Source organism: Macaca nemestrina, chromosome 3 (assembly GCF_043159975.1).
Source record: "Macaca nemestrina isolate mMacNem1 chromosome 3, mMacNem.hap1, whole genome shotgun sequence".
NCBI lineage: Eukaryota > Metazoa > Chordata > Mammalia > Primates > Cercopithecidae > Macaca > Macaca nemestrina.
Genome location: NC_092127.1, coordinates 52135003 through 52279181, shown reverse-complemented (window position 1 = coordinate 52279181; position 144179 = coordinate 52135003). Strand labels below are relative to the sequence as shown.

The window sequence follows — 144179 nt, the reverse complement described above, 5'->3', positions numbered from 1 at the left end:
TAGTTCATTATTAGCCAAGTATTTGCTTCTCCCTGCACCCAGCAAATCAGTGTCACCATTTTTTATAGACACAATCTGAGACTGCTTTTATTCATAAAATATATTTTTGTAATGCATTTTAAAGATTATATAAAGCAACACTAAGACCATTAATATTAGAGATTAAAACAAGTTACTGACCTCTCAAATATTAGTGTCCTATTACCATAAAATGCATGTTTTTAAAAAATTTTTCTTAAATTTTGGTTTAAAATTAACGATTTCTAATTAAATTATAAACTGACTCCACATTATTAATGTTTACTGTATTATTGGGAACAAACTCAATTTAGTAAAAAACGCAGTTATAATATTGATCCTTAATTTTCATATGCACCTCAAGTTTTATTTGGGAGTCTATGCTACTCGAATTACCTCTATATTTGACCATCATATTAATGCTAACATCTCACATAAGAAATAAAAATATATGAATACCACTGTATTTGTTCATTATCATACTGCTATAAGAACATACCTGAGACTGGGTAATTTGTAAACAAAAGAGGTTTAATTGACTCACAGTTCTACATGGCTAGGGAGGCCTCAGGAAACTTACAATCATGGCAGAAGGGAAAGAAAACACTTCCTTCTTCACATGGTGTCAGGAGAGAGAAGTGCAGAGTAAAGTGGAGAAATGCCCCTTATTAAACCATCAGATCTCATGAGAACTCACCCACCATCACAACAGCATGGGGGGACTGTCCCCATGATCTAATCACCTCCCATGGTGTCTCTCCCATGAAACATGGGAATTACAATTCAAGATGAGATTCCGGTGAGGACACAGAGCCAGATTATATCAAGCATATAATTCTGTGGGCATTTAAATTTAAATTAACTAAAATTAAATAAAATTTAAAACATAGTTCCGTAGTTGCACTAGCCACATTCAAGAGTTCAATAGCCACAGATGGCTAGCAGCTACCTTTGGACACAACAGAAGTAAAATATTTTCATTGTCACAGAAATTCAACTGAATTGTACTGATCTAACATATTGTACAAGGCCTTTGAGAAAGTACTTTTATTGGAGAAAGTTTCATAAATGTTTAGCACACTAGGCCATCACATTTTCACTTTTGTGTTTATATACAAACGATTTCTTTGTTTTAAATAATTACTATTTGTAAAACTGTGGCAGATGGTAATTTCCAAAATTTGCCACAGGACTATTTCTGGCCACAAATGCTGTTTTAGAACTTTGCCACTTCTCTTCAGGAGGTGCAGTTTATTTTCTCTTCCCTGGAACCTCAGTGTGCTTGTGACTATTCAGTTCAATAGACTACAAAAGAAGTGATGCTCTGTGATTCAGGAGGCCAAGTCATGAAGAGGACATGCCTTCAGTTTGATCCTGTCCTTTGTGGTATGTTTGCCCTGGAAACCAGCCACTTACTGTAGGAAGCCCAGAATAGATGGAGTGGCCACATGTAGGTTTCCATCAACAGCCAACCAGAAAAGTGAGTGAGAAGTCAGCTGATTCCAGTCCTCAGCATTCATGTCCTCTGGTGGATAGATGTTATATTCCACTAAATTTTGGGATTCCATAAATTTCATGTTAAACCTTAACATGAAATTGGATTGTATGCATGTGTATTCTATGCATCTTGAGATTTGGATAATAGTAAATTGGCTGGTCGATAGAGAGAAGCTGGCCTTAAAGTCAGAAAAAATCAGATTTGAATTCTGGATTCTGTGGTTCCTGGTCAAATAATAATAATAATAATAAAGATAAATATTTCTATTTCAAAGTTGTGATGAGATTATTGTTAAATATAAAACATTTAACCTAGTACCTGGCACATAGTCAATAATTAATAATTGGTGTGTTTGTTATTATAACGTTTTGGATGACCAGAAACATTATAGGAATAATAGTAATTACGAACATTTACATGAATACTTATGTATCATGTACTAAGTTTGATGTATGTGTTGTCGCAGGTAGTAACTAATTTATTTAATTCATTAAATCATTTTATACACACTTAAATCATGTTGCAGAAACTCATCCTTTTTTGTTACCAAAAACTGTACATTTTATATATATATATATATATATATATATATTTACTTTGGTTTGAACATATACACCTTTGAAACCCTCACTACGATCCTATCCTTCACCTCTAAAATTTCCTCCTATCTCTCTCCCTGCTTTTTGTGGTAAGAACACTTGACTTAATCAGGCAAGAGAAAGAAATAAAGGGTATTCAGTTAGGAAAAGAAGAAGTCAAACTGTCCCTGTTTGCAGATGACATGATTGTATATTTAGAAAACTCCATCATCTCAGCTCAAAATCTCCTTAAGCTGATAAGCAACTTCAGCAAAGTCTCAGGATACAAAATCAATGTGCAAAAATCACAAGCATTCTTATACACCAGTAACAGACAAACAGAGAGCCAAATCATGAATGAACTTCCGTTCACAATTGCTTCAAAGAGAATAAAATACCTAAGAATCCAACTTACAAGGGATGTAAAGGACCTCTTCAAGGAGAACTACAAACCACTGCTCAGTGAAATAAAAGAGGACACAAACAAATGGAAGAACATACCATGCTCATGGATAGGAAGAATCAATATCGTGAAAATGGCCACACTGCCCAAGGTAATTTATAGATTCAATGGCATCCCCATCAAGCTACCCATGACTTGCTTCACAGAATTGGAAAAAACTGCTTTAAAGTTCATATGGAACCAAAAAAGAGCCCGCATTGCCAAGACAATCCTAAGTCAAAAAAAACAAAGCTGGAGGCATCATGCTACCTGACTTCAAACTATACTACAAGGCTATAGTAACCAAAACAGCATGGTACTGGTACCAAAACAGAGATATAGACCAATGGAACAGAACAGAGTCCTCAGAAATAATGCCACACATCTACAGCCATCTGATCTTTGACAAACCTAACAAAAACAAGAAATGGGGAAAGGATTCCCTATTTAATAAATGGTGCTGGGAAAACTGGCTAGCCATAAGTAGAAAGCTGAAACTGGATCCTTTCCTTACTCCTTATACGAAAATTAATTCAAGATGGATTAGAGACTTAAATGTTAGACTTAACACCATAAAAACCCTAGAAGAAAACCTAGGGAATACCATTCAGGACATAGGCATGGGCAAGGACTTCATGTCTAAAACACCAAAAGCAATGGCAACAAAAGCCAAAATTGACAAATGGGATCTAATCAAACTAAAGAGCTTCTGCACAGCAAAAGAAACTACCATCAGAGTGAACAGGCAACCTACAGAATGGGAGAAAATTTTTGCAATCTACTCATCTGACAAAGGGCTAATATCCAGAACCTGCAAAGAACTCAAACAAATTTACAAGAAAAAACAACCCCATCAAAAATTGGGCAAAGGATATGAACAGACATTTCTCAAAAGAAGACATGGGTACAGCCAACAGACACATGAAAAAATACTTATCATCACTGGCCATCAGAGAAATGCAAATCAAAACCACAATGAGATACCATCTCACACCAGTTAGAATGGCAATCATTAAAAAGTCAAGAAACAACAGGTGCTGGAGAGGATGAGGAGAAATAGGAACACTTTTACATTGTTGGTGGGAATGTAAACTAGTTCAACCATTGTGGAAAACAGTATGACGATTCCTCAAGGATCTAGAACTAGAAGTACCATATGACCCAGCCATCCCATTACTGGGTATATACCCAAAGGATTATAAATCATGCTGCTATAAAGAGACATGCGCACATATGTTCATTGTGGCACTATTCACAATAGCAAAGACTTGGAATCAACCCAAATGTCCATCAGTGACAGACTGGATTAAGAAAATGTGGCACATATACACCATGGAATACTATGCAGCCATCAAAAAGGATGAGTTTGTGTCTTTTGTAGGGACATGGATGAAGCTGGAAACCATCATTCTTAGCAAACTATCGCAAGAACAGAAAACCAAACACCGCATGTTCTCACTCATAGGTGGGTACTGAACAATGAGATCACTTGGACTCAGGAAGGGGAACATCACACACCGGGGCCTATTATGGGGAGGGGGGAGTGGAGAGAGATTGCATTGGGAGTTATAACTGATGTAAATGACTGGTTGATGGGTGCTGACGAGTTGATGGGTGCAGCACACCAACATGGCACAAGTATACATATGTAACAAACCTGCACGTTATGCGCATGTGCCCTAGAACTTAAAGTATAATTAAAAAAAAAAAAAAAAAGAAAAGAAAAAAAAAAAAGGTTTACCCTCTTAACATGTTATTTAAAGTGTGGAATAAAAGATTGTTAACTATAAGAACTATGTTTCGCAGGAGGTCTCTAGAACTTATTCGTCTTGCATAACTGAAACTTTACACCCATTGAACAAACCACTATTGTCTCTGCTTCTCTGAGTTTAACTATTTCATACCTATTATATAAGTGAGATCAGGCAGTATTTGTCCTTGTGTGCCTGGCTAATTTGACTAATGCCCTCCAGGTTCATCCATATTGTTGCATATGGCAGAATTCCCTTTTTTAAAGGCTGATTAATATCCCATTTTATTTGTATATCACATTTTTAATCCATCCACCTGTTAATAGATATTTAGGTTATTTTATATCTTAGCTATTGTGCATAATACTACAGTGAACATGGGAGTGCAGATATCTCTTTAAACACCTGATTTCAATTCTTTTGGCTATATACCCAGTGGTGGGGATTGCTGGGTCATGCAGTAGTTCTATTTTTAATTTTCTGAGGAAACTTCATGCTTTTTGTCCATAGAGGATGCACCATTTTATATTTCATCAACAGTATAAAAGTATTCCAATTTCTGCACATTTATCAACACTTTTTATATTTTCCTATTTTTTATAATAGTAATCATAATGGGTGTGAGGTAATATTACATTACAGTTTTGATTTGCATTTCCCTGATTAGTGATGTTACACATCTTTTATTATACCTGTTGGTCACTTGTATGTCTTCTCTATAGAAATATCTATTCAAGTACTTTGCTCATTTTTTAATAAGGTTATTTGTTTTTACTTATTATTGGGTTGTAAGAGTTCTTTTATATTTTGGATATTAGCTCATTATCAGGTACAATTTACAAATATTTTCTCCCACTGAATAGGTTTCCTTTTCACTCTGTTGAATGTTTTCTTAGCTATGCAGAAGCTTTTTATTTTGGTGTAGTCTCATTTGTCTAATTTTGCTTTTATTGCCCATGCTTTTGTTGTCATATCTAAAAAAAAAAAATCATGTTCTAAACCAATATCACAAATTTTGTTCTATTTCCCTCCAAAACGTTTATAGTTTCATGTCTTATATTTAAGTCTTTAATCTATTTTGAGCTGATTTTTTGTGTATGGCATAAACAAAGCACCAATTTAGTTATTTTGCATATGGATATTTAAATTTCTCAATGTCACTTGTTGAAGAGACTGTGCTTTTCTCTTTGCTTATTCCTAGAACTCAATGAAGAACATTCGACAGTATAAGCGTAAGTTTATTTTGGGGCTTTTTATTGTTTCCATTGGTCTATGTGTCTGGTGCTGTTTCTTTTGCGAGTAATATACTGTTTTAACTACTATAGTTTTGTAATATGTTTTGAAATCATAGTGAGGCCTCCAGCTTTGTACTTCTTTCTCAATATTACTTTGTTTATCTAGGGTCTTTTGTGGTTCCATGTGAATTTCATGATTGCTTATTTCTATTTCTGTAAAAATGCCACTGAGATTTTGATGTGAATAGCATTGAATCTATAAATCATTTTGATTAGTAAGGACATTTTAACATGAAATCTTCCAATCCATGAACACTGGATGACTTTCCATTTATTTGTATCTTCTTTAATATCTTTCATCAATTTATTTTAAGTTTCAGTGTACAAAAGACTCATACAATCAATCAATTTAATATAGAGACATGTCTTTCTTCCAAATAATGTGTCAGCTATTGTTAATAAAAATAAAACCGTGAGAATCCTCTTTAAATATAAGTGAAAGATCAAAATATAGAATACTAATAGGAAATCTCTAATTGCTGTGTATATCGTTTTAAACAAACAAGGAATTCTAGTTTGAAGAGTAATTTTTAGTTTCCTTTGTAACATTCAAGGGTAATTATTAGTAAATAATAGAATTTACATAATTTCAATGTGGTATAGCCAGTGCCTGCCTTATACACAGAAACAAGGACAAAAAAATCACATAGCCTGTAAATATTTACGTTTAAAATATTAAGCCCAAACAAAAAAGCTTGCTTGAGTTTCCATGTGCTATTTATGTTAATATGGGCTTTACTGATAAAGACCAAAATATTACACTAATGATTCATTATTCCCTGGTTTCATGTGTAAAGGCATAATCTGTGAAAACTAATTGTATGTGCACACATGCATTTTCTAGAAAAAAAAATGTAACCATCTGGAGTAATTTTAGCAGCAGAAGCCAATATTTGTGCTATTTTCATTATAGGCCTTTCAATGAAACTCTCTCCATATGAGCAGGCAGTCAAGAAAAGAAACTAGTGGCCATTCAAGGACATGGCTCAAAGACTATTCTATTGGTGTGTGTGTGTGTAGCTTTTCTTAAAGCTGTGATAATTTTTTCAAAATGTGGTTTGTCCAAGAGCAACATCTATTCAGACCATAAAATGGAGAGAAAAAAAACTCCGTGGTTCATTTAAACCACCTTCTTAATGTCAGAGAATTTTCAGCTGAAGAAAGGCATTTCCTTTATTGCCAGCTTATGTTGAATGAATAATTCAGAATGAAAGCAGTTGCAGCATAATGATAAAATTACATAAATCAAAGAGTAGCTGCTCAAGCAAATATCTGAAGAAAAAAAAAATAACAGTCCCTACTCTTCTGTTTACTTAGATGGTTATTTTGTTTGTGCAGATGTTCCAAAAACTATCATTACATGCATTTTTGTGATATGTATAACCTACTTGAAATGCTTGCTCTAAGAAATTTTATTTCTCTATTCAACATATCCTTAAGCCTGATTCCTTTCTTGTTGTCCAGAAGAATCTATACATTACATGACAGGCAAAGTTCAAGGCAGTTGCCCACTTGAGACAGAGTAGAGAGTGAGAAGAAAGAAGGATATTGCTAATTACCAGATACCTATTTTGTCCTAGACACTGTACCAGGTGTTTTACCATTTTATTTTCTTTTACCTCTCACAATGGCTTTCTGAATTATAATAATTATTCTTGTTTTCAGATGAAATTATCATAATATCATGATTTATTGTTTAGTGTTACACAACTATATAGTATTGGAATTACATTTGAGTGGCCTATTTCACACAAACCTCCTGTTCTTTTGAATATATAAGAAAACAATCTAAACATTTGAAGTCATCATTAAAGCAAAAATGGCTTTAAAAGAAAATTTTTTATAAAACCAGAAATTTAAAAGTTCTCAGTCACAGATAAAAACAGGACGTCCAGTACTTGGATGATATAAGTAAATGTTATTCCAAAAGTCTTACTTTTATGGGGTACCTTTCAACAACATGATGTTTTTTCCTTGTTAAGGCAGAGTCATATTTTAATACAAGGATTTCTAGAGCTATTTGCAAGGAAATCTTAGCCTGGAGCTCACTGCTTGGAAACGGCCTCTCCTCTGATTAGATTCATGCTAAAATTCACCACATGTCAAATCGACTTAAGAATTAAAAGTCGTATCTGCACGATTGCCTGAATAGCTTATTGATTCAAAATTTTTTTTAAAATAGTGAGTTCAGCAAAATCAGAAGGGTGGCAAAATCCAATCATTTCAGCCAAAATGGTTTATTCCCTGGGCTGCATGCAGTCACAAATAGATGAGAGGGCTATCTCCATCAACATAAGGCTGCACATTGTCACCGGCTGTGTGCATTACCTATTTCCTTGCTGAGGAAGAAATCAATGCTGCCACTTTTGCCCAGCATTGCTTGAAATATTCATAGAAATGTATTCTAGAGGAAGCCTAATTTGCTGTATAAATTTTTATATTCTAATTGCTTATATAAAAACTATTACAGTATTTCTAGATAAAATAATCCTTACTAATAAAAGTATAACTTTATTATATTAAAACTATTGATTTTAAAAGTATACCAACTCCTATCCTGTGGTTTTCTTTTTTATTAGTCTGTAATAAAGCAAATTACTACATAAAATTATCAAAACATTCAAGTATGGGGGAGCATTAGATTTTAATAGGGTCAATAGTCTACATGAATGTATTGAACAATAAATTCTCTTGGAAGTATTTATTTTATATATTCATTCCACTTTGGCTGTTCTAAGTAAGGTATATTTCTACCTTCATAGCAAACAGAGCTTGTGATTGACCATTAAAATCTTTCAGTTCTTCCCATAATAGTTTTTGGACCTATAGTTATTACTTAAAATTCTATAACCTCATTTACATGCAAATATTATGCACTTGGTTTGCTACAAGTTAAAATAAAAATATTTATTGGACCTGGGAAATGATTTTTACATAATAAACAAAATACTGACATGAGACATTTTTATTTATCCTGTATGGAGACTGTTGTTGTACAGAGTAATATTTTAACATATAAAGGATAGTTATTCAGTACATTAGGCATCTGGGTGTCAAAGAGAAACCTAGAAAATAAGGGAATCTTAAATTGTTATTTCCTATGTGATCTGGGTGTAGCTAAAATAGAACCAGTCGTAATCATTACTACTCCTTCAAAAAACCTCAACCAATTATTGACTAGATAACTAATATTAAGTAGAAGATGGAAATAATTTTCTGGAAAATAATACTTTTTTGAAGAAAATTAGGGTATTAGTTGTCAGAAAGTGAGTGAGAAATAAATAAAATAAACAATTAAATAACTTATTAGTGCAATTTAAACTTTAAAATGAGTGAACAATAAATAACCTACTAGTCTAAATTTTCAAATTTTCAACATTGATATTAGTTATCCCTTTATTTGAAGTGTATTTCATATCATATGAAATGTGCAGCATCAAAATAAAAGATAAAGAGGACCATTATATAATTTGTTACTTTATACCTTTTTTTCTTTTGGAAATTCATAGAAAATGAGGATTTGATACTCTAGAATTGAGATGCAGTTTCCATGACAACCATGAGGCACAATACTGCATACCACTGTTGAAATGGCATTTGAATATCAAAAAGAATCTACTTCATTTTGTATTATTATTTTTCTCAGTTTAAATGATAATAATATAATCTTGTATTTTGTTTTTAAGTAGGTGCATTTGTTATAATTTTAGCAAGGGAGGTTGATTGAAGAAAGAAATGTGTAACAAGTGAATCATTTATAAGAAATTCCATGATTTTTCTAATATTTATTATTTACATCAAGATGTCACAGTAAAAGATATTTGCCTCGTATAAAAGACAGCTTAAATTAAATATTTTAATTAGTGTAATATCCAGTAATTCAAATTGTTTCATGACATTTACCCTAATGTAAATTACTTTCAATGCACATGTATCAGCCTGACCCTCCTTAAATCTATATGGTAACATTTCCAACTTAGCTATGTTATCTCTATTACTGTGTACTCATAAGCAAACTATTTCCAAACTGAACACATTACTTCCGCCTAAACCTTCCTCTTTGCATAGTCCCTGAATTCTGCTACTGGCAACACTATGTTACCAATTGCCCAGCCTCAAGCATTAGTCACCTTTTGACTTTTTCTTCTCCTCGTCATCATATAATAAGTGAGAAACTAATCCTACATAGTCTATCAGAATATTCTGGTGATCTTCTAATTTAAACATTAGTGCAAAACTCATTTAGTATTGTCAGAAGAAATATTAATTTTCTATTAGTAAATGTTTACCTATTTGTACATGAATTACAAGCAGTTCCTGGAGTCAAACATATTATCGTGATCTAGGAATGAAGAGACAGAGGAGTGGAAGAAGCCAGAAGGGCGAAACTGGAAGAGAATCCATGTTGCAGCGCTTGCTATTATTCTGTAACTGTGAGCAAAACAAGAGACGTTGTTTGGAAAGGAAATTATTTTTTAAAGTTACATGGAGAATAGTTCTTATAGAAGAATGCCTTAAAGGGGAAAGATTAGTGGCCAAAAAAACCACACACACACACACACACACATACACACAGACATAAATATCTTACCATAGTTCAAGAAATAGACAATGCAGACATGGACTAGAATATTGTGAGTGAGATTTTAATAGATTTGATGAGTTGAAAACTTGTCTTGGTGTTTTAAGCAAGGAGATATGTTGACTGGTTTAAAAAGTGGAAAAAGTATGGTGTTTTGTAAGTATTTGGAAGAATAGTTAGGATTTCGATAGATAAGTGGGAAAAATGGAAAGAGTCCTTGAAACAAGAAGAAAAAAAACATAAAATAATTATATGAACAGTGTAGTGTTTGTTTATGGAAAATAATATTATTTTTTTTAAATTGAGAAACCTAGAAAAATAAGGAATCAAAAAATAAAATTATGGTTAGTCTCTTTATAAAAATGCCAGATCATAAGGATACTTTTCATAAAATTATTTGCTAACTATTAGACTTCTTCCAGATTCTGAATTATTTTCATACTAAGCAATTAGGTTAAATGAATAACCAATAATATAATTTCAGTGGGCAATTTTGACAAATGAGTTAATCTATAATTTTACTAGCTATATGTATACAAAATCAAGATTGTGCAAAAAAAATGTATATTTTCTTGGATAACTTCAGAATCAACCTGGGATGTTGAATATATATGTTTATATCTGTGCACACCTGAAATTCCATGATACCAGTTAAAAATATACATATAAATATTCAAAGGGAAATAGAACCAGAAAGGCAACCATGATAGACAAGATTTCAACATTTTTTACAAGGTGAAGGTGAAAAAGGAAAGGGAACACAGAAAACTGAAAAACTGACTGCAGAGAGAGAAGACAGTGAGAAGCAAAACTGTTCATAAAGCACAACTATAGAAAGGTTCAGGAACTGAAGTTACTGGCTGAAGGGGCAGGTGGAGGTGAAGCTTGATGCTGAACGGAGGATTGGTCAAAGGTCTACAGTAAGGGTATTTAGACCATGAAGTCATATTCTCTATTGCATTTCTCTAGGTGATAACTCTTCCTCCACCTTACAAAGGAGAAACTGGACTAGAAAGCCTCCAGCATTGGACCCACAAAGCACAGTAGAAGCCACAAAGAACCTACTTCCATAGAGCATAGGGCTCAGTGAGAAATCTTCCTACTGTAATAACAGCAACACCCAACCATCAAGTGTGTCTGGTCTGTAAATATACCAAATACAAAGAAGATGGATGATTCCACTCAGGAGAAGAAATATTACCGTGGCAGAAGTATCTTTTTTTTTTCTTTCACATTTTGTAGTCTTTCAACGAAATGACAATTTCTCTGCCATCACATGAAACAACTTTCCCTAAGACTAGAACTTCTATCATTTTATCGTTTCTAGAGGGATAACAGATAGAACAGTAGTTAACACTTAAATTTCATATTTATTCAGAGCAGCATAAATTCAAACTTGTAGCATGCACCCAGGACCAATTATCTGTGAACTAGACTATTGAACCCAAAGCTTTTTTCCCCCGGGGTAAATATTTTGAGAAAATTCTTTAAAAGTTAATCCAGGACATGCTGGAAAGATCCTGGATACTCGCAGACTGTCCTTTTGCTTTCAAATAAACCAATAAGGTGAATATTATACAGAATTAAACATCTATCACCTTTCAAGACCTCTCCTGAAATTTCATCTAGGACTAATAAAAGGTCATGTTAAAATGACTACATTGTTTGTTCTTTCTACACCAGAAAACTAAAGAACTAACCATCTTTAGTTGAGTAGGTTATTTCATATTATATTTAGCATCTCTATTCATGGATAGTCTCATAAGAATAAGCTAGCATTTCCATTAAAGCAAAATATATTTTCATGATATATTTTAGTATTGCCTGACAAAGCTAAATATAATACTTAATGTTGAGTTCTTCAATGATATAGGCCTAGACATATACCCATTTTCAAGTCAAATACTCTATACATATAAACACCATCATGTTTACAAGAAACCAAATATATAGGAGTTGCTATTCTTCGAGCCCTTATTATGAACCTAGTGCTACTGAATTAATGCTCCTGTGAGGACAGTACTATTTTTATATCCATTTGATGGACAGGAAAAGGCGTAGACGTGTTAAGGCAATTTCCCAGGTTATATCATTAGTAATTATCAGAACCAGCATTTCCACCTAAGTGGTCTTGCTCCAAAAGCACTATGCTATACTGCCTCTAACAATCACAATGTAAAATATAATCATAAATTTATCCTATCTTCAGAAACAAAATTTGTTCACACAATTTGAGTTTGAAAAGATCCTCTCCACTGATGAGTTTTCCTGGTCTCTGCTTACCCAAAGCTGTGGAGGCAGGCTGCTGTGTTCTTAATCCACTCTCCTTTGTTTCTCAGCACAATTGCTCATTGTTCACCATTAAAGTCAACCCTAGGCTCTATGCTTATTTCTACTTCACACAGCTTATGGCTTCCTACTGCTTTAGCCAGTGTTTCTCCAAGTCAGATTCCTGGACAGCCTGAGACACTATTACCTAGGGTGCTTGTTTAAAATGCAGATTCCTTTTTTTTTTTATTTTTCATTTGTATGTATTTTTTTTTTAATTTATTTATTATTATTATACTTTAAGTTGTAGGGTACATGTGCATAACGTGCAGGTTTGTTACATATGTATACTTGTGCCATGTTGCTGTGCTGCACCCATCAACTCGTCATTTACATCAGGTATAACTCCCAATGCAATCCCTCCCCCCTCCCCCCTCCCCCCTCCCCATGATAGGCGCCTGTGTGTGATGTTCCCCTTCCTGAGTCCAAGTGATCTCATTGTTCAGTTCCCACCTATGAGTGAGAACATGCGGTGTTTGGTTTTCTGTTCTTGCGATAGTTTGCTAAGAATGATGGTTTCCAGCTGCATCCATGTCCCTACAAAGGACACAAACTCATCCTTTTTGATGGCTGCATAGTATTCCATGGTGTATATGTGCCACATTTTCTTAATCCAGTCTGTCACTGATGGACATTTGGGTTGATTCCAAGTCTTTGCTATTGTGAGTAGTGCTGCAATAAACATACGTGTGTATGTGTCTTTATAGCAGCATAATTTATAATCCTTTGGGTATATACCCAGTAATGGGATGGCTGGGTCATATGGTACATCTAGTTCTAGATCCTTGAGGAATCGCCATACTGTTTTCCACAATGGTTGAACTAGTTTACAATCCCACCAACAGTGTAAAAGTGTTCCTATTTCTCCACATCCTCTCCAGCACCTGTTGTTTCTTGACTTTTTAATGATGGCCATTCTAACTGGTGTGAGATGGTATCTCATTGTGGTTTTGATTTGCATTTCTCTGATGGCCAGTGATGATGAGCATTTTTTCATGTGTCTGTTGGCTGTATGAATGTCTTCTTTTGAGAAATGTCTGTTCATATCCTTTGCCCACTTTTTGATGGGGTTGTTTGTTTTTTTCTTGTAAATTTGTTTGAGTTCTTTGTAGGTTCTGGATATTAGCCCTTTGTCAGATGAGTAGACTGCAAAAATTTTCTCCCATTCTGTAGGTTGCCTGTTCACTCTGATGGTAGTTTCTTTTCCTGTGCAGAAGCTCTTTAGTTTAACGAGATCCCATTTGTCAATTTTGGCTTTTGCTGCCGTTGCTTTTGGTGTTTTAGACATGAAGTCTTTGCCCATGCCTATGTCCTGAATGGTACTACCTAGGTTTTCCTCTAGGATTTTTATGGTATTAGGTCTAACATTTAAGTCTCTAATCCATCTTGAATTAATTTTCGTATAAGGAGTAAGGAAAGGATCCAGTTTCAGCTTTCTACTTATGGCTAGCCAATTTTCCCAGCACCATTTATTAAATAGGGAATCCTTTCCCCATTTCTTGTTTTTGTTAGTTTTGTCAAAGATCATATGGCTGTAGATGTGTGGTATTATTTCTGAGGACTCTGTTCTGTTCCATTGGTCTATATCTCTGTTTTGGTACCAGTACCATGCTGTTTTGGTTACTGTAGCCTTGTAGTATAGTTTGAAGTCATTAGCGTGATGCCTCCAGCTTTGTTCTTTTGACTTAGGATTGTCTTGGAGATGCGGGCTCTTTTTTGGTTCCATATGAACTTTAAAGCAGTTTTTTCCAATTCTGTGAAGAAAGTCATGGGTAGCTTGATGGGGATGGCATTGAATCTATAAATTACCTTGGGCAATATGGCCATTTTCACGATATTGATTCTTCCTATCCATGAGCATGGTATGTTCTTCCATTTGTTTGTGTCCTCTTTTATTTCACTGAGCAGTGGTTTGTAGTTCTCCTTGAAGAGGTCCTTTACATCCCTTGTCAGTTGGATTCCTAGGTATTTTATTCTCTTTGAAGCAATTGTGAACGGAAGTTCATTCCTGATTTGGCTCTCTGTTTGTCTGTTACTGGTGTATAAGAATGCTTGTGATTTTTGCACATTAATTTTATATCCTGAGACTTTGCTGAAGTTGCTTATCAGCTTGAGGAGATTTGGAGCTGAGAGGATGGGGTTTTCTAAATATACAATCATGTCATCTGCAAACAGGGACAGTTTGACTTCTTCTTTTCCTAACTGAATACCCTTGATATCTTTATCTTGCCTAATTGCCCTAGCCAGAACTTCCAACACTATGTTGAATAGGAGTGATGAGAGAGGGCATCCCTGTCTTGTGCCAGTTTTCAAAGGGAATTTTTCCAGTTTTTGCCCATTCAATATGATATTGGCTGTGGGTTTGTCATAAATAGCTCTTATTATTTTGAGGTACGTTCCATCAATACCGAATTTATTGAGCGTTTTTAGCATGAAGGGCTGTTGAATTTTGTCAAAAGCCTTTTCTGCATCAATTGAGATAATCATGTGGTTCTTGTCTTTGGTTCTGTTTATATGCTGGATTATGTTTATTGATTTGTGAATGTTGAACCAGCCTTGCATCCCAGGGATGAAGCCCACTTGATCATGGTGGATAAGCTTTTTGATGTGTTGCTGAATCCGGTTTGCCAGTATTGTATTGAGGATTTTTGCATCGATGTTCATCAGGGATATTGGTCTAAAATTCTCTTTTTTTGTTATGTCTCTGCCAGGCTTTGGTATCAGGATGATGTTGGCCTCATAAAATGAGTTAGGGAGGATTCCCTCTTTTTCTATTGATTGGAATAGTTTCAGAAAGAATGGTACCAAATCCTCCTTGTACCTCTGGTAGAATTCAGCTGTGAATCCATCTGGTCCTGGACTTTTTTTGGTTGGTAGGCTATTAATTATTGCCTCAATTTCAGAGCCTGCTATTGGTCTATTCAGGGATTCAACTTCTTCCTGGTTTAGTCTTGGAAGAGTGTAAGTGTCCAGGAAATTATCCATTTCTTCTAGATTTTCCAGTTTATTTGCATAGAGGTGTTTATAGTACTCTCTGATGGTAGTTTGTATTTCTGTGGGGTCGGTGGTGATATCCCCTTTATCATTTTTAATTGCGTCGATTTGATTCTTCTCTCTTTTCTTCTTTATTAGTCTTGCTAGTGGTCTGTCAATTTTGTTGATCTTTTCAAAAAACCAACTCCTGGATTCATTGATTTTTTGGAGAGTTTTTTGTGTCTCTATCTCCTTCAGTTCTGCTCTGATCTTAGTTATTTCTAGCCTTCTGCTAGCTTTCGAATGTGTTTGCTCTTGCTTCTCTAGTTCTTTTAATTGTGATGTTAGAGTGTCAATTTTAGATCTTTCCTGCTTTCTCTTGTGGGCATTTAGTGCTATAAATTTCCCTCTACACACTGCTTTAAATGTGTCCCAGAGATTCTGGTATGTTGTATCTTTGTTCTCATTGGTTTCAAAGAACATCTTTATTTCTGCCTTCATTTCATTATGTACCCAGTAGTCATTCAGGAGCAGGTTGTTCAGTTTCCATGTAGTTGAGCGGTTTTGATTGAGTTTCTTAGTCCTGAGTTCTAGTTTGATTGCACTGTGGTCTGAGAGACAGTTTGTTATAATTTCTGTTCTTGTACATTTGCTGAGGAGTGCTTTACTTCCAATTACGTGGTCGATTTTGGAGTAAGTACGATGTGGTGCTGAGAAGAATGTATATTCTGTTGATTTGGGGTGGAGAGTTCTATAGATGTCTATTAGATCTGCTTGCTGCAGAGATGAGTTCAATTCCTGGATATCCTTGTTAACTTTCTGTCTCGTTGATCTGTCTAATGTTGACAGTGGAGTGTTGAAGTCTCCCATTATTATTGTATGGGAGTCTAAGTCTCTTTGTAAGTCTCTAAGGACTTGCTTTATGAATCTGGGTGCTCCTGTATTGGGTGCATATATATTTAGGATAGTTAGCTCTTCCTGTTGAATTGATCCCTTTACCATTATGTAATGGCCTTCTTTGTCTCTTTTGATCTTTGATGGTTTAAAGTCTGTTTTATCAGAGACTAGTATTGCAACCCCCGCTTTTTTTTGTTCTCCATTTGCTTGGTAAGTCTTCCTCCATCCCTTTATTTTGAGTCTATGTATGTCTCTGCATGTGAGATGGGTCTCCTGAATACAGCAGACTGATGGGTCTTGACTCTTTATCCACTTTGCCAGTCTGTGTCTTTTAATTGGAGCATTTAGTCCATTTACATTTAAGGTTAACATTGTTATGTGTGAACTTGATCCTGCCATTATGATATTAACTGGTTATTTTGCTCATTAGTTGATGCAGTTTCTTCCTAGCATGGATGGTCTTTACATTTTGGCATGTTTTTGCAATGGCTGGTACCGGTTGTTCCTTTCCATGTTTAGTGCTTCCTTCAGGGTCTCTTGTAAGGCAGGCCTAGTGGTGACAAAATCTCTAAGCATTTGCTTATCTGTAAAGGATTTTATTTCTCTTTCACTTATGAAACTTAGTTTGGCTGGATATGAAATTCTTGGTTTAAAATTCTTTTCTTTAAGAATGTTGAATATTGGCCCCCACTCTCTTCTGGCTTGGAGAGTTTCTGCTGAGAGATCTGCTGTTAGTCTGATGGGCTTCCCTTTGTGGGTAACCCGACCTTTCTCTCTGGCTGCCCGTAAGATTTTTTCCTTCATTTCAACTTTGGTGAATCTGGCAATTATGTGTCTTGGAGTTGCTCTTCTCGAGGAGTATCTTTGTGGCGTTCTCTGTATTTCCTGGATTTGAATGTTGGCCTGCCCTACTAGGTTGGGGAAGTTCTCCTGGATGATATCCTGAAGAGTGTTTTCCAACTTGGTTCCATTTTCCCCCTCACTTTCAGGCACCCCAATCAGATGTAGATTTGGTCTTTTTACATAATCCCATACTTCTTGCAGGCTTTGTTCATTTCTTTTTCTTCTTTTCTCTTTTGGTTTCTCTTCTCGCTTCATTTCATTCATTTGATCCTCAATCGCTGATACTCTTTCTTCCAGTTGATCGAGTCGGTTACTGAAGCTTGTGCATTTGTCACGTATTTCTCGTGTCATGGTTTTCATCTCTTTCATTTCGTTTAGGACCTTCTCTGCATTAATTACTCTAGCCATGAATTCTTCCACTTTTTTTTCAAGATTTTTAGTTTCTTTGCGCTGGGTACATAATTCCTCCTTTAGCTCTGAGAAATTTGATGGACTGAAGCCTTCTTCTCTCATCTCGTCAAAGTCATTCTCCGTCCAGCTTTGATCCGTTGCTGGCGATGAGCTGCGCTCCTTTGCCGGGGGAGATGCGCTCTTATTTTTTGAATTTCCAGCTTTTCTGCCCTGCTTTTTCCCCATCTTTGTGGTTTTATCTGCCTCTGGTCTTTGATGATGGTGATGTACTGATGGGGATTTGGTGTAGGTGTCCTTCCTGTTTGATAGTTTTCCTTCTAACAGTCAGGACCCTCAGCTGTAGGTCTGTTGGAGATTGCTTGAGGTCCACTCCAGACCCTGTTTGCCTGGGTGTCAGCAGCAGAGGCTGCAGAAGATAGAATATTTCTGAACAGCGAGTGTACCTGTCTGATTCTTGCTTGGAAGCTTCCTCTCAGGGGTGTACTCCACCCTGTGAGGTATGGGGTGTCAGACTGCCCCTAGTGGGGGATGTGTCCCAGTTAGGCTACTCAGGGGTCAGGGACCCACTTGAGCAGGGAGTCTGTCCCTTCTCAGATCTCAACCTCCGTGTTGGGAGATCCACTGCTCTCTTCAAAGCTGTCAGACAGAGTCCTTTGCGTCTGCAGAGGTTTCAGCTGCGTTTGTTATTGCCCTGTCCCCAGAGGTGGAGTCTACCAAGACAGGCAGGTTTCCTTGAGCTGCTGTGAGCTCCACCCAGTTCGAGCTTCCCAGCAGCTTTGTTTACCTACTTAAGCCTCAGCAATGGCGGGCGCCCCTCCCCCAGCCTCGCTGCTGCCTTGCCGGTAGATCACAGACTGCTGTGCAAGCAATGAGGGAGCCTCCGTGGGTGTGGGACCCTCCCGGCCAGGTGTGGGATATGATCTCCTGGTGTGCCTGTTTGCTTAAAGTGCAGTATTGGGGTAGGAGTTACCCGATTTTCCAGGTGTTGTGTGTCTCAGTTCTCCTGGCTAGGAAAAGGGATTCCCTTCCCCCTTGTGCTTCCCAGGTGAGGCAATGCCTTGCCCTGCTTCAGCTCTCGCTGGTCGGGCTGCAGCAGCTGACGAGCACCGATGGTCCGGCACTCCCCAGTGAGATGAACCCAGTACCTCTGTTGAAAATGCAGAAATCACCGGTCTTCTGTGTCGCTCGCGCTGGGAGTTGGAGACTGGAGCTGTTCCTATTCGGCCATCTTGCTCCACCCCCTCCCTGTATGTATAAAATGCAGATTCTTATCTCCAGCCGAAATGTATTCTATCAGATACTTTGAGGTGTGGTATCCAATAATCTCTGTTTTGTCACAAAATCTTTAATGTGGTGAGTTTTACACAAACAGCACATGTTATACTCATATTTCTGAATGCATACATAAGAAACTGTAATAGTTGTCATTCCTCTTCATGGAGCTAAACAATGAGAATAAGGCTCTAGAGACACTAGAACTTGCTAGTCTAAAGACACTAGCTTTTTAAGCAAAACATTTTGTTTCAGAATGTTCTAAATTTTTAACAAGCACCTAGACAATTCTTAAGTTCATGATTTTTGAAAACCAGTGTGTTATTCCAACATTCCACTAACGATTTAGGATAATAAATATTACCTATTTAATTCCATAAGCTTCATAGTTACATCCAAACTAAATTCCTTTGTAATGCTGTTATAATTCCCTTTCTTCCTCATTTGAACTGGTTCTCTCTGACTGCAATGCTATATCATCAAATTTCCATGTGGCTTATTACCTCCCTCAGTTCAGATCTGCTCATCAAAAGTCACCTCAGGAGAGAACTTCCTAGACCAATTTACAAAATAACTCCTCAAGCATGGAGGCAAAAGGTGCTGACCTAATTAAATTTGGAATAGAGTGGAATCTGTATGACTAAAAGCAAAAGGAACTATACATAGACACTATACATTATTTGATAAAGTTCATTTTTCAAAGGAGTACATGTTAACAATTTTGAAACTACTATACACGTATACTTGAACTGAACAAACAAATAAATGAATAGCAGATGGTGGAAACCATGTTTCTCACCAATGAAGAGAGAGATTATAGATAAGCAAGGGACAAAGTCTACAATGACTCATACAACATTGGATTAGAGTTGGAGTCCTCAAATTAAATATAAACATATGTTTAGCATAATATACATACAGGTGGACATATAGTGAAAGTTATAGATATATATGTGTAGTAGCCTGTGCATACACACATGTATTAGGTTAGTATACACACATAGATTTCCAACCTCCGACTGGAAGAGTCTAGACACTGCGACACTGCAGTAGCAGCAAACTCACCTAGTGCTCAGATCTTGGTTTGCATTATCTTTACCTTCCCCAATAAAAGGTATCAGGGATCCTTAGAGAACCAACTGATTCAAGGGCTGGGACAGGGAGTATACAAGATGAGCCTGGAGGATCTTGTAATGTCAGAAAGTAAGGAAGTGATTTTTTAAAAGGATGACATATCAAAGAGACACAGGAAAAAAGCAAATGATTTCCCAGTGGTCAAATCTGGACTGGTTTGTACAAGAAAATGAGCACTGGATTATAATCCAAAGTATAAAATAAATATCCATGACTCCATCCTGATATAAATGAATGATTGAATATAGTTTTTAAGTGAAGGGGACTAGACAAATCTCCTGTGCAGGAGAATTCCAAATAGTTGATGTAGATACTGCTTCCTTAGGGAGGTAGAGTACAACTTACAATTGCTTGAGTGTGAGCTGCATATAATGACTTTCTTCTAAAGAGCACAGTGTGGAAAGAGAGAAGAACATTGTTTACAAAGGAAAAACCTGACAAAGAGTACTTCAGCCAGGTAAAAGACTTTCATCAACATGTTGATAGAATACAGTCAACTTTCATAAGGCATGTTGATAGAATATAGCCTTGATGTGATGTCATGACAATGGCATTTTGCATTTGTGATTGTCCCAAAAACCCATACCCTTAGTTTCTGAGTAAAACACAAGACAAACACAAATTGAAGGATATTCTACAAAACACCAGACCAGTACTGATCACCACTATCAAGGTCATTAAAAAAGAGGAAAACCTGAAAAACAGTCACAATTTAGAGGAGGTTAAGAGATATAATAACTAAATGTAACATGGTATCCTAGTTGGTGACCTAGAACAGAAAAAGGACATTAGGTAAAAATAAGGAAATCCTAACAAAGTTTAAGCTTTAATATATATCATCATTGCTTCATTACTTTTTACAAATATATCATATCAATAGAAGATATTATCAATAGAGTAAACTACCTGTGAGTTAAAGAAGTATATATTTGCAAATTTTATGTAAAGTTAAAAACCTATTCTAAATTTTTAAAATGGAACATAATCTCTCAAGCACAGTATTAAATGCCATATAAACTTTTTTATTTTAGTAAAATATATCTAACATAAAATATACCATTTTAACTATATTTAAGTGTATAATTCACATTTACATTGTTGTGCAATTGTCACCCCTATTAATCTTCAGAACTTCTTCTTCATTCCAAGTTATAACTCTGAAACTCATTAGCAAACAACTTGCCATCCATCCTAGACCCTGGTAACTACCATTCTTCTTTCTGCGTGTATAAGAGTTTGAGCACTCTAGGTACCTCATACAAGTGGAATCATACAATATTTGACCTTTTGTGTCTGTCTTATTTCATTCAGCAACATGTCTTTAAAGTTTATTCTTGTTGTAGCATGTATCCGAATTGTATTCCTTTATAAGGATAAATAATATTTCATTGTATACAACACATTCAGTCAGTGGACATTTGGACTGTTTCCACCTTTTGGGTGCTGTGAGTAATGAACATTGGTGTAGAGATATCTGTTCAAGTCCCTGCTTTCAGGTCTTTTAACTATGTACCCAGAAGTGGAATTGTTGGATCACATGAAAATTCTATGTTTAATAATTTGAGAAACGTCCATACTATTTCTGTAGTGGCTGCACCACTTTATATTACTACCAGCAATACACAAGGGTTCAAATTTCTCCATATCTTCACCAACACTGTTTCTGTTTTATGAGGTTTCATGTTTGTTTGTTTTTCTTTTTGTTTTTTATAATAGCTACCCTAATGTTTGTGAAGTGGTATCTCATTACGGTTTTAATTTGCGTTTCCCTAGTGATTAGCCATGGTAAGCATTTTTTAAACGTACTTTTTGATTATTTGTATATCTTCTTTGAAATGTCAATTCAAGTCCTTTGCCCGTTTTTTAATTGGGTTGTTTTTTCTTTAGTGTTGAGTTGTGAGAGTTCTTGACGTATTCTGGATATTCCACCCATACTCATTATTTTTTCTTTGCACTAATTACCTTATATAATATATGTTATACTATATTCACATAACAGGAGCATAGAATATGTAAATGTAAGTTAATACTACTGCATAATGTAGATATTTGTAGTGTATTCTTATGGCACATATTTGTAAACATTAAAAATAGGCCTAGGTTGGTTCTTTCCTTGTTTATTTTATTCTTATTTAATGTATTTTACTCCAGTAAAAGTTAGAATATGTTAAAAGCCAAGATGTGTCAAATAAGGTGGATACTCTGACTCAGAGTTCACTTCAAACTTCTAGTATGTGTTCTATAGAAACCAGAAAGTCAAAACTAAATTTCCTAGATTTCCCTTTTGTCTGGAGTTCCCACGTGACCACATATAAACAATGATGAAGCAGAGGAAAATAGAGTTAGGGAGAATAGATCATGTGGTGGAAGTATTTGATTCCTCTAAAATAGCTGTGTTAAATTCTACTAGTTGATTTCCTAGATATTAGATTAATAGGTTTGAGGCAAGGTGTACCAACAACAGCAGAGTTTTGTCTCTGTATAAGATTCAAGATTGGTTTTGTTTTTTCCCCCAATACTGTACAAATTTAAATCATCTGATGGATCTCCTTTAAAATGTCCTTTATAATTAGTTACTACAATCCTGACCTATAAAGATAGGTTCCTAAAAATCTATTTTCTTTCTACTTTATACATTATAATTCATAATTTTTAAAATGAAATTACCTTCAATTACTCCTTCAGTAAACTATATACTCACAAGTGTGCCTGTAATTCTTTGCACAATTTTGGTACCAACAAATTTCTCATTTAGTGGCACAAATAAATGAGCGAGTAAATGGATCAATGAATAAGTGACTAGTCATACTATACAAAGCAGCTAAAGACAATGTAATTTTAGATAAATAAGTTCTATGACTGAGAGGAAATTGCTTAATCTCTCCCAGTTCTATTTATTTATAAAGTAGGTTTAATGATATTTACCTCATAGGATTATTGTATGAATTAAATAAAATAATATCTTTAAATTATTCATCAGCCTCTGTTATATGTAGCACAATATAAATGTCAGATATTCCTATGATCTGCAGCCTTCAAGAGATTAGAATTTTTGGTGGGTGTTAACAGGTTACAGAAGCACAGAACATGGTTATATTAACTAAATATACAAATTATAGAAATTATGACTTTTGTTACTATTGTAAGTTGTTGCTATTTTTATATTAAAATGTCCAATCAAATTTAAAAGATTACAAATCACACACACACACACATATGTATTGTCACTTTTTATACAAATGATACCACATTTAAGACAAAGCTCAAAATACTTATAAATTATTGTAAGACTAATAAAAATTAGTGTAATAATTCACATTATCCTCATTTCTCATGAATAAGGATGACTTCATTTTATCAAAGTAGTTTTATTCTTAAGCCATTTTTAAATTTACCATTGTAATTCTGTAGCAATATATGTATTCCATGAACAACATATGTATGCCATGAACATAACCTTTCTAAATTTATATTTCAAAACTCTAACCAGAATAAAATCAGAAACAAAAGAGGAGATACGACACCTAATATCACAGAAAAATAAAGGGTCATAAGAGACTAATATGCATAATATTATGCCTACAAATTTGATAACCTAGAAGAAATAGATAAATTCCTAGAAACATAAAACCTAAATAGACTGAATCAGGAAGAAACAGCAGGTCTGAACAGACAAATAACAAAGCAAGAGACTGAATCAATAATAAAAAAAGATCACCTATCAAAGTAAAGCCGAGGACCAGAAAGCTTTGTAAAAAAATTTTATTAAACATTTAAAAAGAGCTAATATTAATCTTCTCAGACTCTTCCATGAAGTTGAAGAAGAATGAATTCTTTCAAATGCATTTTACAAGACAAGCATTATCCTGATAAAAAGTTACTCAAGGACACTAAAGGAAAAAAAAAAAAATTACAAGTCAATATCCTCAGTGAACTTGGATGTAAAAATCCTTAACAAAATATTAGCAAAACAAATTTAACAGCACAATAAAACAATGATTCACCATGATTAAGTGGGATTTATTCCTGGGATGCAAGACTGTTTCAACATACACAAATTAATAAATGTGTTATACTGTATTAACATAAAAGAAGAAAGCCATATGATTATTAAAATAAGTGCAAAAAAAATTTGACATAATTCAACATCCTTTCATAACAAAAAAATTCTCAACGAATTAAGTATAAAAGAAACATACTCTAACATAATAAAGTCCATAAACCTCATTTATGAAAAGGCCACAGCTAATTTCATACTCAATGAGGAAAAGTCAAAAGCTTTTCCTCCAAAATCAGAGACAAGGACAACTTGACTAGAAGTAGAAAGACTACTTCTAGTCAACATAGTAATGAAATTTCTATCCAGAGCAATTAGACAAGAAAAAATAATCCAAATTAAAAAAAAAAAATGAAATTTCTCTGTTTGCTGCTGACATGATCTTAAATATAGAAAATCCTAGACTTCACCGAAAAACTGTTAGAATGGATACAGGAATCCAGTTGAATTGCAGGGTACAAAATCAACAGGCAAAAATTGGTAGAATGTGTTCACACTGACTATAAACTCTTAGTAAAGGAAATTAAGTAATCTATCCCATTAACAGTGGTATAAGATGATAAAATACGTAGCAGTAAATTTAACCCACTAGATGAAAGATCTGTATATTAAAAACTGTAAAACATTGAATAAAATTCTATATGACACAAATGAAAGGAAAGGTACTTCATGTTCATGGATTGAAAGAATATTGTTAAAAACTTCATAGTACCCAAAGCGATTTACATATCCAATGAAATCCTATCAAAACTCTTAGATAATTTTTTCAAGCAAATAGAAAGAAAAATACTAAAATTTGTATGAAACCACAAAAATAGTCAAAGCAATTTTGTGTAAAAATGATAAAAGTGGAAGCATAACACTACCTGACTTCAAAATCTGTTCCAAAGTCAATCAAAACAGCATGGCTTTGTTTTGAAACTGGCATAAAAACAGACACATAGACCAAAGAGACAGAATAGAGAGTCTAGAAATTCATAAACACATTTATGGTCAGTTGATATTCAACAAAGAAGCCAAGAATACGTAATAGGGAAAAGATAGTCTCTTTAATAAATGGTGCTAAAAAATTTGGATAATCACATGCAAAAGAATGAAATTAGAACCTTATCTAAAACCATATACAAAAATCAATTCAAAATGTAATGAAGTCTTAAACATAAGACCTGAAACTATAAAGCTATTAAAAAAACACATAGAAAAAATGTTCCACAACACTGATAAAGATTTATTGAATATGACCCCAAAAACACAGGCAACAAAAGCAAATATAAGCAAATGGAATTACATCAAACTAAAAAGTTTCTCTACAGCAAATGAAACAATCAATAGAGGAATGGAATAGCCCACACATTGGAAGAAAATATTTGCAAGCCATGATTCTGAGAAAGGTTTTATAACCAAAACATATAAGAAACTTGAACAACTGAATAGCAAGAAAACAAATTAATCAATCAAAAAATGTGCAGAGGACTTAAACAGGCACTTCACAAAAGAAGATATATAAATGTCCACTAGATATGTATTATATTATACTATATTATATTATATACATACACACATATATTATACATATATATAAGCTCATCAACACTAAGTATTAGGAAAATGTAAATGAAAACCACAATGAGTTGTCGCCTCACACATATTTGGCTACTAACAAAAAGACAAAAGATAGCAAGTATTGCCTAGGGTGTGGAGAAAAAAGAACCCTAGTGCACTGTTGGTGGAAAAAATAAATTTAATACAGCCATTTTTGAATAGTATAAAGGTTTCTCATAAAAATAATCATAGAATTATGATATAATCCAGCAATCCAATATGTGGGTATATATACAAAACAATTGAATTCAGCATGCCAAAGAGACACCTGCACTCCCACCTTCATTGCAGCATTATTCACAATTGCTAAACTATGGAAAACTAGGTACCCACCATCAAAATAATGAATAAAGAGAATGTTGTATATACAAGCATTCCTCATCTATTGCACTTTGCTTTACTTTGCTTCACAGATTTCCACTTTTTAAAAGAAGTGTTTGTGTCAAGCCTACAGTGAGCAAGTCTATGCCATTTTTCAACAACATGTGCTCATTTTGTGTCTCTATGTAATATACTGATAATTCTCACAATATTTCAAACTTTATCATTATTATTATATCTGTTATGGTGATCAGTGATCTTTGATGTTACAATTGTAATTGTTTGGGGGGTGCCATGAACTGCACCCATTTAAGATGGCAAACTTATCAATAAATGCTGCTTGTACTCTGACTGCTCCTTTGACTGCCTGTTCTCCACCTCTCTTCCTCTCCTCTGGCCTCTCTATTCCCTGAAACACAACAATATTAAAATTGGGCCAATTAATAACCATAAAATGGCTTCTAAGTGTCCAAGGGAAAGGATGTGTTTAAGATTTCAATGGAGGACGTAACAGAAGATGTTGTGGAAATAGCAAGATAACTAGAATTGAAATGGAGCCTGAAAATGTGATGGAATTGCTGAAATCTCACGATAAAACTAATGAATGAGGAATTGCTTCTTATGAATGAGCAAAAAAAGGTGGTTTCCTAAGACAGAATCTACTCCTGGTGAAGATGCTCTGAACATTGTTAAAATGACAACAAATGATTTGGAATATTATGCAATGTTAGTTGATAAAGCAGCAGCAGGGTTCGAGAGCATTGATTTGTATTTTGAAAGAAGTTCTACTGTGAGTAAAATAGTATCAAATATCATTGTCTGCTACAGATAAATCTTTCATGAAAGGGAGAGTCAATCAATATGGAAAATTTCTTTGCATTCTTATTTTAAGAAATTGCCACAGCTACCCCAATGTTCAGTAACCACTAGTCTCATCAGTCAGCAGCCATCAACCTTGAAGCAACATATTCTACAAGAAAAAACTTATGACTAAGGGCTCAGATTACTGTTAACATTTTAGCAATAAAGTACTTTCTAAGTAAAGTAGGTACTTTTTAGACATAATGATATTGCACTTAACTACAGTATACTGTAAGCATAATTTTTGTATGTGCTGGGAAATCAGAAAAAATTTATGTGGCTTGCCATATTGCAATATTCACTTTATTATGGCTGTTTGGAACCAAACCACAATATATCTGAGGTATGTTTGTGTAAGTAATGAAATATTATTCATCTGTAAAAAAGGAATAAATATCATCATTTGCAATAACATGGATGAACCTGGAAGATGTTGTGCAAAATGAGACAAGCCAGGCACAGAATGACAAATACCACACGATCTCACTTATATGTGGAATCTTTAAAAGTTGCACTCATAGAAGCAGAGAGTAGAATGGGGATTGCCAGGGGATAGGGAAGAGTGGTCAGTGGGGAAAAGGGACATGTTGATCAAAGGGTACAAAGTTTCAATTAGATAGAAGAAATACGTTTTAGTGATACATTGTACAGAATTGTGACTATAATAAATAATAGTACATTATCTATTTTAAAATTGTTAGAAGAATAGATTTTTTAAAATTGGCATCATAAAAAAATAAGTGTGTGAGGTGAAGGACTTATTAATTAGTCTGATTTAATCATTCCACATTGTAAGGAAACATCAGAACATCACATTATGCCCCACGAACATATACAATTATTATTTGTCAATAAAAAATAAAGAAATTAAAGAACATATTCTAATCAGATAAGCATATAATTTCTATTTTGGTTTATGTAATACACATCAGCACAAATATGACTTTTTCTGTTCTACCCAGTGAAATACACATTATTTCCTGAAAGTTTCAGCAAATCTGCAAAACTATGTTGGTTTTGACCCATTAGAATTTAATGAAATAAATATTTCTCAGTTTTAAAATTTCTTTGTGATTATGAATTTTTTTAATATAACGTCTTCTGACATTACCTTGTAAATTGAACACAATACTTATTGTTGTGAAAATGCCATCCCCAAAAGATTTAATTTTTCCTTTGTACAGTAGACCCTTGTACAAAACAGGTTTGAACTGGGCCAGTAGGCTTATACACAGATTGTATTCAGCCTTTGCCACCTCGGAGACATCTAGATGCATTCCTTTTTCTCCTCCTCCTCAGCCTACTGAAAGTAAAGACAAGAATGAAGATTTTTATGATGATCCACCTCCACCTAATAGTTTTGAAATATATTTTCTTTTCTCTTCCTAATGATTCTCTCCGTAATATTTTCTTTTGCCTATTTTATTGCAAAGATACAGTATTTAATACACATAAGGTACAAAATATGTGTTAATCAAGTGTTTATGTTATCAGTAAGGCTTCCAGTCAACAGTAAGCTCTTAAGTTTTAGGTGAGTCATGAGGTATACAGATTTTCTTTTTATCTTTTTTCTTTTTTTTGTCCTCCAGGCTGGAGTGCAAACCTCCACCTCCTGAGTTCAAGCAATTCTCCTACCTCAGCCTCTCAAGTAGCTGGGATTATAGGCATGTGCCATCACGCCTGGCTAATTATTTGTCTTTTTAGTAGAGACAGGATTTCACCATGTTACCCAACCTGTCTCAAACTCCTGTCCTCAAGGGATCCGCCCACCTCAGCCTCCCAAAGTGCTGGATTTACAGGTGTGATCCACCATGCCTGGCCGTATATATGGATTTTCAACTCCACAAGGCATCGGTACCCCTAACTCTTCCACTGTTCAAGGGTTGACTGTATATGCACTCACTTACTTAAAATCTCACTCTGAATAAAAAATGTTGTAAGTGAATTAAAAGTTTTTTCCATTCTTAGGTACAGTATCTTAGCAGTAGCAGTAGTAGTAGTAGTGAGAGATGAAGCCAGCTAGACTTCCTGGGTCGAGTGGGGACTTAGAGAACTTTTCTGTCTAGCTAGAGGATTGTAAGTGCACCAATCAACACTCTATAAAAACACACCAATGAGCACTCTGTGTCTAGCTAAAAGATTGTAAATGCACCAATCAGCACTCTGTAAAAACACACCAATCAGCGCTCTGTGTCTAGCTAAAGGATTGTAAATGCACCAATCAGCACTCTGTAAAATGGACCAATCAGCACTGTGTAAAATAGACCAATTGGCTCTCTGTAAAATGGACCAATCAGCAGTATGTGGGAAGGGCCAAATAAGGGAATAAAAGCTGACAACCCGAGCCAGCAGTGGCAACCCACTCTGGTCTCCTTCCACTCTGTGGAAGCTTTATTCTTTTGCTCTTCACAACAAATCTTGCTGCTGCTCACTTTTTGGGTCTGCACTCCCTTTATGAACTGTAACACTCACCACAAGAGTCTGCAACTTCATTCCTGAAGTCAGTGACACCACAAACCCACCAGGAGGAAAAAACAACTCTGGACATGCCACCTTTTAAGGGCTGTAACACTGCAAGGGTCTGCAACTTCACTCCTGAAGTCAGCGAGACCACAAACCCACCAGAAGGAAGAAACTCTGGACACATCGGAACATCTGAAGGAACAAACTCTGGATACACCATCTTTAAGAACCGTAACACTCACCCTGAGGGTCTACAGCTTCATTCTTGAAGTCAGCGAGACCAAAAACCCACTGGAAGGAGTCTATTCCAGACACAGTAGTAATGATAATAATAATAGTAACGTCTAATACACAAAGAGTACCACTATGTTCCAGAAATATCCTACATACATTAGTTTTACTCAATGTTAAGACAATTCATGAAAATCTATTATTATCTTCAGTTTACAGAAAGAAAAACTGAGACTTAGAATAATTAAATGAATGGGCCCAGATCATACAGCATATTAAACTCTTGTTGTCCAACTTCAGAAAAGATGTGCAATACGCTTTATTTTTTATCAACGTCTTCATTTTTTGTTTGCAACTTTTATTTAGGAAATCTGGAGCAGTTTGTGGGCCAGGAAATATCAATGTCATTTTTACATGTTAAAATATACCATTTTTTAATGTATGAAATTGGCTAAGATTCAAAATTTACATGCACTTTTTTGGAAAGGGGAAACAGGCATTGTCTTGCATTGTCAATGATGTGGTAAATTATTGAGGTGCTGTAGGTGACAATATAGCAATTTGACACAGCTATATTACTTTTTAGCTCCATATTTCATTGATTCTAAGATACCCATAACTGTACTATATTATATTGATTATGAGACATATTTTACCATCTTTAAAATTGGAGATATGTATATATATATATATATACACATATATAATTTGAGATGGAGTCTCGCTCTGTTGCTCAGACTGGAGAGCACTGGCACAATCTCAGCTCACTGCAAGTTCCACCTCCCGGGTTCACATCATTCTCCTGCCTCAGCCTTCCAGATACCTGGGACTACAGGCTCCCGCCACCATACCCGGCTAACTTTTTGTATTTTTAGTAGAGACGGGGTTTCACCATGTTAGCCAGGATGGTCTCGTTCTCCTGAGCTCATGATCTGCACGCCTCAGCCTCCCAAAGTGCTGAGATTACAGGCGTGAGCCACCGCGGTTGGCCAAAATTGGATATATTAAATAATTGATGGAATGTACTATTTATCTCATGTTGTTTTCTCTTTCTTAATGATACCAAAATAATGTCATACCTTACAATCAAAGGAAAGATTTGGCAAATATAAAATTCTATGCGTATATTTATCCAGATACACACAAATACAAGTAGTGTCAACATTGGTGTAAGAACTAACGTTAGAAACTATAAAACTAAAAATAAATTGTAATGTGCCCATCAATGGGGTGCTTTGCAATCTTAAAAAAGAAGAAATCAGGACTATATTAATTTTTTAAAATTCCTTTACATTATAACATGTGGGAAAATATGTCAAAGAACACTCTCTTTATGTAAAGATCTTGGTTTACATATGGTTTTTATCATGGTTGCATCTAGGAGGGAAAGGGGCAAAAGCTGATTTTTCATTGTATACCACTTGCAACACTGAATTTTTCTCTAATTGCAAATTTTACCTTTTCAATAATCAAATACATATTTTAAAATATAATTTCAAAATACTTTCTCTATAACAACTTATGTTAGAACTATTGCTTTTAATTTTGAGATTAATTACTACTATATGGCTTCTGAAGTAGTTATAATTTTTAAGTTTGAGAATATAACCATTTTTTTCTTCTTTACACTCTTTCCTAAAGTAACAATAAATTAACTGTGATATTCTGTATCAGATATGTTCTATAATTATTTGAAATGTTATTATTTATGAAATTGAATTTTATTTCTTCAGTTAGTCAAAGTAAGATTACATTGGTTAATATGATTTTATTTAGAACAAAATATTTGCTGTTAAATTGTTTCTTTTATGGCTCTACATATATAATACATATGGCTATATATATAACAAGAAATCTCTGCTGTGGGATCTGGAAATAACTTCTGTTCTATCAGAAAGTGAAACATATAGAATTAAATGATCATCAATAGCTTTGGGGCCAAGAGCCAAAAGAGTTAAACGTGGAAATGATGTTAACCCTAAATAGGCAACAGCAAGGTTCTAAGCCCAGAAACCAAAGAACCAATATTTTTTTATACAAACTACAAAAGAATGAACCTTGCCTCAGCTATACCTTGCCTTCTATATTTGTTGTTTGTGTAGCAGGAACTAAAAAGCCCTTTGGACACATCCTGGAGTTGTTTATTATCCCTTACGAAGGCTGAATCTTAGTTTAGAGACTTATCTAACCTTCTTCATTGACACTTTATAGTATGAGCTCCAGTGAGCCATAAAAATGCTCATTTCATTGTAAAAAGACCCATCTGTTTCTTCAGTAGGTTTGTTTTATCCAGAGTTTTATATGACTATTGTGACTTTCTTCATGTTCAATGCTTTCTATATTTATTTTTCCTTTCATCTCTCTTTAGAGAAATAGAATTTGGTGTCCTCATGTATTTTTAAATTTTTACTCTCTACTTCTGTCAAAGAGCAGCAATAATGAAATCATGTTGAGGTTACTTATTTGGAAAGCTAGAAGTATAACATTTAAAATCTTAAACTGAGAAATCTTGCACAAGTGACTAACCACAAACAGAAAGCTGTAATCACATGCTGAAATGAAAAATGCAAAGAAAATGTCATGCAGTCCTCTGCTGTATTTAAGTGTAGGTGTTCCACAGAAAATGAAGCATAAACATTATCAATGTGTTTATTCTTGTGAAGAATGAGCATCTTAATGTCATCCTGAATAAATAATGTGGTTCTTGCTGAATTGATCTCTGAAGAAAGTACAAAGTATATAGCTAGAGGGGCCTCATTTACTCTGGTGAATAAACTTGTATGCTTGTGTAGGTGTCATATTTATATGCAGATGAACTAAACACCTGGAATCTTTAAAATAAATCATAAACTACTTACAAACATCTCTGCATTTTGTATACCAGTAGATAAATATTCACTGATGAAAAGTCATTCATTGGTAACTAATATTTTGTAATTAGTTTTTCTAATATGCAAGAAAGAACACAGGATTCAGTAGAATTACACCACAGAGTTTCATGTATAAACTTTCTTTCATCCTCTTTCTTATTTATTAATTTACAAATAAATTTTGAATTTCCCAATAGCATTACTGAAAAGGTTGTGTGACACTGACCTTTCCTCTATCTATAATTCCTAAATGAATATCTAAAGGAGTGTGGCTGAGAAGAAGGAACTGCATCAGTCCTCTAGGGTCTTTGGATGTAATTTGAAATAGTTTCCAGCAGATGGTGATGGAGGTTGAATTGCCAGGTAGTTTACTTTTGATACTAGACCTAAAGAGCTCCAGATATACAGGCATGCAAATGATAAACAATCTAATACATGTTTATAACAAGACATGTCAGGTAAACCTGAGGTCTATTCCTACTCATATGAGATACTGGAGAGTTATATCCAACCTCCAGTATCTCCATTTGAATTTGTGCACTTTTTCTATGTATTAATTTATATCTGCCAATTCACATGATCGTCTGAAGAATCCTTTAGGGATAAAAGAAACTTGGATTCAACCGACATTGATGATCTATCATATAAAACATTTTTGGGTGAACGTGGACTAAGAACATTTAAGCAAACTTCATTGGGGCTCTGATAATTGAAATACTTCAAACTTCAGGGAGTAAAAGAGAACCAGTGACGTGTCTACTACCAGAGTTAAACGTCATCTAGTCATGGAATCACCATTTTCCATGACAGAGGTGTTGACAGAGATTTGAGGAAAATATCTGTTTCCTTTTGTTTGTGTCAGTGACTCTGTAAATTTAAAATAATTCATCATTTGTAGCAGTAATTTTTGGTCCTTAGACAATTTTGCTGTGGAATACTTCCTGACGGTGTGTAACTTAGAACCATGGGCACTCAACCTCCCATATTAAAGCTAGCTCTGATACATGTTATTGAAACACCTACAATGTCTGTTGTCTTCTGTCTTGCATTTAGAAGATATTTATAGAATTCTTGGGCCAAATTGTATGAATTTAGTACTGAGATTATTTTGAATATAGTGCCAAATTACTTTCCAGAAATAGCAATGCAAAGTCACACCAGTGGGTACTACTGCCAAAACACCTTTTTTCAGTATTACATCATATAAATTTTAAAGCTTTTCCAATTGTAGAGGTAAACATGGTATTGTGACTGTATATATTTTCATTAATTCTTAGAGAGACCAAAAATTTTCCCAAATGTATATTGCTCTCTCTCTATATATATAAATTCTGTTTACATTATCCTGTTCATTTTATGTAGCAGGCAAGTATCAGGTTGGTGCAAAAATAATTGTGTTTTTTGCCATTAAATGTAATGACAAAAACCACAATTATTTTTGCACCCAGCAAAATGTCTTGAAAGATTCCTCGCAGACAACATGTTTGGAAGGAAACAAATTAATCTGTATAAGACATGAACAGTGAATCAGAATAAGGTAGAGAAAAGAAAAGAAGAGAGGAGAATGAGAAGAGAGAAAAAAACCACAAGATTAGGAAGCTCTAGCCTAAGGGAAAATGGGGCAAGAAAATAATTTTCCAGAGTCAGGATGGTCAACAACTGAACAACAGAGGTTTCACCTATACACAGTTTATGATGCTATAATGAATATCACCACCATGAATCAAAGGAAAATGATAATATAAACCCCTAGGAATTTGCATAACATTTGGGATAGCATGGGCTTTACCTTTAGAAGCAGGATTCTTGCTTCAGTCTCTAACTAATTGTATTTTTATCATAAAGAGTAACCTCAATTGACTTCCAAGTTGGGACAGTAATTAAAAGCATAGGTTCTGGAGTCTCACTTCTTTGGTTCATATCCTGGATTCCACAATAACTAGATTTGTAAACTTAATCTCTCCAAAACTCATCTCATCTGTCAAATGTAGATAATATTGGTACTTATATCAAAGGGTTCTTATGAGGACTTACTGAAATAATCCTGATAAAACCCTCAGCTCAGTGTCTGACACAAAGTAAGAGCTCATTAAATGTCAACCATTATTTATATCTTTCTGCATGTGTGTGTATATTACATAATCGGGAACAAAGAATTTGTCACAGAAAATAATTTTATATTCTTCAATTTCCACTGAATATTCTAATATATGTATTTAGAAAGTATGTGCATTTTCTAAGTGCTTTAATAGTTTTCAAAATAATGCTTTTGATGGTATCATCTGGATATAACTTGTTTTATTCAAAATGTGGTCATAAAAGCTAATTCCCCAATTTTCATTATATATATGCAGACATAGACACACATATTTGCTGGTATAAGTTAAATTATTATTAACTTGTATTTTTGAATGACTAATATAATCAAAATATTTTTATCATTTATTAGCATTGGCATTAATTTTTTCAATTGGCTTTTCATAATTTTACTATTGGTAGCTGATCAAGATTTTTAACTGTACTGAAAAAAGAGGATTTGTATTATGCTGTAAACGAATAATTAATAGATGCACTTTTCATATTCAATCTGTTTGCAATGTGAGGATTACCTGATATTTTGCTCCTTTCTTATTTATTTGTTTATATTCCAAAGATTTTTAAAGACAGAATTAAGTCAGCTTACAAGTATATTAGCACTGAAATTAAATATCTAGAAGGAAGTTACAACTAAATAAAAAATGCATAACATATAACAAATGCCTACATATTTACTGTGGCAGTGAATTTGAGAAAAAGTTCTGATTAATTCAGAAACGTTCAAAAGATATATAATAAAAAGAAAACAATTATTCTGGATGAAAACAAATACTGAAAAATATATATCCTTTTGAAAAAAAAATGCTCAATTTTTATTTTTCCTAAATGTTGCTTTAGTCTGTTTTTGTTTGTAGAGAGGATTACCTGACCGGGCGTGCTGGCTCATTCCTGTAATCCCAGCACTTTGGCAGGCTAAGGTGGGCCCATTGCTTGAGCCCAGGAGTTCCAGACCAGCCTGGGCGACAAAGGAAAACCGTCATTACTAAAAATACAAAAATTAGCTGGCTGTGGTGGCGCATGCCTGTAATCCCAAGTACTTGAGCTACTTGGGAGGCTGAGACAGGAAAGAATAGCTTAAACCCAGGATGGTGGTGGGGAGCTATAGAGCAAGATTGTCTCTAAATAAATAAGAGGAATATCTGAGGCTCCATATTCCTGGTTTATTTGGCTCACAATTTTGATGGCTGGAAAGTTCAAGGTTGGACATCTGCTTATGGTCAACAGCCTTAGGCTGGCTAGTGAAAGGGGGTTCTGAGTACAGAGATCACATGATGCAAATGGAAGTAAAAGAGAGAAGGTAGAGGTGCCAGGCTCTTTTTCACAACAATATCTCATGGAAACAAAGAGAATGAGAACTTTTGCTCCCCAGGGAGGGCATAACCTATTCATGAGGTATCTACCCTACTGACCCAAATACCTCCTATTGGGTCCCACGTTCAATATTTTGGATTAAATTACGACATGAAGCTTGAATGGAACAAATGTCCAAACCATAGCAAGGACTGTATGCATTTGGCTGTTTTCTTTTGCTTACTATTTATTGTCTGTTTACTGGAATAGAATATAAGCTTCATGAGAGTAGGTATCTTAGCATGTTTACCAATGTATCCTAAGATTCTACAAGGTGACTTCACACAAAATTGTTGCACAATATATAAATGTAAAAGTTAATACAAACAAACAAAAATGTAGAATAAACAAGCATATATGTACTACTCAGCCTAAAAAACAAACAAAAACCCTCACCACAGTTGAGCTGAAGTATCCAATATGGTATACACATTCTTTATTGAATCTTCATCTTTCCCCTGCAGAAGGAAAGACTATTTTGAATTTTTAAATTATTCTTATGCAGTTACTTATATGTTTATTATAAATTACTTTCTTCCAAAGCAATTAATACGCATCATTTCCATATCTTAAAACTTTACATGATGCTTGCTTTTGTACTTAACATTTTGTTTGTGAAATTCATCCTTACGGATAATATATTTGCATTTCTCTACAGTGATCCATTATATGAATGTGTCACTCTTAATGGACTGAACTGCATTGCATCCTACCAAATTCGTATGTTGAATCCCTAATCCCCAATATGATATATTAGGAAATAGGGCCTCCAAAGAGGTAATCAAGGTTAAATGAGATTATAAAGATGGGTCTCTACTTTAATAGGGCTAGTGTCATTAAAAGAAAAGGGAGAGACACTAGGTTGGTACAGAGAAAAGTGTGAGATCTCAGGAGAACCAAACCCACTGACACCTTGATCTTGAACTTCCAACTTCCAGAACCCTGAGAAATACATTTTTGTTATGTAAACTGTCCAGTCTATGGTATGTTTTTATAGCAGCCTTAGCTGAGTAATACAGTCACTATTTTTTTTTTTTTTATTTTCATGTTACCAGACATTTGGATCCTTTCTGTTTCCCCAGTAAAAACAATTGTAGATGTATCTTTCTTTTACTTGTTACCTTTGTACATGTGCAAAAAATCCTCTGGGTTGAATACCAAGAGGTAGGATTATTGCAACTTAGAATTTTATTTTTTCCAATCTGATTGATAGAGAATACTATCTCACTGTGTTTTAACTTTCCTAATTACTAGTAAGGTTAATAATTTTTCATTGGTTAGTGTTCAGTTATGATCCCTCTCATGTGGACATCCTTTTCCATATTTGGTCCATTCTCCTCTTGTGTTGTCTTCCCTTTCTCAATACCTTTATATATATATATATATATATATATTTTTTTTTTTTTTTTTTTTTTTTTTTGAGACAGAGTCTCGCTCTGTCACCCGGGCTGGAGTGCAGTTGCGTGATCTCAGCTCACTGAAACCACCACCTTCCAGATTCAAGCTATTCTCTCGCCTCAGTCTCCCAAGAAGTAGCTGGGATTATAGGCGCTTGCCATCATGCCTGGCTGATTTTTGTGTTTTTAGTAGGGAAGGGGTTTCGCCATGTTAGCCAGGCTGGTCTCAAACTCCTGACCTCAGGTGATCCGCCTGTCTCGCCCTCCCAAAGTGCTGGGAATACAGGCGTGAGCCGCCGCGCCCGGCCAATACCTTTATATTCTTAATATTGGTAGATAATTTGCCCAAACTATGGATCTTACATTTCAGTTTTTATCCTTGTGTCTTTAAATGTATTTTAGCGGAAAATTGACAGAGATTGCTCAAAGATCTGCTACTCAGATGGCATTAATATGAGAAATTCTCCACTGTAATATGTTTAGAAACAGAATATGAACATAAATAATATTGTCAAATAAATACACGATAGTTTGTTGACAAACTTTACATTCCCCATGATTATGAAGTTAATTTTTCATTTGAATTAGTCTAGGGTTTTCTAGGTATACCATCATTTCATTAGCAAACAGCAACAGCTGGACTTTCTCTTTATCAATACAGATTCCCTTTATTTCTGTCTCTTATCTGATTGCTCTGGCTAGAACTTACAGTACTATGTTAAATAGAAGTGGTAAAAGTAGGAAATTCCTGTCTTATTCCACTTCCCAGGGAGAATGCTTTCAGCTTTTCACTGTTCAGTATAATGTTGGCTGTGGGTTTGTCATAAATGACAATTTTTTTTTGAGATGGAGTTTCACTCTTGTCATCCAGGCCGAAGTTCAGAGGCATAATCTCGGCTCACTGCAACCTCTGCCTCCCAGGTTAAAGCTGTTCTCCTGCCTCAGCCTCCCGATTAGCTGGGATTACAGGCCCGCACCACCATGCCCGGCTAATTTTTTAATTTTTATTTTATTTTTATTTTTTTTTATTTTTAGTAGAGACACAGGGTTTCGCCATGTTAAGCAGGCTGGTCTCGAACTCCTGACCTCAGGTGATTCGGCCACCTCAGCCTTCCAAAGTGCTGGGATTACAGGTGTGAGCCACCGTGCCCGGCCCATAAATGGCTTGTATTACTTTAAGGTATGCCTTTCTATGCTGATTTTGATGTGGGTTTTAAACATAAAGCGATGTAGGATTTTGTCAAGTGCTTTTTCTGCATCTTATTGAGGTGATTATGAATTTTTTGTTTTTAATTGTTTATTTGGTGTATCACATTTATTGACTTATGTATGTTAAATCAACCCTGCATCACTGGTATGAAACCCACTTGATCATCTCTTTTATATCCTGTTGGACTTGGATTGCTGGTATTTTGTTGAGGATTTTTGCATCTATCTTTATCAGGAGTATCAGTCTGTAGTTTTCTTTTTTGTTGTTGTTTTACCCTGGTTTTGATATTAGGGTGATATTGCCTTCATAGAATGATTTAGGAGGACTACCTCTTTCTCTATCTTTTGAAATAGTGTAAGATTAGTACTAATTCCTTTCTGAATGTCTGATAGAATTCAGCTGTGAATCCGTCTGGTCCTGGACTTTTTTTGTTGGCAAATTTTTATTATCATTTCAGTCTCCCTGCTTGTTATTGGTCTGTTCATAGATTCTATATCTTCCTGGTTTAATCTAGGAGAGTTATATATTTCCAGGAATTTATCTATCTCCTCTAAGTTTTCTAGTTTATGCAAGTAAAGATGTTCATTGTAGCCTTGAATAATCTTTGTATTTCTGTGTTATCAGTTGTAATATCTCTTTCTTAGTTTCCGAGTGAGTTTACTAGGACCGTCTTTTTTTTTTTTTTTTTTTTTTTTCTTGGTTAATCTCGCTAATGGTCTATCAATTTTATTTATCTTTTCAAAGAACTAGCTTTTTGTTTCATTTATCTTTTGTATTTTTTTTGTTTTTGTTTCAATTTCATTTTATTTTGCTCTGACTTTTGTTATTTCTTTTCTTCTGCTGGGTATGGGTTTGGATTGTTCTTTTTTCTCCAGTTCCATGAAGTATGACCTTAGATTGTCTATTTGTGCTCTTCTAGACGTTTTGGTGTAGGTATTTAATGAGATGAAGTTTCCTTTTAGCACCATTTTTGCTGTATCTCAGAGGTTTTGACAGATTGTGTCATAATTATCATTCAGTTCAAAGAATTTTTAAAATTTTACCTCGATTTCATTGTTGACCCAATGGTCATACAGGAGCAGGTTATTTAATTTCCATGTGTTTGCATAATTTAGGGGTTCCTTTCAGAGTTGATTTCCAATTTTATTCCCCTGTGGTCTGAGAGAGTTCTACTTTAGATTTTCCTAAATTTACTGAGACTTATTTAGTGGTCTATCATATGGTCTATCTTGGAGAATGTTCAATTTGCTGAGGAATCGAATGTGTATTCTGCAGTTGGTGGGTAGAATGTTCTGTAAATATGTTAAGTTCATTTGTAATGGGATATAGTTTAAATTCATTGTTTCTTTGCTGATCTTTTGTCTTCATGACCTGTATGGTGTTGTCAGTGAAGTATTATAGTCACCCATTATTATTGTGTTGCTGTCTCTCTCATTTCTTAGGTCTAGTAATAATTGGTTTATAAATTTGGGAGCTCTAATGTTAGGTGCATATACATTTAGAATTGTGATATTTTCTTGTTGAGATAGTCCTTTTATCATTATATAATGTCCCTCTTTGTCTTTTTTTTAACTGCTGTTGCCTTAAAGTTTGTTTTATCTGATATGAAAATAGCTACTTCCTGCTTGCTTTTGGTGTCTATTTGCATGGAATATCTTTTTCCATCCCTTTACCTTAAGTTTATGTGAGTCCTTATGTGTTAGGTGAGTCTCCCAGAAACTTGGTTGGTGAATTCTTATCCATTCTGCCATTCTATGTCTTTTAAGTGGGAGATTTAGGCCATTTGCATTCAGCGTTATTATTGAGATGCGAGGTACTTTTCTTTCTATGCTATTTGTTGCTGGAATGTCTTTTTTATTGTGTTATTGTTATATAGGTCTGTGAGAATTATGCTTTAAGGAGATTCTATTTTGGTGTATTTTGAGGATTTGTTTCAAGATTTAGAGCCCCTGTTAGCAATTATTTTAGTGCTGGATTGGTAGTGGTGAATTCTCTCAGTTTTTTTGGTCTGGAAAAGACTATCTTTCCTTCATTTATGAAGTTTACTTTCATTGGATACAAAATTCTTGGCTGATACTTGTTTTGTTTAAGGAGGTCAAAAATAGGACCCCAATTCCTTCTAGCTTGCAGGGCTTCTGCTGAGAAATTGTCTGTTGATCTGATATGTTTTCATTTATAGGTTATCTAATGCTTTTGCCTCATAGCTTGTTTTTATTATTATTATTATTATACTTTAACTTCTGGGGTACATGTGCAGAACATGCAGGTTTGTTACACAGGTATACACATACCATGGTCGTTTGCTACACCCATCAACCACATCACAGCTTTTAAGATTATTTCCTTTGTCTTGACTTTAGATAACCTGATGACTATGTGCCTAAGCCATTATCTTTTTGCAATGAATTTCCCAGGTATTCTGAGAGCTTCTTGTACTGGGAATATCTAGATGTCTAGCAAGGCAGGGGAAGTTTCCCTTGATTATTCCCTCAAATATATTTTTCTAACTCTTAAAATTCTCTTCTTTCTTGGGGACACCAATTATTCTTAGGTTTGGATGTTTAACATAGTCCCAAACTTCTTGAAAGTTTTGTTCGTTTTTGAAATTCTTTTTTCTTCATGGTTTTTAAATTCTTTGATGGATTGAATTAATTCATAATCCTTGTCTTCAAGCTTTGAAGTTCTTTCTTCTGCTTGTTTTAATCTATTGCTGAGATTTTCCAGTGCATTTTGCATTTCTCTACGTGGTCCTTCATTTCCAGAATATGTGATTGTTTTTAATTTATGCTGTCTATTTCACTGAAGACTTTTCCTTTTATATCCTGTATCATGTTTTTAATTTCTCTAAGTTGGACTTCATGTTTCTCTGCTTCCTCCTTGATTAGCTAAATAATCAACCTTCTGTATTCTTTTTCTGCCAATTCAGAGATTTCATCTTGGTGTGGATCCATTGCTGGAGATCTGGTATGATCTTTAGGGGGTGGTAAAGAATATTGTTTTGACATATTACCAGAATTGTTTTTCTGGTTCCTTCTTATTTGGGTAGACTATGTCAGAGGGAAGATCTGGGATTCAAGGGCTGCTGTTCAATTTTTTTAATCCCATGGGGTGCTCTTGATATGGTGTTCTCTCCCTTCCCCTAGGAATGGGGCCTCCTGAGAGCAGAACTGTAGTGATTGTTTTTGCTCTTCTGGGTCTAGCCACATAGGGGAGCTACCAGGATCTTCGTTCATGCTAGGGATTGTTTGCAAAGAGTCCTGTGATGTGGTCCATCTTCAGGTCTGACAGCCATGGATACCAGCACCTGCTCTTGTGGAGGTAGCAGGGGAGTAAAGTGGATTCTGTGAGGGTCCTTGGTTGTGTTTTTGGTTGGTGCACCTGTTTTGTGTGGGTTGGCCTCAAGCCAAGGTGGTGCTTTCAAGAGCACATTAGCTGTGGTCATATAGGGAGGATGCAAACTTACCCTAGGGACACCTGGTTAAGTATTCAGGTTTTTTGGGCATTGGGCAGGCCATCAAGCTCTCAAGAGAATATGAGCTTTGTCTTCAGCAGCCAGGGCAGGTAGTGAAAGACCACCAGGTATCAGCAGGGATAGGCTTGTCTGAGCTCAGCTTCTCCATGGGTGGGGCTTGCTGTGGCTACTGTGAGAGAGACGGGTGTGGTTCCCAGTCCAGTGGAGTTATATTATTCCCCAGGGAGATTATGGCTGTGTCTGCTGAGTCATACAGGTCACCAGGAAAGTGGGGGAAAGCTGGCAGTCACAGGCTTCACCCTGCTCCCACACAGCCCATTGTCTTAAAGGCTAATCTTGCTCCTATCATCCCCCCCACAACAGCACCGAGTCTATTTCCAGGCAGCCAGTGACAAGGGCTGAGAACTTGCCCCAGACCGTGAGCCTCCCCGTTGAGAAAGTAAGCAGATTCACAGTTTTTCGGCATCTCAGGGAGCCTGCAATGGTGTCCCAGTTCCTTCAAAGGGCCTGTGGATTCTCTGAGATTTTCTGGTATGTTCTTGCGGTAGTTAATGGAGCAAAAGTTTGTGATGTGAGTCTCCACACGCTGCTCTATCCATCCAAGTGGGAACTGCAGGCCAGTCCTATCTCCTATTTACCATCGTTCTAGTATGTCAAGGATTACCTATTTTCATTGACATGATGATCTCTCAAGAAAATATCTAGAAGTTCATTTTTATTCACCAATTTGCTGACGTTTATTGAATTATTTACTAGGCACAAGGTATAAATATGTTTAAGTCATGATTTGTGTCCTCATGTTAATCTCTAGAAACAGAGAGGTAAACAAATGACAACAGAAGATCCCCATTGATATAGGACAAGTGCTTAAGGCTGCAAATGCTGCAAAACTGTATCAGAAAATGTTTCAAATATTGGATGACATAAAAACAAAAATTCATACATATTTTAGATATAAGGAAAATTGAGAGGAAAAAAATGACACTTGCTTTTACAAATGCTCTAGTAATCTAATTGGATGACTTGTCAAGATCAACAATAGAAGAAAAATAAATTTCAACCTTGTTGACCTCCTAGGAAAGACAAATATATTGTATATAGCATACTAAAATAAAATAATCTGGCAATGCAATAAAAAAGTATCAAGTTATATGGTTCAAAAAATGTGATTTGTTATTCAAATTACTTTTCCCAAACTTTTTCTACTTGGTAACTATTCTAGGAAGTTCAAAGGGCAAAATATTGGTTCTTGTTGCCTTTTTACAGGATAGTTGAGTTCGCTTTGTGAGCTGAAACTGCATGAGCGAGTGCTCATTTCCAAGACCTGTGAAAAAACTTATTTTTTTTTTTCCTGAAAACAATGGAATCAATGAAAAGGTATACTGGATAAGAGGAGAAATCTAGATCCCTAAACAATGTTCTGAAATGGCTTCCAGCTGTTGTAAATATGACCTACAAGTTGTTTACTAAGCTAGATGTAATATTTTGCTCCCTTGGAATGACAGTGATTTTTTTTTTTTGCCCAGTCTTTCTCAGAATGAACATGGTGTTAATATGCTATTACTCTGTTACTACTTAATTTGTGATGTGTATGATACAAAAAAGCAATCAATGTAGCAATAAACCAGCTTTATCAAATATTAATAAATTTGTCTTATTTGTTTGACTTTTTGAAAAATGAGTTCACATTTTTTGAATTCCTACTAACTTTTTAAAAGACTTATTTAGACTGATGTAGTATGAAATATTTCAATATGTCTATAAGTACACAAAACAAAAAAATATACTGCCCAAGATTTATTACAAAATTATTACCTTCGTAGCCACTACCAAAGTTAAAAAAAGTTTGCCACAACCCACAGATTGCATTCCTGTCCTCTTTCATTACTATTCCGTCTCCTCTCCTAAAGTAACCACAATCTTGACAATTTCTATCAGGGGCTTAGGCATCATAACAATCCCAGATCAACTAAATCAAGTATCTGTGATTAAATTTAATTGATTCTGGGTTGCAGTTCCTCAGAATGTCAATTTCACTGTAAGTAAAACTTGCTCCTGTATTCCAACACTTTAGGATCCCAATACAAAGATGAGGAATTTCTCTAGGGCATCTTTTACATCATGGAAATGTATGGACTCTAATTTTTGTTTCCCTGGTCTCTTGAGACTCTCAAAAATAGTTCCCAGGGTCTCAAACTCTGTTACCTCTTCCTGGATTGGCACATACCCAGAGGGCTAAAATGGCCCTAAATGCCAGGCTCAGATGCCTTGAATTGTACATCTTCCAATAGTTGGAGAATTGGTGACTTGCCAATTACTTCAAGTAGATGCTTCTTTAGTCTTTGTCCAGCTTTTCTTGTAGTTTTTAGTAGGATTGTTGATTCAGATTTACTAGTGCACCAATTCTGGAAGCTAAAGTCTCATTACTATTTCTTAAATACAAACATTACAGATATAATTAAAATTCTGAATTCTCCTTTCTTGATTGATATGGTTTAGATCTGTGTTTCCACCCAGATTTCATGTTCAATTGTAATCCCCAATGTTGGAGGTAGAGTCTGGTGGAAGGTGACTGGATCATGGGGGTGATTCTCCTGAATGGTTTAGCATCATCCCCCTTGCTTGTGACAATGAGAGTGATTCTCCCAAGATCTGGTCATTTAAAAGTGTGTTGCACCTCCTTGCTCGCTCTCTCTGGCTCCTGCTCCAGACATGTTAAGACGTCCCTGCTTCCCCTTCCCCTTCCACCATAGTCGTAAGTTTCCTGAGCTGCTTGTACAGCCTGCAGAACTGTGAGCCAATTTAAACCCTCTTTTCTTTATAAACTACCTACTTGTGGGTATTTATTTACAGCAATACAAGAACAGACTAATACATTGATCTTAGTCACCTCTTTTTTCCCTTTGTCTAGCACAGAATTACTATCCTAAATTATAGTGATTTTTATTCCAAACATTTCATAGTGTTTTTCCATACATATGAGTTCATACTTAGTACATACTAACCAGTTTGCATACTTTTATATTTTAAAATATAATATTGAGATTCCCATTCTACAGTTGTCTTACTTCACATTTTTATGTGAAATTTCTTTGTTTATACATGAATTCTACTTCAAATATTTTATCAACTAAATAGCATCATTTGTAAAAATATACAAGTAAATTAACACTCTCCTTTAGATAAAAAAAAACTTCACTCTTATAACTAATGTCCTAATGAATGATTTTACACAAGTAAAAGATGTCTGAGGAAATAAACTTAGAATGTAAGCAGTTAGTTTTAGAATATGTACATCTTCAACTTTACTAAATTTGTGTAATTACGTTCCAAAATTACCTAGTTTATATTCCCACCAGCACAGAATCTGGGTTTTCTTTGCTCTACATCCTTGATAACACTTAATATTTTTAGAATGTTAACATTTATTTTCAATATAAAAGTTAAAAATATGATATTTCCTTTGAATTTGAATTTTTGTATGCCATTTTTTTTTCAAAAACATCTTGGCTACTATGATTTCTTCTCTGACTTGCCTGTTGATACATTTTAACAGTTCTCCTATTAGTTTTTTTTGTTGTTGTTGTTCTTATTGCTTTGTAATATCTATATACATTTGAGGTCTGAATCACTTAGTTTTATATTTTTATAATTCCTATTGTCTCTAAGAAGCATTTATGTCATTTATGTTTGTATTTGATAGTGGCTTATTTTAATATTACCATATTTATCAATATTTTCATTTATACTGTGTTTTGTAAAATTTGTTTAAAAATTTCTTGTTGGCCGGGCGCGGTGGCTCAAGCCTGTAATCCCAGCACTTTGGGAGGCCGAGACGGGCGGATCACAAGGTCAGGAGATCGAGACCACAGTGAAACCCCGTCTCTACTAAAAATACAAAAAATTAGCCGGGTGCGGTGGCGGGCGCCTGTAGTCCTAGCTACTCAGGAGGCTGAGGCAGGAGAACGGCGTGAACCCAGGAGGCGGAGCTTGCAGTGAGCCGAGATTGCGCCACTGCACTCCAGCCTGGGCAACAGCATGAGACTCCGTCTCAAAAAAAAAAAAAAAAAAAAAAAAAAAAAAAAAATTCTTGTATAATATATAGGAAAACATAATTTAAGTTATGTGACTGTAAAACATAATCTTCAGTGGTTTAAAATTACAGTGTAATATTTCACACTTACATCAAGTCCACTGTGAGATGAGTCAGTTGTGCATGCAATGATTGAGTGTTGCAGGTTGTTTATTCAGTTAAAATGAAAATATCCTTCCATTACTGTTTAATGACACCTTATAATCTTTAACCAAAACACTTCCTTGTAAAAGAGAAATGTAATAAATTATCCTCTAAGTTTCTCAAATAATTACCACAATACATCTTTTCTATGTATAAAATATTTTCAAGTAAATTATCTAATTTATGCAACATAGCACATTATTTAGTTGTTTAATAGCAGAGAGATCATTCAATCATGTGACTTTTGACTCCACAGAACTACTACGAATTTCATCTATGAGTTACTAGAAAGAGTAGGAGTAGTTATAAAAGAGTGATTTACTTTTGGATGATGTGGTGGCTCAAAGTATAAATTCCTCATTTTTATAATTGACCAGTGTAAAAGATTGTGTCAAATCTATTTCCTGTGTTTGATGGCAGGTACATATTCTGCCCAAGCTGTTATTTAAAACAACAAAGCATATTTCAATTGTGTTGCTTTAACTGAGAGAGGCAGAAACTACACATTACAAGTGAAACTATGATCTTACCATACAGGAAAAAAAAAAAAAAATGTATATGTATCTATCCAAACTAGCTTGTCCTTGTTGTGCTGAATCAAAGTCATGCCAATCACTGAAAAGAATTCTCCCTATTCAAAGTATATTAGCAGAGAGATACAAGCAGACCATGAACTGAGAAACAGTTCAAAAAGTGAAACAAAGCAGTTAGTCCCACACAGTCATTTTTTTTTAAGTCTATGTTTTCTTGATTTTAAACTTTCCTTTCTACGTGTAACAGGAACATGAAAAGCATGTTAATATAATCATCTATCCTGTTTTTTTATTAAAATAGATATTGATTTTTTCTCTGATAAGAAGTTATGACATTCCACTTTCAAAACATACAAAAAGAACTTGTATCATTACAGTTCATTAAGTATGTTTCAATTTACTAAATACATCACATTTCTCAACAAATTTTCCAGTGTACTTGGAGTGGTTTCACCTGCTTATATCTGATTTGATTTTTAGCTCCTTTTGTTCATATTTAAAATAAATAAATATGTGTGTGATTTTTAAGCAATAGTATAGCAATGTAGGACTTCATGCACCTATTAAAATTTGACCCTATTAATCATTTGTCCAAAGTACCTGGCACAGAGACTTTGCTTATTTGCACAGAAACTGACTTTTTATCCTCGAATGCAATGTAGTAGGCTGACAGAACAAATATAATAAAGGATAATCCTTATTTTAAAATGTTTTCTGAAATTTAGAAAGCAAGTGATTACGGAGTGGTTGAAAAGCAATGAATTGGAATCACAGTGACTAGCTCTCTTTTAACCCTTGCATGGCCTTGGGAATTGTCTCCCCTCTGACACCTAGTTTTATCATAAAAACTGGCTATATTGTATGCTCCATATTTCTCCTTTATGTTTCATAGTTGAATAATTTTTACTCAGACACCGTCTTATAAAAATGGCTTCCAAGGAATGCTCTAAGGTGGGCTAACGCAAACAATATCCTAGCTTCAGACTGACCTCAGATATTTTTTGAAAGACAAGAGAGAGAAATTCAGGCATTACCTAAGATTCATCAAAATCTGTAAAGGGGTTCCTAATGATTTCTTACGATAAGGTTCCTTATTTTATCTTCTGTATAAGGAAAAAGCTCATGGGAGACTAGACCCAGTGACTGAAGCCTGTAATCCCAGCCCTTTCGGAGGCTGAGGTGGGAGGGTCACTTTAGGCCAGGAGTTATAGAGCAGCCTGAACATGTAACAAGACCCAATATCTACAAAAATAAAACAATAATTAGCTGGGTATGGTGACACATGCCTGTAGTCCCAGTTACTTGGGAGGCTGAGGTGGGAGGATTCCTTAAGCCTAGGAATTCCAGGCTATGTGAGCTATGATTACACCACTTCACTCCAATCTGGGTGACAGAGCAAGACCCCACTTCTAAAACAACAGCAGCAACAGAAAACAACCTCATAGAAACCTATTAGTAATTATAGATTCTGATATATTTATATCTAAATATATGTTTAGATATAAAAATGTTTAGATATAAAAATATGTTTTAGATATGTATACATGCACAACCGTCTGGCAATATCCACAACCCATTCACGTTTCTCCAGAAAACTATACTCTAATGCCCAGATCAAAGGAGTCAGATAACACAAGGGCTTAAAGAACAGTTTAAGAATGTTGAACTTCATCTTAATGAGAGTAAAAAACCACTAAAAGGTTAAAAAGTAGTTGTGTAAGATGACTGAATATGAGTTTGGGGAATATCATTTTGGCTATATGAAGATTGTATGAAAGGAGCACAAATATAGTTATAAAAGCTATAGGAAGCCCAGTAAAGAGGCCATCATAAGATGCCAGGAAAGAAAAGATGGGTCTCTAGTGGAAGGCAGCTCCTGCGGAGTTGAACAGACTTGAAGAGAATTCAGAGGAATTCAGCTGTGCCCCGGCCTCTCCTGTGCTCTCTGATTGCATAGAGATCATTGATTGTGCAATTGGTTAAATCTGAGACCATCTTCTCAAGCTGCATTTTTCCATATTACAGAAGGACTGGCCGAGAAATTATTCTCCCTCATTCTCTGAGATCGTTTTCAGTGAACTGTAGGGCAGCATCTAAAGAGTAAGTCAGAAACGCACTTCTCCCATTACAACTTTATATACCAGATAGGATCCAGTGACATAAGTCATAAATGGTAAAGAAAAAACCCTTGAAGTCTCAAAAAAAGAAAACACTTTATATTCAATATATGTTAAACTTCAATATATGTTAAATTTCCTTAACTTCTGAGACTTTTTGCCTAAAAAATGAAGAACACATACTTCATAAGATACTGTATTAAATGAAAAAAATATATATAGAATATAGTACCTGGTACAAAATAGGTGCTAAATAAGTACTAATTCCCTTCTTTCAAGTTCAACCCTTTCTTAGTTAACAGACAGGAAGTAACAGATGTCTTAAAAATATATATTGTTAATCCCTAAATATATGATTAATGGCCCAGAATAGAGATTCTAAAAACTGCAATCCATGCATCGATTAACAGTGGGGATACATTCTGAGAAATAAATCATTAGGGAATTTTATCATGGTGCAAGCATCATACAGCATACTTAGACAAACCCAGATGGTGAAGCTTGCCACACAACTAGGCTACATGGTATAGTCTATTGCTCCTAGGTTACAAACCTGGGCAATATATTACTACTGAACATTGTAGACAATGGTCACACAATGGTAAGTGTATGTATCTAAATACAAAAAATGTACAGTAAAAATATGGTATTATAATTTTATGAGACCATCATCATATTATAATCTTATAGGACCACCTTCATATATGCGATCTGTCTTTGACCAAAATGTCATATGGTTTATGACTGTAGACCTTTTCAGCTTGCATTGGAAGTACCTAATTTATCATGCTAAATATATTTAGAATCTTTGTTGTGACCATATATAGAGATAATATTTGTTCTTCTTTAAGCCCCTATCTTTACCTAAGGAGTAGCTATGAAATAGTGACCTTTTTATATATTGAAATTCTGCAGTAAAATAATTTAACTTCCCTTCCCTGGCAGATTGGAAACAAAATCCCAAGGAAAGGGAATAAAATAGAATGTTAAAATCTAATCAATATCTATATGTTGCCAAAAATCTGTGATGCTCAGACATATCATCCACAGTTTCATAAATGTAGCTGTCTTATTATGTATTATCCTCCACACTCAGAGGGTTTCTAACAACTAAAAGAAAAGATTTGACCACAGATCAGAAAGTAACTTTGGCAATTAAAAAAAAAAATCAAAGAATGTAACTAGACAATATGTAGAAAAGTGGACAGTGAGGCAAGATGGTAAAGAAACATTGATATTCAGTGAATTAGAGTGATCATAATAGTTTGCTTTCTCTGCTCTAGCCTATGCACCCCTCTGTTCAAACTCAAATGTGTTTAAGTCACTACTTTGTGGGATGTGGGAAGTGGGACAGAATTTCCATACCACTCACGCCTGATAAAATGACCTCTGTTCCATCCACCGCCGCTCTGACTAAACTTGTCGTAACTCTGAAACAAGAAGCCAGATTTAAATACGAGAAAGTGGTAAGAAATTCTTCCTTGCATACCACTGTACCATGAGGTGTTTTTTTTTTTTTAATCACATCTTTCTGTGAATTTCTCATGCCTGTTTTTAAATCTTTGACTTTTCCCATCAAAGTAATTAAGCTCATTCTTAAAAAGGTCATCAAGACTTAACCAAAAAACTAAATGTCCGCTATTTATCTTCTTACTATGAAATGGACAGGCAGTGAACCTGTGCACTGTTGAATGAGGCAGGCAGGAGGAAGTTGATTCTGCAGTGCCAATTGCATTGCATAGAAAGTCGTGCCTAGTCAGCTTGCAATTGTACTTCTGTCCCTTTATCTGCCCCTTCTTTTACAAGCTATTTGCCTCCCTATCTCTCTCTCTTTCTCTCTCTTCCTTTCCCTCTCTCTTTCTACTCTCTCTCTCTTTTACAGTACCCTAAATTAACATGCCGCAAATTAACATGTTGCAAATTAACATGTTACAGTTAAAACCCTAGTTTAGAACAGAATTCTCACAGAAAGTTCCTTTATTCTGAACTGTGAGGAGGGATGGGGGCATTTCTGAACTAGATTCATCTTTCAGTTACATCTCCTAATTACCACTCTGTTATTTATTTGTGGGGGTAGAATGACCTCCCCATTATATATTCCCCACTCAATACAGGCATCATCTTATATTGTAATGGAAAATTTTTGAGAAGCACCATTAGACATACAAGAATTTTGAACCTAAATAAAACATGCAATTTATGTCCAATAAAAGCTAAAAATTACCTTGAACAAGCCGTTAAAACGTATTGTTCAACTGCCTCTGCATCTGCAAATGAAGACGTTTAACTCTGACCTCTAACGTCCTTTCAAAAAATTATAACACTTAAATTATATCATTAAATTTTAGTATCTTGTATAGCAGTTTATTGAAATGGCTTTCTTTTCTTTGGTTAAAAATTCATAGCAGGCAGAATTTAGAACCTAGTATTTAATAGAGGTTACTCTCTAGTATGGAAAAATGTATGGCAGACAGAACTGTACTTTAATGGTGAAATCAAATAATAAAATACAACTATGTATGTGTCTCTACCTATTCTCTAATATTACATAAGGAATCACATTATTTTTGACAGCTGCCTAACTCAGAGTGCAATCCTTGCTTACGTCTCAGTCTGATTCAGTCTTCATTTTTTTGCAGCTGATACCATTGGGGAAGTATATGAAGACATGAAGGAGAGAGCAAAGAGTCAAATTTGTATTCATTAGCTTACCAGACTAGGCTGCTGAATGAAAACTCCCCACAGCCCTTCTGCCTCCACAGGCACGACCACTTCCAGGTCTGTAGTGGAGTCTGAGTGGAATAAAATAAGCACTGTTACACTTTCCTTTCTAACTTAATCTTATTAAAATATTGATAGTTCTTTTCTATCAATGAGAGAAGATTGGTTAAGAGAAACAGGAATGCAGATTATGACGAAAATATTGCCAACACAGGACATTTTGTAGCCATATACTTGTTTTGTTTTACATGAATATGCATGAGAGTTTATTCTTATATTTTCACATGAAAATATTTATATTGTGATAATATAGTTTGCCTTTGCACTTGAAACATGAGACTAGTTATAGATTGATAAAATATTGTCTTTTTAACACTCATGGATACATATATTGTTTCTTGAAGTGATGAAAAATTTATTGTTGCTAAGCTTAAACATAAACATTCTTATATAATTGCATGTGAATAGTTAAATGGTGCATAATTGGAAATGGAGCATGATGGGGAGAAGTATGAACCAGAGACTTTATTTTTGAAAGGAAGAAGTCTGAATTCTGTGTGCTTTATACACATTTTTCATGAAGTAGGTCCACAGCTGTAAAGAATTTATTCCATAGCATACATTTATTCACCGTTAACAATATTTCAAAATAACCCTTTGTGCATAAACACATGTATGAGAACAAGATAAACTTGTTTAAATTTCTACTGAGGATTGTTTAGAAAATATCCGAATGATCTGAATGTAAACCATGCTGAATATGCATACATCTCTAATTTGTTAAAATATTACTAAAAATTAAAAATAAGGTTTGCATCTAGGAAGGTGACATATCTAGAGTTTACAAGATCATGTTTAACACTGTAACCCATCTATATAATTTGAATTTCCTTTTTTCATATGCTGTGTGACAAACAATTCCACCATTATAAATAACCTTCTTTATAGAGTCATACTAATGCTGCCATAAAAGTATTGCTTGATGTATTTCCTACATTTTTCTCTCCTTTGTTTTTGAAAAGATTTATAGTTATTTCTCTATTTAGCCAGCAGATGTGAAGTGATTTCAGGATGATCTGTATCCATCAGAAAGTGCCACATGTTTCTCATTTAATTCCATTTCCGTGGAAACCTGAAGACACTTCTTGCATCGTCTTTCAATTTCCTGAAAAAAGATAACTTTCATTATTTTGGCATGAGACACTCTTAGAATGCCCTATGTCAAGAATAATTAGAATTTCACTCTTCAGCTTCTCTCCTGCAGTATATTGACCGTCTAAAAGAGCCTCACTGTCTGGTGCCTGATAAATGTATTCTTGAGTATATGAACTGAAGTGAATCTGAGCCAAACCAGTGAGAGCTGTCCATGTGAAAGCCTAGATAAAGGTGTAAAAATGTACATGCTGAGACATTCATTAATTTACTTCATGACTATTCCATTTATTAAATAGAGGCTACTGTGACAGGCTAGCTCAGATGTTGTGTCTATGGAGAATAAGAAAATAAATTTGACTACACAGTTACCATGGCACTTGCAAATTGAGTTTTAACAGTTATTTTCATTTCATTAAAACAAAGCACTAGATTAGTACTGGTCCTAAACCCTTTCAAAAGAGTTTTGCAAACTGTGGGGGCGACAAAAGAAAGTTCTTATGAAATACTGGTAGAAACAAAGACAGAAAGCAGGGGAAAGCAATTATTTCATTTAAAATCACAAGCAAACTCTGCCTCATGCCTTACCTCACACTGCTTTCCTAGAGCCACCTGCCATTTCACAAGAGAATACTTTGTGCCTCTGCCTAGAAGACTTTGTGCTGTCTCTCTTTCCACAAAATTGAATCCTCTCTTCTCCCTTGTAACATTCAAATACTTCAGAGATTGTTCTTTCATAGCATTTTTGCCATACCATAATTGTGATATTTACCACATTGCATTTTAATATTGTATTTGTTTTCTTGCCCAATTGGATGTAAGCATTTAAAATACAGTGACATCTTGTTTATATATGTATATAGGGGTGTGTGTATGTGTGTATATACATATATGGGTATATATATGCATATATAAGTATATATGTGCATTCACAAGGGTTTGATACAAAGTTGATGCTCATAAAATGGCTAATGAATGAGTGGATGAACAAATGAGAGAATGAATGAAGAGAGAAAAATATGATCAATCACATGTTTTCAATACTGGATAGAATGAAAACGCCACATTTAGTTCCAGGGTTGGTCAGAAAAGATAAAGAGATTTTTAATGGTTCTGAATTCAAATGTGGATGTCAAATTCCAAAGTAATTTACCCAAACATTGTTTTAATACTAGACCATATATTCGAAGAAAAACTGTTCCCCATTTAATTGCATTATTTGATTTTAAATATTAGAACTCTTATCTACGTGGCTAACAGAAAACATGCTAGACTTGTCTGAGCAATGTAATGATCACAGAGTATATAAAATACAATTAATGTCCATCCAAATGTATTTAAAAATACAGTTAACAACCTAAGGAGCCATTTGTGAGAAATGTTGAAAGATTTTAAATAGCTGAATCTGGAAATGGATATTGAAAAGTGGAGGGGTTTTAATTAATGAGTTAAGAATCCTGACGTAATGCAATAGAAATGGGGCGGGGAATAAAGTTTGTTTAAGAAATTCCAAGGCATAGCTTTATTATATTACGGTAAGAATATGAAATGTAAAGATCAGTGTTTACCTATTTGCCTGATGCATATTATGAAGGTTTCAATGTAAGTAGTAGCTGTTTAAACAGAAAAGGAAGAAGAAACCAAGATGCTTATTTAAGAGGGTATAAGCAGACTTTAATGGTAGTATGAACACATGAGAAGCCAATGAGATGGTGAGTCAAAGTAGCCATACAGTTGCTTTCTACCTATGCCACTTTTGAATAAAGATTGATAGTAAGGTAGAATGATGTTGAATTAAGAATTGTTCAAATGTTATGTTTCTTAGAGAAGTTAATAAAATTAGCCTTGACTTGCTAATTTTGAGTAACAATTTATATATAACGTTAGAGTAATACTGACGCAATGGAAAGCCCAGGATAAAAAGAGGCTGAGATCGCTTGAAATGATCAGTTTAAAATCCAGTACTTGGATGTATGAGTGGTATAAAGGAGACAGTAGAGAATGAAATAAACATAGACAAAAGAATTAAACATGGGGTTAATGAGTAAGGCAATCAACCAAAAAACATCCATACAAGAAAACCACATTAGAGGCAGAGCAAGAAGCTAAATATCTAAGAATCGTGAAAGCATTAACATATTTTTTCCAAAGAAATATTCAAGTAGAGGAGTCAGACAAGTCTGTTGAAGGTGCAGAGTAGTTAATCCTGGTGATATCAGGAGTGGAGATATCCACTCACTCCAACTGCATGAGTGTAGTGGGTGTGTCTGGGATATCATTGATAATAAGTGTCAGAATTATGAAGAAAAATTTAAACATAAAAAAGAGAAAAAGAAGAGAGAAAAATGAAATTTGCTCTGTGCTCAGAAGGGGCTCACTCAGTATACATAACTTTATAAAGTATTCACTGGTTAGGTGAAAGATTAAAGGCCATGCGATTACTCACCCAAGGGGATTCTCTAATATTGTTGGACATATAGAAATGGACAGGGGAAGGCAGGTTCTCTGTGGCTTACCAAAACTTAATCATGAAGGATAAGATAATCAATTAAGACATAGACTATCTAGTACTGTCACAAGCACAAGTGAAGTTTTTCTTTTGGACTTTTCAATTTAGAGGGAAGTCAAAATTGGTGAACGTTTGAAAGCAAGCAGACATTTCCAAATAGAATTCTGGGACAAGGGAGAGAAACATTTTATTGTTCTTACAAAAATAATTATAGAACACCTATGTTTATAGACTAGAGAAAGTTTGTAAAAGGAAGCAAAATGCAAAGGCATTGCAATTTACATGGAGAGAAATATTTTACAGCAAGACATTCAAAATGTTACCTCATATCTAAGTACAGGCAAGTCATATTGCTGAGGTATGCAAGAAAAAGCAGTTCCATCAAGCATTCTATTTAAAAAAAAAAAAAACTGAAAACAACATAAAAATAGAACAAGCAATTCCTTGCTTTTGGTGATAAAGCAGATGATTCTGAAAGTTGTTCAAAACAATACTAGCTAAGGTTAATAGGCTTGCTGGAAGGTTGGAAGTTAGGAAGCTAGCCAATTTTATAGAACTATACCATGAATGATATACTGGCAAATTTTCCAGTGTATTTATGTTTTTTATTGTCAACAGAATGTGCACTTTAGATGCCAATTTCCTTCATCTCTCTGAGAATTTTCCTGAAATAATGTTTTCTTATAGCTTAGTTCCTGATTTGATTATCCAAACAATTATGTCACATTCTATTATATTGCAGTAAATGGTAGTATCCACCAGTTGCATTTTGACTTTTCATGAAATATTTTGAAAAGTTAACCTTTTGCTAAAGTTACAGGCATTGGAAAAAATCAAGTTTAAATTATAATTTCACCACTTAATATCTTGCAAGTTTATTTCCTTAGATGGAAAATGAGCTTAATAGTACCTCCATTGCAGAGCTGTTCTTAGAATCAAAAAGACTTGTAAATCTACTTGAATAGCACCTGTTACACAGTAAAGGTAGAAAAAAATAATAAAGGGCTTGAAATGCAAATTGATATTACACACATACACACACACATAGTATTATATTTCTAAAAAGGTAAAATCACAACTCTCATCTAAATATAATATAAACACATTTAAAATATGTAATTTAACTCATTAATCAATGAGAGAACATGTAAGATGTTATATCTGTTCAACAGATTATTCTAAAAGCAAACATACATACATAAACAGGAATGATGAAATTATTGTGCTCAATATAATAGATAATAAACTGGCTTCTTCTACAGGGTAAATGAAAATTAATTGCACCTCCACCTGTCAAAATGCATTATCTGTATATGGATAAGAATTACTTTCACCATTGTCAGTACCTACTACTTAAATGGTGTAAAGGCCAGGCACGGTGACTCATGCCTGTAATCCCAACACTTTGGGAGGCTGAGGCAGGCAGATCACGAGGTCAGGAGTTCGAGACCAGCCTGGCCAGCATGGGGAAACCCAGTCTCTACTAAAAATACAAAAAATTAGCTGGGCATGGTGGCACGCACCTGTTATCCCAGCTACTCTGGAGGCTAAGGCAGGAGAATTGCTTGAACCTAGGAGACAGAGGTTGCAGTGAGCCAAGATCATGCCATTGCACTCCACCCTGGGTGACAGAGTGAGACTCTGTCAAAAAAAAAAAAAAAAATGTGTAAAATAGCTCAAGGTAAATGAAAAACAGAGATAATTCTGATGTATTTGCAGAAAAGGCTACCCAGGAATAATTTTGGTTGCTGTAGCCTTGCATTTCAATTTGTCCATTCACATTTATTTTTCTGACAGTCCTCCCAACTTATTTTCATATCATAATAACAAAGAAAGACTTTGTAATTAATAATTACAAAGAATTGACTAGTTTGGTTAGGTTTGGCCTGGTTGTTTATGTAGGTTCAGCAAGAGTTTTAATTAACCCTGTAGTTCTCCTTATGTGTTCTTTTGGAAATCAAATATCACAGAATATTTAAAAACCTACAAAGCCATAAAATTATTTTTTTAATTTTCATTTTTATTTTAGATTCAGGGGGTACACATGCAGATTTGTTATAAGGGTATATTTCTTGGTGCTGAAGTTTGGGCTTCTGTTGATCCTATTACCCAGATAGTGGACATAGTTACCAGTAGAAAGTTTTGCAACCTTTGGCCCCTCCCTTACTCCAGCCATTTGGAGTTCCCAGTGCCTAGTATTCCCATCTTTATGTCTATGTGAACTCAAGATTTAGCTCCCACTTATAAGTGAGAACATGTGTTATCTTGGTTTTCTGCTTCTGTGTTAGTTTATTAAGGATAATGCCCTTCAACTCCATCCATGTTCCTGCAAAACACATGATCCCATTCTTGTTTATGGTTGCATAGTATTCTATGATATTTATGTACCACATTTTCTTTACCCGGCTCACTGTTGATGACCTAGGTTGATTCCATGCCTTTGCTATTATAAATAGCACTGCAATTAACATAAAAGGTCATGTGTAGTTTTGGTAGAAGTATTTATTTTCCTTTGGGTATATACTGGGTCATGAGATTGTTGGGTTGAATGGTAGTTCTATTTTTAGTCCCATGAGAAATCTCCAAACTGCTTTCCACAGAAGCGAAACTCATTTACATTCCCACCAACAGTGTATAAGCATTCCCTTTTCTCTGCAACTTTGCCAACATGTGTTACTTTTTGACTTTTTAATAGTAGTCATTCTGACTGGCCTGAGATGCTATCTCATTGTGGTTTTGATTTGCATCTCCCTGATGATGAGTGATATTGAGAATTTGTTCATGTTTGTTGGCTGCCTGTATATCTTCCTTTGAAAAGAGTCTGATTATGTCCTTTGTCCACTTTTTAATGGGGTTGTTTGACTTTTTTCTTGTTGATTTGTTTAAGTTCCTTATTAATTCTGGATATTAGTCCTTTGCCAGATGCACAGTTTGCAAATATTTTCTCCTTCTCTGTAGGTTGTCTGTTCACTCTATTGAGAGTTTCTTTTGCTGTGCAAAAACTCTTTAATTAAGTCCCATTTGTCTATTTTTTATTTTGTTGCATTTGTTTCTGGGGTCTTCATGGTAATTCCTTTGCCTAGGCCAGCGTTTAAAAGAGTATTTCCTAGATTTTCTTCTGGACTTTTTTACAGTTTGATGTTTTACATTTAAGCCTTTAATCCATCTTGAATTAATTTTTATAAATGGTGAGAGATAGGGGCCCAGTTTTATTCTTTTGCACATGGTTAGCCAGTTTTCCCAGCACCATTTATTGAATAGGATGTCCTTTCCCTATTGTTTATTTTTGTCAACTTTGTCAAAGATGAGTTAGTTGCAGCTGTGTGGCTTTATTTCAAAGGTCTCTGTTCCATTGGTCTGTGTGTCTATCTTTTGTACCAGTACCATGTTGTTTTGGTTGCTGTAGCCTTGCAGTATAGTTTGAAGTCAGGTAATGTGATGCTTTCAACTTTGTTCATTCTGCTTAGGATTGCCTTGGTTATGTGGGCTCTTTTTGGTTCCATATGAAATTTAGGTTTTTTTTCCTAATTCTATGAAAAATGACATTGGTAATTTGATAGAAATAGTGTTGTTGAATCTGTAGATTGCTTTGGGCACTACTGATATTTTAATGATATTGAATCTTCCTACCCGTGAGGATGGAATGATTTTTCCATTTGTTTGTGTCTTCTATGATTTCTTTGGGCAATGTTTTGTAGTTCTCATAGAGATTTTTCACCTCCTTGGTTAGGTATATTCCTAGATATTTTATCTTTTGTGTAAGCCACAAAATTCACTTCTTTATGAATGTCTTCATAAGGAATTTTGGTTTATGCTTTTAAAGGTCTCTATTTGCTATTGGGAGGATAACAAAACAAAACCAAGAAGTGTTCTCTGCCAGATTTCAACTGCAGTGCCTGTAAATCTGAGTAAATTCTTTTCTTCCTGAGGTCCCCAACATTTCTCAAAGCTCTTGCACTAGAAGGAATTTCTCTTTCTTACAATCTAAAATGTGGAGACCAGCTCGGTCAGGGAGACCCTAACCCAGTGGTGCTAGAGGAATTCAAGACACACACAGAGAAATATAGCATGTGAAGTGGGAAATCAGGGACTCACAGTCTTCAGAGCTGAGGTCTTTGAAGAGAGATTTACCCACGTATTTATTGACAGCAAGCCAGTGATAAACATTGTTTCTATAGATTATATATTAACTAAAAGTATTCCTTATGGGAAACAAAGGGATGGGCCAAAACAAAAGGATGGGCTCTGGCTAGTTATCTGCAGCAGGAACATGTCCTTAAGGCACAGATCACTCATGCTATTGTTTGTGGTTCAGGAATGCCTTTAAGCGGTTTTCCACCCTGGGTGAGCCAGGTATTCCTTGCCTGCATTCCAATCAACACAACACCCACTTCAGCGTGGGTGTCATGGCCATCACAAAATTTCACAGTGCTGCAGAGATTTTGTTTATGGACAGTTTTGGGACCAGTTTATGGCCAGATTTGGGGTCTATCCCCAGCACTAAAAGACTAAGCCAAATGAACAAGGTAAAAGGCCAGCTTTTCTAACAGAACTTTTATGCTTTGGCTCTGTCAAGAAAGCTAAACATTATTATTTAAAACTAACTTGTTACACTTTATTCAGTAAGCATCATTCTCAAATAAGATATTTGAAGTATGGCTATGACTGCACAATTTGTCAATTATGTGCTTGTAAGAAGGAGAAGATATTGCAGTAGAAACTATGTAGTCTACTTTTTTTTGTTTTTGCAATGAAAATTAAGGAGACTCAAGATGTTATAAATTCTGGAAGGTCAGAGAGAATCAGATATCATTTTAAGAGGTCATATTTCAATGTATAGAAGTAGAGTTTATTAAATTGTTATTGACTGTGAATAGCTTAAGAAAGAAGAAAAGAGTCTTCCTTACATATCTGGAAAATGAAACCTTAAAAATACATCAACAATATTCCAAGCAACCACCGGGTAATTTCCTTCAGCATTTATTCAGTCCTATGTGATTAGCTTTTGTTCTGCTGGATCCTGGCTTATCCATCCATTTGCCTGCAGCTGACTTACACTAGACTAAAATGAGTCCTGGAAATCCTACCTCAGTCAGCAGGTATGGTCTGGAAGTTATCTAAGTGATGTTTGGTCAGAAACCTATACACATTAGTCCATTTTTAAGGGTCAGTAGTTTGACATGTCTGGTACAATACTTTTCTACAAAACTCTGAGACCATGTTTATTTGTTGAATATACAAAGACTGGCTTGTAGCAGAACCTTCAAGCAAGTGTAAGAGTAAAATCAAAACTACCCACAGATGATAAGAGGATTAATTTCTGGCTGTGTTTAGTTTATTACTATAATTAGTATATCAGGAAGGAAGATAGTAAAATTCTCTATTGCAGTATAGTACATTCTGTCTCTAAAGAGTTTTGATCAGTGCTCTTCCCTAGGGTATATACATATTATATAAATTAAGCACATTGACAAAACTCCAAAACTCCAGAGTTTTCCCATAAAACATATAGTTTCAGAAATATTTATTTTAATAACATTTTACCTGTACAAATTTAACTTAGAAAAAGTTGAGCATATCTTCTGACCTGACAATTTTCTATGCAACTCTTACAATAGTAACACAGAAAACAAGCCTATTTTTTTCTAGTGTTTCTTTTTATATAAAGAGAAAAATAAAATATGTGTGATTTTCCAAAATCCATCCGAAAAGTCTCAAATAAAATTTTAAGTGGATTTTTTCTTTACAACTTTAATGCTGGTTTTGGAAAGGCAAAATCAAAAGCATTGTCGGAGATCTGAGCACTTGATTAGGGTGCCTGACTCAGGTGCCTGAGAAGCCACAGTTGGCATGTGTATTTAATTAAAGTGACAATAAAGCATTTTAAAGAAACATAGAATATGTTTATATATAGAATGTTTATAGAATATATAGAATATAACACAATTATAAAGAACTACATTTCTTACGTGAGTTAGGAAACTCTGATGTCTCTCTCTCTCTCTCTCTCTCTCTCTCTCTCTCTCTCTCTGTAATAAAGAGCATTTCAAATTGAGCATAAGGCACAGAAAATTAATCTGATATAACACAGAATCACTGCTATCCAGGAAGATTGCATTGAGTTAAAGAATAACCTTTTTTATTGTTGCTAAAGACACTAATTAGAAATGAAGGCCGAAAGTTTATACAAATTGAGTGAATGTTGCTAAAATTTTAACATATTTCATAGCTTTTTTTTTTGGAAGTAGGTATTATAAACCGGGGCAATTAAAATTAACCTTCCAAATGTTATCCTTCATTATGCTTGATCATTTTCTGGAACCAACTGACACTTCACCTTAGGACAGTAAGTTCTCTCAGGGGTCTATGAGGTCAAAACAATTTCTATAAATTACTAAGATGATAATCATGTTGAAATGCAATACATTATTATTGCTATCTTCAAATGAATTTATAAACAAGTGTTAATAGATGTCAGTTTAAATTCACAATACAGTAAATATAGATAGCCACATAGACAAAGTTATTTGGGCAGTGCTCAAGAGTATAAAAATCCAGAAATTAAGAAACCTGAGAATTGCTGCGAATTTAGGAAAAAACCTTCACTTTTTCACTTGATAAAAGCACACACAGAATTGTATTTCTCTGACACCACTGTTACTAGTATAGTTTCAAATCCTTATATTAACAATATCTTTTAACCCAAGTAACTCAATTCTACTTTACAGCAAAAGCAGCTGGCTGCATAAAGGAGAACTGTTTGTCTTACACAGCATTACTGTTATGAGAACATGTAATGAAACTTTCTAAGGCCACATAGGTCTCCTTCACACATTCATGATGCAAAGCTATAGTCTCTCTTTATAATAGAAAATTTATGTTAAAAGGCATACAAATTTAAAATGATGCTTCATGCATGCTTGGGTTTTCTATCTTACTTGGAAATTTGTTAGGTATACAAAAATATCCTTTAATTAATCTAATAACAAAACAATAAGTTATTTAAACATCTTAGAAAGTATCTTCAAACTGACATACTACAGAGCATAATTACTGTAGAAATAAATAGGTTGACAAAATAATGATCCAACTTATTTGAATAGATTAAATTTTTCTTAATTTTAAACATTATGCCTGGGTAATTTCACCTTATTTGATCAGGAGACCGGTATAAATTTGCGAAAACAAACCTAAGTAGAATAAAGTGTTGTGTATGCTTTTACTCTACTTACCGCAAATTAATCATGGAAGAGACACAGCTAGCTTTTTTAAAACAAAAATTATCCAACTAATTTGTCAATTTTTATTCTAATTACGTGAATTTGGTATCTTCAAAAAGTCTTAAGATTTTTATTTTCCATAAGAAATTTCTTTAAGTTGAGAACATTTAAACTAATCATTTTTTTAATTTCTTTTATTTCTGGAACTTTGGAACATTTAGTTTACGTATTTATTTATCTCCATAAGCCAATTGGAACAGAGCTTATAATTTAAGATACTTTATAATGTAGGTTATTAATACCCTCTAGAAGGAGTAAAACATTTCACACTAACACAATCAGAGGTAAAGTCCTTTCTGAATTACAGAAACATAGACACAAATATACATAGAGTACTTATAGTTTCAAATTTTTAACTTCATCCATAGGTAAAGGGTAAATACAGATAACTGATTAGATTGAGTTTGTTTCCTTCACATGGGCACCATATGTCTGAGCTGAGAATTTTATAAAAACATGAAAAAAAGAATAAAAACCTCATTCCCTGTCATCTTTTACCTGACAGAAAACAGATTCTATAATCCAACAGCAATGATCACCAAATAACCAGATCAGTAAGCCGAATTTTCAAACATTGCTGTCACCAATGGAGAATAACTTGAACACAGTAAGAACAATAGAAACTTAAAGCACAAAATTATTGGTAAAAATACAAGAAATACAAAATCAACATAATTAAAGTTCTGTTGTCACTTGTGTTTCCCTCTGGCAGCAAGAAAATAGCAGCAGACCAGCATTATGAGTTGCATTTCCCTGGCACCTGCTCTGCCCCAGGGTAACTCACTTGAACATCTCAATAGAATCTCCAAGATTTCAAATAATTTTTACAAACATATAATATATAATATACACATATGAAATGAACATACAGATATAAAATGAACAAGTATCAAAACTTTTATTTAATTTGTTGATTAAAAAAGGCACCAATGAGATATTATAAAACAGTTCAAAGGAGAATTGAAAGAGAGACATATATTAAATTATCAGGAATGTTGAAATGAATTTGATTAATAGATGGAAAACTAACTTATTTGAGTGAGAGAAGGAAATCAATAGTACCTCCAATGGAGAAAATTCATTTTGCATTGCCTATGAGAAAAATGATTTTCATCACTATCAGTTGTCTACAATTTAGAGTGGAAACATAGATCAAGACAGTGAAGGATTAGCTAGACAAAACACCCAATGATCTTTTTCTGTGCATTTCAAAGTCATTCACAATTATTCTTGACACTATTATTGAGAATAATTTTCCTAATTGTTCCTAGTAAATGAACTGATTTCTAATTCTAAATAAATAACAAATGAATCTAATCAACAAAATTCCCAATAGAATAAATTATAACCTACTGAAGAAGTTAATGAAATTTGTAAAATTGCATATAACCAGCTTATTGAAAAATTGGATGTTGTAGGATGTAATCAGGGAGAAACTTTATTCTTCTTCACAATTTCCCTTTTCAGTGCATTTAATAGATTGTTTTTCTTCCCTAACTTTGAAGGAAATCACAAGAAGATCTCAATGATTTCTGGTTCCTTTCAGATAACATAAATTCTTGTCAGTTACCATCAAATCTTTAACCACTTTTCAAGTCTAAGATTTCTCTTTCCCCTGCTGATAAGTAAAGCAAAGGGAGGCACAGTATTCCTTTCTTGATCTCCTGCCCCATTCCATGGATTTTCATGGAAGCTTTAAAGTTTGAGGCAAGAGAAAAGGAAGAAATAAGGGTCAGAAAGAACTTCTGCGTTGGAAGATTGTAACGCAGCAATGGGCTCTTAGTATATGACAAACGCTATCTCTTTCTTTAGTGGCATTTTCTTGAGAGTCATGTAGTTTCCTGGAATTCCTAAAGTGGTTTACGGTGTTCCTTCTATCATTTGGTTGTTTATGTCCTCACCACTAAAGCCCGTCTCCTACAGGCCAGACTAAACTGCTAGCCTTTCCTATGGAGCTACCCTGACCCCAGGCTGGCAGTCCTCTTGGAAAGGGTCTTTTAGAGATGGCTCACTGTTGGCTGCCTTGTTCAGTATTTCCCATTAACACATGAAAATCAATGTCATTGCCTGGAAGCAAGTAGAAGTGTGCTCTCAGAGCAGTCCAAGGAAACTGGCTCTGGCCTCTTGCACTTAAACTTCTCAGACCTGAATACAGTCTTGGTTCACTTCAAAGTCCCACTTGGCCGGGCATGGTGGCTCTTGTCTATAATCCAGCACTTTGGCAGGCCGTGGCCGGTGGATCACGAGGTCAGGAGATCGAGACCATCCTGGCCAACATGGTGAAATGCCCTCTCTACTAAAATACAAAAATTAGCCAGGCATGGTGGCACGCATCTGTAGTCCCAGATACTCGGGAGGCTGAGGCAGGGGAATTGCTTGAACCTGGGAGGTGGAGGTTACAGTGAGCTGAAGTGGCGCCACTGCACTCCAGCCTGACCACAGAGCAAGACTCCATCTAAAAAAAAAAAAAAATCCACTCTCATTTGTCTTGAGATAGGGAGGAGGCACCACCTCACCGCAGGGGTTAGAAGATGCTCACAATATACTAGCAATTCTTCTCTCTAAGTCCCTAGGAAGAAAAAATGTCATAGTGAAAAATATTGCATGTTTTCACAACTCTAGAGAGTATGAGCAAGGAAGTTTTTTAAAAAATTATTTTCTAACTTCTCTAGTTCTTTAGGAAGACCTCTGTTGCAGTGTCTTCAACTTCATATTGCATATTTTTTCCTACTCCTGAATAGCCTACAGGTACTTTATGAGCTAATACTAGCAGATTTTTTTAAAGCTTTAGGATTTGTAAAAATACCCTAGAAACTTCTTGGAGAATTTCTTCCTATATAATTTGGCTTACACTTACATAGTAAGTGTAAGTTTTCTGAGCAGATATAGAATCTATGTGCTTTACAGGAAGAGCTACTGTCTGGAAGGAGGAAAAAAAGTATATCTTTATTATAAATTATATGCATGTAGTAATGATAACAGTTACAGTAACAGAAATCATTTTGAATGCTAATTCTGTGTAAAAAAATTATTTCCTCTCTTTTCTCACTCATATGATTAAGTCTATGAAACAATTACTATTATTGTTGCTATTTTTAGTTGGTGAAACAGATGCTTAGAGAGTTTAGAAGATTTGTCCAAGATCACCTAGCTAGTAAGTGCTTGGATCTGTTTATTATTATTATTATTATTATTATTATTATTATTATTATTATCATTATTTTAAACTGCAAAGCACAGACTCAGGTTCTTAAAGTATAGTGGTGCGAAAGGCTATGGGGTAAAGATGGAAGGTTGTTTTCTCTTCATAACCCAGTCTAGCTGATAATGATATTTGACATGTGGGAAGAATAATTAGGGATTATGAAGTTTTCTTTCCTCTTATAATTATATCAGAAAGCTAAGAACCACTTGGTGGATCATAATTACTCTAATTCAGATAATATCTGCAACTTTACGAAAATGTGTGCCTTCGTTTCGTGACAATTACTTTTCCCCAATGACCTTCTAGCTTCAACAAAGTTATTGCATTTCCGTAAATAGAAACAGTATTTGCATTTGTAAACATATTATGCATGCGTATATATGATAATGCATCTTAACCTACTTTTTTATCATGTATAGAAATACAAAAGAATGACAGTCATCCAGCAAATTTCTACAAACGTGTTACTAGTTTAATAAAAACAAGCCCATGGAATGCATACATTCCAACATTTTACCTATTAAATAGTGTAGTACTGAAGTAGTGTCTAAAGGCCATTCCACAAGCAACAAAAATTACCATATATAAATATTAATATGCATGGGATTGATAAAGAGAGCCAGATTTGCATTCCATACATAAAACTGTCAACTCACATTTCCATGATAAATCATGAAAAGAATGAAGGTGTACTCAGGCATATGAGCATTGCATATATTTTCTGGGCTGGCAAAGGCATTATCTTTGTGTGTCTGATTCATTTGTTGTGCTAATTTTCAAGATACTCAATATTTTACCACAAAGTTAATATGATAGGTATACCTTAAAAGTGTCATAGTGAAAAATATTGCATGTTTTCACAACTCTATAGAATATGAGCCAGGATGTTTCAGTTTTTAAAAATTATTTTCTAATACATTGAGAGTTTTGGTAAAACCCTTACCAAATAATCAGCAATTAAAAATATATATATACTCTCAGCCTCCAAGTATTAAATTGACTACCTTAGGATAGAACATAAGCCTTTTTAGTATCTAATAATATCTGTTATGTGAAACAGAAAGAAAATATAGTAATGCTTTCATGTGTTATACAGCTAGCTCCTGCATAATAAATGACTATGTTTAAATAACACTTAGTATAAACATGCATGCCTCCTCAACATATGCATAGGATCTTAACACTTCGTAAACTGAGCTTCTCACATTCTCCTTCAGACCTATCCACTGCAAAGTTCCCTGAGATATATACAGTTCCCACTACTTTCACAGCTACTCTTTCATCTCAGATGATATTGTTCCTTTTCTATAATGGAGAGCTAGACTCCCTGCTTCTATCACTGGTACTGCTAATGCCTATTCTCAACTATTCTCAATACAATTACATTGAGATCCCTTTAAGACAAGTCAAATCATGTCACTCTTCTGCTAAAAATCCTGCAATGTCTTCTTCTTTTACCTAGAGGAAAATGTAAAATTATTTAAAGGGTTTATAAAGCCTCTTATGATCTAGCCTCTCATTATCATTCTGAAGTCATCTCTTACCACACTCCAATCTTCCAAACAAGACCGCCTCCAGTTACACTGGCCTCCATCCCATTGCTCTGATTTGCTTGCCTTAATCCTGCTTTGAGATTAGGGCATTCATTGCATTGGCTGTCTCCTCTGCCTGGAACACACTTTCTAATTTCCCCGACCCCAGAAATCCATAAAGCTAACTCTAATCATCGAGTCTTTACTTTCTCAACGTATCCTATCCAGGTCATTGTATTTTACTCTGCAACCCCAACCCCCATCACTGCCATTTTTCTCACACTGTTTTACTTTTGCTTGTCTATATCAATTAGAATATAAACTCCACAAAGTAAAATATTGTGTTCATTTTGTTCAAGAATGTATTTAAATAACCTAAAACAGGTCCCTAGTAAGCATTCAGCAAATATTCTAAGGGAATAAATTATCTGGATTTATTGCTAGTGATAAAGCATACACACACAATTTTAATTCTAGAAACAACAAGATAAGCAGTACAAGAAACATAAAATGCTATTGGTTGCAGAGGGAAAATAATGTTTTGATTGAGATGCAAAGTAAAAATGAATACTTTACAGAAGACTGTATTTGAGATAAGAATTTAAGGATTGGTAAAATTTTGACAAGTGGATAATAAAGGTATGTGTGCTACGAGAATCGGTCAAAAGAGGGATTAAGAACAAAACTGACCATTGTTTGCTTTTTATGTTTCATCATTCTACTCCACACCGGGATAACATAGATGAATAACCTGATCACTAATTTCAAATTGCTTACTGCTAGTGAAATGTGCGTGTGTGTGTGTGTGTGTGTGTGTGTGTGTGTGTGTGTGTGTGTATCGTGATTCTAACAATCAATCAATAGCAAAATAATGTACTAAAATAAAGAACATATAGAAGACTCCTCTGAGAAGGTTTCTCAAAGTTGAAAAAGGACAAAAACTTTAAAAAAATCAATTTCTTTCAATAGTCCATAAATAGACTTAAATTATATAAAACATTTGATGATGCTGTCAATATGAAAGCTCAGTTGCAGCTGATTTTATAAAACATATTTACTTCACAGTTTAGTTTGGATATACTGTTGGCAAGGTTCTGGATTCCAAACCTACCTTGTCTAGCCACAGGAGTGGCATCCAGGAAGATGAATAAAAGGGAAGCTTCAGACAAATCCATGACATTCCTGGACAGAAAAGTTCTGCCACTTTATTCCTATTTGTCCTACTCCAATAAAAGTGGATGGACAATTTAGAAAAAGATAAAAAGCCCTTTTTCATTACTTTTATTATTTCATTACTCTTATCGTTACTCACAACTAAACTTCAGACCAACTCTAAACTTTTCTTCTTCTACCATCAGCCCCACTTACTTTCTTCTACCGTTTCAAAACACAAAATCGCCTACAAACATTTTCAACAGGTGAGAGAGGAAAAAATGAAGAACTGAGAATAACAAATAATGCCTCAAGAACCCACTAACAACACAACTGTATCACACACCTCACACTCTACAACAACAAAATAATAATCTCCCCAAACCTACATAGGAAAAGGAATGTTCATACACTCTACTCTTTCGTCTGCAGTAGTTTTGAGTTTCATTTTTATTCACTTGTCCTTTCTACCAAAGCTAGATCTTTCTCTTTGTGTTTGTATTTCCCAGAAGGATTAAGGGAAAAGAAAATAGGGCAACTACTTCCCCTTCATTTTTGTTGTTGTTGTTAACTCATTTTCACCCAATCTTGTATTCAATACATTCTAAAAGAATAAATATAATCTCTGCAATGGAAAGCAGATGCTTTTCTTCAAAATATCTTCTCATAATGGCCCAAATTCTCTTAAACAATAGTGGCTACAATTTATCTGAGCAACTTTTAACATGAATATTATACAATTATAGCTGTTTTTAATGTTCATGTCTTTGTAAATACCATATATTAATTATTATTGTGGCTGCAATAATGCTACAATATAAATTAATGAGTCAGTGCATAATCAACAAGGTGAACATCAGTAAAATGTTTTACTGGAGTCATTTGCTCTTAACCTCTGTGCCTTTTTGTATTAGGTGATAGACACCATTATCTTTTTTTTTCTTTTTTCTTTTTTTTTTTTTTGAGATGGAGTCTCACTCTGTCACCTAGGCTGGAGTGCAGTGGCATGATCTCCACTCACTGCAACCTCCATCTCCTGGGTTCAAGCAATTCTCCTGCCTCAGCCTCTGGAGTAGCTGCGATTACAGGCTCATGCCACCACGCCTGGCTAATTTTTGTATTTTTAGTAGAGATGGGGTTTCACCATGTTGTCCAAGCTGGTCTCGAACTCCTGACCTCAGGTGATCCACCTGCCTCGGCCTCCCAAAGTGCTGGGATTACAGGCGGACACAATTATCTTTTGATAGCAGTCTGTTTCATCATCCTTGGACCATATTTTTTATCAAATAAAAATAAAATATACAAAGATACTGTCCAAATATTTTTAAAATATGTAAATTTAGATTAAAATAATCTTGGAGAAAGGAAGAAAATAAAATTCATCTTGTTTCAGCATTACTATTTTTTACTGGAGAAACGGATGACTGGAACTATTAAATTACTTCCAAAAGAACCAGGATTAGAACTCGGGTTTCCTACACTAGTTTCTGTGTTATCTTTTCATTTTAACACATGGCCTATTACCTCTTTATATTTTATGGATAATAAAATCATCACAATAGACTGCTCTATAAAATTATAAATATGCCTTAACATTTTTACATAGCAATATAATCTTTTTGTTGTTGTTCAATACGCAGTCCATCCTTTCAGCTATTTCAGTTGCTAGGGGTGCTATATAAAATTTTAATTTTGCAATATTGAACATTTCACATAAAAGAATGATGTATCTCATGAGCTTTCAGGGAGACAAGAAAATTTAGTCTATGGAAGAACAAAAGCAAACAAAAAGTAAATAGGAAACTTCACTCATGAGAAGTAAACAATAGTCCCCCATTGTAGGGGGTGTGATGGTTAATATTGAGTATCAACTTGATCCAATTGAAGGCTGCAAAGTATTGTTTCTGGGTGTGTTTGTGAGGGTGCTGCCAAAGGAGATTAACATTTGAGTTTGTGGACTGGGAGAGGCAGACCCACCCTCAATCTGGGTGGGCACCATCTAATCAGCTGCCAGCATAGTTAGGAGAAAAGCAGGCAGAAGAACCTGGCAGGACTAGGCTGGCTGAGTCTTCCGGCCTCTGTCTTTTTCCCATGCTGGATGCTTCCTGCTCTCGAACATCAGACTCCAAGTTCTTCAGCTTTTGGACTCTTGGACCTAAAGCAGTGATTTGCCAGGGGCTCTCAGGCTTCAGTCACGGACTGAAGGCTACACTATCAGCTTCCCTTCTTTTGCGGTTTTGGGACTTGGACTGGCTTCCTGGCTCCCCAGCTTGCACAAGGCCTGTTGTGGGACTTCACTTTGTCATTGTGTGAGTCAATTCTCCTAATAAACCCCCATTCATACATACATCTATCCTATTAGTTCTGTCCCTTTAGAGAACCCTGACTAATTACAGGGGAAATGGAAAGATCTTCGTTCCAAGACTCTCAGTAGATGCCTAATACTGTGCTAGTGCCAAACCTTATATATACTATGTGTTTTCCTATATATTGATACTTATGATAAAGTTTAATTTCTACATTAGACACAGTAAAAGATTAACAATGACTAAAAATAAAGTAGAACATTTATAACAATATGCCAGCATCACTAGTCTTGCACTTTGGGACCATAATTTAAAAAAGAGTTAATTGCACAAAAACACTGTGATGCTTCAACAGTTAATATCATACCCCAGAGGGATACTAAGTGGGTAGTGTGTGCAGCTTGGATACACTGGACAAAGCGATGATTCATGTTATGGGTGGAACCGAGTGAGCTAGTGTGAGATTTTATCATATTACTCATAATGGCACACTATTTAAAGCTTATGAATTATTTCTGGAATTTTCCATGTAATATTTTTGGACCCTGGTTGACTGTGGGTAACTGAAATAACAGAAAGTGAAGCAATGGATAAGGGACGACTACTGTAATACTTTAGACTACAATCTTAAATATTATAAGCCTACAGTTTCACATGCTGCTGCTTTCACATTTTGAGACTTGTGGGGCACAAAAGGCCTAAAGGTGAGTCTCCTTGCTCTCAACAGACATACTCTGACCCAGCTAGTTGGATCAGGTGAGGCAGCTGCTCCCCATCTGGTTCTCAACCTAACAGGTTTTTTATGCCTGCCACCTCAAACAAGTTATTAGAACAAGCTCATGTCTTTCCCAGGTACCTTACCCTCTCATTACTACGAAGCCTGCCTCCCACAGCCCTTGCTTGTTCTGCTTTGTCCCTCGTGCACCCTCTGCATGGCCTTGTGTCATGCCTGGTACTACTCTGGAGCTATGGGTATGTTTTAACAATAAACTTGTTTGATTACATTTGTGCAGTAATGGTCATCATATATTTGGTGTTTTGTTTTTGTTTTTGTTTTTTCATATTAGGTAAAGGAGATGATATCTTCCTTAGCGGCAGGATAAATAAGAGGTAATCAAAACACCCCAGAGCATGGTGTAAAAAAAAAAAAAAAAAAAAAATGAAACAAACTAATTTTCCTAGATCTACATTTTGGAAAACTGCTGTTGTATTTTTCAGCTCCCAGTGGGGGTTTTTAATGCCCTTTTCAGCAACAAAACAAAACAAAACAAAACAAGACAAAAAAACATTGCATTACATACCATAGGAGAGTAATGGAAAAGAGAAACAAAAATTCAGGATTAATTCTAAACTCTTATACTCCTACACACTATGGATATAGATAATAGGTCCTGATTTGAAGCTTTCCATATTAATTTAATCCCTTGTAATCTCTGCTGTTTCATGGAAATTATATTTTAAGATGAAGATTAAAAACAGAAAAATAATATTTTGTCCGTTCACTTGTGTTGCTCCTTGATTCATTGAAGCATAATGAACAGAATTTTAGTTTAAGATTAAAAACTTGCAATTATGATGACAGTGAAATACATGTTATAGAAACGTGAAAAAATCACAACTCTTTATGACATTCAGAGACCATGAAAACACACTATTAAGAGATTTTCAATATAATAACTTGGAAAAATATAAGCTAATAATTTAAAAACTTTGTGAAAGTCAATAGATAATATTTTATAATATAAACTTAACATTAATTTTTTTAAAAATTCAACTCCTAGAAGATTTGATGAAAGGGAAACTTTTTTATTCACTTTATTGATAATGTTCAATTGTAACATTTCTGCTGCATTTAAGATAGCACAATCTCACTTTACAAGCAAATTACTCATATCTGTTTCCTATCTCAATAAGCACAACTAAGAGTATACAATTTTGTTTCTATTCACAGATGTACCATAGATATTTATGAGGAACATTTCCACATGTTGCATGCCTCCTTTACTTTTGTGAGTTTGTCCTTGTAGATCAACTTTATGGGTTTATCTTGACCTATCGCATTTATTTATAACATGATAATTTGAGCAAGAAGGCAAATGCACTTCCATTTTGACTCTGAACCTGGATGTACATATTTCCCTGACAATATGCAGCCTCCATTGTGAAGACTGAACTTGAGGATGTGTCTTAGAAAGACTCACCAGAATATTAATCAGATGTTAACAATGTACATTACTGCAGGTCTAATTTGTTTTTTCTGAAAATCTATCTTTGTGAACTTGACCAAGTCATTATGCCTCAGTATGTTCTTTCATCAGTTAAAAAAAGGGGTTTGAGACTATTTCAGCAACAAAAATGCTATGAATATAATATTTTGACTACCTTTTGAATTTTTATATCTTTGTTTTACGTTTGCATTCATTTAGGATATACAATACATTCAAAATCCAAGAGACATACAATTGTAAACAAGATGTTGAAGGCTTACCCATCACTGTCAGCCTAATTTAGCCCACCTCAATGCATTGGGTAACCACTGTCATTACTTTTGGATGCATCACTCCAAGGTGGCTTTATGCAAATGTAATTGTATACAATTATTTTCCTCTTTCTTCCAAAAAATAAAACTTGCTCTATACAATATTCTGAAGATTGGCTTTTTCATCATATGTATCTTGAGCTCTTTAGTATTAGAATATAGAAAGTTAACTTATTATCTTTTTCTGCTTTGTGATAATGGTATTATAGTTTATTTTACTAGCCCCTTATTAATAAATACTTGGGTTGTTTCCACTCTCTTGGTGTTACAGACAATATTTCAGTGAATTACTTTATGCAATAATTTATCCAATCTATGCAGAAACATATGTAAGATAAAGTCCCAGTGAGATTTGTTGTTCCTAGGCTAGAAGTATTTATTTTGATATATTGCTAAAACTAGTTTTATTAGAAGTAAACCATTTTTTCTCCCACCACCTATGTATGAAATAACCTGTTTCTCCTTAGTTTGGGAAAGAGAATATTTTCTCATCATTTTGCATGCTTGTTAATCATAGAAATAAAAATAAATCTTGCTTTATTTCTAATTTGCATGTCTCATGAGTGAGTTTGAAGACTCTCAAAAATTATTTTAAGAAAACATTTAAATTTATTTTTCTGTGATTTATCTCTCAATATCTCATGTTTTATGTATCTTTGAAGTATTTGCATGTCTTAGTCCATTTATGCTTCTATAACAAAACACCTGAGACTGGATAATTTACATAAAACAGAAATTTATTTTCTCACATTTCTGGAGGTATGGAAGTCTAAGATTAAGGTGCCAACATATTCAGTGTCTGGAAAGGACTGCTCTCTCCTTCCAAAATGATGCTTTGCATGCTGTGTTTGTGAGAGGGCAGGAATGTTGTGTCCTTCCATGACAGAAGATAGAGAACAAAAAGGGGTGAACTTCTCTGTCAAGCCCTTTTATAATGGCATTAATTCATTCACAATGGAAGGGCCCTCATGACATAAACACTTCCCAAATGGCCTCACCTTTCAACATTAGTACATCAGGGATTTAGTTTCCAATATATAAAATTTGGGGGACATATTTAGGCCATAGCATTCTGCTTCTGGCCCCAAACTTCACATCCTTCTCACAAACAAAATACATACATTCCATCCCAATAGTACCAAAAAGTCTTAACTCATTCCAGCACCAACTGTAAAGTCTAAGACCTGAGTCTTACCTAAACAACCTATGGGTGAAACTTTATGTACAATTCATCCTGAAACAAATTCTCCCACTGTAATCTTGTGAAATCAAACAAGTTATGTGCTTCCACAATATAACCGTAGGGCAGATAGAGATCAGACATTGTCATTCCAAAAAGGGGAAATAAAAAAGAATAAAGGGACAACAGGTCCCAAGTAAGTTGAGAACCCAACAGGGACAACATTAAATCTTAAGGCTTGAAAGTAATCTTTTACTCCATGTCCTACTGTCCACAGGCACTGAAGTGAGGGGTGAGCCCTCAATGCTCCTGGTGGCCTTACTCCTACAGCTTTGATGGGTATTGATCATGCTACTCTCACAAGTTACAATTAGGAGATTGTGGCCCACCCAAGCTGGTGTTACATGCTGTGGCTCTACAGTTATGGGCTCTTGAAGCAGCCCATCCCCCATGGTTACTATACAACCTTGCCTTACCAGGGACTGTCTGTGGTGGTTCTGCTCCTGCAGAAGTTCTCTCTCCCTGGGAGGCTTTTGGAGACATCCTTTGAAATCTAGGGGAAGAAGGCCAGGCCTCCAGAACTTCTTTATCCTGTGCCTGCAGAATTTGTACCATGTGGATGCTGTCAAGGCTCACTGCTTGTGCCCTCTGGCATATTCAAGCATTCACTTTAAAACTGTTACAGCATCTGCAAACAGTCTCATTTATAATAGCATCAAAAAAAAAAATACTCAGTAATAAATTTAACCAAGGAAGCGAAAGGTATCTATACTACAATGATAAAACATTGATGAAAGACATTAAAGATAATATAAATTAATGAAAAAATATTCCATGTTAATGGATTGGAAGAACTAACATTATTAAAATGTCCATATCACACAGAGTGGTCTATAGATTTAATGCAATCCCTATCAAAATTCCAGTGTCATTTTTCACAAAAATAGGAAAAAAGAACAATAATTTTTATGAAACCACAAAACATCCTGAATAGCCATAACAATCCTGACCAAAGATTGAAAAAGAACAAAGCTGGAGACAACACACAAACAGATTTCAAAGTATATTACAAAGGTATGGTAATTAAAACAGCATGCTACTGGCATAAAAAGATACACCTCAACTCATGGAATAGGATAAAGAATCCAGAAATAAACCGCACATCTATGGTCAATTGAATTTTGAGAATGGTGCATGAACACTGAATTCAGAAATAATAGTCTCTTCAATAAACGGTGATGGGAAAACTGGATATCCACATGCAGAAGAATAAAAGTTGACCTTTATCTTACACTATGTACAAAAATCAACTAGAAATTAATCAAATACTTAAATGTAAAACCTGAAACTGTAAAACTAATAGAAGAAAACGTAGAGGAAAATCTCCATGAGATTGTGCCTTATTGGATAAGACACCAAAAGCACAAGCAACAAAATCAAAAATAGACAAATGGGATTGCATCAAACTAAAAAACTTCTGCATATTAAAAAAAGATTAATGAAGTGAGGAGACAAGTCATAGATTGAAAAAATATTTGGGAATCCTACATCAGGTAAGAGACAAATATGTTAAATATTCAAGGAACTCATACTACAAAATAACCTTATTTACAAAATGAGCAAAGGACTGAATAGATATTTCTCAAAAAAGACATACAAATTGCCAACACATATATTTTTAAATCATCAACATCTCTAATCACCAGAGAGATGTAAATTAAAACCACACTGAGATATTACCTCACACCTATTAGCAGAGCTATTATTAAAAAGACAAAAGATAATAAGTGTTGATGAGATGTGGAGAACAGGAAACCCTTGTGCACTCCTGGGAATATTGTAAATTAGTACAGCCAATTTGGAAAACAGTACAGAGGTTCCTTAAAAAGCTAAAAATAGAATTAACATACGATCCAGCAATCCTACTTCTAGGTATATACCCAAAGAAATTGAAGTCAGTATCTTGAAAGGATGTCTACACTTTGATGTTCATTGCAACACTATTCACAGGAGCCAAGATATGAAAATAAACAAAGTGTCCATCAAGGAATGAATGGATTTTTAAAAATGTGTTATATATCCACAATGAAATATTATCCTTAAAAACAGAAAATTCTGTTGTTTGCAACAACATAAATGAACCCAGAGAACATTATACTAAGTAGAATAAGCCAGGTACAGAAAAACAAATACCATATGATAACACTTATATATGAAGTCTAAAACTGTCATATTTGTGGAATTAGAGAGTAAATGGTGATTTAGAGGTGGGGAATGTGGACAGGGAAAGGGGAGATGTTGGTCAAATGGTATGAAGATTTAGTTAGACAGGAGGAATAGGTTTTGGGGATCTACTGCACAGTATGTTGACTATAGTTAATAATAACGTATTATATTTGTAAAAACAGCTAAAAAGGAAGATTTTATTCTCACTCCAAAAAAAGATATATATTTGAAGTGATGGATATGCTAATTAGCCTGATTTGATCATTATATATATGTATGTACTGAAACACTGTATTGTACCCCATAAACACACAATTATTATTCATTAGTTAAAAAAATACTCTAACCTTTACCCAGTACTAAGGTTCAAAGCTGGTTCTACAGTTTTAGGGATTTTTATAGCCACATACCACTCTTCTAGTATCAATTTCTGTCTCAGTCAATTTGTGCTGCCATAACAAAATACCTAAGACTGGGTAACTTATGAAGAACAGAAATTTATTTTCTCCAAGTTCTGGAGGCTGGAACTCCCAATATCTAGGTTCCATCAAATCTGGTGTCTTACAAGAGCTGCTCTTGGCTTTCAAGATGGTGCCCTTTAAACTGTGCACTTCAGAGGAGAAAATACTGTGTTCTCACATAGCAGAAGGTGAAAGGCAAAAAGAGGAAAACTCCCTCTACCAAGCCCTTGTATAAAGGCGTTAATTCATTCATGATGACAGAGCTCTCATGACCTAAACACCCCCAAAAAGGCCCCACCTTCTAAAACTGTTGCATTGGGGATTAAGCTTCCAACACATGAATTTTAGCAAACACAAAGCAATATATAATTAGGAAGATTAACACTTCTAATTTAGGTAGATGAGTTGAAAATACATTTTTCCTAATTTGTCAATTGTTTCCTGATTTTGCTTATAATGGGTTTTTTTTTTCTATATTTTTTACCCAGAAGTTGACATCTGTATAAGAAAACTCTAACATCTGTTGACATTTTGACTTTTGTATAAGAAAATGTATCAATATTTTTATTTATGGATTCCAAATATCAAATCATAATTGGAAAAACCTTCTCCAATCCAAGTTTATAAATGAATTTATACATATTCTCTATATGTAAGGAAATTAAACATATTTCTCTCTACTACATTTATTATTTCATTTGTTTACATTGAACTCTATCTCTTCTAGAAAATTTATGTTTTTAATATTGAAATATTGATATATATCCTGATATATATCAATATATCCTGATGAGTATATGTAAGGAGACATTCAAACTTCACATTTATCTGAATGATTCAGTTTCTCCATTAGTAATTTTTTAACAGTACACCTTTATTATAATTTGAGGGACCATATTTATTATATATTACATTCTTGTGTCTATTTGGGTTTATATGTGAACTTTTTGCTCAACTTCTCTATGTCCTGTCTATGAATCAATACAATGCTATATTCATTTTGAAGCTTTAAGATATATTTTAAATTGATAAATCTGTTTCAATTTGCCCTCTGGAGTCTGCCACTGTGTTTTTTTAAGTGTGTTTGTTTTATTTTGTTGTTGTTTTTTTTTAACTCTAGGTTCCTCTTGCTGCTTATGGACAGCAATCCTGATGTCAGAGTTCCTAATAGTTTGTTATTTTGATAACTATACAGAATAAGTTTCTCTCTAATATAATAATTTTTTCTTATATTCATTTTTTTCAATATAATCTTACCTAATATACACTTTTTACTAAGGACATTTTTAAAAAGTAGTGAGAGCAGGGACAATTGTTGGAAACAAACATTCTACTCCTTGTCAGATGCTTTCCCTTCCTAAGAAAGCTTAGTAAGATCCATGATTAGTAAAACACCTCAAGGGAATAAGAAAATAAAATAGTTATTTTCCCAAAGATCTTAGGATTAGAGAAGCTGGGCATATTTCCAGCTTTCTCCACTTATCTCTTTTGGCTCCACTGCAACAAAATATCTTCCCTTAAACACAACCATGCCTGAAGGAGAAAAGTTAGTTAACCCTTTGATCTTCATATCTTTGAACCAATTTAGCATACTCTGGAATGAGGGATAACTCTGGTAATAGTCAAACTGCTTTGACATGTTAGCCAAACATTCACCCACAGAATCTCTCTCACTGGCCAGGGATCATTCATATTATTCAGAGACATTTTGGCAAAAAGTCTTATTATATAACATGTTAGCACTGAAAATTCTATGTGTCACCTAAGTTCTTCTGTCTCTATACTCACAAGGAATATTGTCCAAGTGTGAAATCCATTCTAAAATTCTGTACTCTGAAAACAAATTTTAAAAAGAAATATATATATATACATACACGTGTGTGTGTGCATGTGTGTGTGTGTTTCACTAGTCTTCAGTCTGCCTGTTTGGGTCAAAGAAATCCTCAGCCCTTGTAAATTTTAGGTATCACAAACTTCCACTTCAGAGAGAATGGGGTTGAATGAGTCTTCTGACCCATTAATATTTCTAACACTAACACCTCATGTACTTATGTCAGAAAACAAGAATCTACACTTTTAGCTCCTGTTTTGCTTATCCACTAGAGTCCTTATTGACTGCTTATTGCTTTCAGCCTATGTTGGAAACTCAGGCATCTCTACTTCTTTCGTTAAAACTAATGGAATTCCAGAATCTAATAGAGAAATGTCCACTTCACCATTTCGAACTGTATATTTTTAAAATGCAGTCTGCTAAGCTATCCCAAAAAGAAATAATAGTCATATTCTATTGAAAATTCATCCTCACTAGTAAATATTTACAAGATCTTTGCTTAAACGGCCTGAGTAAAGTCCTAGCATTCTAATATCATTTCCTTTTCCAAGTTTTGTTGTCGTGTTGTTCTTAATTCCCCCAAATCAATCTAATATTTAGGTTTTAAGTCTTTGTGCTAGTCCATATTCTGACCCCAAACTTTGAGAAAGATGGAAAGATTGATGGAAAGATGTCCACAGAGAAATATAAGTGATATAATTTTCTTACATGGAAGCTACCAAAACAACCATATAAATTGGGAACAATACAACATCTTCCCACATGAAGTTTCAGGCTTTACAAGTCCCCGGTTCCCTGTGAGGACTGATTATTTCTGCAGAAAATTCTTCTGGCCATAAGAAATGTGCCTTGCTATTCTGAAAATAAATTTATTCCTGTGACTCTTCAAAAACCTTTACTACTAACATGATATAAATAGCTAATAAAAATAATCTCAGTGCATTTAAAATTTTTCTTTGACACTGAATGAATTTGTGTTATTAGTCTCCTAGGCTGTCCAAGGGTCTACGTTTGTTTAACATAAGTAATTTGCCTAAAAATTTACAGGTAAGATCAAATCCAGATTTATAAGTCAGTTTCTATCTTTACGCATGCTACCATTCTGCCTGTATATTGTCCTTGACTCCTACAGAACTGCATTTACCTCATTAAGCTTTGAAATTTCACCTCAAATTATATTGATAGAGGTACAGAAGTAGGTACAGAGCTTACTGTTCATCTATTAAAAGGTCATGAAATAAATTACTTTAATATATCAGTATTTAGGATTCTTATTTCTCCTTCAGACACAATACTTCCTCATGGACACAGTAGATTGTGTAAGTAGATACATTTTCTTATTTTGTTTTGGCTTCAGGAGATTCAGAGTGAAATTCAAGAATGCACTTAATACTGGATATAGAATTCTGGCCTCATTCTAATAACATTTTCCTTGGAGTTGCCAATTTATAATTTTTATTTTACAGTATTTTATAAGAACAAAAATCAATAACTAATATATAATTGATAATAATGTAATTAATAATATCCAATATTATTATGTTTTACATGAATTATCTTATTTAACTCTCATTTTTTAAATGAGGTATTAACCATTCTTTTCCTAGTCAGTGGAACTAAAGATACTCAACCTTCTTTAAGACTGTGACTTGGAAGCTCTGTATAACTTCTGCTAGCATCCCGCTGGAATCAATGTAGCTCTGCAAAGATAAGCTAGGGATATAGATTATAGATAAGTAGCTTTCTATGTGTATGGCTAAAACTAAGGAGGAGAAATCAAACTTCAAAGGATAGCAGACTCTATCAGCACTTCTTAGGACAAAATTGAGAGGAAGGAACAAAGCATCTAAGTTGCTGTTTGTTTAAACATGAGGCAATTTGGCCTGAATTATCTAACTAGATAATTTAGATTGCTTATATGCACTGATAAGTTATCTATTTTTCTCAAATTTTTCCATATATAAAGATTAAATTATGCTTTATCAATCTTTATATAAGGCTATGCTATGGCAAAAAAGGACTGAAAATTGCTTAGACATAATAAGATTTTTTTGGAGAATATTCTACACTTAACTAAAAATGACCTCATCACCAACCATGCCCTTTGACAGTGATTTTAGCTTCCTTTCCCATCAAAACATACATAGTTGCTATTTATTGATTGATACTGAATATTATTTATTACTTCCTGTTTTAGTGGGGAGATAAACACTTTGGATTTTACTGGATTGGTTATCCTAGCCCATAGCACATAATTTAGTTTTTATTCATCTAGTAATAAATTTGGTGAATAATTTGTGTCATGAAAATGTTTTCAATAAATACATTGAAATTAATCTGTATTAATCTCAGTAGTTGAGTAATTCTGAAATATCTTACAACTATAGTTCACTAACTATTAAAATTTAAAATCATTCTGTATTGATAAGATTTTTTTTTGTAATATTATCCCAATCAACCAAATATTTATTAGGTACTAGGGTATTGTCTTTTTTATGTGTCTAAGATTGTTTTAATTTCTAAATAAATATAAAAACAGCAGGAACCATGACCTCCTCCCACAAGATACCTAGAAACTGAAGCTTCCTGGAAGATACAAACATGATTTGATGCATTTGTCCATGTTGGGGATGGGGATAAGGCAATTTATAAAGGGAAAAAATATTTATCACTTAGCAAGTCCCTATAACTGGAAGTCTGAAGTCTTATAATTGATCTAAATCAATTTTCTGTTTATAAATAAGTAAATAGAACTTTAAGAAGATTAAATTACATCATTTCAAACATGTATTAATTAATTAAGAATACATCTATATATTTAACAATATGTATTGAGCTCCTGTATGTCAGAACTTGCAGTAGGCATTGGAGATAGTGTAGTAATTAAAGTAGGTAAAGTCTTTGTTTTCATGGAGTGTATAGTCTAGTGAGAAGAGTGAGACTAATCAATTAAATGCACATGGATATAATTAATAGTATTATTAGTACTATGGAGAAAATGAACAGAGAGTTACTACAATATGTAAGTAGATGATCTCATCAAAGCTGTAGGATCAAGCAAAGCTAGTATGAGAAAGTAGCCTATTATCTGATATATGAAGGAGGAACAGATATTAGCTACTTATTATTGACTCTATGGTGCAATTTTTTTGTCATTTTTTAACATTTTAAATTCAATAAATAACAATCAATGAAGCATCCTTAATTGGTAACAAGCCTGTCTGCCTGCTTTCTTTCCTCCTTTCCCGCCTTCCTTCCTTCCTTCCTCCTTTCCATACAGTACATCAAACATTATTGTAAAACTACAGTAAAATATTATTACACATCTAATAAAATAGATTAAAATAATAATAATAATAATAATAGCAAATGCTGGCAAGGATACAGAGAAACATGATCAATAATAGGTTGCTGGTGGGACGGGAAGGTAAATGATACATCCACTCTGGAAAACATCTTTGCAGTTTCTTATAAAGCTAAACATGTCTCAACCGTATGACCGAGTCATTATACTCTCAGAAATCATAAACGTTCATAGTTCAAATGTTATTTGTAATATTCTAAAAATAGAGACATTTCAGATGTCCTTCAGTAGGTGAATGGTTAAACTCTGATACAACTATACAACGAAATACTACTCAGCAATAAAATGGAACAAACTATTGAAACACACAGGAATTTGAATTAATCTCAAGGGATTCATAGTGAGTTAAAAAAAAAATAGCCAGCCTCATAAGGTAACATACTGAGTACATGTAGTAACCAGATTTTAGTTTCTAACACCACTCTCCAAAAAGAGGAATCTCCTTAGATAAATGGCTAATTCTAGGACTGAGGAAGTAAATATATAAGATGAGCCTGGAGCATCTTGTTTGGACGGAAAATGAGGATGCCTCAACAACAAAAACAAACAATTCCACATTCACTTGAAAGTGACACAAGAGCTAACTAAAGAGCCACCAGGGGACAAAGCTGGAAGAATTGGAGCAACAAAATAAAATAGGATTGAATTATAAAAAATATATAAAATAAGTATTCATAAATTTATACTGATATAAAGTGACAAAATTAATGAATAAATGGAGGAGAAGAGGGAAACCATTTGGTCAGAAGAATTCCAAATAATTTATGTAGGCACTTCACCTTCAAGGAGGTAAAGCATAGCTCCACACTTCTTAGGTATGGACTACTCATGGTGGCTTCCTTCTGAAGAGTACAGTTTTGAAAAGGAAACAAAAAACTTCATAGTGGAAAAATCTGACAAACATTGTATCAGCTAGAAGATTAAAGAAATAGCAACAGTGTCATATTCATAGCATGTCTCTTGACAAGATGTGATGAAACTAAAAATGACGCTTTACCTTTGTGGTCTTTCTCCCCAAAACTGGTAATTTACTCAGTCTAATCATGGGGAAAACATCAGACAATCCAGTTGAGAGATATGCTTCACAATATCCAACGCTACCTTCAAGACCATCAAAACAAATACATCTTGAGACCTGTCATAGCCAAGACAAACCTAAGGAGACTTGACAACTAAATATAATATATTATGGTATTCTAGATGGGATTCTGGAAAAGAAAAAAAATATGTAAATACTGAGATAATATGAATAAAACATCTAATTTAATGCTAATGTATCAATATTTCTTTCATTCATTACAGCAATTGTACCATACTAATATAAGATGCTAACTATCAGGAAACTGAATATATTGGAACTCTCTGATTCATTTTCATGGTTTTCCTGTATATGTAAAACTGTCCTAAAAAGTAAAAAGACTGTCACCAAAGAAAGAAAAAAAGAGAAAAAAACTAAAGAGTTTACACAAATTCCATTTATATAAAATTACTTAAAAAATGACAATATCATAGAGCTAGAGAACAATTAGTTGTTGCCTGGAATTATGAAGGAAGGAGGAAGAAAGGTGGCTTTAGCTATAAAAGTGTTCACAAAGGATCCTTATGATGGAATTTTTCTGTATGTTTGCTGGTGATAATCACACAACCCTACAAATATGATCAAATTGTATAGGAGTAAATACACACACATAAATTAATTCAAATAAAACATAAAAGCTGAATAATAGTAGATTATATCAATGCTAATTTTTGGTTATTATAAAGTGCTGTAATCATTCACAATTTTAACACTGGAGGGAGCTGAGTGAAGGGTTGACTAGATATATCTATATTGTTACAAATTCATAGGTATCTACAATTCTATCACAATAAAAAAATTAACTAAAACAATATTGTATTTGCAATCACAGTGATTTAATGCTGTACAGTAGTTGAAGTGGGGTAGGTATGTGTGGTTATGAAGATCTTCACAGACAGGAAGAATATCACATGCAAAAGATGTGACATACAAGAGATTATGTAGTATTCACTGAACAAACATAGCAAACAGCCCATAAGGCTTGAGCTTCAGAGTCTAAAAAAATAGTGGTTCAATATGAAGGTGGTAGGGGTAGACACTGACCACATCCTGTGGAACCTCTGAGGACACATCACAGGTTTAGTTCTTAATTTTAAGTATCTTTGTAAGCCAGAAATTGGGAGTAGTTGATAAACATCAATTCTTTAGTAGATGCAACCAAGGATTCATTGATATTTTCGAAATGCCTGTGCTACTTAGAAATTCCTGTTCTAAGATTAATTGCATGTGCTCCTTAGATACATTTGCCTAGATTTACATCACAGGTCTATCTCTTTAATGGATATTTGACCTTGATCCAATTAGTTAACACTTGTAAATCTCACCTTCGCATTTTATATTTAGACAGACTTGCCTACCAAACTCTCAGTATGTAGCAAGGATTAAAAAAAAAATTCCATATGCATAGTTTAGCATAATGTTTGGTACTCATTAAGCTTCATACAGATTTGTCATTGATTTCTGTTTTATACAGACTCTAAAAAAATTATACAACTAATATAGATTAATTAGGTAAAATATCAGAAAGTAGAGATGAAATAAAATTTAAAATACCAGGTACAGCACCCTGCATCCATAATCACTGTTAAATTCTATGTTCCAGTTAAACCCAATTAGGAGAAAAGAGGCTAGTGAGGGAACAACTGAATCTGCCACATCCATCTTCCTCATGAAATATAACACTTTTCCACTGCTGTATGTCCAAAACAACGAAGAGCATGATAAATATTGGCTAAAGAGATGGATAAATTAAATTTGATACATCATGGCCTCCATTTACCAAATAAAGTAGTCAGCAAAGTTTTCAACAAAAGTGATTAAGAGTCAAAGAGAAAGACATAGGGTTTGAGGAAAGTGGTGAATCTTTAATATATAGTTACAGAGATTAAATGCATAAAATATACATTAAAAGGATTAATGCTGAAAAAAATGTTGAAGTTTGAACAGAAAGTGAAGACCATACAGGTGAAGTACCACAGAGTAAAATTTTTCTGTAACTTTCTCTCTAGTTATAACCTAGGATTAAAAGAAGAGAAGAGAAAAGCATAGCGACATTGAGCTTGTTGTAAGAGTTGGCAGATCAGGGATGGTGAGAGAAAAAGGACAGATATGCAGGAGTTGATTAAGGAGTGGATTTCACATAAAAATAGAGCAGAGAGTTGGGGTAGAATAGATTGCATGGTTGAAAAAAATTGGAATCATTGATAATATTGATGTATATAAAGAGTCATTACAATAGGATGAAGGTAGTGAAAGAATAAAAAGTTAGAATGCTATCATTAGAAAATCGTATATTCAAATTGTTCTATACATCATCTTTCAGCAGAACAATGGTCAGGTTAAGGTCAAAATTAGATGCACTTTGTTCACTTTATTATCTTCACATCTTATCAGTTTGTTTGTCCTGTTTCACATATTATTAAATGAACTATTTGTGTCTAGGCCAAATTGTAAATATAGAAATAGTTGGGATGGACACAATAATCCTCTTATACATTTTTAATGTTTATTTTATCATTTGAAATGTTGACTGAATGCTCCATAATATATAAAAGTGTGTGTATAGTACTATTTCATCAAATGTATAAAAATGTAAATATAAATATATTGGGAGTACAGACCATGAAATCTTTAAGTATTGATTGCATGGTAAGAAGAGGTTTGAGATTACTATTCAAAAGGAGGAAAATACTGATGTCAGTAGGTAATAATCAGAAATTAATAAGATAATATATATATTAAAGAAGAATGAAGTTGGAGATATAGAATAGTTTTTGGAAATTAACATCAATTTCCAAGTTATTCTTCCATAATTATTCAGGGAACATCTAAGATTTATTTAATTAACAGAGAACATAATTTTTTTAAATGTTTAAAAGGCAAAATGATATAAAAAGCAAGCCTGAGCAATATATTAAATGAAACAAAAACAAGAAAATAAACAACAAAAAAACGAGTAAAAAAACAACCCTTAGGGAAATCATTTACTCTCTCTGGATCTCAATTTCTTCATGGGTAAGTGAAAATAATTGGTTTCTATTTCTAGTCAGAATACATTTTTTTCCAAAAATGTTTTGAAACAACATAGGAAACAAGTTTAATAAAATGATTCTATTTTAACTTGAGGATAATCTGAGTGAAGGGAAGAAGAATGAAAAAATATTAGATGAAGCCGGGAAAAATAATCTTCCTTATCTGTAGGAATATTAACATCAATTTTTTGAAATGTGAAATTATTTATTAGTCACATGGCATAGAAGTACAAAAAAAATGTGTTTTCTATGGAACGTGTGAAAAAGAAAAGGGACATGAGGCCTTGATAGGTAAAGAATTGATGTTCCCTAGATGAACCCTGTATGACAGAAGCTGACATTAATGCAAGAAAAAACTGAAGGTCTTGGGAAGATGCCTGTGGTACTCCTTACTTTCATACACAAAAATGTCACAATTCTTTAAAACCAAATAAAGGTCACTGATATAGTAACTCACCTGCAGAGGAAAGGAATCAAATGTGCAATACAGCAATAGTGCCAACAGGAGAAAGATTCAGATCGAATGGCCAGATAAGCCACTAGTTTTAACCTAAAGAAATTTGCTATAAGAGATTGAGTTCAGTCTTCTGTGTTTAGCAAAGTTGATCAAAGGAATAAACCACTTCTAAACATATAATCACTGACTATTGTACATAACTCATATAAAAAGAGAAAGACTTTTCAAATGGCTAAAAACTTTTTCCAGTGTTCAATCTCATGTATGAGACATTATTTTTTTTCAATGGCTTTAATTCTTTGTTTTATTTGTTGAAGTTTAATTTTCTTTTTATATGGATTTTTAAAGCAATGTATGAATAAGGCAGTGTGTGGCAAACAGGCAAAATTATTTAAATTATGTCCCCTTCTCCTGGGTGTCTTTGGAAATGGTGATTGTAGAAAAAAAATCTGCATAATAATATTTACAAGCATTTTGGGTATCATTTACATTAATAAATAAATAGAGTTGAAAAAAGGAAAGGTCTTATGATACCAATATGTATTTAAAGGTGTGACAGTTGTAAAACTTTATGGGTTAATATCTGAGGATAACATTTTATGTTTTCTGTTATTTGTCGCTCTTTTTTCAGATTTTGACTTGCAATAATGATTTTGCCCAGCTAAATACTATATTAGTTTCAGAATCATTTATTTACTATTACTTTAGGTATATGATATATGGCTATAATATCCATTTATTTAAAAGAAGTACCTTCATTATCAATGTGCACATCTACAGCATTTTTCTAAAGTGCCTCTACTTGTTTAATTCTGAACTTGTAGTTATAATCTAATTATCAACTTCATTTGAATAAACTAAATTCTGTAAGTGTTCTTAATTATTTTACTCAATTTTTTTTCTTTTTCCCAATTGTATATTAAAAAATAGGACTATCGATGTATCAGAGTAGCTATTGAAATGTAGCCAGCAGATATCTCTCTTAGACTCATCCAATCAGTAGGATGTGCTCCTCTCTTTGGGCTACTACAGTTATAAAGGTACTTGTCAGGTACCTGTTCCTCAAGGTACTTTCAGTAAAATTTAAACAGACTACTAAATGTTAAGATGATCTAATTCCAAAGCAAGAGGAAAAAAATTGTTTGTATGTTTTTGTATTTAGAGATATAACTGCTTGGTTCAAGAAGAAAATTATGAGACATCATGAGACTGAATGTTTAAAATTAATGGTGCCTAAGGCACAATAATCTTAAAATTGACATTTGGGGAGAAATGAACATTAGGTCTATCAAGGAAGTATATAATAAATGCCAACAATATGTGTAGCACTGTACTGTATTTGCATATATCCATTTAGTATATTTCTAATTTATGAAATTCTGATTTATTGAAGAATTTTAAAATGTAAAGACTGAAATTATATATTTAATCAGTTATGTGTATGTACGACATAAGTTAGAATTTAAAGGCACCCAAATGATGGTCAATTTTTCCCCTTTATACATGTCTCTACCACTTCATGTAGGCAGAGTGATTTACCCCATATGCTCTCTTTGCACTTATACCATGTCATGAATTGTGATACAACTCAACAAATGACAATTACTATTCATAAAATTATTGAAACTATAAAGCTCAGTTTGCAAATTTTATAACCTTCTTATACATCATTTTCTTTAAGGTTTAGTCACTCTTGTTTTTAATCACTGGCTATATATCCCTTGAACAAGCTTTTGTACACATAACCTTAATATCTGACAGCTAAATATGCATGCACATTTCCAAAAATGGAAAATAGCAATTTTTCTTGATGTAAACACTATAGTTATCTTAAAATTGACCCTGATATTTAGATTTGAGTTGGATTATTCTATTTGTTGGCTTTAGTAGCCATTTTTAATCATTTGCCCAAACTTAGCTTATTGTCATCTATTACTCCTGTGTTTTTTAGTAAAATTTCATATTAATCTTACAGCTAAAATTTGTTCATTAAACTTTGTCATTTCATATTCAAATTATTTATAAACATACTTATGACATTTTATAAATCACACAGGTAATCTATACTTATGGAAAATATTAAAGCACAGTTTGCCTTTTCTCCCATTGCTATCTGCCATTTCCCCAGTTCCTTCATGCACAGCAAACCTCAGAGATCAATTTTTATCAAGATATTAGATAAATTGAAACATATGCAATCTTCTGTTTGATACAAATAATAGAATACCACATCGTGGAAAACCAAAATTAACAATCACACCAATTTGGTTAAGTCTAAATCTTTACCTGCTCTGTGCAAACAGATTAGCGTCTGGACATGACCGGGATGAAACATACAATCATGCTCATGAGTCTCACCTCACCACACTCAAGTGAACCCTTCATTATCCCTGGTAAACTTACAACTTTTCCTAAGCTACTCACTTTCCTAACATCAAGTGTGATTATTTCATTCATCTTTCTGCTCTTTACATCTTCAAAACCTCCTTCACTCAGCTAATCATTTCACTTCCTGTTTCACTGATAAGACAAAAACAATCAGAAGAGAATATCAGCAACCTTTAATAACCACATCTGTTCCTGTCACATATACTCTGCCTTCATTCCCATTATTCTGCACTCTTAGCAATGACCAACTGCTCATTCTTATACTCGATGACATTCTCTTTTGTCTTGTCTACTCACGGGCTAAACTTGGGTAAGCCTCCTCCTTTTCCACTATATTGCTAATTGATTTCTGTCTATTAGAGTATTCTCATGGTGTTATTTATATTATTTAAAGCACAACTGTTTAAGTAAACAACATCTCTTGTTGCTATTTTCCTCTCCAACTATTAGCACATTCATCTCCTTCATTTATAATGAAGCTATTTCTTCTGAAGTCCACCCTCCCCATCTCTTCTGAGTCCAATTATATATGGTTAATATTTGTGATTGTTCAGTAGACATTAGAAAAATATCTACAATCAAGATTATTTGTCAAATTAATTATGCTATTTAAGTAATAAATATCCTTGTTCATTATTTTTATTTGATATTTCTTCAGTAAAGAGCTAAAATAATATTTGTTATAACTATCCTCATATTTTCTGTAAGTTTTGCTTCATGGTCTTTGATTCCATGTTCTTTTCTGCATAGTTATTCATGAATGATGTCCATAATTATCTATCATATGGTATTAGTTTGCTAGGGCTACAATAACAAAGTACCACAAACTGGTTGGTTTAAATGATAGAAATTTACTTTTCCACAGTTTTGGAGGCTGAAAGTCCAAGATCAAGGTGTCAGCAGAATTAATGTACTCTGAGGCTTCTTTCTCTTCTCTCTTTGGCTTGTAGTTGCTAAGCAGCTAGGCAGTCAACTACGAGCTAAAGAGAGAAGAGAAAGTCTCTGTGACTTCATGGGGTCTTTTCTCTGTGTGTGCCTGTGTCATCATCTCCTATTCTTATAAGGAAAACATTCGTTTTTGATTAGGGCCCTCTGTAGAGACTTCATTTAAACTTAATTACCTATTTTAAGGTCCTATTGTCAAATAACAGTCACATTTTGAAATACTGTGGGTTAGAACTAAAACACATGAATTTTGAGGGGACACAATTTCACCTCTATACAACCCCTTTATAAACTTTCCCCTCTGCCTGCTTAGTTTAGTCATAAAATTCTCTTTGGGTGAATGTACTCTTTTCTGCCAAGTTGCTTTCTCCCTACTAGGAATCTAGCTTTTCACCCCCAGTCTCTCCTCTGCCAAAGCTTATTTGCTGTTATTTGCTCCTTTTGATGGTTCAGTGGGATAAAATTAAAGGCAATAACTTCCCACACTTTTCATATGGTCCACAGAAAACTTTTGGATTATTTGTCTGAACACTTTCAGAGAGTACAAGCTGATTCCAAAGCATCAGTAAGACTTTGTTGCAGAATTATAAAAGCGTTTAGTCAATCTGTCTCTTTTGTCCTGTACATTTCCAGAAGAACAGAAAACTCAAATCAAACCATTACTTCTAAAGAATCTTGAGGAAGTTCTACTCACTTTGCTTAAGTTTAGAGGTAACCCACCTCTCCTGGAAGGTAGGATGGAATTTTTAGAATTCCATTTACAGTCCACTTCCCTCTAAAATAAAGTTATTTTCATTAATCAGATCTCTGTCTCATCCATGTGTCCAACTTTTGCAACTCTTATTATAGTGATAACAGTGATTGTGGGCATAGCTGTGGACAGAAAAAAAAGATAGTAGATAAAACAAATTTTAGACATGTATGTAATATTTTATTATTTAGTAAATAAACAGAAATTAAATGTGATAAAATCTTAATGGACAGTAATCCTGGAGATGAAATATATATGTTTGTATCTCAGTATTTGTTCTTTATTTTAAATTTTTCCCAACAAAAATAGAAATAAAATATCGTTACTAGGTTGGTGCAAATATAATTGTATTTTTGCATTGTTGAAATTCATGCCATTTGATAATGGAATACATTCTTAAATAAATGTGGTTATCTTATACATTATTTTAATGGTCATTTCTCACTTTATTTTTTTGCTAATGACATTACTTGCTATTTATGTTTATTTTAGACTGTGGAAATGATGTTTGAAAAAAGCAAATTTGAGCAATTTTCTTATTCGAGTTCAAAATGGGTTGTAAAACAAGGGAGACAACTGACAACATCAACAATTCATTTACCCCAGGAACTGCTAACGAATGTACAGAGCAGTGGTATTCAAGAAGTTTTGCAAAGGAGATGAGACCTTTGAAGATGGAGTGTACTTCCATTGTCAACTTCCGATGGCCAATTGAGAGCAGTCATCAAAGTTGATCCTCTTAAAACTACACAAGAAGTTGCCGAAGAACTCAACTTTGACCATTGTATGGTTGTTCGGTATTTGAAGCAAATTAGAAAGGTGAGAAAGCTTGATTAGTGGGTGCCCCATGAGCTTAGCAAAAATCAAAATCATTGTTGTTCTGAAGTGTCATCTTCTCTTATTCTATATCACAGAAATGAAACATTTCTCGATCAGATTATGACATGTGATGAAAAGTAAATTTTATATGACAACCAGTGAAGACCAGCTGAGTGGTTGGACTCCAGAGGAAGGTCCAAAGCACTTCCCAAAGCCAAACTTGCACCAAAAAAAGGTCATGGTCACTGTTTGGTGGTCTGCTGCCAGTCTGATCCACTACAGCTTTCTGAATCCAGGCAAACAAAACCATTACATCTTAGAAACCAATGAGATGCACCAAAAATTGCAACACTCTCAGCCATCATTGGTTAATAGAAATGGGCCAATTCTTCATGACAATGCCCAACTACACGTAGTACAACCAATGCTTCAGAAGTTGAATGAATTGAGCTACAAAGTTTTACCTTATCTGCCATATTCACCTGACCTCGTGCCAACTGACTGCCACTTCTTCAAGCATCTTAACAACTTTTTGCAAGGGTAACGTTTCCACAACCAGCAGGATACAGAAAATGCTTTCCAAGAGTTCGTAGAATCTCGAAGCATGGATTTTTATGCTACAGGAATAAACAAACTGATTTCTCATTGGCAAAAATGTGTTGATTGTAATGGTTCCTATTTTGATTAATAAAGATGTGTTTGAGCCTCGTTATGATTTAAAATTTGTGGTCCAAAACTGCAATTACTTTTGCACCAACCTAATAGTTCAGGTCAGCATTTCTTTTGCCAACTTACGTGTTCTTAACAAATGGTTTAGTAAACCTGTATCTCTATATGAAACCCACTACCTTATAATACAAAGTAGCATTCATAGTAGTAAATTTTGTTATTAAAATTATGTAGATAGGTTTTTATTTTTTCTTTCTTGTTTATTTTCTCAAACCATCAACTAAAAGAGAGAACAAAATGATTTCTCCACCTTCTACTCCTTACCCAGTACAAATACTCTGGGGTACTAAAGATGCATGTGCATTTGTCATGATTCTCCTGAGAAACGTAACCAATAGTACAAATAAGGATGTAATGAGATTTATTATAAGAATTTGGCTCACATGATTATAGAGGCTAAGTCTCATGAACTGCTGTCTAAAAGACGGAGGCCCAGGAAAGCTACTGTAATTCTGTCTGAGTCTCAAGGCCTGTAAACAACTGGAGCTGATTATGTAAGACCCATGCCAAGTTCAACCCTAAAAACCAAGAGCACTGATTTCCAAGGACAGAAAAAGATGGCTGCGCCAGCTCAGTTAGAGAGCACATTCATCTACCTCTCTACTGTACTGAGGCTCTCAATAAATCAGATGATGCTTGCTTACATGGGGGTGAGGGTGATATTCTTTACTCAGTTTACCAATTTGAATGCCAGCTTTTTCCAGATACACCCTTATAGACACACCCAGAAATAATGTTGTATCAGCCATCTGGGAATTCCTTAGACCAGTTAAGTTAGCACATAAAATTAACTACCATGTAATATAAACTCCTTTGACATGTCATTCTTTGTCACTTTAAATCATAAGACTAAAATTAGTACCTTTTCAAAATAATAGAAAGTTTTTCACCATCCCTCAGGACACACTGTTCTAGTCTATGCTGTGTTATATTATGCTATTCTAATATTTTTTTTATTCAATCAAAAATTATAATTCAGTACTTACATTGTACCTAACACTATTCTACACACAAAAATAATAGCAGTAAATAAAAGACCATATTCCTTTTCTCAGAGAGCTTACCTTTCAATTAGTCACTTCAGTCTGTCTTTATATATTTTGTCCTATAGTTTCTGCCAATTCTAGGTCTCAATTCTAGGTCTCAAAAGCAGACAGGTTCATTGAAACTAAAAATCATGCAATCTAACAGGTGATTTGAGTTGCTCCTTCCAGTTGGGTAATTAGGTTCCTGAGATATTTGACATTAATGTTAAGACAGTGAGCATGGTGGCTTATGCCTGGAATCCCAGAACTTTGGGAGGTTAAAGTAGGTGAATAGCTTGAGTCCAGGAGATTGAGCCCAGCCTGAGCAACACGGTGAAACTCCATCTCTACTAAAAAGACAAAAATGTTAAATCAGCCGGGCATAGTGGTGCAAGCCTGTAGTCCCAGCTAGGAAAATGAGGTGGGAGAATCACCTGAGCCCAGGAGGTCGAGACTGCAGTGAGCCAAGATCATGCAACTGCACTCAAGCCTGGGCGATAGGAGTGAGACCCTGCCCCCCCCCAAAAAAAAAAAGATTATATATATATATATATATACACATATATATATATATATATGAGTGTGTGTGTGTATAAAGACAACTGCTTGTAAAAACTGTGATAGGAGTGAGACCCTGCCTCAAAATATATACATGTGTGTTCATATATGTGTGTGTGTGTGTGTGTGTGTGTGTAGACAGCTGTTTGTAAAAATTTTACTTCAAGACCAGTATTTAACTTCCTGGGAGAGTGGAAGTGAGACCTGGCAAACCATATCTCTAGACAAAATAGTACATTGAAATGAAAGGATAAGAACTGGATATCAGAGAACATTCAGGCATTCAGGGACTGTATTATGGATATGCAGATATAGTGTACGTTTATGTGGTCCCAAGGGCAGAATGCAAGGTCTCATGAAACAAGACTAACAACTTGTTTGATTCAATGCTGAAAGATAAGCTTTCAATGATGCAAAATGAATTTCTTAAGCTGAAGTTTTCAAGCACATAAAATTCAAGTCCAGCCCAAAGCTGAAGCCTGATAAAGTCACAGTGAACCACTTTGAGATTCAAACACTTTATTATTTACTTTATGACTTTATCAAGAGAAAAAGATTAGCCAGAGGTGCTAGCTTCCTATGCTTTGTCCCAAAACAAAAAACTGCACTAAAACAAAATAGTACACCTTGGTGTAAGTAGCGGGATGCCCTGTTGCTGTTTCTAACTCTAGACTGCAACTAAGTGAACTTATGTTTCTGAAGTTCTTTTCTGAGTGTGGCACTCCAGAAGCTTCATCAGAATTCAGGAGGTGATGAGAAATTGTTTTATAATAACAAGGAGATCACGCGAGGTGAGCAGGAAATGGCCTTGTAGAAGCTCCCTGCATGCATTACATTCTCTTATGTTCCAGGAGCCACATAAGGCATTCTGATAAGACTCAGGTTAGCTGTGGTTCAAATCTTTGTTTGTGTGACCTTTATGGATATGCGCAAGGTCGCCAGGGTGCCATGGTGGAATCATTCTCCTATAGGGCCATGACCAAAAACACTGTAAGGCATCGAACTTGCTTAATGTGTTTCTTTTCTATTTTTATCTCTATAGATATCTTTAACATGCTACAAGAAAAATCAGATCAGCTTTCATTAGTTGTGCTATGTCAGTTTTAATCTAAAAGATAATGCATAAAATAGCATTTCTCACACTCCACTTTATTAAATTTCATTGGTAATAGACCCCCTCACTGCACTATTCAGAATGAAATGCTTTGTCCCTGTGTAACTGAATATGAGCTTCACTTCATGGAACACTTTTTCACTTATTCCAGGTGAGTAACAGATATTCATTGTCCACCATATTATTTGGGTTGCTATTGCCCTGCCTCAAACACAATTCCTAAAAATGACTACAGAAATTCCAGATAGCTAGATTTTTCCATCTATGAAACATTTTTAGCTAGGCTTATTACCTAATATTGCATTCTCTGCCTCCTTTTAAGGAATCAAATAGCTTTGCAGTATTTAAAGTATTATCCAAAACTGATTATTCATCATGGGTTTTAGTGCCTGGTGGTCTGGTAATTACCGATATATTTTAAAAGACTTTAAAACTAAATTAAAACTTGAACCATGCAATTACGCACAATGCATATTGTACGGACATCTAATGAACTCTATCATTTTGCTGCTAACAGCTGTTTTTTCCTCATAAATTCTGTTCATAGATTCCATTCACACTACCACACAAAATAAAAACAGGAAGTTAGAGGAGAGCAATAGAACAATATAAACATTTTCTTTTTCTCGTAAAATCTGGATCACTCTCTAATGACAAATCAAAAACAACCAAATAATTTAAATATATTTGAAAAATAATGCACAGTTCCTGACAACAGAGAGAGGAAAAAATAAGAAAAGGGGAGAAGGAGGAGAAGGAACAATGAAAGGAAGGGTAAAGAAAGAAAGACGGGGAGGCAGAGGAGAAGGTAAAAAAGAAGGAAGAGAATCATAAATTTTAACATATTAAGAATAATGATTCAGATTTAATGATTTAGACATTTGTCCATTTTTACTTCCCATATTTGTTAAAGAACTAACATACTAACAAATGAAGTTGCAGTCTCTTCTGTGTATTTTTACAATCACATTTCTCATCTTTGTTTCACATAAATAAACAGTCTCAGTTTATATATATCCTTGCCCTCACTTGAATAAGTTTACCATGTATGTATCCATAAATTTGCTTTTGTATATTACTATTATTGTAAACATACAAATGTTATTGTTACAATAAATATTGACAAGTTCTCTTTTTTTCTTCTTTAATAATATTTTGGCAATGTTTTTAACTTTAGTATATATTTAACAAAGATTTTGATCAAATTCTATGATAAATGAGTGAATAAAATTGCTTGGCCAAAACTGGCATCTTTATAATGCTAAGTTTTGTCACCCTCAAGCACAGTTATGTCTTTAATTATTTAGCATACTTTTATTTCCTTCAATAGGTTTATCAACTTTATCCATAAATATGGATAATGTCTTTAATTATTTAGCACACTTTTATTTCCTTCAATAGGTTTATCAACTTTATCCATAAATATGGATAAAGGTTTCCTTTGTTAGATTTATCCTTGTATAGTATTTCTTGCTATAGTTATTAATATATTTTCATTAAATTCTCCTTTTCTCTTTTAAGTTTTGTTTTATTTTGTCAAAATTATACACATAGTAAAATTGAGTATATTAAAATTGTCTCCACACTTTTTCTAAAAATTAAACAAGTCAACACTTGTTAACATCTGATTATATCTTTTTAAAATAGGTAACAGAAGTCTGATGTAACTGAAAATAACAATGAGGTTGGTCAAACCACCAAAGCAGCAACTGGGAATGACAGCATGAAAATGAAATGCAAAAATATCCGCAATTTCATGGAAATACCCTCCCTCCCCAAAAAGCCAACTTATTCTTATGATTTCAAGCAGCATGTTTTACACTGAATGGCAACTTGAATAAATTCAGCTGGGAATGACCAGTGAAACTGGGAAAATTTCTCACAGGAGCTGAATTAAGAGCAATGAAAAAAACTTGCGAGCAGGCCTAAAAGATCTAATATTGCTATCTTAGTATATTCCCCTGAAAATTTTAGAAATGTCAAGCTAAGTCTCTCTTAGAAAAGAGTTCACATAGAGACCAAATACTGAGCACAAAATTGAAATTGAGCAGGGCCAAAATATTAGACATTAGATTTTGTGGGAGTAGATCACAGACAGCTAGTGATTAAAAAAAAAAAAAAAAAAGTTTGAAAATGTGCCCAGGCTAATCTTCCCAGAAAGCCCACATCATTTAAACATCAGATACTGAAAAAAATTTAAAAAATTAAAAAAAAAATAAATTAATAAAATCTAATTCCATGCAAGTGTATTCCAAGACAATAAAAAAGATAAAAAGCAACTAGATAGTGTTTTAATAAATAATGGAAAAACACCAGAAACACACAACAACAAAGAAGATGAAAACATTGATTAAAACATATAAGTGGGGGAAAAATAAATTATAAAAAGTTATGCAAACATTGAAACATCAACTAAAATTAGAAATAAAAAAGCTCAGAACTATTTGCCTAGACAAATGGAAGATATAAAACAAAACCTCTCAGATAACAGTAGTTACTGGGGGTGAAATTGGAGGGTGGAATACAAAGCAAAAAAAAAAAAAAAAAAGATACCACAGTTAAAAAAAAGCAGAGGAAAAGCAAAAGATGGAAAGGGGAAATGCATAAAGATATTGGAGAAATGAAAAAGCAGAAGAAAGGAACACGAAAAGGATTTTTAAAATCGAATACGATTAAAGAGTACGTATATTTGAAAGTGATAGGTAATAAAACACAAGCTCCGGTCAAGGTGTAATAATCCCATCTGGAACAACCAAAAGACAAGACAAAAAGAGAAGAAAAAAAAGCAATAGTTTTTAAGACACTTAATACCAGACAGAAGTGATACCCGAAGGAAGGAAAGCAAACCGGAGGAATCTTACATTTATTTCAGCTTATTGCCTTAAGAAAGGTTCCAGCCTTGGCACAGAGTCCTGAAGACTCCCTGAGTTGAGAAAGCTTAGTAGAGGCCCTGGGGAAGACTAACTGGCTATAATATGCAGGAGAACGTACCAGAGAGGAGAAAACTGCACAGGGAGAAAATTCTGGCTGTCTACAGAGTCTCCTCTGAGTACTCAGCAAAGTACTGAGCATCATATGCATGTGAGGAAACTACTTTAGAATTGTGGGAAAGGTAATTCAATAAAATAAGAGGAAACAGTGCCTGGTACTCACACAGGGCAGTAAATAGCTAGACTGGACAATTTCAGGATATACAGGGCATTCAATGGAATATTCAGGAGACTCTTACCTCAGTAATGGATAATATTAGCATTATAGTAAACACTGCTATGGAGTCACCTAACAAATCAAAAATAAAAAATAGAGCAAAGTGGATTCAACTGTTTCAAAGTAAATTAACTGTATTCTCAAACAAAAATCAAAAATATATATAGGAAATCAAATATATATAGCACCATTTGAATGTAAAATTCAAATTATCAGGCATCCAGTCTAAGAAACAGATGTAGTAAGAAAAAGAAAACTGACTTATAATGAGGACAAAAAAACAATTAATGAAAACTCACAGAGAAGTGACAGAGGCCAGAATTTTTTAAAAATAAAATTAAAGCCATTACTCTATTTCATATATCTAAAATTATGAAAAAATAGAGAAATGAAGGATATTTTTAAAATCAAGCAACTTTTTTATTATTATTATACTTTAAGTTCTAGGGTACATGTGCACAACGTGCAGGTTTGTTACATATGTATACTTGTGCCATGTTGGTGTGCTGCACCCATTAACTCGTCATTTACATTAGGTATATCTCCTAATGCTATCCCACCCCGCTCCCCCCTCCCCACAACCAGCCCCAGTGTGTGATGTTCCCCTTCCTGTGTCCAAGTGACCTCATTTTTCAATTCCCACCTATGAGTGAGAACATGCGGTGTTTGGTTTTCTGTTCTTGTGATAGTTTGCTGAGAATGACGGTTTCCAGCTTCATCCATGTCCCTACAAAGGACATGAACTCATCCTTTTTTATGCTGCATGGTATTCCATGGTGTATATGTGCCCCATTTTCTTAATCCAGTCTATCATTGATGGACATTTGGGTTGGTTCCAAGTCTTTGCTATTGTGAATAGTGCCTCAATAAACATACGTGTGCATGTGTCTTTATAGCAGGATGATTTATAATCCTTTGGGTATATACCCAGTAATGGGATGGCTGGGTCAAATGGTACTTCTAGTTCTAGATCCTTGAGGAATCGCCAACTGTCTTCCACAATGGATGAACTAGTATACAGTCCCACCAACAGTGTAAAAGTGTTCCTATTTCTCCACATCCTCTCCAGCACCTGTTGTTTCCTGACATTTTAATGATTGCCATTCTAACTGGTGTGAGATGGTATTTCATTGTGGTTTTGACTTGCATTTCTCTGATGGTTAGGGATGGTGAGCATTTTTTCATGTGTCTCTTGGCTGTATAAATGTCTTCTTTTGAGAAGTGTCTATTCATTTCCTTTGCCCACTTTTTGATGGGGTTATTTGTTTTTATCTTGTAAATTTGTTTGAGTTCTTCGTAGTTTCTGGATATTAGCCCTTTGTCAGATGGGTAGATTGCAAAAATTTTCTCCCATTCTGTAGGTTTCCTGTTCACTCTAACGGTAGTTTCTTTTGCTGTGCAGAAGCTCTTTAGTTTAATTATATCCCATTTGTCAATGCTGGCTTTTGTTGCCATTGCTTTTGGTGTTTTAGACACGAAGTCCTTGCCCATGCCTATGTCCTGAATGGTATTTCCTAGGTTTTTTTCTAGGGTTTTTATGGTTTTAGGTCTAACATTTAAGTCTCTAATCCATCTTGAATTAATTTTTGTATAAGGAGTAATGAAGGGATCCAGTTTCGGCTTTCTACTTAAGGCTAGCCAGTTTTCCCAGCACGATTTATTAAATAGGGAATCCTTTCCCCATTTCTTGTTTTTGTCAGGTTTGTCAAGGATCAGATGGTTGTACATGTGTGGTATTATTTCTGAGGGCTCTATTCTGTCCCATTGGTCTATATCTCTGTTTTGGTACCGGTACCAAGCTGTTTTGGTTACCATAGCCTTGTAGTATAGCTTGAAGTCAGGTAGTGTGATGCCACCAGCTTTGTTTTTTTGACTTAGGATTGTCTTGGCAATGTGGGCTCTGTTTTGGTTCCATATAATCTTTAAAGTAGTTTTTTCCAATTCTGTGAAGAAACTCATTGGTAGCTTGATGGGGATGGCATTGAATCTATGAATTACCTCAGGCAGTATGGCCATTTTCATGGTATTGATTCTTCCTATCCATGAGCATGGAATGGCCTTCCATTTGTTTGTGTCCTCTTTTATTTCATTGAGCACTGCTTTGTAGTTCTCCTTGAAGAGATCCTTCACATCCCTTGTAAGCTGGATTCCTAGGTATTTTATTCTCTTTGAAGCAATTGTGAATGGAAGTTCATTCATGATTTGGCTCTCTGTCTGTCTGTTACTGGTGTATAAGAATGCTTGTGATTGTTGCACATTGATTTTGTATCCTGAGACTTTGCTGAAGTTGCCTATCACCTTAAGGAGATGTTGGGTTGAGAAAATGGGGTTTTCTAAGTATATAATCATGTCATCTGAAAACAGGGACAATTTGACTTCTTTTCCTAATTGAATATCATTTATTTCTTTCTCTTACTGATTGCCCTGGCCAGAAATTCCAACACCGTGTTGAATAGGAGTGGTGTGAGAGGGCATCCTTGTCTTATGCCAGTTTTTAAGGGGAATGCTTCCAGCTTGGGCCCATTCAGTATGATATTGGCTGTGGGTTTGTCATAAATAGCTCTTATTATTTTGAGATACAATGCATCAATATTAAATTTATTGAGAGGTTTTTAGCATGAAGGGCTGCTGAATTTTGTCAAAGGCCTTTTCTGCATCTATTGAGATAATCAGGTGTTTTTTGTCTTTGGTTCTGTTTATATGCTGGATTACGTTTATTGATTTGCATATGTTGAACCAGCCTTGCATCCCAGGGATGAAGCCCACTTGATCATAGTGAATAAGCTTTTTGATGTGCTGCTGGATTCGGTTTGCCAGTATTTTTTTTTTTTTTTTTTTTTTTTGAGACGGAGTCTCGCTCTGTCGCCCAGGCTGGAGTGCAGTGGCGCGATCTCGGCTCACTGCAAGCTCCGCCTCCCGGGTTCACGCCATTCTCCTGCCTCAGCCTCCCGAGTAGCTGGGACTACAGGCGCCCACAACCGCGCCCGGCTAATTTTTTGTATTTTTAGTAGAGACGGGGTTTCACCGTGGTCTCGATCTCCTGACCTTGTGATCCGTCCGCCTCGGCCTCCCAAAGCACTGGGATTACAGGCGTGAGCCACCGCGCCCGGCCGGTTTGCCAGTATTTTATTGAGGACTTTTGCATTGATGTTCGTCAGGGATATTGGTCTAAATTCTCTTTTTTGTTGTGTCTCCGCCAGGCTTTGGTATCAGGATGATGTTGGCTTCATAAAATGAATTAGGGAGGATTCCTTATTTTTCTATTGATTGGAATAGTTTCAGAAGGAATGGTACCAGCTCCTCCTTGTACCTCTGGTAGAATTTGGCTGTGAATCCGTCTGGTCCTGGACTTTTTTTGGTTGGTAGGCTATTAACTATTGTTTCAATTTCAGAGCCTGATATTGGTCTATTCAGGGATTCAACTTCTTCCTGGTTTAGTCTTGGGAGGGTGTATGTGTCCAGGAATTTATCCATTTATTCTAGGTTTTCTAGTTTATTTGCATAGAGGTGTTTATAGTATTCTCTGATGGTAGTTTGTATTTTTGTGGGGTCGGTGATGATATCCCCTTCATCATTTTTTATTGCATCTATTTGATTCTTCTCTCATTACTTCTTTATTAGTCTTGCTAGTGGTCTATCAATTTTTTTGATCTTTTCAAAAAACCAGCTCCTGGATTCATTGATTTTTTAAAGGGTTTTTGTTTCTCTATCTTCTTCGGTTTGGCTCTGATCTTAGTTATTTCTTGCCTTCTGCTAACTTTTGAATGTGTTTGCTCTTGCTTCTGTAGTTCTTTTAATTGTGATGTTAGGTTGTCAATTTTAGATCTTTCTTGCTCTCTCTTGTGGGTATTTAGTGCTATAAATTTCCCTCTACACACTGCTTTAAATGTGTCCCAGAGATTCTGGTATGTTGTATCTTCGTTCTCATTGGTTTCAAAGAACATCTTTATTTCTGCCTTCATTTTGCTATGTACCCAGTAGTCATTCAGGAGCAGGTTATTCAGTTTCCATGTAGTTGAGTGGTTTTGATTGAATTTCTTAGTTCTGAGTTCTAGTTTTATTGCACTGTGGTCTGAGAGACAGTTTGTTATAATTTCCATTTGTTTACATTTCCTGAGGAGTGCTTTACTTCCAACTATGTGGTCAACTTTGGAATGAGTACTATGTGGTGCTGCGAATAACGTATATTCTGCTGATTGGTGGTGGAGAGTTCTGTAGATGTCTATTAGGTCTGCTTGGTGCAGAGTTGAGTTCAATTCCTGGATATCCTTGTTAAGTTTCTGTCTTGTTGATCTGTCTAATGTTGACAGTGGGGTTTTAAAGTCTCCCGTTATTATTGTGTGAGAGTCTAAGTCTCTTTGTAATTCTCTAAGGACTTGCTTTATGAATCTTGGTGCTCCTGTAATGGGTGCATATATATTTAGGACGGTTACCTCTTCTTTTTGAATTGATCCCTTTACCATTATGCAATGGCCTTCTTTGTCTCTTTTGATCTTTGATGGTTTAAAGCCTGTTTTATCAGAGACTAGGATTACAATCCCTTCCTTTTTTTGTTTTTGTTTTCCATTTGCTTGGTAGATCTTCCTCCACCCCTTTATTTTGAGTGTATGTGTGTCTCTGCACATGAGATGGGTCTCCTGAATACAGCACACTGATGGGTCTTGACTCTTTATCCAATTTGCCAGTCTGTGTTTTTTAATTGGACCATTTAGCCCATTTACATTTAAGGTCAATATTGTTATGTGTGAACTTGATCCTGTCATTATGGTGTTAGCTGGTTATTTTGCTCATTAGTTGATGCAGTTTCTTCCTAGGATTGATGGTCTTTATATTTTGGCATGTTTTTGCAGTGGCTGGTACTGGTTGTTCCTTTCCATGTTTAGTGCTTCCTTCAGGAGTTCTTGTAGGGCAGGCCTGGTGGTGACAAAATCTCTCAGCATTTGCTTGTCTGTGAAGGATTTTATTTCTCCTTCACTTATGAAACTTAGTTTGGCTGGATATGAAATTCTGGTTTGAAAATTCTTTTCTTTAAGAATGTTGAATATTGGCCCCCACTCTCTTCTGGCTTGTAGAGTTTCTGCCAAGAGATCCGCTGTTAGTCTGATGGGCTTCCCTTTGTGTGTAACTCGACCTTTCTCTCTGGCTGCCCTTAACATTTTTTCCTTCATTTCAACTTTGGTGAATCTGACTATTATGTGTCTTGGAATTGCTCTTCTCAAGGAGTATCTTTGTGGTGTTCTCTGTATTTCCTGAATTTGAATGTTGTCCTGCCTTGCTAGATTGGGGAAGTTCTCCTGGATAATATCCTGCAGAGTGTTTTCCAACTGGGTTCCATTCTGTCCACCACTTTCCAGTACAACAATCAGATGTAGATGTGGTCTTTTCACATAATCCCATATTTGTTGGAGGCTTTGTTCATTTCTTTTTACTCTTTGTTCTCTAAACTTCTCTTCTTGCTTCATTTCATTCATTTGATCTTCAATCACTGATTCTCTTTCTTCCAGTTGATTGAGTCGGTTACTGAAGTTTGTGCATTTGTCACGTAGTTCTCGTGTCATGGTTTTCGTCTCTATCAGGTTGTTTATGGACTTCTCTGCATTGGTTATTCTAGTTATCCATTTGTCAAATCTTTTCAACGTTTTTAGTTTCTGTGCGCTGGGTTCTTATTTCCTCCTTTAGCTCTGAGAAGTTCGATCGACTGAAGCCTTCTTCTCTCAACTTGTCAAAGTCATTCTCTGTCCAGCTTTGTTCTGTTGCTGGCAAGGAACTGTGTTCCTTTGGAGTGGGAGAGGCGCTCTGATTTTTTTAATTTTCTGCTTTTCTGCACTGCTTTTTCCCCATCTTTGTGGTTTTATCTACCTTTGGTCTTTGATGATGGTGACGTACAGATGGGGTTTTGGTGTGGATGTCCTTTCTGTTTGTTAGTTTTCCTTCTAACAGTCAGGACCCTCAGCTGCAGGGAGAGTTGGTGCAGGACAGTGGGTACAGCCCAAAGAGCTAGAACCGAAGCAGGGCGAGGCATCACCTCACCCAGGAAGCACAAGAGGGAAGGGAATTCCTTTTCCTAGCCAAGGGAAACCATGACGCACAACACCTGGAAAATCGGGTCACTCCCACCCTAATACTGCGCTTTACCAAGGGTCTTAGCAAATAGCACACCAGGAGATTACATCCCGCGCTTGGCTCAGAGAGTCCCACACCCACTAAGCCTCCCTCATTACTAGCACAGCAGTCTGAGATCTAACTGCAAGGTGAAAGCGAAGCTGGGGGAGGGGCACCTGCCATTGCTGAGGCTTAATTAGGTAAACAAAGTGGCCTGGAAGCTCAAACGGGGTGGAGTCCACTGCAGCTCAAGGAGGCCTGTCTACCTCTGTAGACTCCACCTCTGGGGAGAGGACATAGCTAAATAAAAAGCAGCAGAAACCTCTGCAGATGCAAATGTCTCTGTCTGACAGCTTTGAAGAGAGTAGTGATTCTCCCAGCATGGAGGTTGAGATCTGAGAACGGACAGATTGCCTGCTCAGTTGGGTCCCTGACTCCCTAGTAGCCTAGCTGGGAGATATCCCCCACTAGGGGCAGAGTGACACCTCACACCTCACACGGTCGGGTACACCTCTGAGACGAAGTTCCAGAGGAACAATCAGACAGCAACACTTGCTGTTCAGCAATATTCTCTCTTCTGCAGCCTCTGCTTCTGATACCCAGGCAAACAGGGTCTGGAGTGGACCTCAAGCAAACTCCAACAGACCAAAATCAAGCAACTTTTTAAATACATACATGGAATTTTTAAGATAGTGCTTAAGAAGACAACATAGCATAATAGAATTTTATCCAACTGATTAGTATATCATTACCTTCATATAAAATTAATTTTATGACATACAAAAAAGTACAAATAATATAACAAATACTCACATATTCTTCACTAAACTAATGAAATAAACTCAAATATTTTGAATCTCCTTGTGTACTCCTCAGATTGCTTCTTTCCTGTATTAGCAATTATTCCTCTTAGGTGGATAACTAAGAGATGAATCTCCCCAATTTGGTGTTTACTTTTTCCATGCACAGATCTTCATGTTTGCTATATATGTATATATCCATAGTACACACATTCAGATACACACATATTTTTCATCTATTCAATCAACAAATATTAAGTGGTATATACTATTACATTAAGTGCATGTGTTATTCTAGCTACTAGAAATAGGGCAAAGGACAAAACACAGACCAAAATCTTCCTTCTCATAAAGATAGCATTTTAGTAAATTTGGCAGACGGTGAAAAAATAAATTTCAAAATATATAATATGTTAGATGAGGGTAAGAGAAAACATAAAGTGTGATCAGTGTCAAGTTTCACAGATGATGTATTGTTTCTTGAGTAAGTAGTTAAAAGAAATGATGGTTTGAGAATATACTGGATATATATAAAGAACAGTAAAGAAATATAGACAGATAGGAGGAGAGGAGCAGAAAGTGAAATCAGAGAGATAAAAGAGTGTAGAGGAATGTATAGATTTGGACTGGCTGTAGGCATTCATAATAACTTATTAATAACTCTTTGTCAGATGGTAACCAGTTGGCAGAATTTTATGCAGAGAATAGGCATGATATGATTGATATTTTAATCAAAAAATCCTGGTATGTTGAAAATAGACTAGATTTATTTTGTTTTTGTTTTGTTTTTCAGTGGTGGGCTTGATAGAAGGCAGAAAGTTCACTTGTGAGGCTGTTGCAATAATCCAGGTGAAAGATAATGATGGCACAGGTCAAGATTTTAGTTCTGAGCTGTTGGAAAGAGAACTACCATTAGCAGAAACAAGCAAACAAATCTATTAAAAGAGCATGTTTGGAGGCAATGGCAGTAGAATGATCAGGAGCTCACTTTCAAACATAGTAAATTATATATGTATATTTTAATATCAGCAAAGATGCCAAGGGTACAGTTGTATATATGAGGCTGGACTGCAGGGAAAGGAAGATTGTAAATATAAGATTTGGAAGTATTACCATATAAATGACACTGAATGGGCTTCAAGATAATTAGCATAATAGTAAGGAGAAAAGGCCCAAATACAGTCATGCATCATTAAACAAGGATACACTCTGAGAAATGCATCTTTAGGCAATTTTGTTGTTGTGTGAACATCACGTGGGGTTCTTACACAATGCTAGATCGTATAGCCTACTGCTCACCTAGGTTGTATGGTATACCCTGTTGCACCTAGGCTAAAAACCTATGCAGCATGTTTCTGCACTGAATACTGTAGGCAATTGTATTCCAATGGTAAGTATTTGTGTATCTAAACATAGCAAAGATAATGGGTTGCACAATGACATTATGGTGGTTATGATGTCACTAAATGATAGAAATTTTTCACCTCCATTATAATTTTATGCATCCATCATTTTATATACAGCCCATTATTGATCAAAATGTCATTATAAGGTGCATTACCTCCCAGTGAGTAACAAAAATTGGATTGTGAGATGAGGAGAAACCAGTTACGGGATTGAGATTATCTTTTGAGAAAGAAGGAAAACCAGGGGAGTGTGATGTCCTCAGAGTAACAAATATGACAAATGCTAACAGATCAAGTAAATGAGGACTGAGAAGTAACCATGGAATTATCTTACTGGAAGTCACTGATGACCTCGATAAAAACCATTTTGGTTAGGTAGTAACAATGAAGTCTTGCTGGTAGGAGTTTAGTAGAGAATAGTGGAAGAAAAACTGGGAATCATGGGTATAGACAAGGAGATAAGTGGATCAGTATTTGAGAAATTCAAGGTTAAGAGGCCATTTAAAAATGTGAGAAACAACAGTATGTTTATATATTTATAGGAAAGTTCTAGTAGAAAGGGAATGGTTGAGAGAAAAAGAAAAATCACTTAAAGACTTTGGAAGATAGGGAAAAGATCTAGTTCATAGGTAGAAAGGTGAAAGATGTGCACAGGAAAAAGTTGAAAATATGAGTTCAAGTGCAAGTGGGTTATTAGAAATTGTAGTGGGGGTTGTAGAAAGTCTCTTCTGACTTCCTCCTTCTTCTCAGTGAACTAGGCAGTAAGGTGCTTTATTAAGACAGCCCTAGAAAATTAATACAGTAAATCATAGTTAAGAGCAAAGTTGTGGCAATACTGGAACATTAGTCAAAAGACAGGAAGTAATGGCTGGAGAGCCCAATGACTGAGTGTTGGACTTGCAAGTGGAGATGTTGATGAAGATCATTAGATGAAAGAACTTACAGGAACTGAGATGCCAGAAAATGGCAGATAATGGATTGTCTTTCAAATCATCAAGAACTATGACAGCACCAATGTTGGAGAAAGTGATGGGAAATCAGAAAGTAAAAGATTAAGTTGATACCGGGAACTGATCAGAGAGCTTTTATATGGCAAGTAGGAGCAAAAATAGAGGAATGGCTAGCATGATCTGATGATATAAGATTTAAAGCTGATATCATTATGTATGTTTAAACCTTTATTCAACTGATGTCATACTATATGCATTCTTCTTAGAAATGGATTTTTATGTAGCCTTACAGTTGACATTTATCCACATAAGTATATGTCCATTAATTTCTACTGCATAGTATTCCATTATATAACTATGGAAAATGTATCCATTCCCCTGTTAGTAAATGTTTAGTTTTTTCTAATTCTTGATATTATAAACCAAGTTGTTTTCCATTTACTTTTGTTTTTATCTTGCTATACTTTTAGTTATGTCTCAATTATTTAAAAATTAAACCTACTATCTTTTTGTGATAAGTCCTTTTGGAAATTTTATATTATTAACACTTATAAACAGCATTTTGTAAATTTTTTAATATTAATCTAACATTTTTTCATAATTGTCTCCATATTTCTACATTTTTACAAGTACTACTATTGTTATTATTTTACTATTTGAATTTAATACATATTCTTGTTTTCTTTTTAAAAAATGTACTTGAAATTGCAAAGTGGCTTTTGCTGCATTTCACAAGTATTGATAAGTATACATATCATACATTTTTTTCCATTCAGTTCTTCATATTTTTTTAATATCAGTGACCTCTACTTTGAATTCTACTTAAACTCGTAATTTGAAGAATGTTATGTAAGTTCAATTTAATGCTTTCTTTTGCCCCTTATATCCCGCTTCTTCCTCTGAGCTTTATTTCTCCATTGTTAAAATTCATCTTCTCTTAATTGTTTTAGCAATGTTAAAGCCTCTCTTAAAAAATAATTTTAAGTAATTACTGAATTACAGATATTTAGATATAAGATTACAAGGTCTGACTAATGATTTTTAGTATTAATTAATGACTTTTATCTGTAATAAATATATAATACAGTCTAATTATATATTAATATTTTTATGCAATTAATACTTGGTCAACCTTTTTTTATTTCTTGAATTTCAAAATTTCTTAGTCATTGAGTTTTAGGTATGATTATTTTAAATAAAATTTTGTTATTTTATCAAAGCTGATATTTCCTGTGTTTAAACAGGTAGATTTATATTTAGATTTAGTTCAACCATCTTATTCTGTGTCTTGTATTTCTGGTCCTCATGGTTTCTTTTCTTTGTTTGCAATTCCATTTTTGCTTCTCTAAAATTACTAGAAATTTTTATATAATTTTTTTCACTTACAATTTCAAATGTTACATTTCACATTTTTTGTACTTATAAACTTTTTTTAACCTTTTTATAGAAGTATATCACTCTTCCATGTACCACTTCACAAATTTTCAGAATGTGACCATGCTCATGGAACCTGTCCCAATATAAAGAAGTAGAATATCATGAATATCCCAGGAAACCCTTAGTGTGCCCTACAGTTACTATCACCATCTGCTTAAATTTCTCTGTAGTATGTCAGGTAGTTTTCTTAGATCCACCTCTCAGGTCAATAATTCTCTGGTTGGCTCTTCCTAATCTTCTTAGTCTGTTCATTGAGTATGATAGACAAAGGTATGCATCCAGGTGAATGGGCCATGGGGTGCCTAGATTAAACATTTTTCCTGGCTATGTCTGTGAGGGTGTTTGCAAATGAAATTAGAATTTAAGTTGGTGGATTGAGTAAAATAGATTACCTTTCCCAACATTGTTGGGTATCATTTAATCCTCTGAAGGCCTGAATAAAACAGAAGGTAAAGAAAGGAGGAATCTACCCCTTTTGTTTTTCTGCCGCACTACTTGAACTGGGACATCTAATATCATATTCTGCCCTTGAACTGGGATTTATATCATTGACTTCCCCAGTGCTAAGGCCTTCAGACTCAGACTACATTACACAACTAGCTTTCCTAGGTCTCCAGCTTGTAGATAGCAGATCATGAGACTTCTCAGTTTCCATAATTACATGAGCCAATTCCTCATAGTAAATATAAATAATATATAACAATATGTATATTATAAAATATATGTAATTCTATTTTGTTATCCCATCAATAAACTTCAGCATCTTTAGTTAGAAGTTTTTCTCTGTTTTCATATTTATAATGCTTTAATGCCTAATTCTGTTTATTTCCATCTACTAACATTCTAATCATATCATGTAATCCAGTTGTGTGAGTTTATTTTCTGCATTAACTTTTTTATTTTTCTCTGATTTTATTATTTCAGTTTCCTTATTACTGATAAGGATATATGGATTACAACAGTCCTGGAATGATTTTAGACAGAAAAAAAAAATAAATAAATGTAGACATGTTTGGGCCCTAAGGCATTTTTTTTTATACTTGCCTTCTCTTCTTCCCTCCTTTATACCTAAGACCCTAAACAGAGCAAAAAATTTAAGGCCAAATCTCTTTGTATGTATGTAGAGTTTTTCTAGGTCACTTTTCATAAATGGAGAATAACTATGAAAAGATTTTCATGCATATTTTAATGCAGGATTAGAAAATTCACTTTACCCACCTGCAACAGCCTGAGGCTGTCTCTCTGGTTTTCCTGGGTGAATGACAAGCCTACACCCAGCCTTTCATGCCAAAATACAGGGTAAAATTTACTGTGGGCTGCAGTGCCATCGGCTCTCACCATGTTGACTTTTATTATATTTTGTGCTTTTTGAATCTTTCTTTTATTATTTGGTGTTTAGTTAGAGCTTACTTTGAAGGTTTTGTTTCATCTATGATCTCATGTTCATAGCAGAAGGGAAACTATCTGAATCAGGTCATCATGGTTTTAAATAGAAGAAAGCAGTGTAAATGCTTAACCAAGTTCTCCTATTAAAAACAACCAGCAGCTAGACTCCCCACATCTGTGCCTCCACTCTTATTCTCAATCTTCATATTTCAACTTTTTCTTTTTCATGGTTAGTGTTTTACTCTTTGAAAAATGCTTCTAAAACATCACACTAAGTCAAGCTGAAAGGTAAAATTTAAAATAGTTTTTAAAGCATAAGCCATAACATACGTAATGACTGTTCAGTCTACAGAATCTTGACCTTAGAGCTTATGACACACCCAGTTGGTAGTAGCACCCAGGTTTTCCAAATAGCCAGTCATCATTTTTCTTTTGTTTGCATAGACTTCTCATTAGCTGCCTTCTGCTTTTGTCGTATGATCTCAGAGTTCTTCTGCTTTCACTGAGAGGTAGTCAAGCTATTGTCTTTTCTTTTCCCCTTACTATTTTCCTGGGTTTTCTCCATGTTTTTTACTGGTGTGCAAGTTCTCATTGATTTCCACGGATGCCGACCACTGATAGAGCCTGGATGAAAGCGATTAGGGAAAAGCAACAGCTCCCTGGCACGCTAGGCTACCGTCACCACCATCTTCTTTTCTGTTTCTACATTTATCAGCTAGCTTTTGTTTTCTCCCCTAAGACAACCTGTGTGGGGAAAACTTTCTCAAACCATGGGCTTCCTCTGCTCTCATGTCACAACAATCAACACAGAAGACTTCCGTGACAAAGTGTAGAGGGGAGTTTCCCCACACACCAAGCAGTGGACACCAGATGAGTGTCCTCCTATTCAATTCCAACACTGTCTATCTGGAGATAGCATCATATCCCACAGGGTGGGGCTCAGTCCCCAAAACTGCCCCTCGCTCACCAGTCACAAATCTAGGCCTCTGAAATTCTGACCAACTGGCATCAGGCATTGGGGTTCCCATGACTCCCTGTTTTGGTTCAATTAATTTGCTAGAACAGCTCACAGAACTGAGGGAAACAATTGCTTACATTTGCTGGTTTTGCAAAGGGTATTGATGGAGAGTTGCATAGGGCAGGCATGTCGAAAATGCTGTGGAGCTTGCATGCCCTCCCCAGGTATGCCACCCTCCAGGAATCTCCATGTGTTCACCTATCTGGAAGCCAACTTAACCCAATCCTCTTGGGATTTTATGGAAGCTTCAGGACAGCAGTATTCCTTCCCCCCTAGAATATAGGGCAGGACCCTCTCTGAGAAAATTCTTAAGACCCATGATCAGAAAGGCCAGGGAAGAGTAGAGTCCTGCCTGGGGCAGGTGAGAGAAAGGTAGAAGAAAAGAGGGCAGGAGAAGGTCAGAGGCCTGCCCCTAAGGTCTAACACACCCAACATTATAACAAAAGACTGTAATAAGGGCTATGGAAGTTGTGAGTCAGGAACCTAGGATGAAAGCCAATATTTATCATGACACCACAAAACCAAATCTATCTAATCTCATCATTTGTACGTGACAGTTCTTCCATTTCATTCAATATCCTCCTAACACTAAAATTCTTTCCTGAGCTTATAATTCCCAGAAATACTTTCACTAATTGCAGGTATAGGAAAATCATTTTATAACTCTATTTTTAAAATATTTTATATTTAAATGATGATTTAAAATAGCCTGTTCTGCAAGACATAATTGCTCTGTCAAAAAAAAAAAAAAAAAAAGTAGAAGAAAAAAAAGACCTAGCATGCTATAAAATTTTAATAACACCAAATAAGATGGTACTTGTTGGAAAATAAAGTATGCACAACTGTAAGGGGACATAAAGCTATCAAGAAAACTGCAGTTTTGCCACAATCCTTGATTAGCTCAAGTAACACTGTGGAGTTTCCTTCAAAGTCAATTCTTTGCTACCAGATGGAGACGTTCTTGTTTCTTGTTAGATATCCTAGACCATAATTTAATCCATTAGTCAGCAAAGAGTGGAATCATTCCCATACGTACTCCAAATATTCTCTTTCATTTCTTTTGAGTCTATGCTACAAGTCAATACTTTCCCTAGATGATTTCTTCAGGCTTTTTCATTTTATGCTTCAAGACAAACTACGTTTATTAAAAGTGAGGCTTTGGGTTGTACAACATTGCAAATGTACAAAATGCCACTTAATTGTACACTTTACAATGACTGATTTTATGCTGTGTGAATTTCACCACAATAAAAACATGAGATTTTCTCACCAGCAGTGTTGATAAAGCAGCACCAATTTCTGTTTATGAATCAAGTACACTGGTGATCTTGTCCTTGCTTTGGTTCAAACACAGAAATAACAACATCTGAGAGACTTTTCCTGACATCCCTAACATTTGTACCCAGTCTTCCTTAAGCTTTCTGGAGCATTGAAAATGAAAATGACAGTCTTCCTCTTTAACGTTTCGTTTGCAATTTTGTTTGTGTTAATATTCTTCTGATCTAATTTTCTTCCTATCTTTCTGATTCAAGTTTTGTTTGCTGGTTTTAATTTTTCCACCTACCCTTTTGATGTTAAAATTTCATGTAGTCAATAGACTTTTTCTCTTGCAGTTCTACGTTAAGTTTTTGTGCAACTGAAGCTCACACAACACTTCAATGTACATCTACCGCTCTGCTACACCTCAGACTAATGCAGTAAATTGCATGCATTCTTTCTTGCTACCAACAGGCTGCTGAATGCTTCTAGATTACATCATTTTGTTTTGAAGAGTACCATGTTCATTTTCTCCAATCTCAACTGTGCTCTCAGTTATTTCTACGTCTTCAGTCAACTGCACCTAAACTTCTAAATATTTTCTCCAGGAAAACTGAATTAATGTAAATTCTACAAAAAAGGCCATATTAGTCATTCTATAAATACATTGTCAGAATTAATGAATTAACACCTAGATCTTACTTCATATTTGGCATCTATATTTTAATTCATTCTTCCCTGCTCTATATTTCTTACAAAGATGTATTTGTTCAATGATTCATGGAGGCAGTAGGTAAATTTTGTATTACAAAATAGTCTGTTCATTTTTCCCTGCTTCCTTCAGTAAGCTTTAACTGTGAAACAGCTTAATTGCTACTGACAATTATTTGTTAGCTGTATAAAAGCCCCCTTTAGACCAATGTCAATGTTTGTTAATCTAACTTTACTTTTTTGAAGGAAAATTACTGGTATTAAATGTACACTCATGGAAGGAAGTAATGTTGTAATCAGTTCTGTGGATTCGATTAACTAGGGTGTTAATTAATAATACTGCTTGTTTGAAAGAAAACAATTTGTACCTGAATATTTCCATTTGGCTACCTAAAGATCTTTTAAGGGATTATCTGACCATTAGGATGCTTATTATCTTGATAAAATACCCTAGTTGGGTGATTACAAAATAATGTAATGAGATCTTTCTTAAACTCAAGTATTTTATACAATATCATAAATAAAATTCTTCCTTACTGATGAATCAATACTATGTGATATCAAAATGATAAAGTTATAGCCCTATTCAATGTCTCTTTTTTCATATAATTTTAAATTAATATCTCTCTGGTCCTATCATTTTTGTAAAAATATACATTTATAATTAACTTATTTAAAATGATTTACCACTTCTATTATTGAAATATAGTACATTTGCTACTTTATTAACATCATTGTCATTTTATCCAAACTTCTGCCAGTTTGATGCTGTTTCTAAAATGACTCAAATATTCTGCATTGAAGCCATCCTATTTTCTTGATGACTTTGCTGAATAAATTATCTTTATCTACATGTTTCTTATCTTTTTTCTTTTCACAGGCAACTGAAATTAATTAAAAGAAAAATAGACATGCTTTATACTTTCTATCTTTAATTCAAACTATACTTGCTAGAGGCTGATGATTTAGTTCAGAGCTTCTACAAGACAATGAGTAAAACTGAGCCCAAACACCATAGCAATGCCAAGAGAGAAGCTTTCTCTCACTAACTGCCTTAGTCCATTCACGCACTGCTATAAAGAAATAAGTAAAACTGGGTAATTTATAAAGAAAAGAGGTTTAATCCACTCAGTTCCATAGGCTGTACAGGAAGCATGACTGGGGAAGACTCAGGAAACTTACAATCATGGCGGAAGGCAAAGGGGAAGCAGGCACATCTTAAGTGGCCAGAGGAGGAGGAAAAGCACCAAGGGGAGGTGCTACACACTTTTAAACAACCAGATCTCAAGGGATCTCACTATCATGAGTACAGCAAGGGAGAAATCTGCCCCCATAATCCAATCATCTACTACCAGGTCCCTCCACATCAATGGGGATCACAATTCAACATGAGATTTGGATGGGGATACAGAGCCAAACCTTACTAGTAATCACCACTCTAAGTTTTTTGTTTTGTCTTGTTTTGCTTTGTTCTGTTTTTGTTTTTTTTGCAAGAAGTTGGATTATTCTCATACCTTCAGCTGCCTTGGCCAAGTCTTTGAAATAACTCCTTTTATCATTGATAAGTTAAGCAGTGAATTCAGTAAAGCAACGATTTAGCAGAAAACAAATGCACATATTATTTCACAATTTGGAACAAGAAGAAAAAAATACATGAGAAAAAGAAAAACATCATAAAATTCAATATCTTTTGCTCTATGCTAGGGAATCTTTATTTCCTCTTATTTCACAGCCATTCACTATACTCACCATTCACTGAGTTATCTCACCCTGGATTTCCTAGTCTCGTATAAATCTACAAAACAATGCACTATTTTCTTGATTGCTTTTGCATTTCAACTAAGTAGGATGTTTCTATAATATACCAATATATTTGTATTATAAAGATCTATGGCTATACCCACCCCTACCTGGTTTCAATAGCATTTACTTTCTATGCAGTCTTTTATAAAATTCCACTTTGGGAAATCATTTCTATTAACATATTTTTATCAACAAGAGGAGGTTGTTCACACATATAAGTAACCTTGAATTCATTAATATAAACTTGTAATAAGGAAGTATAATTAAAAGAATAGGATGAGTTCAAATTCTAGCTTCAGTATTCAGCATCTGAATGAGATTTTCAGGTTATTTGACTTCCCTAAACCGAAAATTCCACAAACTCCATGGGATATCATCTGTAAAACATTTTAAAGAAGTTGTGCAGTTCACAGACTTGGAAGTACTACCTTGCATATGGCAACCTTTCAATGATAGAGAGATACTGGTATTATTAGTTTTATGCTCATCTCCCTTAGTTGAACAACTTTAAAATCTTTTAAACTATAAGATTTCGTAAGTCACAACAACTTCAGTTAATCCATTTTCCGCTCCCATTCATTTTAAGTACTCTGTGTAAGAAGTAGCATCAAAATTTGACACACAACTCATTTTAACGTCAAAATTTTAAAAAAAAATTACAAATCTGAGACATACCTTTTATATAATACCATGTGAAAAATGAGGAATAATTAGCTATCTAATTCATGGGTATGGATCTATGAAGCTATGATTAATAATTTTAACTTCATATGGTAATATTCTTCTCCAATAATACTTTATAGCTTCAAAACCATTTAGAACAGAGAATGTAAAGGTACAACAGAAATCTGCTAAGCATAACTTCATTACTCTAATTCATCATAATTAACACACAATTTTAAATAATTAACTTACCCTTGTTCAGCCTCAGTTTTTTTTCTTGAGCATTTTACATTAGAGACAATATGATATGCACCACAGAGAAACTGAGAAAAGTTTTTACTGAAGACACATTTAATTCCAGCTCAACAGAAGAAAGTCAAAAGTAAAGGCAAAATGTTAACTATTAGCGTGGAGTTGCTCACCATTCTTTGTACTTCTAAGTTGTCTTTCAAAAGTGTAAGATTGAAAGGAGGTTAGAGTATAGTCTCTGATTTGTAGTATTTGTTCTGAATTGTCTGGAATTCTATTTGTTTTCTTGCCTAGTGCTGACATGGGTTTGATGGCTTTAAGTTTTTTGTCATTGTCCCCACAGGATTCTTTCCTTATCAGCTCTTGGCAGATTGCAACCATTTAAGGAAAAACTTCTTTACTGGCTATCAACCTTATTTTCATAGCTTCTTATTTCTCAGTGTCAAATGTATTATGTACATTAAAAAAAGTGCAATCATCCATGCCAGGCAATTGTAAGTAGAATTGTATTTTAAGTTATACAGCAAATGAAATTGACCTTGGTAAGCCTCATGACTTGTCAGAAATATGGCCATTCCTTCAATTCGAGTTTTATTCACAGAATGCAAGAGCTAAGCTTAAAGAAGGTATACTGTTTTAAGATGAGAAAGTCACAGCTATTTCTTAAGAATAATGGCATTTGTGCCATCTTCGGTAGATGACAGTGTGCTATTTTATTTGAACAACATGACAAGTGTCTAGTATTCTTTCATGTTCCGCAGACGTAATTTCCAAACTCTGGTCTTTTGCCAAGCAGCAGTGGCATTGGCAGGGTAGTCATTGAAAATTCAAAATTTCAGACCCCACCCCTCAGAAGTACTGAATTCTGGGGTGGGACTCAGCTGTCTGGTTGGTTTTAAACAGCTCTCCAGGTGGTTCTGGTGCACCCTAAAGTTTGGGAATGACTAGGATAAGCTATAAACCAAAATTACATGCAAGATGAATTTATGTACTTTAGTTACCATTTATTTTTGTAACCACCCTGGTTATAAAACTAGCTCTGTGAAAATAAATAAATAAATAGTCACAGAACATTGTGATTGGGAGAAAACTAGTAAATTATACCTTGAAAATTCGAAGCCCACCAGCTCCTCGTAGGCTGTAAAAAGTCCACCAAGGAAGAAAAAAAACTGAAATGACATAATACATAGAGTAAACAGCAAAGTGAAACCTTAAAAGGAGGACATCAAAAGTCAGAAAGAAAATAACCCCAGTCCCAAACCTTGCAATGTTCCCTTTGCCTCACTGATAGTCATAAACAATTCACTAATTTAATACCGAACAAGACAAGCATTTGCTACATGTACATTGGATATATTTTCTACAACACAGTATATGAAAACAGTGAATCCATTCACCATTATAAAAAAAAAAAAAAGTATTCACTGCCCAGAAATTTCTTGAGAAAATATTGCTAGATTTAATAATATCTTTATAAATAAGACTGAAAAGTGGAGAGCTCCTCAGAACTTAATAGTTGAGACAGAATCAGGGAATTGGAAAAAAAAATGCATTTTGTCTTCAGTCATTCGCATGACAGCAGTTTTATTTTAAAAGCTTTCTTGCTGAAACTAGAAATGCTTTGAAGAGAAACAATAAGAATCTTCATTTTGAAATCAGCTAAGCAAGAGTGAAAATTCTGCCAAGTGGACCGGCTGCATGTCAGGATCATTGTAAAAATAAGTTGTGGTGAACTCAGGCCTGAGTCAAAGGCGATGGCCACAAAGGGCAGGATAATGGCTGAGTGATGGAGATCGCATTCCATTCCCATCACTATGAAAATAGAAAGCAAATACAAAGAATGAAATTTTAATGTGGTTTGAAAATTAAAAGCAGTTCAGTGAGAGAATGGAAGGTTTGGTCTTTCTTCACCAAGAAAGGATATACAAAATAGTGTATCATTTTTCTTCAAATTCATGAATCATCAACTATGCATGCTACCAATTGCATCATGATCATTTTATTGACCTGTGTAATTTTTAAAATGAAAATTAATACAAAGAATTAGAGTACATCACCTCATTCAAATATTTTAAAAACCTTACATCCTTATAATATCTATTTTACAATGAAGGGTCCTCTTTATTTTCAGATGGCCAAATTTTGAAAACAAGATTTCATTTGGAGACAAACATAACATGACTTTCAAAGAACAATCTTCAACACATAGAACTTTTCAAATCCTCAAGTCTCACATGATAGTTTTTCCTATGTATAATTAATAACAAACTGTCTCAAAACAGTTTTGTTCATCTAATGCTTATGCAAACTTAAAGAACATATTCTGCTATTGGCCACTGCATTTCCTACTTATTGGTAATTTCTCTATCAGATTAATTTGTATTGTTTTATGAAAGCAATTTAGATATTAATCTAAATATGAGAAAATATATCTGGAGCTCACTACTTAAACACATGGTATCAATTGCTATTTTTCTACTTGAAACCAAATTAATACAAATAATGCATCTATTCTACCCACTAAAGAATGACTTTCTATACAAACAGTCTTGAAAATGATAATGTTTTAGAATCATAAAAAAAATACTGAAATGCTATTTAGTTCAATTCCCATTGCACAGATAAGAAAACTGAATATCAAATTATAGTAATATGCCCTATATCACTTAGTGGCTGAAATAAGAGCTGAATCAATCCCCAGTATATTTTAAACTCTTTAGGGAATGACACTTTATTTTTTTTAACCGTTAAATTATACTGGGCACATAGTCTAGTGCCTTGCACATATACTTACCAGATAATTTTTAATAAATGATCTCTAATTTAGGCCTTTTTTTTTCAAATAGAAAACTAGGAATGCTATAATAATATTCATAAAATCTTGACATATTTCATCTCAATGAAATGTGAACTTCTCCAATATATAAGAATAATACCCTATTTGTTGTTTGGGTCTCAGAACATAGTATAGAAAATGTTTAATAAATGAAGTTGAATTAATGAATATATAAAAATAATATATCAATTAAAATAATATTGATGAATACATATTAGTAGTAATTAATGGATATTATATTAATCAATTAACTAATAGTTGAATGAATATGTAGAAATATATATTGCATGTATATTATGTAATTTGTGTACATATATGTATATATGTTTAAAAGAAAGCAAACTATGAAACCAGATGTGATTATTAGTTTCTCTGTCATCTTAGCAATACTATAGTACAGTTATTTAATCAAATAATCTAAGTGTTGCTATGAAGGTATTTTGTAGATGTAGTTAACATTTATAATCAATTCACTTTAAGTAAAGAAGGGTACCCTAGATAATGTGGGTGGGCCTTGTCCAATCAGTTGAAGACCATAAGAGCAAAAGCTGAGGTTTCCCAGAGAACAAGAATTTCTTCCTCTAAACTATAACACAGAAATTCTGCCTGCATTTCCAGACTACTGGCCTGCCTGATAGATTTTCAACTTGTCAGCCCCATGATCATATGAGCCTAGTCTTTAAAATAATGCATTTTTAAAATAATGCATACATTCCTTGAAATAATACAAAAGAATATGTATATTCTATCGTTCTGTTTCTCTGGAAAACCCTAAATATTATACCAGAATCATAAAATCAACTTGAGAAATATCTGATACCTCCTTCTACTAGTTTTATTAGAATATCATTGCCTTCTTCACATTAGGCATTCTAAACTATTTAGCAATACACAATTAGAAAACATAAAATATATAATATTTTGCTGATTAGTTGGTATATTTGTCCATTTCACACTGCTGTAAATAACTTCCTGAGACCCAGTGATTTACAAAGAAAATAGATTTAACTGACTCACAGTTCCTCACGGCTGGGGAGGCCTCAGGAAACTTACAATCAAGGCGTAAGGCACTTCTTACATGCCGGCAGGTGAGAGAGAGAGCGTGCACAAGAAAAACCGCCACTTTTAAAACCATCAGATCTCCTGAGACTCACTCACTATTAGTAGAACAGAATGGGGTAAACCACTCCCATAATTCAGTCACCTCCCACCAGGATCCTCCCTTGAGACACAGGAATTACAATTCAAAATGAAATTTGGGTGGGGACCCAGAGCCAAACCATATCAGTTGGCCAAAAATGTGTGTAACCTCATCTCTTTCTTTTCTCTCTTTTGAACAAAACATTCATAGTCATAGCCAGGATTTTTATTAGGTCATGATTTGTATGAAAATATTAGGATCCTTCAACATGCAAACATGATTTTACACATTCCCACTTTTTGACCTGCTCCGAATATTTAATACCTTGAATATAATCACCTACTTTTCTGTGATGTGGCTATAACATGCGACAGAGATAAAACAATGTTTTATGACATATTCCATTCCAAATTAAAACATTTATATTTACCTGAGTTATATTTTAAAAAACAAACAAAAAGACAAATTTGTTTAAACCAGACATCTGCACTAGTTATTTTACTCCCCGGTAAGTATGTGTTTTGAGAAAAGCTTTAACTGAAACCATCTGTTGATGACTCATTCACTCTTGAATCATCGAAAATATTTTTTTCTCCAATTTACACCAATGCATAACAAAATGTCCTTCAAAATTTCTGAACTACATTTTTTCATTAAAAACAGAAAGCTAAGCAAAGAAGTAACAAAAAAAAAAAAAAAAAAAGAATGGATTAGGTACAAGTCAGAGTTCCAAACACTAATTTTCACTTGTTTTTAAGTGAGATTCATATTAACCCACTTTTGTTTAAATGTTGAGGCTTTCTGTTGATTTCACTGTGATGAAAGCCTGGCTGATGCAGTAGACCATTATACTTGAAAAACTCCTCACATATATTTTAAAAGCTCATGCCTTGCAGTGTATACCTAAAATCCCACAATAAGTGGAGGATAGATAGATCTGCAAAACCAAAGCCCACTGTATTAATTTTCTTTTGCTGCAAAACAAACTACCACAGGTTTAGCAGCTTAAAACAACACACATTTTATTATCTTGCAGTTTCTGTGGTCAGGAACATGGCTTAGCTGAGTATTTTTGCTCAGGGTCTCATAAGGCTAGTGTGGAGGTGTTAGGTGGACTGTTTTTCATTTGGAATCTTGACTGGGAAAGAATCCACTTCCAAGCTCTTTCTTTTAGCAGAATTCATTTCCTTATGGCTTCATGACTGAGAGTCCAAGCATTTTTGCTGGCTATCAACTTGAGGGGGTTTTCCTGTCCTAGAGACCACCCACAGTTCCTAAAAACCAACAGTAGCTCCTTGCCACATAGGCTCCCCCAAACTGATTGCTGACTTCATCAGGCAGATAGGTGAATCTCTATTTCATTTTGCCATGATACATCATACCTTACCCTTACATAAGGTAATCACAGAACCGACCTTCTATCACCTTATCATTTTTGCCATGTATATACATATTATATAATATATGTATTATATATTATATATAAATGAACATGTGTGTATATATATTATATACATGATAATATATAATATATATATAGTTCATTTCTATTGGTTAGAAATAAATTTTAAAAGTTTTAAGTCTCACACCCACTCAAGGGGGAAGGATTACACAGAGGCACAGACACCAGGAGAGGGGAACCAATGAGATTTGCCTGAAGGTCTGTCTATCACACTTAAACTCGGCATACACTTTTCCTGAGAGATTTAAAATATTCTCAGAGGCTTCAAGCAGTCATATATTTATAATTTATTTTTACCAAATGCACAAATAAAAACACATGGAAAAAAATGTAGCTGATAATCTCATTGGTTCAAAGTGAAATTCCATATGCCCGATTCTGCGATGGCTCTTTCTATTTGAGTCTTATTTGTGTATTTTTAATTTTGAGAAAATCATTATTATTATTTATACCACCAAAGTGTTATCCTCACTATACATCATGACCTAAATCAACTAATATTTTATAATTTAATTTATTTATTTATTAAAACGCGTATTAAATCTTACATCATTATCCCTGCTCTCTTGTGGTCTTCAGCTTTTCATTGGAAAGAGAATTGTATATAAATTTTCATTTTAACATATACAAGTTAAAAACAAGTTATTCTTATTTTTTTAAGAAATATAATTTAGAGTTCCTCCATTTATTAAAATTTGCAATATCCTTAGGTACACATAAAGCTTCACAGTAGCATGCTATATTCTTAAATTCAAAATAATTATTATGAATCCTGATATTTGTAAAGCAATCAATAGCCAAATCTCTGTGTGAGTTAGGAATTAAGTCATGTATGTATATGCTCATTACATTCCCTGAGATATACAGACAAAAATGTCTCCAAATGTTGCCAAATATTCCCTGGATGGACAGAGGGAGTAAAATGACCATAATAGAGAAATAATGTTTTATGGAAAATTTAAATAATATTTAAGTGGTCAAAACCTTTCGTGTACAATCAAAGGACAGTGGGTCAGAAAGAGACTGAAGAACAATTAATGTATTCACTGTTACCAGACAGGTTAATACTCTAATCTATCAAAATGAACAAAGTGATACACTGTTGCAAATAATATTAGCACGAATTACCATTGGGTCTAAATTCTGTGTAATCAAAAGAATCTTGTTGGAGGATTACTATTTCTTTCCAGGAAACAGCATAACATGGAATAAGATTATTATAGCCAACAATGATTAACTTACTTTGATTCCTCAGTCTCTTTTCCTAAACACTAGTGAAAAATGTCAAACTATCATTCTCTGCAGTATTCCACAACTTTTATTTTCCTTTCCAATAGTGAATGTTTGTTATTCATTTTCTTATTGATTACTAGGTTCTAGGCACTCCTCCAAGCACTTTAGAGGAACTGTCTCTTTTCACGATCACAGTGAGCCTATGAGGTAGTTATTATTATTAAACTCATTTTTCAGATTATGAAACTGAAGCTCAGAAAGTTAATGGGAGTTGCCGAGGTCAGAGAGTACTCAGGTAGTCTGACGTTCCTTCCTCTGCCTTTGTCCTTTATTCTGTTCTACATGTCCGCTTCATACTGAAATAAAATAACTCAATACATTACACTGTCATTATCTAACTCAAGTTTAGAAAAATTACTTTTGTGATCCAGCACCAGGTAACAAAAAGTGGAAGACATTTAAGAGATTATTTCAACAATCAAAGTATAATAAAATTAATGCATTTAACTACAATAATCACAACGGATTAAGTACTAGAAGACTAATAAAAGGTAAAGAAAAAATTTCAGAACATGATAAATTCTGGAAGAAAGGTATCTTGAAAAAGTAATATCATTAATTGCAGATGCAGATAAACAGATAAATGATATATGAAAAGAACTCAGCTAAATAATTTACAAAGGTGATTCTTTTCTATTAAAAAACACACCCAGCATTTTTCTGATGGAGAAATTGAAACTGAAGAGACTAAAGACACCTTATCAAAGTAAAAACTAGTAAAGAGCAGAATCAGCACTCAACGCCAGATTTGTTGGCTCCAAGTCATGCCATGATGTAATCACTAAAATATACTGAGATACTGTACCAGAAGGGCAAGCAATTTGGGGAGAGATAATGAACTAGGATTGGGACATCCTCTTTCAATATATGTGAACACACATACATAGACACAAACCCACCCCTGCATACACATACTCAGAAACAATATTTTAATTCAAATTTTTTTAGAGATCATTAGATTCATATAGTTTTAAAATATAATAGAATCTATGTACAGCATTACCAGTTACCCCAAACTATAACGTTTCAAAACTGTAGTATATGATAACCAAGATACTGATAAAACCCACCAATTCACCAAATTTTCCAGTTTTACCTGTGTTTGTCTCTTCTGTGTGTATTTAGCTATATACAGTGTTAGACTTTCATAAGTTTATGTATCCACCAGCACAGAAGAGTTGTATCACTACATGTATCCCTCATGTTGCTCTTTTGTAACTAAAACAGTTTCCTCAGATCCTCTAACCAGTCCTTCACCCCAAGCACTAATCATTTTTCTACTTCTAAAATTCTAAAATAACATTTTTTAAATGTCACATACATAAAATCATATGATATTATTCTTTTAAGATGTTTTTCCTCAGTATAACATCCTAGAGATTAATCCAAATGGTAGAATGAATAACATTTTCCTCCTTTTCATTGATGAGTAGTACATGGAATATAGTTACTACAACGTTTCAAACATTCATCTATTGAAGGACACCTGGACTCCATCTTCATTCAGTATAGACAAAAACTGTAAAGAGCCCATTTTGGTCTATATTGAATACAGCTCCTATGAACATTTGTGCACAGGTTTTTATGTGAACATATGTTTCAATTTCTCTGGAATAAATTCTGGAGAGCGCAATTGCTGGGTCATATGGTAATTGCATACTTTTATAAGAAACTGTCAAACTATTTTCCATTGAATCTGTACTGGTTTGCAGTCAAATGATCAGTCCATGAGTGCTCCAGTTTATCTACAACATCATCAATATTAGGTATTACCATTTTTTCTTTCCATTGGCCATTCTGTTATGTGTGTAGTAATATCTCATTGTGAGTTTAATTGGAATTTCTCTATTGGCTAGTGACATTTGAATATATTTCCAAACACTTATTCATCATCTGTGTATTCCCTTTGGTGTAACGTCCATGTTTTTTGTTCACAAAATATCTAAATAGATAATAATAGTTCAAAAAGTATCTAAATAGATATTTTTCATTTTGTTTTGTTTTTGACATGGAGTCTCGCTCTGTCACCCAGGCTGGAGTGCACTGGTGCGATCTCAGCTAACTGCAACCTCCACCTCCCGGGTTCAAGCGATTCTCCTGCCTCAGCCTCCCTAGTAGCTGGGACTACAGGCATGTGCTACCATACCTGGTTAATTTTATTGCTGTTGTTCAGTAGAGACGGGGTTTCACCGTGTTAGCCAGGATGGTCTCAATCTCCATACCTCGTGATCCGTCCACCTTGGCCTCCCAAAGTGATGGGATTACAGGAATGAGTCACCACACCCTGCTATAGATAGTTTTAAGTGTTCTTTACATGTTTCAGATAATAGTCCTTTTCTTACGTCGTTTGCAAATAGTCTTCCCACTCTGTAGTCTTTATATTTTCTTCACATGACTTTTGTAGGGCAAACAATTTAATTTGTAGAGCAAAATTTTACTTTTCACGAGATTTAATTTATCAATTATTTTTAATGAATTGTACTTTGGTGTCAAATCTAAGAATTTTTTGAGTAGTATCATATTGCAAAATTTTTTCTCTCAATTCTTTAAAAAAGTATTATACCTTAAAAATTTTAAACTTAATTGTATGGCATCTATTCTGAGCTACATTTCCCATAAGTGGTCCTCCCTTCGTAGCCTCCCAAAGTACTAGGTTAATAGGCATGAGCTACCACACCTAGCCTGTTTGCTTGTTTGTTGGTTGGTTGGTTTGTCTGTGAGATAGATATCCATAGATATCCAATTTTTCCAGTAGCATTTGTAGAAAAGGTTATTCTCCATTAAATTGCTTTTGCATCTTTTTCAGAATCAACTGAGCATATGTGGGTCTATTTGCAGGTGCTCTGTTCTGTTTCATTGATCTGTCTTGATTACCGTAGCTATATGGTAATCTTGAATATCAGGTAGATTGATGTCTCACTTTAATCTTCCTTCTTGGGACTGTTTTAGCTTTTCTAGAGCCTAGGCCTTTCTATGAAAATTTCAGAGTGAGCTTGGCAATCTCTATAGAATCACTTACTAGAGATTTGATAGGAAGTGCATTAAACATATATAAATGTGATGAGAGTTGATACTTTTACTATATTGAGTTTTCCAGTTCAATGAGCATGATATATTTCCCCAAGTATTTAGGTCATCTTTGACTGATTTCATCAGCATTTTTAATTTTCAGCATACAGATACTGTAAGTGTTTAATTAAATATATAACTATTTTATTTCCTTTGGAGAAATTTTAAATATCATTGTTTTAAATTTTGGTTTTCATATTCTCATTGTTAGTATACAGAAATGTGATTGGCTTTTATACATTTATGTTGTGTCCTGTCACCTTCCTCCACGTACTTATTGGTTCCAGGAGTTTGTTATAGATTCCTTAGGATTTTTTATGTAGATAAGTATGCCATTGGTCAGTTTTTGTTCTCTTATTTTGTTTTCACTTTCCAATCTTCATGTCTTTTATTTATTATTTTCTTTTCTTACTGCAGTGACTATAATTTTCAATACTATATTTTATAAATGGTATAAAAGCAGAGGCATTTTGTTTTTTTGCCAATATTGGGGGAAAATATTCAGTCATTTACTCTTAGGTATGGTGTTGGCTATCAGATCCTTTAGATGCTCTTTATTCAAGCCTAGGAAATTCTCCTCTATTCCTTGTTTTCTGAGGGATTTTTATGAAAATGAATTAGGGTAGAATGGAAATAGGTTCATAAAAAGCTTTTCCTACAACAATTGATATAATCATTATGCTTTTCTTCATTAGTCTGTTAATAAGGTAAACTACATAGACTGATTTTTAAAATATTTAAACCAGGCTTGAATAACAAGAATATATCCCGTGTAATCAAGTCATGTAATTATTTGTATACATTTTTGTATTCAGTGTGATATTATTTTGTTACTTTTTTAGGTCTAAATTAATGAGGAATATTGGTCTGTAATTTTCAATTTTTGTAACATCTTTATCTAATTTTGGAATCAAATTATATCACCGACTTTGTAAAATGAGTTGGAAGGCATTTCCACCTCTTGTATCTTCTTAAAGACAATTTGTAAAATTGGTGTTCATTATTCTTTTAAATATTTAGTAGAATTCTTCAATGAAATTAACTGAGCCAAGGTATTTCTTTTTGGGTAATTTTAAATTACAAATCAAATTAAATAATGTTTATGAGGCTACTGTATCTATTTTATCAAGAGTTTTTATGTAGTTTTCAAATTTTGAGGAGTTGACTCATTCTGTTTGAATAGTTAAATTTATGAGTGTAGAGTTGTTTTTAGTATTCCCGGATCATTCTTTTAATGACAGAAGGGTCTGTAGTTGCATTGCTTGTTTTATGCCTAATTTTGAGAATTTGTGTCTTTTTTCTTTTTCTTTTGTCAATATTATTGGAATTTCATCCGTTTGATTACTTACTTCTAAGAATAAGCTTTTTGTCTTATTTATTCTATTATTTTTCTATTATCATTGCTATGGACTTCTGCATTTATCTTTATTATTCCCTTCCTTATAGTTGTTTTATTTTTCCCTTTTTCTTATTTATTGACAGAGGAACTTATATTTTTGACTTCAGATTTTTCTTTGGTTTAAATGTAAGCATTACGTGCCATAAATTTTCCTTCCACTTCTGTTTAATGGAACCCCGCACATTTTTATAAGTTGCATTTTCATTTCATTTAGTTACCTATATTTTTCAAAATTGCTTTGAAATCTCATCTTTGACCATGAATTATATAGAAATTTATTGTTTAATTTATATCTTTGTAGATATTTTCTTGTTGTAGTTCTGCTTAACTTCTTGTTGGATTCCATTATACTGACTATTTTATTATTGTATGATATCCTTATTTCTCTTAAGTAATTTTCTTTGCTCCAAAGTCTACATTATTGTATTTAGTACAGGCACTCTAATTTTTATCTAATATTTGTAAGGTATATCTTGTTCCACTCCTTTACTTTCAACCTACCCATGTCCCTAAAAGTGAGATTCTTGTAATCTACATATAGTTGAATTGTAATTTTTTTAATTCACTCTGCCAATCTCTCCTTTGGTTGGTATGTATAGACTACTTCTATTGAAAGTAATTATTGATATGTTAGAGCTTAGATCTACCATTTTATAATTATCTTTCTGTATTATTTTGCTCTCATTTCTTTGTTACACTTATCTTTCTGTACATTACTCGAACTTATATTTAGGATTGTGGTATCATTAAATTTGTCTTTTTCACTCTTTTTGTATAGTTCTTGTACTGATTGAGTGGCATATTAAAATATACAAATATGACTTTCACACTCTACTTGTATTAACATTTTACAACTTCAAATGGACTATGACCACATTATTTCCATTTTTGTCTCTTTACTTTCCCAACTTTTAAATATTATTGTGTTATTTTTCATATAATATTATAATTTTAGCTTTAATGATGAAAATGTTTTATAAAGCTTCTGAGGAAAAGAATACTCTATATTTTCTACCCATATTTCTTCTTTTTCTATTGTTTTTTTTCCTTCTTAATGTTCCAGATTTTCTTATTATTGTTTTCTTTTGTTTTAAGAGCCTTACTTAGCTCATCTTTATGGGTAAATCTGTTAGTGTCAAACGTATTTATTTTTTCTTCAGCTAATAATGTCTTTATTTAAACTTTATTCAAGAGAATCATTTATCTGTATACAGAATGCACAATTTCCACATTTTTTTAGCATTTAAAATATATTGTATCACTGCTTTCTGGTCTTCACAAATTCAGACAACAAATACACAGTTTTTAAAGTTGAAGTTCTTCTATAGGTAGTGTTTTGTTTTTCTCAGAGTAGTTTCAAGATTATTTTCTATGCTTTTAGTTTTCAGAAGTTTAATTAATATGCGTCTTAGGTTGAATTTGAGGGGTTTATCTTGTTCCCAATTTTCTGAACTTCTTGAATCTATAGGTTTGTATCTTTCATCACTTTAGGGAGTTTTCAGCTATTATTTATTCAAATACTCTGTAATCTCAGCTCTATTCATTTCTTCTGACATCCTGTAACATGAATGTTGAATTTTTTTTTTTAATTGCCAGAGCTGCCAAAGGCTTTCTTCATCTTTTTTCAGTTCATTTTCTCTGTTCAGATTGTGTCTTTGTCCATTTTCTGCTGCTATAACAGATGCCACAGACTGAGCAATTCATAAAGAAAATAACTTTATTCAGCTCATGATTATGAATGATGGAAAGTCCAATGCTGCCAGAATCTGGTAAGGATTATCCCATGGCAAAAAGAAGGGAGAGCAAAAAGTGGTTGTGAGAGAGAACTTGCATTTATAACAAAGCTACTCCCATTATAACTAACCCATTACCATGATAACTGCATTAATTAATTCATGATGGTATAACCCTTGTAACCTAATTACAAGTTACAGTCCCCACCTCTTAGTACTGTTACAATAAATGCAGAGGTTGTTAAGGGGTCTTTGCGGGGTTAGGTTTTCTACATTTCAGTTGAAATGTTAAAATACTGATTCAAAGTAGACTGCATTATATTAAGTAAGTATATTGTAATCCCCAGAATAACAACAGAAATTACATACAGAATAGATTAATTAAAATGAAATACTACAAATTATTCAAGTAATCCTAAAGAGGCAGGAAAGGGAAAACAGAGGGAATAAACAGAAAATAAATAATAAAATTGTAGACCTAATCTAAGAATGCCTATAACTATATTGAATGAAAAAAATCTAAACACACCAATTAAAAGACAGGAATAGTAAGTTGGATAAAAACAAAAATCTAGTGGTATTCTGTCTACAAGTAACTCATCTAAAATATACTGATTTAAAATAAAACACTAACGTGTGTATGTTAATATCAGACAAACTAGACATCCAAACAAACCAAAAGTGTTACAAAACTTTAAGAATTTTACGTAATGCTAAAATGATCAATTCGCCAAGATGAAATAACCATTCTAAATGTGTATGAAATTAGTTGCAAATTATACAAAGTAAAAATTTACCCAACTGAAAGGAAATATAACCAAATCAAAAATGGTAGTTGGAGATTTTAACATTCGTTTCTCAGTAATAGGTAGAACTTCTAGTCAGAAAATCAGCAAGAATATAGAAGAATGAATAAGTGGAATCCAATGAACATTTACAGAACACTATGATCAACAACAGCAGGATATACAGACTTTTTGTATTAGTCTGTTCCCATGCTGCTAATAAAGATATATGTAAGACTGGATAATTTATAAAGGAGAGAGGTTTAATTGACCCACAGTTCCACATGGCTGGGGAGGCATCACAATCATTGCAGAAGGTGAATAAGGAGAAAAGTCATCTATTACATGGCAGCAGGCAAGAGAGCTTGCATAGGGAAACTCCCATTTTAATATCATCAGATCTCACAAGACTTATTCACAACCAAGAGAACAGTATGGAGGAAACCAGCTCTGTAATTCAATTATCTCCACCTGACCCCACCCTTGATATGTGGAGATTATTACAATTCGAGATGAGATTTGGGTGGGGACACAGCCAAACCATATCATTCCACCCCGGCCCCTCCCAAATATGATGTCCTCACATTTGAAACCCAATCATGCCTTCCTGACAGTCCCTCAAAGTCTTAATTCATTCCAGTATTAACTCAAAAGTCCAAGTCCAAAGTTTCATCTGAGACAAGACAAGTCCTTTCCACCTATGAGCCTGTAAAATCAAAAGTAAATGAGTTACTACCTAGATACAATGTGAGTACAGGTATTGGGTGAATACACCCTTTCCAAATGGGAGAAACTGGCGAAAATGAAGAGGTTACAGGCCCCATGCAAGTCTGAAATCCAGCAAGACAGTTAAATCTTAAATCTCCAAAATGACTTTGGAGCTTTAAGTCATTGACTCCATGTCTCCTTTGACTCCATGTCTCACATACAGGTTATTTTATCTAGGTCATGATGTTGCAAGAGGTGGGTTCCCACGGCCTTGGGCAGCTCTGCTCCTGTGGCTTTGCAGGGTATATACCCACACCTGGCTGCTTTCATGGTCTGGCATTGAGTGTCTGAGGCTTTTCTAGGCACACGGTATAAACTGTCCATGATTCTGTCATTCTGGACTCTGAGGACCATGTCCCTCTTCTCACAGCTCCACTAGACAGTGTCCCAGTGGGGACTCTGTGTTGGGTCTTCAATCCCACATTTCTCTTCCACACTGCCCTAGCAGGGCCCCATCCCTGCAGCAAACTTTTGCCTAGACACACAGGCATTTTCATACATCCTCTGGTATCTAGGAGGGGGTTCCCCAACCTCAATTCTTGACTTTTGTGTATCCGCAGGCTCAACATCATGTGGAAGCTGCCAGGATTTGGGGCTTGCACCCTCTGGAACCATAGCCTGAGCTGTACCTTGGTCCCTTTTAGCTATGACTGAAGCAGCTGGGACATGGGCAGTAAGTCCCCAGGCTGCACACAGCAGGGAGCCCTGGGCTAGGCCCACACAATTTTTCCTCTTAGGCGTCTGGCTTGTGATATGAGGGGCTGCTGTGCAGGTCTCTTACGTGCCCTGCAGACACTTTCCCCATTATCTTGGTGATTTGCATTCTGCTCCTCATTACTTATGCAAATTTCTGCAGCAGGCTTGAATTTCTCCCCAGAAAATAGGTTTTTTGTTTGTTTGTTTGTTTGTTTGTTTTGTGTGTGTGTGTGTGTGTGTTGGTTTTTTTTTTTTTTCTACTGCATCATCAGGTTGAAAATTTTTCAAACGTCTATGTTCTACTTCCTCTTGAACATGTTGCCACTTAGAAATTTCTTTCACCAGATACTTTAAATCATCTTTCTCAAGTTCAAAGCTTCACCGATCTCTAGGACAGGGGCAAAATGCCACCAGTCTGTGCTAAAACATAGTAAGAGTCACCTTTGCTCCAGTTCCCAACAAGTTCTTCATCTCCATCTGAGACCACCTCACCCTGGACCTTATTATTCATATCGCTATCAGCATTTTGTTCAGAGCCATTCAACATGTCTCTAGGAAGTCCCAAACTTTCTCACATTTTCCTATCTTCTTCTGAGCCCTCCGAACTCTTCTAACCTCTGCCTGTTACCCAGTTCCAAAGTCGCTTTCACATTCTCAGGTATCTTTACAGCAGTGCCTCACTACCTGATACCAATTTATTGGATTATTAGTGTAAATTGTATTATACTACTAGTCTGTTCTCATGCTGCTAATAAAGACCTACCCAAGACTGGGTAATTTATAAAGGAAAGAGGCTTAATTGACGCACAGTTTCACATGGCTGGGGAGGTATCACAACCATGGCAGAAGGCAAATGAGAAGCAAAGTCACCCATTACATGGTGGCAGTCAAGAGAGTTTGTGTAGGGGAACTCCCATTTATAAAACCATCAGTTCTCATGAGACTTATTCACTACCACGAGAACAATATGGGGAAAACCACCCCCATGATTCAATTATCTCCACGTGGCCCTGCCTTTGACACACGTGGATTACTGTAATTCAAGGTGAGATTTGGGTGGAGACAGTCAAACCACATCACTTTTCAGATGTGCATGGAATGTTCACCAAGGCAGGCTCTTTTGCAGGGGAGAGTGGAGGCCGTAATAAAACACAGTTGAATAAATTTTTTAAAATGCAGATGATATTAATTGTTTTCTTTGAGCATAATGGAATTAAAGAAGACAAACACAGAAAGAGGACAGGAAAATCTTCAAGTGTTTGGAAATTAAACAGCACATTTCTAAATAATTTGTGGGACAGAAAAGAAGTCTCAAGAGAAAGTAGAAAATACACAGAACCGAATGAAAGCAATATCAAAATATGTGGCTATAGCCAGTCTTAGAGAAAAAGCACTAAAACAGTGCTAAAGCAACAAAGTAGCTAAAGCAATGCTCAGAGGGAAATTTATAGATGCTTGGAACAGCAGAAAACTCTCAAAGCTAAATTTCTACCACAAGAAACCAAAGAAGAAGAAATAGAAAAAAATAAAAATGATCCCAAACAAACAGAAGGAAGGAAATACTAAAGACAGGAGCAGAAAATCAATGAATCTGAAAACAGGACATTAGCCTGTGCCTATAGTAAGATAACACGAGAAGACGGTGAATCAGTGAAAGGACGAAAAAGAGTCATCAGAGAGAAAAAGCAAAATAAACTATCTCATTTGAATTTTATGGATAAATATCAACAGGAATGTGCTAGACAGTAATATCAACACTACAAAGATCAAGCAGGAGAATTAGGAGCACTGGTTAAACTGTGACAATGGGGGAGTTTGTTCCTGACTTTTAAGGTAATCATAAAATCAAGGTAGTATAGAAGTGAAATTTCAGTTATCTCCCTGCTAAGACATAAAGATATGGAAATAATTTTGTAACCACTCTTAAAGAGAGTATGGGAGCTTGATCAGGTATCACAATTAAAGAAGAAAGCTTTAATATATTTTACAACTGCTTATGTTTGAAGATCTTACCAAAGAGCCACTGAGAAGTAAATAGAAAATGATCAATTGTGAGGTGATATAGATATGTGAATTATCCCTATTTCATCACTATACATTGTATTTATGTGTCAGAATATCACACTGTATCCATAAATATGTATGTACAATTATATGTCAATTAAAATAATAAAAACAAAAAGTGTGAAGTTTTGAGGGCCAAGAAAAAAAAAAGAAAATGAGTAATTATAGGATGAAAGAATAGAAGAAGTGATCAATGGAACAGTTCAGAAGGAATGCTGGATGAGATGAAGAATAGGCTGGAAGACGTGCCATCGCTGGGGTGGGGAGGAGGATGTTAAATTGGAAAAAGGGAATGACAGTGTATTGTTGGAAATTAGAAATCATGGACCAACCATGGAAAATGTTCAGAGAATTTTTGAAAGATATAGATTGTAACCTTTTTAAAGCTTTAAATAACTTGTTTTGTTATTTGTAAATTTGGAGGCAGTTAAGTCACTCTAATAGTGAGACAGAATGGCTGTAGGGTCTTCAGAAAAGTGAAAAACCTGCAAAATTAAGATATGTTTGGGAATGTATTTATTTACTGAGATTTATTTACATATGAGTAAAAAGAGCACTGTTTAGCACAGCATATTCAAGTGAAATTAGGTACTATGATACTATGAATTTTACTGAAACAGGAAACATGACTAATGAATTTCTCCAATATCTAGTGACAAAACATCTCCACCATTTTCATGCTGTAAGAGGGAAAGGATTGGGGCCTGACGAGGGGATGGACTTTAAATATCAATTAATGGGTACATCAACTGTAAACATTTTTATAATACTAATTGAATTTTGGAAATAATAGTACATGTTTACTATTCTCAAGACCTAATCAATAACAAAAACATTTCTAATATTTCCCTCCATATTTTATTCTGCTTTCCCAGTTACTTTTATTTATCTACTACTTTTTCCTAAACTTCTTTATTCATTCTTTTTGTGCTCTTGTTACTACTTCTCTCTTTATTCTACCACTGCACTTCTTTTTTATTAGAGTGCACATTCTTCCTCACATTGTTTCTCCATCTTTAGCTCCACTAACAATCCATATTTTGACACTTATTTAAAAAAATCAGTAAGCATTCATAATTTACAATATTGAAATCTCTAAGAAAAAACTACTTATAAGATTATAATTTTTAAAATTAAATTACACACTTTAATATAACAAATTAATCATATAATATTAATATAATTAGTTATATTAATATATTAAATATATCATATTAATAAATTACATATTTATACTCAAATATATGTTAATATGCAATAATAATTTAAAATCTATGCAGATATTTTTACTATAAATTGATCCAAAAACTAAAAGCATGTGAGTAGAACAACCTAAATAATCAACAGAAATGATTATCTTTTTCTCCATATTTGTTGTTATTTTAGCTTTCATTTTTATTATAATTTTTATCCACATCCATTAAATTGTGGAACTTCACAAAGAAAAGATAAAAGCACTTTTCAGAAAGTTTTTATTTCCAATTATAAATGTTCCCACCAATGTAGTTATCAAAAAAGACAAAGAAATTCGACCTCACATATGGCCAGAGAAAATTTCTTATTCCATAAAGTTCTACTACACTTTCTGAATTTTACTATCATCTGAGGCATGATGTGTCTTATGGCAATGAGCATCCATAACAGAAAAGTGTTAATGCTTTGATTCACATTTTCAGTTTAATTAAAATTCTTCCTTGTCTTCAGATGGTTTTCCTTTATATCTGAAGTTAAATCCTTTTGTATCCTCTGCCTGTGGGCCTAAAGTGATTTATGTAGCTGCACTGGTAGACAGTTCAAAAACATGCTTAGAATCGTTTTTTCAACTTTTGCTATTTTGATTTAAATACATTCTTCCAACATCAAGAGCAATAACTTCCTGAGGCCTATGGGAAAATTGTACAAGTCTTCTTTCTAGTTTCCTCAGTAATTGTGCCAGTACCAGAATAAAATGCATAGTATAACGACTGCATTAAATGGGCATATCTAAGCTTTCACAGAACCATTATAACTAGAAATGACATCAAACAAAGCTGAAAAGCATACATTGTGAAACACATTCTTCATAGAAATGGGAGTTCAGGCTTATAAAAACTTTCTGAAACTCTTGCACTTAAGTTCAACTGAAATGAGGATATGAATATAAAATATTTTAGTTTATAATTTTTAGTCAATTATGTTGGTAATAGAGACAATTGCAAAAATATCTGCAATTACAAGGCAAAATGTTGAATGGATAACAAGAGAACAGAATTAAATAGTATTATCTTCATAATTCTATGTGCAAAGGAGATGTTTATCTTATCAAAGTCATTAACTTTGGAATCAAGTATTTCTCTGTGTTCAAAAAATTAACATTAAAAATTGTCAAAACATTGATTTAAATTGTTTAATGTTAAATATCTTATGTGTTAATTTTACCTACTATAAAATCTAAAACTTTTTTATTAAAAATGTATTTCTCAGTGGTAAAAAATGTTGTAATTATAGGCTCTTCAACATACACACACACACACAAACACACATAAATATTCCTAAAGAAACACCCTCTAAATTATATAGTAAGACTCCAGTGTCAAGTCCTACATTTATTCATTGAATGCATATAAGATTTTCAATGTGCCAAGCTTCCTTCTAAGCAACTTATAAATACTAACTGATTAAAAACTCATAACAATCTTGTATGTTATACAGTATTAAGGTGAGAATTTTATATATGAGAAAGACGATGCACAAAGGGTTAAATAACTTGCGCTAGGAAGGAAGTGTTGGAGCCAGATTGTGAAAAGGGGCTGAGAAGGGAGGCAAATCTTAAACTAGCTGAGTCCATGTAGTTTCTTTTAGCAGCAGCTGTCATCCACTACTAAAAAGAATGCAAATTAAGGGTCACAATTCTCTACATACTATCCACAGTTATCTATTTTGGATAATTAGACATTATCATCAAAGTTCCTAATAATCACTGCTTTGTTTTTCCTTCCTCCCCTTTCCCATCACCAGCTTCTTTCTTTTCTCTTTTATTTTGTTTCAATATTGAGTGAACACCAGGCATTTAACAAGACTTGAAGGATAAAAAACACAAGTCCTCACAATGTTTAAAACAGATAAGATGCACAGATCGGTATATAGATCAATATGAGCTGTGCATAGGTGCTCACATCATATCAAGGAGCACATAGGATAGAAAACCTTACCCAGTCTGGATGTAGGACCTTACTAGTGTTCCTCAAAGTGACAGCTAAACTGGGGTTAGGAAAAAGTGTTGGTAAGTTGATGCCACAGGGGTGGATAGAAAAGAGCAAATTATTAAATAAAATGAAGGAATATGAACAGTTCTGGGAACTACAAATTATGTGGTATAAAACCAGAAAGTTAAGCAGGAATTAGAAAATTAAGAGACAAATTAAGACAGTATTATTTTATGCCTAACATTACCACAAGACTGAAGGATTTGAATTATGGAAATATCTAAACTCTGCGTGGTAAAAAATATCATTTTATAAAATATACCAGGTGTTTTCTTGTTGAGCTGTTTGAATTATTTGTAGATTCTGGATATCAGTCCTTTGTCAAATGCATAGTTTGCAAATATTTTTTCCCATTCTGTAGGTTGTCTGTTTACTCTGTTGATTGTTGCTTTTACTGTGCTTTTTAGTTTAATTAAATCCAATTTTTCTATTTTTGTTTTTGTTGCATTTGTTTCTGAGCACTTGGTCATAAATTATTTGCTTAGGTCAATGTCCAGAAGAGATTTTCCTGGGTTTCCTTCAAGGATTTTTATAGTTTCAGGTCTTATGTGTAAGTCTTTAATCCACCTTGTTAATTTTTGTATAAGGTGAGAGATAGGGTCCAGTTTCATTCTTCTGCATAAGGCTATCCAGTTTTTCCAGCACCATTTATTGAATAGGGTGTCCTTTCCCCAGTGTATACTTTTATTGACTTTGTCAAAGATTAGTTGGCTGTTGGTATGTGACTTTTTCTAGGTTCTCTATTCTGTTCCATCAATCTGTGTGTCTATTATACCAATACCATCCTGTTTTGACTACCACATCCTTTTAGTGTAATTTGAAGTCAGGTAGTGTGATACTTGCAGCTTTTTACTTTTTGCTTAGGATTGCTTTGGCTATTTGGGCTCTTTTTTGGTTCAACATAAATTTTAGCATTGCTATTTTCTAATTCTGTAAAAAATGACATTGATAACATAATTGGGATTGTTGAATCTGTAGATTTCTTTGGGCAGTATAATCATTTTAATGATACTGATTCTTTCATGAGAAAGGTATTTTTCCATTTTTTTGTGTTAGGTACAACATCTTTCATAAGCATTTTGTAGTTTTTTCTTATAGAGATCTTCACCACTTGATTAAATGTATTCCTAGGTATTTTATATTTTTGTAGCTAATATAAATGGGATTGAGTTCTGCTTTGGTTATTACTTTGATCAATATTGGTGTATAGAAATGCTAGTAATTTTTTCGCCGGGCGCGGTGGCTCACCCCTGTAATCTGAGCACTTTGGGAGGCGGACGCAGGTGGATCAAGAGGTCAGGAGATTGAGATCATCCTAGCTAACACGGTGAAACCCCGTCTCTACTAAACATACAAAAAATTAGCCGGGCGTCCTGGCGAGCGCCTGTAGTTCCATCTACTCTGGAGGCTGAAGCAGGAGAATGGCATGAACCTCGGAGGCGGAGCTTGCAGTGAGCCGAGATCGCACCGCTGCACTCCAGCCTGGGTGACACAGCAAGACTCCATCTCAAAAGAAAAAAAAAAAAAAGAAGAAATGCCAGAAATTTTTTTGCATTTTTATTTAGTATCCTGAAACTTTGCGAAAGTCTTTTATCAATTCTAGTAGTCTTTTGAGGGAAGCATTTAAGGTTTTCTTAATATAAGACAATTTGACTTCCTATTTTTCAATTTGGATGCCATTTATTTATTTCTCTTGCCTGATTGTTTTAGTTAGGATTACCAGAACTGTGTAGAATAGGAGTGATGAAAGCAGGCTTCCTTGTCTTGTTCCAGTTCTTAGGAGGAATGGTTTTAATTTCATCCTGTGGATCTGTAATATATGGCTTGTATTATTTTCAGGTATGTTCCTTTGATGCCTTGTTTGTTGAGGGTTTTTATCATGAAGGGGTGGTGAATTGTATTGAATGCTTTTTTCTGCATATTTTGAAATAACTATATGCTTTGTAATCCTCCTTATGTGGTGAATCACATTTATTGATTTGTGTATGTTGAACCATCCTTGCATCCCTGGAATAAAACCCACTTAATTGTGGTGTCTTATATGTTTAATATGCTGTTGAATTGGATTTGTTAGTATTTGTAGAGGATTTTTGCATCTATATTCATCAGATACATGGACCTGCAGCTTTATTTTTTGTTGTTGCATTCTTATGTGTCTTTGAAAACAGAGTGATACTGACTTTGTAGAATGAGTTAGGAGAGAAGGATTGTCTTCTTGATTTTTTGGAACCGTTTCAATGGGATTAGTAACAATTCTTCTTTGTATGTCCAGCAGAATTCAGTTCTAAATTTGTCCATTCCTGCATATTTTTTTGGAGAGATTTTTTTATGACAGATTAAATTTCAGTTATTAATCTGTTCCTGATTTTTATTTCCTCCTGGTCCAACATTGGGAGGTTGTACCTTTCCAGGAATGTATCCATTTCCTCCAGGTTTTCTAGTTTTTGTACATCGAGATGCATATAGTAGCATTCTCTGTATTTCCGTGATATCAGTTGTAATGTTACCTTTATCAATTCTGATTGCTTATTTGAAACTTCTCAGTTTTTTCTTGGCTAACGTAGCTGGTAGTCTATCAATTTTATTTATCTTTTCAAAGAAACAATTTCTCATTTTGTTGATCTTTTATATATCTTTTTGGTCACAATTCCATTTAGTTCTGTATTGATATTTGTAATTTTTCTTTCTTCTGCTACCTTTGGATTTGGTTTCTTTTGCTTTTCTAGTTCCTTAAGGTACAATGTTAAGTTTTTAATTTGAGGTCTGTCTTTCTTTTTTTTTTTTTTTCTTCTTCATGTGGTCACCCAGGCTGGAGTGCAGTGGCATGATTTAGGCACACTGCCACCTCTGCCTTCCAGGTTCCAGCAATTCTTGTGCCTCAGCTCCCCAAGTACCTGGGACTACCAGTATGCGCTACCATGCATGGCTAATTTTTGCATTTATATAGTAGACACGGGTTTTCAACATGTTGGCCAGGCTGCTCTCGAACTCCTGACCTCAAGTGATCTGCCTGCCCCAGCCTCCCAAAGTGCTGGGATTACAGACAAGAGCTGTACCTGCCCTGATATTTCTATCTTTTTAATGTAGTCATTTATTGGTATAAGCCTCCCTCTCAGCACTACTTTTGCTGTATCCCAGAAGTTTTGGTATGCTGTGCCTATATTTTCATTCTTTTAAAAAAACTTTTAAATTTCTATCATAATTTAATCATTTATCCAAAGATCATTCAGAAGCAAGTTGTTTATTTGTACAGTTTTGAGAGCTTATCTTTGTATTGATTTCTAGTTTTATTCCACTGATGTCTGAGAAGATGCTTGATATTATTTCAATTTTTAAAAATTTACTGACTTGCCTTGTGACCTAGTATATGGTTAACCAGAATTATGTGAATTTCATTTGCTTCACATTGTCATCAATATCTGGCATCATCAGTCTTATTCATTCTAGCTATTCATATTGGTATGTAGTGTTATCCATTTGTGATTTTAGTTTTCATTTACCAAAACAAGATTAAACAGGTTTTTGTAAACTTGCGACTTTTTGGATATTCGCCTTTCTTAAAATAAATATTCAGTTTATTTGTCCATATTTTCTACTGAGTTGTGTCGTTTGCACTAGTTTGCTGGATTGCTGTATTTATTGACATATATTTTGGATACAAGACATTTTTGCCAACATGCACTACAGATATCTTTTTCCACTTTTTGTTTGCTCGTTTATTTCTGGAGAAAGACTCTCGCTGTGTCACCCAGGCTGTAATGCAGTGGCATGATCTTGGCTCAGTGCAATCTCCACCTCCCAGGTTCAAGCAATTCTTGGGCCTCAGCCTCCCGAGTAGCTGGGATTACAGGTGCACCCAACCACACCCAGCTAATTTTTGTACTGTCAGTAGAAACAGGGTTTTGCCATGTTGCCCAGGCTGTTCTTAAACTCTGAAGCACAAGTGATCTGCCCACCTCGGCCTGCCAAAGTGCTCAGATTACAAGTCTGCGAAACCATGCCTGGCCGTATTTTCCCACTTTCTTTCTTTTTTTTTTTTTTTTTTGAGACGGAGTCTCGCGCTGTCACCCAGGCTGGAGTGCAGTGGCAGGATCTCAGCTCACTGCAAGCTCCGCCTCCCGGGTTCACGCCATTCTCCTGCCTCCGCCTCCCGAGTAGCTGGGACTACAGGCGTCCGCCACCTCGGCCGGCTAGTTTTTTGTATTTTTTAGTAGAGACAGGGTTTCACCGTGTTAACCAGGATGGTCTCGATCTCCTGACCTCATGATCCGCCTGTCTCGGCCTCCCAAAGTGCTGGGATTACAGGCTTGAGCCACCGCGCCCGGCCCCCACTTTCTTAATTTTGTTCTTTCCACTTTCTTAATACTGCCTACTGATGTAAAGAAAACCTTAATTTAATATGACTGAATTCATAATCATTTTCCTGACTTTTAGTGTTTTGTTTTGTTTTAGGAATTATTCTCAACCAAACTGAATGATGATATTATCATGTCTTATGTTCCAGAAGCATTTTGCTTTGCCTTTTTAACTTAGATTTACAATATTTGTGGAATTGACTTTTGTTTATGGTGTGAGGTGAGGGATCAAGTTTCACTTTGTCCAAATGAATTTTGAACTGATCTAGAACTATTTACTAAAAATAGCATCTTATTACTTTTGCATTGCTATTTTGGTAATAATTGAGTCTTCCCATTGACTTCTGACTTCCATTGTTTATTTAAAAACCAAGTATAGAAACTATAAACACCTCTATGCAAATAAACTAGAAAATCTAGAAGAAATGGATAAATTCCTGGACACATACATCCTCCCAACACTAAACCACGAAGAAGCTGAACCACTGAATAGAACAATAACAGCCTCTGAAACTGAGGCAATAATTAAGACCGTACCAACCAAAAAAAGTCCAGGACCAGACAGATTCATAGCCGAATTCTACCAGAGGTACAAAGAGGAACTGGTACCCTTCCTTCTGAAACTATTCCAATCCAAAGAAAAAGAGGGAATCATCCCTAACTCATTTTATGAGGCCAGCATCATACTGATACCAAACCCTGTCAGAGACACAACAAAAAAAGAGAATTTCAGACCAATATCCCTAATGAAAATTGATGCAAAAATTCTCAATAAAATACTGCAAACTGAATCCAGCAGCACATCAAAAACTTATCCACCATCATCAAGTGGGCTTTATCCCTCGGATGCAAGGCTGGTTCAACATATGCAAATCAATAAACATAATCCATCATATAAACAGAACCAAGACAAAAACCACCTGATTATCTCAATAGATGCAGAAAAGGCCTTTGACAAAATTCTACAGCTCTTCATGCTAAAAACTCAAAAACTAGGTATTGATGGATGCATCTCAAAATTATAAGAGCTATTTATGACAAACCCACAGTCAATATCATAGTGAATGGGCAAAAATTGGAAGCATTCCCTTTGAGACCTGGCACAAGACAGGCATGCCCTCTCTCACCACTCCTATTCAACATAGTGTTGTAAGTTCTGGCCAGGACAATCAGGCAAGAGAAATAAATAAAGGGTATTCAATTAAGAAAACAGGAGGCCAAATTGTCCATTTACAGATGACATGTCTGTATATTTAGAAAACCCCATCTCCTCAGCCCAAAATCTCCTTAAGCTAATAAGCAACTTCAGCAAAGTCTCAGGATACAAAATCAATATGCAAAAATCACAAGCATTCCTATACACCAAAAAAGACAAACAAAGAGCCAAATCATGAGTTAATTCCCATTCACAATTGCTTCGAAGAGAACAAAATACCTAGGAATCCAAATTACAAGGGATGTGAAGGACCTCTTCAAGGAGAACTACAACCCACAGCTCAATGAAATAAAAGAACACACAAATAGAAGAACATTCCATACTCATGGATAGGAAGAATCATTATCGTGAAAATGGCCATACTGCCCAAGGTAATTTATAGATTCAATGCCATCCCCATCAAGCTACCAATGATTTTCTTCACAGAATTGGAAACAACTACTTTAAAGTTCATATGGAACCGAAAAAGAGCCCGCATTGCCAAGACAATCCTAAGAAAAAAGAACAAAGCTGGAGACATCATACTACCTGACTTCAAACTATACTACAAGGCTGCAGTAGCCAAAACAGCTTGGTACTCGTACCAAAACAGAGATATAGACCAATGGAACACAACAGAGCCCTCAGAAATAATGCCACACATCTACAACTATCTCATCTTTGAAAAACCTGACAAAAGCAAGAAATGAGGAAAAGATTCCCTATTTAATAAATGTTGCTGGGAAAATTGGCTATCCATATGTAGAAAGCTGAAAATGGATCCCTTCCTTACACCTTATACAAAAATTAATTCAAGATGGATTAAAGACTTAAACGTTAGACCTCAAAACCATAAAAACCCTAGAAGAAAACCTAGGCAATACCATTCAGGACATAGGCAAGGGCAAGGACTTCATGACTAAAACACCAAAAGCAATGGCATCAAAAGCCAAAATTGACAAATGGGATCTAATTAAACTGAAGAGCTTCTGCACAACAAAAGAAAGTACCATCAGAGTGAACAAGAAACCTATAGAATGGGAGAAAATTTTTGCAATCTACCCATCTGACAAAGGGCTAATATCCAGAATCTACAAAGAACTTCAATAAATTTACAAGAAAAAATCAAAAACCCCATCAAAAAGTTGAAGGATATGAACAGACACTTCCCAAAAGAAGACATTCACACAGCCAACAGACACATGAAAAAAAGCTCATCATCACTCGCCATCAGAGAAATGCAAATCAAAACCACAATGAGATACCATCTCATACCAGTTAGAATGGCAATCATTAAAAAGTCAGGAAACAACATGTGCTGGAGAGGATGTGGAGAAATAGGAACACTTTTACACTGTTGGTGGGACTGTAAACTAGTCTAACCATTGTGGACAACAGTGTGGCGATTCCTCAAGGATCTAGAAGTAGAAATACCATTTGACCCAGTCATCCCATTACGGGGTATATACCTAAAGGATTATAAATCATGCTGCTATAAAGACACATACACACGTATGGTTATTGTGGCACTATTCACAATAGCAAAGACTTGGAACCAACCCAAACGTCCATCAATGGTAGACTGGATTAAGAAACTGTGGCATATATACACCATGGAATACTATGCAGCCATGAAAAAAGATGAGTTCATGTCCTTTGTAGGGACGTGGATGAAGCTCGAAACCATCATTCTGAGCAAGCTATCGCAAGGACAGAAAACCACACACATCATGTTCTCACTCATAGGTGGGAATTGAACAATGAGAACACTTGGACACAGGGTGGGGAACACCACACACTGGGGCCTGTTGTGGGCTGGGGGGAGGGGGGAAGGATAGTATTAGGAGAATTACCTAATGTAAATGATGAGTTAATGGGTGCAAGACAACAACATGACACATGTATACATATGTAACAAACCTGCACGTTGTGCACGTGAAACCTAGAACTTAAAG

General features: G+C 34.5%; 1 long non-coding RNA gene and 1 pseudogene across 2 annotated transcripts; both read right to left on the bottom strand.

Annotated features, from left to right (window-relative positions):
* Positions 1-25636: 25636 nt before the first annotated feature.
* LOC105493245 (uncharacterized) lies at positions 25637-120145 on the bottom strand. Of its 2 annotated transcripts, XR_011620963.1 has the most exons (7): positions 120037-120145; positions 117288-117352; positions 52557-52726; positions 51553-51632; positions 51065-51107; positions 50206-50270; positions 25637-28166 (listed from the first exon to the last, which is right to left on the bottom strand). It is a non-coding gene; the product is annotated as an uncharacterized lncRNA (long non-coding RNA). The 2 variants fall into 2 exon arrangements; XR_011620964.1 differs by lacking the exon at positions 51065-51107.
* Positions 108783-111510, bottom strand: LOC105493305 (small EDRK-rich factor 1 pseudogene; annotated as a pseudogene).
* Positions 120146-144179: the final 24034 nt, after the last annotated feature.